The 144,179-nt window shown below is 37.0% G+C and overlaps 7 protein-coding genes across 8 annotated transcripts in view; 3 read left to right on the forward strand and 4 right to left on the reverse strand.

Annotated features, from left to right (window-relative positions):
- Positions 1-557, reverse strand: part of lrwd1 (leucine-rich repeats and WD repeat domain containing 1) — a 15,772-nt gene extending 15,215 nt beyond the window's left edge. For both annotated transcript variants that reach the window (XM_062433261.1, XM_062433258.1), the window contains exon 1: positions 472-557. The gene's annotated coding sequence lies outside the window, so the exon portion shown is untranslated. The remainder of the gene's footprint in view (positions 1-471) is intronic.
- Positions 558-8,544: 7,987 nt separating this feature from the next.
- Positions 8,545-13,313, forward strand: LOC133993979 (aquaporin-11-like). The gene is made up of 3 exons (XM_062433131.1): positions 8,545-9,217; positions 10,150-10,266; positions 10,861-13,313. The coding sequence occupies exons 1-3, from the start codon at positions 8,626-8,628 to the stop codon at positions 10,965-10,967; spliced, it is 816 nt and encodes a 271-aa protein (XP_062289115.1). The 5' UTR covers positions 8,545-8,625; the 3' UTR covers positions 10,968-13,313.
- A 6,061-nt stretch (positions 13,314-19,374) lies between these two features.
- rsf1b.1 (remodeling and spacing factor 1b, tandem duplicate 1) lies at positions 19,375-36,447 on the reverse strand. The gene is made up of 16 exons (XM_062433378.1): positions 36,294-36,447; positions 32,480-32,571; positions 31,470-31,562; positions 30,654-30,859; positions 30,437-30,543; positions 26,882-29,919; positions 26,515-26,796; positions 25,519-25,623; positions 25,353-25,432; positions 24,932-24,986; positions 24,721-24,833; positions 23,604-23,671; positions 23,087-23,300; positions 22,699-22,925; positions 22,095-22,274; positions 19,375-20,142 (listed from the first exon to the last, which is right to left on the reverse strand). The coding sequence occupies exons 1-16, from the start codon at positions 36,445-36,447 to the stop codon at positions 19,529-19,531; spliced, it is 5,628 nt and encodes a 1,875-aa protein (XP_062289362.1). The 3' UTR covers positions 19,375-19,528.
- A 2,909-nt stretch (positions 36,448-39,356) lies between these two features.
- Positions 39,357-85,930, reverse strand: LOC133994015 (F-BAR and double SH3 domains protein 2-like). The gene is made up of 20 exons (XM_062433182.1): positions 85,711-85,930; positions 82,223-82,320; positions 79,179-79,224; positions 64,636-64,712; positions 63,775-63,919; positions 62,407-62,540; positions 61,188-61,242; positions 60,971-61,099; positions 60,747-60,869; positions 57,858-57,953; positions 51,212-51,328; positions 48,781-48,879; positions 47,379-47,531; positions 47,043-47,177; positions 46,508-46,591; positions 46,219-46,402; positions 45,910-46,133; positions 41,507-41,717; positions 41,337-41,401; positions 39,357-41,073 (listed from the first exon to the last, which is right to left on the reverse strand). The coding sequence occupies exons 1-20, from the start codon at positions 85,729-85,731 to the stop codon at positions 40,990-40,992; spliced, it is 2,280 nt and encodes a 759-aa protein (XP_062289166.1). The 5' UTR covers positions 85,732-85,930; the 3' UTR covers positions 39,357-40,989.
- An 8,295-nt stretch (positions 85,931-94,225) lies between these two features.
- Positions 94,226-104,396, forward strand: foxred1 (FAD-dependent oxidoreductase domain containing 1). The gene is made up of 11 exons (XM_062433184.1): positions 94,226-94,442; positions 96,423-96,643; positions 97,538-97,648; positions 98,496-98,614; positions 98,763-98,857; positions 98,941-99,042; positions 99,170-99,246; positions 99,516-99,676; positions 101,981-102,110; positions 102,197-102,301; positions 102,884-104,396. The coding sequence occupies exons 1-11, from the start codon at positions 94,313-94,315 to the stop codon at positions 103,136-103,138; spliced, it is 1,506 nt and encodes a 501-aa protein (XP_062289168.1). The 5' UTR covers positions 94,226-94,312; the 3' UTR covers positions 103,139-104,396.
- An 8,149-nt stretch (positions 104,397-112,545) lies between these two features.
- kcnj1b (potassium inwardly rectifying channel subfamily J member 1b) lies at positions 112,546-115,267 on the forward strand. Its single transcript, XM_062433594.1, has 2 exons — positions 112,546-112,679; positions 114,112-115,267. Exons 1-2 carry the CDS (start codon positions 112,663-112,665, stop codon positions 115,265-115,267), a joined length of 1,173 nt encoding a protein of 390 aa, XP_062289578.1. The 5' UTR covers positions 112,546-112,662.
- Positions 115,268-130,022: 14,755 nt separating this feature from the next.
- Positions 130,023-144,179, reverse strand: part of vps37d (VPS37D subunit of ESCRT-I) — a 42,087-nt gene continuing 27,930 nt past the window's right edge. Inside the window, exons 3-4 of the mRNA XM_062433721.1 lie at positions 141,768-141,850; positions 130,023-131,071 (exon numbers count right to left, since the gene is read on the reverse strand). Coding sequence (XP_062289705.1) covers positions 130,526-131,071; positions 141,768-141,850 — 629 coding nt within the window. The 3' untranslated portion in view covers positions 130,023-130,525. The remainder of the gene's footprint in view (positions 131,072-141,767; positions 141,851-144,179) is intronic.

A 144,179-nucleotide genomic window follows, 5' to 3' on the forward strand; every position in this document is an offset into this window, starting at 1 on the left:
GAGCCACGCTACTCTGCCTCTAATTGGCTAGTACTCGCTGTCAATCTAATCAGTAAACTGATGAGCCAATCGGAGGCAGGGGAGGGCGGGCCATGCCGAGGTAAATATTGCTAACCGATAAAATTAACTTTTACAAGTTGACTTTAAATGATTTGCATTTAGGATATGCAATGAATCGGTAAGTTTAGGTAGATTGCTAGTTTGGGTAACTTCTGAAACATTGGACACAGAGAAGAGTGCAACACAAATTGTAGCGCCAGTTGAAATGATGATGCTTTTACTGGTGGTGGTCTGAAGTATTTATTCCTTTTCACACCAACAACAACGTAAGAGCTAAATAAAAACAAATTTTAAAAAAACCATTATACATAAAGCCATATACATTTATAATTAGCCTATAGCATTTGGCTTTACCTGACACAAAATTAAATTAAACTTCAACACAAACATAAATATACTACAAGCCCTCACCTTGTCGCCACTTTCAACCGGGCTACTAACTTTTATCCGTGAATATCCATCTCTACATGTGTGTTCGTTTACCCCTCTCTATCACTTCTACGTCAGTTGAATCCCTTTCCGTTTACCTTTTCATTTCAAAATAAAATACCTAAAATAAAATATAGTAAATAAAACCAACATGCTCTATTTTGATGTCCTTTACACAAATAATACAACATGTTGCCAGTGAGATGCAGGGCAAAATCGTCAGTAGCATCATACTTAAATTAGCTGTCCTAATTGACGAGGAAGCTTCTTTAAGTCACAAAGCTGTCATGACAGTTTCTATTAAAGCATCAATTGAAGAAAAAATCACTTTTGAGTTTATCTGATTGATTTTGATGTGTGGAAGAGAATGATATGTGGGTTGTTGTTTTTTTTAAAATCTAACGTGAAATATGAACAAGAATGCATTGTCAATTCAGATCTGAAGTATTTTATTTAAATAAATGTCCAAAAAATAACTGAAACACCATGTTTGCCTCATTTATATTGTACATTCATGCAGTCTGCCTGTGTGACCATTAATACCTACAAACTGCTCCTGAAGTCATGTTAATTTTATAATAGTGGCACATCTGGCCCACACTATCTGTTGCAAATCAGCTGTTCAAAGAGACAGTTTACAAAAGAAACTACTGACTTGCCAAGTGAGAGAATATGGAATGTGGATGGACTAAGGAATAAGGAATGACACCCCTTATTCCTTAGTCCATCCACAGTGTAGATGGACTAATAGTTCACTCAAAATGCATAGTTGTCGCTCACAAGTCTGTGGGCCTGTATTGGTTTAGTAATTCCATAATCCTTCCTCCCTGAGATCAAGCAACAGAAATTATGTGACAATGAGCAAATACTACTGACGGATTTTTGGGTAAACTAAATAGAGTAGTCTTACATGTCACTGTTTGTAAAACAGGGCGTTTTTCTGGGCTGCGTTAAAAAAGGGGAAACATTTAGAGTATACCCACATCTCCAGGGACCACTACACCACTGCACAAGCCCAGTATGCCCAGTTTGCTTACCAAATGCTGTGGTGGGATGATGGTATTAAACACTGAGCTGAAGTCCACAAACAGCTTTCGCACATGTGTGTGTTCTTCTCCTCTAAATGTGTGCAGAGAAAATGGCTTCCTCTATGGAGCGATTAGGACTAAATATTAAATGTACTGCATTTATATTCGCTCTCTTCTAGTCTTACAACCACTCCAACCAATGTACACCATCAGGAGGAGCTAATCACTCACACATATACACATTCATACACCGAAAATGTATTTTTAACTGCTCGAGCTTTCAATTCTCTGCCTGTTGTTAAGCATACAAGGTAAAAAGGTACTGCATCTATCTCAAGTCCTCTGCAGACACCGTGTGGGTTCTTAAAAACAGGATGTTGAGGTCAAGACAAGACAGAAGCAGGTTGTTAACTTTAGCAATGAACTGGTGACTGTTAACTTACTACTACTATTAGACCATTGATCTCTTTATGCTTGAGTCCATTTATCAATGCTTTGATTAAAACTTACAGAGAGTCAGATCCTTGTCGTCGTCCTTTATTGCACTGATTTCTACCACATGGTGCAGGCTCCGGGAACAATTTTGGGGTTCAGTATCTTGTCCAAGGACGACCCGCTCTCCCTCCTGAGCCACAGCCGCCACTAAGAAAATAATAAATAAATTATACGTTATACACAGAGTGATTTAATATCATTTCCTCCCACATTTCATAATAATCAAACAATGACTGCAGGATTGAGACATTCAATATTTTTTGGTAATTTTAAATCAGTAAAGAAAAATCTAGATGTTAAATTCATTTCTGGATATGCAGATGTGCACAGAGAAAGACGGAGAGACTAACAGACATTAAATAAAACACAGACTGCAGCCTGAACGTTAACACACAAAGACTGAGCAACATGTCTGACTATAATGTAGATTCAGTTCTTCAACAAAATATCACTAAAAATACCAAGAATTCAACAAAACATCCAATCAAAACACTAAAAGCATGAAGACACAGAGAAAAAGAAGAAGAGGAAGAAGAAGAATATGAAGAAAAAGCAAGAATAAGAAGAATATAAAGAAGAGGACAAAGAAGAAGAATATGAAGATGAAGATGATGATATGACATAAAAATTAAAATTGACTATAACACAGATTCAGTTCTTCATCAAAATATCACTAAAAATACCAAGAATTCAACAAACCAAAAACTAAAGGAATGAAGACAAAAGAAGAACAATAAGAATACAAAGAAGAAAAACACCAAGAATACCAAGAAGAAGAATACAAAGAAAAAGAATACCAAGAAGAAAAATACCAAGAAGAAAAGTATGAAGAAGAATACAAAGAAAAAGAATACCAAGAAGAAGAATACCAAGAAGAAGAATACAAAGAATAAAAGTATGAAGAAGAAAAGTATGAAGAAGAATACCAAGAAGAAGAAATCTGACCATCAAACCAAAACTAAGGGAATGAAGACACAGAGTGGATGAACAATAAGAATACAAATTAAAGCCGCAAGCGGCGATGGCGGGCCCTCGCTCACCCATGCCACCGCGGGGCCTGAGGCATGGCGGGGCTGTGGCGTGAAGCAGAAAGTGAGAAAAAACCTGGAAGGAGGCCAAAAATGCAATGTTTCGTTCATCCAGTAGGGGGCAGTCACAGGTAGTTACACATATGGTCTGGTGTGGTCTGGTGTGTTCAGGGCGGCCACTCATCAGTCATGTGAAGTTTGGAGTGAATTGGACAAAGCATGAGGGAGTTATGAGCAGTTAATGGTTCATCCACCAGGGGGCAGTCAGCACATGTGGTGTGGTGCGTTCAGGGGCGGCCCCTCATCACTCATGTGATGTTTGGAGTGAATCGGACAAAGCAAGAGGGAGTTATGAGCATTTGATGGTTCAACCACCAGGGGGCAGTAATGGGATGCGTGCAGGTGTGTTCAGGGTCAGTCCCTCATCACACATGTGAAGTTTCGTGGAAATGGGACAAAGCATGAGGGAGTTATGAGCAGTTGATGGTTCATCCACCAGGGGGCAGTAATGGGATGCATGCAGGTGTGTTCAGGGTCAGTCCCTCATCACACATGTGAAGTTTCGTGGAAATCGGACAATGTTGATGCAAAAAATGGCACTTCCTGTTTCCACTAGGGGGCGACATGAGCGACACCCCTATCAGATGGAAGAGGTCTCCACCCTGGACCTGTGTATCAATTTTCATGATGATACGTGTTCAATAAAGCCATCAAAAAGCCAAACGTATTTTCATGGCGAGGAATTGATGGTAGCCACGCCCCCACAGGGACGCCATTACTCGTAGCTTCACAGTGTTCATAATGTAGCTTCACCAACTGGTTCTGCATGTTTTAGAAGTGGAATGAAGTTGATGGGGTCAACTATGTATTTTTCATGAATTTAAGTTCACTTCCTGTTAACACCGGGGGGCGCTATGAGTTACGTGGGAAGTTAATATATCGGGACGTTCAGGGCGGAGCCATCATCATGTCCAGCAAGTTTGAAGCTGATTGGATGAAGTATGTGGGCGTGAGAGCTACTCGTATGTACATGGAGAGCATGCCAAAGTTAGTTGAGCCCTGGCAGACACGCCCTTTGAACTACGGATGCGCAGAGCACAACTTAAGCTCAGCTAGGTCTGGAGATGTTGCGTACCTAATTTGAACTTGATCGGGTGAACGCTGTGGGAGGAGTTAATTTTAGGCGGGAAAAATCAAAACCAAAATGGCCGACTTCCTGTTGGGTTGAGGTCATGAGGTCAAGAGGCTTTTTTGCATATGTGGGTATAATACATATGTGTACCGAATTTTGTGAGCATAGGCCAAAGTTAGCAAAATTCCCTATGGGCATTTTTGGACTTTGTAGGGGGCGCTATTCCGCCATTCTGCGTCGACCATGTGCGACCACCCAAAAATATCGAATTTCGGATGAGGCCGGACGTCCGTGCAAAAGTATAAGCATTTTCGCATTTGGGAAAGGGGCGAAATTGGGGCATGAAATGTCGGAATAATAATAATAATAATAATAATAATAATAATAATAATAATAATAATAATAATAATAATAAACATTACAATTTCAATAAGGCTTTCGCCAGGCGACTTGCAGTTGCCGCTCGGGCCCTAATAATAAACATTACAATTTCAATAGGGCTTTCGCCAGCTGACTTGCAGTCGCCGCTCGGGCCCTGTTGGAGCCAAATGCTTGATTTATGTTTCGATGAATATTTGATTTTTTCTGGTCTACTATTATTGTTTATCTAATTAATTATGAGATACGAACATGAAATATTATGGTTTGAATTATTAGTTGAATTGGTAAGAATTATGAAATTGTGATTTATTGTTAATTCTGGTTATTTTGAGGCCGGCATGACTATGCATAATTGATGCCGTTTCTCACCTCCGCCTCCTCTTTATAGACAGGTGACTGCAGCACCTGGGTATATTAGTGTTGGCTAGTGGGGCCGGCGGGGCTCTTGGTTTTAGGCACGCAGCCATACAGTTTTAGACCGCTGCTATGTGTTGTTTTTGTTTTTTGTTTGAACAATTGGAAAAGAAGGAAGTGAACTGAGTTGATCTGTCTGTCACTCCATGCTGCGGTAAGCAACCTAAGTTTTTTGAAAATAAATATATGGAACCAGAGAAGAGTGTTTGGATTTCATGAAACTGGAAAACCCTTTAACAACGCACGGAGCGCGTCGGACATGGAGGCATGAAAACCGAGAGACAAGAGCATCTTTTATTGGAAAAGATAGCGCTTACAGGCCCTAATAATAAACATTACAATTTCAATATAGCATTTTTCCCCGGGGGTCTTCCATACCACATGATTACTTGATTACTTAATTACTTTGGGGTCACTTGCACTTTGGGGTCACTTGCACGTTGGGGCATGAACGAATTTCAATAGGGCTTTTGCCAGGCGACTTGCAGTCGCCGCTCGGGCCCTAATAAGAAGATACGAAGAAGAATACAAATAAGAATACTAATAATAAGAAGAAGAAGAAGAAGAATTATGAAGAAGACTAAATCTGACAATCCAACCAAAACTAAGGGCATGAAGACACAGAGTGGAAGAATATGAAGAATATCCTAAATATTATAGAGAACCTATGAAAACAAAATGCTTCACTGACATAAAAACAGAATATACATTATATTATCTAAAATCATAAATTAGAATACATACAACCAAGAAACGGTGGAGTAAAAAAAATTTAAAGCCAATTTGTTAAAAATAAAAAAATAAAAAAGCTGCTTTAGCTTCTTTCTTTCTCACCACTTTATTCAATTATTACTACATTTGATCTCATCTTATCACATCATCTCGGAGAGCAGATCTAACCCACAATCAGAGCTTTTTTTCTGACTTTTTCTATATCTGACCCCAAATTCTGACTCATCATCATCTTGTTGACTTTATTTCTCCTGTCTGGAGAATATTTCCTGCTGGAGGCAAACAGTTTTTTTTTGTTATTGTTTTTTTTTTTTTTTTTACAGCTGCAGGGCAGAAAGGAGTCACCGAAACTCTGGCAAATATTCAACAAGTCTTCACAAAAGAGGAAATAGCTTGTTTACCGGTTTTCAGGAAGCTGTACACAGATTTTTTTTTGTGGTTTCATGTTTACACCACATCTTCAATATCTCTGGTATTTAAATTTCTTTTAAAACAAACACCACTCACAGTTAAAAAAGACGGATGCATGCATGAGTGTATTTCCCAGGAACATTGCACACAGGTATATATCTCAGATTTACTGCTCATTGCACATGCATTTTTATCTGTATGAGGATATATTCTGTATGTAAATATCAGGAACGTCTGCATGTTGTACATTTATATATTGCAGAGATTCAGTTTACTGTATATAATATTTTATTTATTTTATCCTATTTTTGTCTTATTTATTGTTGATTCTATTTTTAGTGCACTTTCACCCTTACGCTGATACTTTTTCCCAAATATACTGCTGTCAATTTTAATTTCTCCCAAAGTGGATCAATAAAGATACATCTTATCTTTATTTTGCCATGTGTTTATTGTGCATTGTTCATGTGCATTTTATGTTTTACGTAAAGCACTTTGAATTGCTTTGTTGTTTGTTCCCCATCACTTTCTATATAACTGCATTATGAAGGGATCTTCTAATGGTCAGTATGAACAGGAGGAATTATTACAGCAAGAAAAACCTGCTTCAGTGTTTATTTTGGTACCTGACTGTTGTTTTAAGACAGACCGGAAAAATTATGGACTCGTCCTTTAATTTGATTTCTGCCTCGGTCCCAAATAACAGGAGGGGTGATTATTTGGGCTGTTGTTTTAACCCTCATATACTGTTCAGGGTCAAATACGACCCATTTTACATTTGAAAACATCAATCAATCAATCAATCTTTATTTGTATAGCGCCAAATCACAACAAAGTTATCTCAAGGCACTTTACACATAGAGCAGGTTCTAAACCGAACTCTTCAGGTTTTAAAGAGACCCAACATTCCCACATGAGCAAGCACTTAGCGACAATAGCAAGAAAAAACTCCCTTTTAACAGGAAGAAACCTCAGGCAGAACCAGGCTCAAAGTGGGCGGCCATCTGCCTCGACCGGTTGGAGAGGAGAGAGAGCAAGAATAGGAGAGAGAGAGAAGCACATTGAAAATAAACATTGAAGCTAGAAGGTCCGGGACAGGAATCTGTCATCCGGACGTCTACAGGCCCAGATTACCTGTGAGACGAGAAAGCACAGACAACTCCGGGGAAGAAGTTTAGGTTATTGAATGCATTAATAGTACATGAATGTTAATGGATATAGATGGATGGATAGAGAGAGAGAGGAGGAGAGAGGAGCTCAGTGCATCATGGGAGTAGGAGTCCCCCGGCAGTCTAAGCCTATAGCAGCATAAACTAGGAGCTGGCTAACTATAAGCTCTATCAAAAAGGAAAGTTTTAAGCCTACTCTTAAAAGTAGAGAGGGTGTCTGCCCTCCGGACCAAATCTGGGAGATGGTTCCACAGGAGAGGAGCCTGATAACTAATAATACATATTATCTTTTAGAGTTTTTGTCCAATATTTATTTAAAAAATCCCAAAAAAAACAAAACAAAACTGTTGCAATCACATTTAATATAGTTCATGTTTTTTCTCCGTGAACGAGAAGTGTAAAAACTGAACAAAACCTCTCAACTCTTCATTAAGGATTAATCTCACTTATTATATGTGACTGGTGACATATTCATAAATGATTTGAGACTTGTTATGAGGGGATACTGTGAAGAGTATAATAATAATATGAACAGTATGTGAGGGTTAAGACAGACTTGAAAAATTATGAACTCGTTCTTTAATGTGAAAGTTGTGAGCTGCAGCTAACTGAGCTGGCTTTTATATTGAATGTGTAAATGATATGTTGTTTTTTAGGGCTGCAACTGATGATTATTTTAATTATCGATTAATCAGCTGGTTGTTTTCTCGATTATTTTGTCCGTAAAATAGTAAAAAAAAAAAATGCTTGTTATGATTCATCAGAGTCAAATGTGACATCTTTAAATGTGTTTTTTTATGTGATTAATGCTCCAGAGCCCAAATATATTCAGTTTACTATCATTTTTAAACTATGAATCGATCATAAAAATAGTTTTATTGATCGATTTACAGTTGCAGCTCTAGTTTATGGCTTTTTGACCCATATTTATTTAAAAAAAAAACTGTTGCATTCGTCACATTTAATATAGTTCATGTTTATGTTCAATTTTTGTTTATGGAGTATAATAAACTCTCACAGCTCTCTGAAAGCTGAAGGATTAATCTCACTTATTATCTGTGATTGATGAAGTGTTTATGAATGATTTGAGACTTTTTGAGACTAATTATGAGGGGATACTGTGAAAACTTTAAAAAAAATATGAACTCGTCCTTTAATGTGAAAGCGTTGAGATGTAGGCGACTTTTATATTGAAAAGCCCAGCGCCTTGTTTCCTGTTATGTTCAGCGTGGATCAAGGTACACTTTTACCACCGAGCAGGAGCGAAGTTCAACACACAGCCATACTTATATAAGTCGCCTCACACATTTCTTAGGTAGCAGTGTGAACTGTGAACAACCGGACCGATGACTGACCTGTGGATCTCCTTCTCAGTGTTGGGACTAGTGCTGCTCCTCAGCGAGCTCACCCGCCGGGTTGCTGCGCGTATTTTCCCGGGAGATTATCAGATATACCTGCTGGAGGCTGCGTGCACCTTCCAGCTCTGCTCCTGCACACATGAGCTCAAACTATTGGGAGAAAGTGTGCAGCTGGAGCCTCACATCGGCCTCACAATCACCTACATAGTGACTCTGATCCATTTGGCAACTTTCCGGGGCGCGTCCTGCAACGCCAGCGGCGCTTTGGAGAGCTTTTGCAGGGGGAACAGCAGCTTCAGATCGGCCCTCGTCCTCATAGCCTTCCAGTTTGGTGCAGGGGTCGCTGCTCAGCACTTCGTCGCTGTTGTGTGGTCGCTGGGTCTGTCCGACGTGCACCTCCGGCACCAGAGGTTTGGGTTCAGGTGCTTTGACCCCCTGGGTGGGACGGTGCTGGAGGCCGCTGCAGTGGAGCTGGCCTGCGGCTTCATCATCCAGGCTGCAGTCATGCACATCCACAAGCTGGATGAAAGACTTAAAGCGCACTTCATCGCTGCTGTAATCACAGCTCTGGTGTTTACAGGTGTGGTAATTCATGTCAGCTGGACTGTGATTCAGCCAGTGGAGATTTTAGACTCTTTTTATGGGTGCTCAAGAACCCCTAAATTTGATTTTAGTAGAATAAATTACCATTATTTTATACAATTTTTAATTATTTTGCAAGCTTGTCTGTTAGCGATGGGACAAACAGGTTCAAATGGTTTTATTTTAACAGGTTTAATGTACTTTAGATAGTTCTGTCATTAATATAATCAGTCCCTCAGGGTTCATTAACTTATCTTAGGATCCTCCCTCAACTATTATTATTATACACTATAGTAGACCACTCAACTATGTATAAATATGTCTTGTAATTTACGTTTGGGGGTTGAGGGGGTTTGAACACTTGCAGGGCACTGTATGTTAAATTCTCATGACCCCTAAAGGTCTGATCCTAGATTGAGCCATAAACAACTAGAACTGCAAAGATTAGTCGATCAATTAAACAATTTTTAAGATCGATTTGATTAGTGATAGTATTTTTTTAAGTATTCAAAGTATAGTTTCAGCTTTTAAATGTGAGAATTTGAGACTGTTTGTGTGTCATATATGATGGTTAACTGTTGTAATTATAGAGTTTTCTCTAATTTCTGACATTTTATAGAGAAAACAATGACTTAACGAGCTTAATTGATACTGAAAATAATCATCAGTGGCAGCTCTACTAGCAATTAATCAGAAGTAATTACCTGTAAGTGTGCACATTGTATTATATTAGCTATATTTTCCCTGTAATTAATAACAGATTACTAGTTATTTTGAGGCTCTTAATTATTAGGAAATGACATAACATGAAGATAAAGTACACTACATCATCAGTCCCACAGTGCAGTTTGTAGTTGTACTCAGTTTGCTATAAAGATGATGAAGACATGAAGATGTGTCAGACTTGTTTCTCTCTCTCTCTGTGTGCAGGTGGGAGCATTTCGGGGGCTATTTTTAACCCCGTCCTGGCCTTCTCCGTCCAGTTCCCCTGCAGCGGACACACCTACCTGGAATACTGCTTCGTCTACTGGCTGGGACCCATCTCAGGTAAGGAGAAGAGAGGAAGAGGAGGAGGAGGAGGGGGGGTGGGGGGGTTGTTTGTGTTTACATGTTAGATGTTTTAAAACCCTTCGGATCTGAGAACCAAAATTTTGTTAAAAGCTTAAAACAAACAGCTTATCAAGCTTTCTTCTTTTTTTTTTTTTTTTTTTTACCGTTTTTAGCTCCAACAATATCAAACAAACTCAGCGGAGTCACTACCAAATTTTTAAAAAGCTTTTAAAAAACTTGACTTGTACATTTTTTATAACTTAAACTCCAATGATTTTTATATTTATGTTGTTTCAGTGCCTCAACTAATGATTAATTTCGTATTTTCTTGATTAACCTTTTTTCTGGATTTTTGTCTATAAAGTGTCAGAAAGTGGTTGGAAAATACCCGTTATAACCTGACAGAGCTGCTTAAATGTCTCGTTTTATCTGATCAACCGTCCAAAATCCATAGATATTCATTTTACTGTCATGTATGACACAGAAAAGTGTTACTACCCATTTGAGAAGCTACAACCAGCACATTTTTTTTTTAATTAAAAAAAAAAAAAGACTAAAATGAACTCCTGCGTCTCTTCCACGTGTCCACAGGTGTGGCGAGCTGCATTCTGCTGTTTGAGAAGATCGTTCCCTTCCTTTCTGGAAAGTGCACCATCAGGTTGGACGTCACCGCTGCCAAGAAACAAAAGACACAGTAGCTCTTAACGTGGATGGAGCTGGTAGAGCAGAAGCTGAGTCGTGTAGCTATACGTTGGTATCTTTTTATTTTGATGATTTTATTACAGTGGAGGTGTCTGAGTTGATCAAATCAGCGTCATGTGTTGCCTGCACAGTCCAGTTAATCAATCAATCAATCAATCAATCAATCAATCAATCAATCAATCAATCAATCAATCAATCAATCAATCTGTAGTCATCTCAAGGCACTTTACACATAGAGCAGGTCTAGACTGTACCTGTGTGTGCTACATACTGAGAAAAGAGTCTAAATCAGGAATGTCAAACATGCCAGAACCGGCCCATCTTCTTTTCCTTCCATCTTTCCTCCCTCTCTTTCTTCCTTCCATCTGTCCTTTCTTTCTTTCTTTCTTTCTTTCTTTCTTTCTTTCCTTCCTTCTTTCTTTCCTTGCTTCCTTGCTTCTTCCCTTTCTTCCTTCCATCTTTCCGTACTGTATTTTCTTCCTTCCTTCCATCTATCTTTCCTTCCTTCCTTTCCTTTCCATCTTTTTAATGGACCGGCCCACATAAGCTCAAATAGGGCTGTATATATATGTGGCCCTTGAATGAAGATGAGTTTGACACCCCTGGTCTAAATAATCCACTGTGGTGTGAAACTGCAGCCGTCCGTCACGCTGCAGGTTTGTGACACTAATGCACCGAAAAGCTCTCATACTGCAGCTGAAACGTCCGTTCACTCTGACAATCACAGAAACACTTCAAATAAATGCACAACACACACACATTCAGGTTCTGATCTTAAAATGTGATTTTCATTGTGCTCATAATATATTTTTTCATACAGAGTCAGAAGCACAATATATTATGGAGATAAGTGTATCTGTTAAATTCAAAGTGTTATCTTTTTCTAAGATCACAGCTTTGCACCAAGTAGGAAACAACGTAAAGAAGTTTCAGAAGCACCTTGCTCTTGTTAAATGATCCGTTATTCACCGAAAGTGCCTGCAAGTAAAGATTATTGTCATTAAATGTCAGAAAACTGCAAAACATTCATATAGTTTAGATTAGATTGTGTTTAAAACAAGGAAAGCTTGCAAATTAAAACATTTAAGAAGCAAAAAAAATGTCAGATGTGTGGCATTTCTACTTGAAAACTAACTTAAACTACTTAAGTTTTCTCTCTTAAGTAGTTTAAGTTCTCTCAGCTCACGTCAGAAGTGTGAAATTTGATTGTTAATGTATATAATAAATGCCTTTTTATTTATTGATAGTTGACAGGATTGTTCTATTTAATGGTACGTTTTCATCTGTAAATGACAAATTTTACACGGAAATATTTTTTCTTGTTTCTTTACGTCAATTCTCAGATGTTTGAAGCAGAAAATGTTTTGCTAATATTCACTCACCAAGAAATACGATTTGCTGCGTTTAACAGTAATATCCATTAACACACTGATCATAAACGTGTATTCAAGATTTTAGTAAAACAGATTTTGCTAAGAATAAACCAGCATGTGCTACAGACGCATCCAGCACAATAATTACACCTCGGACAATAAGTTCAGACCCCCTCACACTACTTTCTAATCTTTTGAATCCTACAAAACAAAAACAAAAAGTGTTTTAAGCGATGGTTGAAGGGGAAACTGCACAAATATTCGGTGATATTTTTCCGTTTTGGTTTGATTAATGTGGGTTTAAAGTTTTCTTCTGCTCTACACTTGAAACGTGGGTCACAGCAAACTGGATATTACCTTTTTAGCACACTGAGGTGACAATGATTTGTGTTGGGATGACCAAAGCTTACGTTTTTCTTGCATAAATCATGTTTAACTATGTGACAAAGAGCCAAAAATATACTACTAGTATAAAATCTACACAGGATGTTTGTTGTTTTTTTTTTACTGCATTTTTTTCTGTCTCAACTTCAGTTTCTTACGTTTCTGTGAACCAATCACATGATAATTTACAACTTTAATACCTCAAGAATCTGGATGGTGATGACTGAGAGTATTACTTGTATGATTATTGTAAGTCGAGTGGATTATTATTATTATTATTATTATTATTATTATTATTATTATAACTAGAATATGTGAGTCATGTTTTTCTGTGTTTCCCAAATGCAAGTTTTCTGACACTACATGTACAGAATGTTTTTAAAGCACAAGGTTTGAAAAGTGTTTGTCATTTAAATGCATTTATGATATCTTGTGTGATATATTTTGATTAAAAACATCTGTTTGAAAAAAGACATATCTATGGCTGTTTATTTAATAAGTGTATGTATATAGTTTATGCTTACAAATCGTGCTTTTTGAAAGATAATTCAAATTTACTCGCCAAGTCTGCCAGTCTGTTGCAGGATTACACTGTACATATCATATTAATGATATGTTGTTTATAGTTCATAATGTAATTTTTTATTTTAATACAATTTCTTCTATTTTCTCTTCTTTTTTTTATTGTGCTCGACTAAGTTGTTGATCTGCCTCTGTGTGAACTCAAATGTTGATTGATGTGTAACTGCCAAGTAAATCTTAATGAGTAAAATAAAATAAATAAAACACACTTTTTTAGGTGGTAAACTTTCAGCTTATGAGAAAATGCACTTCAGGGTCAAATTTGACCCTTGTTTAAAGACCAGAGAAGATGAGTCATGGTCGTCTCACCTGATTTACATTCGTCACAGTAGATCACTACTCAAAATAAACTGGAGTGTAATTAATGAACGTGTAACCCTGAGCAACAGAGAGGCTCACTGATATGTTTGTAATAGTTGGGGGTTTTTTTGGACAACAATGGATCTCTGCAGCACAGAGGGATTATATAGATCCGGCTTTGGCTACACAAACAATACATGTGAGTGGGATCAATTTATTGTTGAATTTGGTCTTTTTTTAAATCCTTTTTCTCATAGAAAATATGTCTGATTATTACTTTAGCTGGCTTTCATTTTGTTTTACATTAAATATTGTTTTTTAAAATCAGATCACTTAAAGTAATTTTATCAATAAAACAACAAAATAAGCCAAATGAAAGCTAACTTAATCTCCTTGTGTGATTTCTCAAGGACGTTTAGATTAGCTCAACAATTAAATAATAAAGGCAGTAAAGTGTCGCTCAGCTTCAGAGCGCCTGGTACTTTAACCTGCATGGTGTCCGTTACACAAGCTGACCTTTGTGCCCCTCTCACTGCCGTGTGACTCAGCTAAATAACACACAGGAGCCCCACTATTCACCCTGCAGCACTGATAACATTCAACACATGAAGAACAGATGACCAACACGAGACTGACTTCACACAGCTGAGGGGGAGCTTCACAGGGAAATGCAACATTATGCAGCGTTTTAAAAAAAGCTCCTAAAGCCTCCAGATGCACGCTGACGACCTCTACTGGCAGCCAGAGGGAAGAGCTGGTGAAAAGTTCAACTGAAATTAATGAGTTTCTGCCTGATTTACTTAATAATACTTAATAATAAATCAAATTTTAGAAGCTTTTGTACAGATTAGTGCAATCCAGCGTGCTTAAAAGATGAAGGACAAGCTGACACTGGTGGAAGAAGTTTTTAGATGCTTTACTTTAAGTTAAAGTACTACTGCAGTATTATGAGTGATGTAGTATGCAGTATTACAGTAAAAGTACTGCAGTATTATGAATGATGTAGTATGCAATATTACATTAAAAGTATTGCAGTATTATGAGTGATGTAGTATGCAGTATTACAGTAAAAGTACTTCAGTATTATGAGTGATGTAGTATGCAGTATTACAGTAAAAGTACTGCAGTATTATGAGTGATGTAGTATGCAGTATTACAGTAAAAGTACTGCAGTATTATGAGTGATGTAGTATGCAGTATTACAGTAAAAGTAGTCGTTTGGTCCCGCTGACTGATATATTATTATATATGACATCATTAGATTATTAATAGGTAAGCATCAGTTTACACTACTTTATAAACAGTTAGCTAGTTTAGTCCAGTGATTCCCAACCTAGGGGTCGGGGCCCCTCCAAAGGGTCAGCAGATAAATGTGAGGGGTGGTGAGATGATTAATGGGAGAGGAAAGAAGAAAAAACTAAGTTCCGATACACAAATGTGTTTACAGTTTTTAAAAAACTTTTTCTCTAATCTTTGATTTTTGGTGAAATATTGGATCATTTGAACATTTATTGAAATGAAACCATGTGAGAAGTTTAGAGGGAAAAATCACTATTTGGTGGAGCTGTTAACAACTCATAGACATCTGAAATGTGACTGACTACACACTGCTTTTTGTAAGACTAGTTTCATCTTTAACAATGTGTTGTATTTTAAAAGCTTGTTATATTATCCATTGTGTCAAATCTTCATCTGTAAAGTAACTAAAGCTGTCAAATAAATGTAGTGGAGTAGAAAGTACAATATTTCCCTCTGAAATGTAGTGAAATATAAAGTAGTATCAAATGGAAATACTTAAGTACAGTATTGAGTAAATGTACTTAGTTACTTTCCATCACTGCAAGCCAATAGAAAGACAGTACAAATTTAAACAGTAAAACAAAGTAATCATCAGTAAACATGCAGCTTTGTCACATGTTCTCGTCTCCTCTTCAACAAGCGGCTGGTTGATGTCACAGTTTTTATTTAGCTGTCTGGAGATGAGAACAGTTGCACAGGTCACAGCCCGCATTACAAGACGTGACCTGCTGCGTTCACTCCAGCTAGAAGTAGAAAGGCATCCGGGTTTGTCTCATGGAGCCGACATCAAGGCGACGGTGGATTTACACTGTTGGCTCAGTCTGAATAGTTAAAAGTATTCATGATGGACTGTAATTAAAAGTGCATTTACTGTCCTCTGCTTTGGTTTAGTTTACTTGAGTATTTCTATTTCATGTTTCATCTTTATATGCATGACATATTTCTTTATAGACTTTTTTAAAATTCTATTTTAATGTATTTGTTTTGATGTTTTAATGTTTTTAATACTTTATTTTATGCTGTTTTATTATCATCATTCTATACATTTTATCTTATACATTTTTCATGTTTCTTTTGTCTTTAATCTTTTTAACCTAGTTTTAATCCATCTTTTATTAAACTTTATATCTTTTATTTCATTTTACTTTTCTCTTGTCTTTTTAATCTATTTTAACCTAGTTTGTTTTACTCTAACTTTTAATAAACCTCTCTTATTCTTTTATTTACTTATTTAATTTAAATTTTATGAACATTTTTATCATCCTTTTTCCTCGTGTGCACTGGTCTCAATTTTTGTCTTTTATTTGTTCTATCTACATGTATATATCTATCTTTATCTGTATATACCTATCTATATTCATATATCTATATATATCTCATATATCTATGTCCCCCTCTCTCTCTATTTATATATCCTTAATTATATCCTATATCATACTTAACTGAATGTTTTTCCTGGATAGTGTTACATATAAAAGCCTTGCTGCATCTTGAAAAGAAAAAAACACTTGTATTTTAAAGAATCTAACATTAATGCATAACAAGAATAGATTTTCTCCATAAATAATCTATATTCATAATATTTACATACTTTATTATTTATTAACCGTATCAGACTAACAGTGGCCCTTCAGCCTTAGGAGAGCGATCGATCCAAAGTCAAACGACGTGAGGCTTAAAACCCATTTTATTATAACAAATGTACAAGATCAGAGTCATAAGAAATAACAGTTAACAAAAAATGTAAGGAGCAGACAAAAAACACCAAGGACCAGTCTACCAGGAACTATACACAGCGGACAGGGTGTATTTCCTCCCAGGTTCATCATGAGGTAAATAGGAAAACTCTGTTAACACTTCAGTCATTGGCACCAACTTCCTCCCTTAATCCCCTTGCAGCCTTTTTTATTTTCTCCGTGTTATGTCACTTTCTCTCCATCTCTACGCAGGTCTTGCTACCGGTTATTTCATAACCTTGTAATAACACAATAACACATCCTCTTTTTTTTTTTTTTTTTTATCTCTGCGGAGAATATAAAAAACAGGGTTGCACACACATCGCACACAGACATCCACATCCCTTTAACTCGGGACTCAAACCCACCACAACTCACTTCACTTCCATTACAATGTTTTTTTTATAGAACTGGGCTTTGCTATATTCTGTCCGACTAAATCTAAAAAAAACAAAACAGCTAAATATTATGTATAGAGGCCTACGTTGTGTGTGTGTGTGCACTGCAAAGAGCACATAATATAGGACTTTTTTTTGTTTTCGTCTTGGAAATGAGGATTTTTTGGCCTGAGCCAGTATCAAAACGCTATGATAAATAGAGTGGTTAATCCTTTGTGAAGACCATGCTGAGACTAATTTACAAAATATTTTACAAACAGGCTTCATTTCTTTCTCTTTAATCAGACAGTTTTTCTACAATAACATCCCTTTCTCTTCTCTTCTTTCCCCTCCCTCCCTCCCTCCATCCATCCGAGCGTCTATAACATGCCTTCAGTGGGTCAGCGCATGCTTACCTAAAGCAGTTTCACTGCAAATGATGAGATATTCCCTGTGGCGTCCTTCAGCAATAATGCAACAGATCAGGAGATTAAACAGACATCCTCTAAAACATGCCAAAGGTTTCTGGTTTTTGTTATAAAAAAAACAAACTGTTGTGCCAATATCACTTCCCCTACAAAAAAAAGAGGAAACTATTATAAAGTCATGCAATCCCAAAGAATTGCCACGTATATATTTTTTCTTTTTTTTTCTTCCGTGATTAAAAAAATCCCTCTAAATATATTTTACAGCAAAAAAACTACAGATATACACACAGACTGGTTCCAGCAGAGGTCAGTGAAGTCATTGGTTTGTTGTTTCCCTCCCCAAACTAAAGACACAGCATCCTGTTGTATCGCCTCAAAAAGACTACAAATTATTCAACTAAACTGATTAAATTTTTCATGATCTTGATCCGGTTTGAGGTCTTAAAGTTGATGATTTACTGCAACATGACCTGATCGTGAACTCAAGATTATGAAAAAGCAAGAGGATGTGATTAGAAATTTAAAAAGGTGTTGATTTTTATGGATGCAGGAAGTTTGAAGAGAAGGATGAGGGAGGAGGGGAGTTGAATAATGAACAAAAAAAGGGGGAAAAAAGAGGGCAGCTGAGTGCTATTTTAGTTCATTAAAAAGCCATGAAGTTTGCAGGGTTGTTTAAACCTTCTATGAAGGACAAGATACAATGAAAATAAGACACATTTACATTTTTGCTCAGAGACAACGACAAATAATGGTTGAGATATACAAAAAAAAAAACCCCATCATTATTTAAAAACAAAAAAACAACAACAACATAAATGTGTTTAATGTGTATAATAGGAAGCTAGACTAGATCTCAAGATTAGGAAGGAAAAAAGAGTTTTTACTTCTGATTTTTGTTTCCCTCCCCGCAAAAAAACAAACTATAAAAAACTTGGGAGTTTATCACTGATACCGATGGCAGCGCACATAATCAAAATAATTATATATGTATACAATATACAAAAAAACGCCAAACTACTCTATCATTTAACAAAGAGTTCAAATGAAGGTTGGTCACATACATATACATATATATACATTTATATATATACACACATATATATAAACATATATATATATATACATTCACACCTTCAGATGATGCGAGGAGTTGAATTTGAATATATATATATGACACTTTTAATATTCAGGGTATAAAAACTATGAATTTATGTGTTTTCCTTTTTACCCGCCACACACACACACACACGCACATACACCTCCATATCTGACCAATATGTCGTGTGTTTGAAGGGTTTAGCTTATCAAATATGATGATCTAAATAGACATGAGGAAGAGGATGATGATGATGATGACCTCCCCTTGACCCATGAAATATGAAATAGAATAAATAAAGCTGATTAAAAAAAGAGGGGGATGAAATATTAAAATTGAGGGTTTTTTTTATAACATCAATTATGGAATGACTTATTTTTTTTACTCCTATAAAAAAATCTAAAATAATTTTTTTTTAGCATTCAAATAGACAGATTTTTTAAACTATTTCCTACACAATCAGTGAATTCAGTGCCCTATATTCCCCCAAAAACACACGAAAACTGATGTGACGTCTTTTAAAAACAGGACAGGAGATGAATGACACATTTGGAGGAAGGTGGTGGTCTGGCAGTGGAGCTGGATGACACTGAGGAGTTGGGGTGGAGGGATTTGGGAGGGGGGAGGTTTGGGTTTGCAGGTAAACACATTATTACAAAACAGATGAGACTTTGATAGTTTGGTGCCCTTATATGGTTCAATCCCACACGGAAAGCTCCAGACTAGTGATCCAGTTCTTTACTGTGGCGGAGAGATCGCTGAGAGTCGAGCTCCACACGACACGAGTAAAAAGGACGAAGAAGAAGAAGAAGAAGAAGAAGAAGAAGAAGAAGAAGAAGAAGAAGAAGAAGAAGAAGAAGAAGAAGTGTTGGTGTGGGAAGGAATAATAAAGTTAAGCATTATAAAAATACAATACCACAAAAAAAATGAAACAGTACACCTTTTTTTTGTTGTTGTTTTTTGTTGTTTTTTTTTTTTTTTTTTACAATTGTTCATTATTGCAGACGTAGTCCACTAGATCTGTGACTCCTAACAGGTCGTCTTCATCGTCCTCCTGCGCTGGCATCTCCGGGGCGACCAGACCGTTTGGTGCGATGGCGGTGGCTGGTGTGGCACTGATGTTTTTGGGTGGCTCCAGATTTGGGTTGAGGCCCGGAGCGGCCCTCGAGACGCCCTCGACGCTCTTTACCTGGCTCTGTCCATTGGTGGGCGGCAGCTCCGCCGCTTTGCAGTCCAGCTGGTTTGTTCCCTTTGTCAGAACGCCGCCCTCCTCCTCCGCTTTGTCAGCCGCTTTCTTCTCCTTCGGCTCCTCCTTTTCCTTCTCCTTCTCCTCCTTCTCTTCCTTCTCCTCCTTCTCCTCCTCCTCTTCCTCCTCATCAGAGTCGTCGGAGTCGATGCGGTTCACCCGTTTACGGATGGGACGATCCTCCTCCGACGATTCGTCAGAGTCGTCGTCTGAGTCGTCGTCTTCCGAAGCTCTCCTGCGTTTTAGCGCCAGCCGTCTGTGCCGCTGCCGGGAATCCTCCTTGGAAGAGTCGGCTATCCTCTTCACCCGCTGATCCCTTGGCTCCTCGTCAGAGTCTCTGGAGAAACTCGCTGGGAGGAGAAAAACAAGAGGCAGACACATTTAGCTGCCTTGTAGTTCTCTGCCATCATCACCAAACATATATTAACACAACCTGCAACCTCCTCACAATGTAAACCTTTAAGAACCTGTAAAGCAGGGGTGTCAAACAAATTTTAGTTCAAAGGCCACATACAGACATATTTAATCTCATGTGGACCATTAAAATCCACTGAATAATAACCTATAAATAATATATATTATATATTATGACTTTACTATAATAAACCATCTATTCACAAAACAGATGAAACAGCCTTAAGATGCCTTAAGAAAGATTAGATAAATCGTCCCAAATGTATTGTTTTTTGCATACAGGGCTGTCAGTTTGGGGTTACCATGGTAACAGATACTGATAAAAATGTGTCCTTAAAATCAGAATCACGTTGAAAGACAATTATATCAAATTTTGTAGGGCTGCAACTTCTATTATCCATTAACCTGCTGATTATAAATTATTTTGTCTATATGATAAGAAGATATTCCTTTATTAGTCCCACAGTGGGGAAATTTACATTATTGTAGCAGCAAGTAGATAATTAAAAAACAGAAAGCATCAATAGAAAGAATAAAAAACAATAAATAAAAATAATAAGTACACAGGCAGTAAAAAAAGTATATATATAACAATAATATTATGTACAAAAGTAATATTGGTGTTGAATGATCATATAATGGAGTTTGATATTGTTATTGCAAATAGTGAAAAATATTATAACTCAAAGGGGACGCCTCCAAGCATCGCTTTATCTGACCCAAAAGATATTCAGTTTAATATCAGGTATGATGCAAAAAAAAACAACAACTGTAAAATCCTCAAATTTAAAAAGCTGCAACCTGCAAATATGACATTTCTGTCAAAAAATGAACAAAACGAACATCAACGTAGTTTTAATTAATTTGAGCTCTAAAGACAAGAGTGTGTTAATGTCACTGTCCGTGGTGCTGAAAAGGTTCATCTTCAGTCTTTATCATGATTCTTATTTTAAATAATGTAAGTTATAATATAATAATGTTAAATCTGACACGTAGAGAAGACAAATAATAAATGAAAAGAGAAAATAAACCAGCTGAGAAACAAAATCGAACAATTATCTACCAGAATATACTGTAGGATCTGGATCTTCTGTATTTATTTTTTCAAGCCTCATACGAATAAATTAATTCTTCATGTACGAACGATTTAAAGAAAATTTGTGGCATTCAAGAATTTCCTTGTTCTTAAAATTGTATTACATCTTTAAAATGATACTAAAATTAACCAAAATAAAATATTTACACTACAATAAACCTAATGTCAAATTAATAATCTGTTCAGTGGTTGTTTTAAAGATTTTATTGTCTATATTATCTATATTTTGTCCCCGATTACAGACACTAAAACGTGTTATTATGTGTTATAAATGATTTCTAAAAGCAGAACTTGAAGCTTTGTGGTGTGAAATTCTGGTTTTTAGTCTTTTTGTGAATCAAACTCTCGAACAGGCTCATTTATCAGACTGAAACAAGTGATTCACAACAAATTTGGGGCATTTAAGAGAGTTTGTTGAATCTAGTTTCAGAGTTTTTGGAGAAGAATAAAGCCCAATATTTTATTTACAAAATGAGGTTGAGGTTATCTGTTAGTGAAGCAACAGGAGGGTCTTATGATAAAGTCTCTATGTGTGTGTCTAACGGGCCACAAACTGAAATAAATAAGGATAAAATTGTCACAGCGAGGACCTCAAAAGTCTGAAAACTGAACGAGGCGATTCATTTATACCGGAGCGTTACAAGAAAAGAGAAAGAAGAATTATTAAAACTACACAGTTAAAAACTTCTTACAGTGTGAGTCAGATTAGAAGAGGGTATTATTTTTTATTCCTGCTCGTGTTGTGAATAAAAAACTCAAGGTCCAGATCTGCGCTGCATCTCTCCGACTCACCTTCACTCTCCGAGCTGTCCTGGCGACGTCGGGCTTTCATTTTGTCCCGGTTGGTTTCTGCCTGAGAGCCTTCGGACTCGGACGTCTCGCAGTAGTTCACCTGCTTCTTCTGACTCCGCCGAGACCGCCGTCGACTCATATCCAGATCACTGTCGCTGTATTCGCTGGAGCCTTCGGTCACTGCACACACACACACAAAATAATGGATTAAAAATGGATGTTCTGCCAGAAAACACACAAATAAATGTGTACATCACATAAATCCTTCAAATAAAACCGGTCCTTACAGATGTTTAAAAGACAATATGAACATTTCTGGACTAAAGCTGTTTAATCAGATTTATTCACACTAAAATCTGCTCCCAGGATTTTTCCCAATGTATCACCCAATTCAATGAAAGTAGTGATGATTATACCTGCAAAGAATGTGATTTTCAGGTGATTAGATGAAATAAATCCATATTTCTGATATTAAAAACATTTTAAAAATAAAATTTGACCCGAGGACAACAGGAGGGTTAAACAAAAATATACGACAGAGAAGAAAAAAGTAACGACAGAATGTCTAAAAACATGTTAGATAAGATGTTTATTGACTCTGTACCTATTTCATCTTCATCTTCGTCGTCATCAGTCTCTTCCTCTTCGTCGTCCGAGTAGCCTCTCGGTCTCCGTCGCTTTCGAGAGCTTCGTCGCCGTGACGACGACTTCCTGACCGACGTCGACTTGCGACGCTTCCCGCCTTTGTTGCTGCCGAAGTCGCTGTCGTTGGAGTCTCCATCCGTCTCCACCTCCGTCTCGTTTCCGGATACGACGAACTCTTCTTCCGAGCTGAAGAAGAAGAAGAGAGAAATAAAGAAATAAATCAACAAATACATAAATAAACTGCAGTGTGACTCACATATAGAAGTTCAGTATGAGCACAATCCGGAAAATACATGAAATAGATTAAAAAAAAGGGGCGGAAAAGTTCAAATCTATCTATTCCTTACCTTTCACTGATGCGAAACTCTTCCTCGCTCTCCTCCTCATCCACCGTGCTGTCGCTGTCAAGGTCGTTGAGTCGCCGGCGTTTCTTCTTGCGCTGGCTGATGTCGGGTTGTGGCGGCCGGCCGTTCTCTTTGCCCTCCTCGCTCTGGAGAATGGTGGACATGTCCTTTCCTCTGAGTCCCGTGATGTTGGCCATGTCTTTACCCCGACCAGCGCCTGTAAAAACACACCAGTCAATGACGTTTTGTTCTGTTTTGTAATTATCAGCTTGTAAATCAACTTATTGTAAAGCACTTTGAACAACAATAGCCTGATTTGTACGTCGAAAATAAAACTACAGATAATAAAATACAACAAAATGAACCAAATTTCACTAATTAGGACATTAAAAACTTTACATAGTAAGAAAATTGTTCATTAGAAGTGCTTTTGGTTGGATTTTGGAGTCATCTATGTCTCAACAAGAAATCAAGTTTTTCCTAAATGTATCTAAAACCTTCTGCTTTAAATCTTCCTCACCTCCGCCTTCTGCTTCTTTGATGTCTTCCTCGATCGCCTCCTCGATCGCCTCGTCGAATTCATCGAATCTGTTAAATGAACAGAAATATAAATAAGAATTTCCCATTTCATGAGTGTTTAAACGCAACGAACGTCTACAATAAATCAGGTGATTCGTGCAGAGATATCAAAAGGCGATTCGCAGGAGGAGGCATTAAAATGAGTCACTTTTGGTATGTTATGGCATTTTTATGCTGAAAGCCTCACTGGTTGATTGAGAGAGGTTGACAACTGTACCATAATGCTTTTATGTCATTGTGTGCATCTCCATCCACCTGATTTTTATTCTTATTTTCAATCTGAACATAAAAAAATCTGAGTGAAAATTCTGAAATTTCTATAAATATCCTAAACACTAGTAAATGTCATATTTCAATGATTTCTACTTAACCCTCACACACTGTTCAGGGTCAAATTTGACAGCTGTAAAAACACCCTATAGACATTTCTTTTAGCCAGACTTTTCCTAATGTGACCTACAGAATATAAAAATGGAAATAAAATGCATTTGTTATTTAAATGTTTGTGCAGCTGATACACAATTTTATGAATGTAAATGTACAAGTTTAACCTGTGTTTATTAAACCAAATTTAAAAAATCAGCATTCAAACATGTCATATTCTATAAAATTTCTTCCTGGACCATAAAATAGTGATTGTGAATGTCTTTTTATTTCCTCCATAAGACTAATTTATTTTCAAACATTTCTCAATGACTGATGGAGAATTTATGAATGTGAATTGATGAGGAGACTAATTAGGAGTCCGAAAATGAACAGTATGTAAGGGTTAATTAATGGCCGTCAACTGGAGAATTAAAGCCACCAGCTGTTTATATGGATCACCAAACTACTTCTATAACGACAGTAGATGGAAACATTCATTTCTTTAGCAGAATTTTCGGGAAATTCAGTTAAATTTGCTCTATTTGCTGGATGGAAACCTGGCTATTTCATTCAACAAAAAGTGTCTTAATGCTTTTTTATACGTGACTGAAATCGTGTAAATAATAAGAACTACTGAATGTGGCTCTGCATTTAAAAAAATCTAAGTAATAATATTGACCGAGAGCACAAACCTGTAGCTTATGTTCTTCTTGTTCCTCGTAGACCTTCGACCCCAGCTCTTACTTCTCTTTACTTCTTTCTTCTCTTTGATTATAACCGCTGGAGGTTCTTCCACCGGCTCGACCTGAACGAGAGAAAGAGTCGCGTTATAAAACATCATCAACGGGTCGTCAAAGTTTCACTCTGCTAAAAAAAAGAAAGAAAAGCACAATATGTACTTACGGAGGGCTCGATGATGTTTTCGACACTGATTCCGACGTAAATGAGACGCTCTTTCCTGGAGGAGATAAAACACATTAAGAAAGCTGTTAATAACAGTGTCAATTAAGTGGCGTAAAGAGCTCAAATGATCAAGTATTTCTTTAATCATCTGGTGTGAGTTAAATCTACTGTCTGATAGTCAATAAAAAGAGTAAAAGTAAGTAAGAACTGTTAATACAGTGCAGAATTAGATTGTGTTGTACTGTGAAATGCTCTTGTTATGTTGCTAGACTTAATTACAATATGACAGAACATTTAAAGAAAGTAAATCAAGAAAAAGTGAAGCATTAAAAAACATAAACAGCCCGACAGTGTCACTGCTTCAACCTTTAAACTGGATGTACACATTTTAAATTAACAGCTTGGGTGTAAAATGTCTCACCTTCTATTAGCTCGTTCCTTCTTCTTCAAAGCGGCGTCAAGGTTTAAGAGCTGCTCTTCTAGTTTGTCACAGAGGAGTTTCTATAAAAAGCAGATCAATGAAACATTAAACTTAACAACATGTTTAAATGTACTTTTTTTCATATCTTTAATATTTTGGTACGTACATGTTGACACGGCGGGCAGAACCATTCTCCGTCTGGGATGATCATGAGCGGAGGCCTCAGGCAGGCTGTGTGGTAGCCACTATCACACGAATCACACAGTAAGATCTGAGGAGACAGATGTGGACAGATGTTAACGCCAGTTTTTTAGACAGAAACATTTAATTGGATTTAATGTTAAACAGAGTTATGAAGTGCAAGGAGCTTTTGGTCCTAGAAGTATTTTCTTTCAACCTGAAATCAAGGTTCCCCAATCTTTTCTTGAAATCATTTTTCGGGGGCAGAACATTTTAAGCTGCTACAGTATGACAGAGAAGATATCACTCCATACTCTAATACGCTTTGGAGATTGTAACTACAATTTTACCTCTATGTTTATTCCTCTCCTGCCCCTAAAAGTCTGATTTAAAAGATGTGCAGTCCTTGGAAATGTGCCTCAACATAGAAACACACAAAGCTCCTCAATAGGGTAATAATGCAAAGGATTATATTTAATTATTTTAACCTGTTAGAAATCATATTTTCATCATAGTTTCATGGGACTAAATCAGTCCACATTTTAAAAAAACATTTATTTTCTGTGGCTTCCTCTTGATCTAGAAAAGATGTCTATCTCTTCTACAGTATTTCCCTCTTTCCCTTGTTTTTCTTCTTCTTCTTACTGTAAATAACACGCCTGATTCTAATTATGAACTCGTTATCAGGCAACTGAAGCTTGTCAAAGGGCTTCATAATGAGTTAATTATTAGAATCACGTGTGTTAAGAGTGGAGAGATACCTAAGACATGCAGGGCAGTAGCTCTCCAGGAGCAGGGTTGGAGGATAAAGAGCTATATTAGATAGTTATTTTGTAAAACTACCATCGCTATTTAAATATATATTGTTATATATACTGTTGAGAAAGGCGTTGGCTGGATTTTTTAGTTATAAGCGTAATTATAGAAGTTTTAACTGAGGCTGCTGCATTAACGAGATGGACGAGATCCTGCAGGCACCCACCAGCTCAGGGTGATTTGGAAGACCACAATGTTTGCAGGGGTCGTCGTTTGGAGGTAGGTCGTCATCTGAGGATGTCGAGGAGTCCGAGCTTCGTCTCTCTCGGTTGCGGTTCCGCCTCTTTCTGCTTCGCTCCACCTTGTAGTCTTCGTCGCTGTCGTCCTCCTCCTCGGTCTCCTCCTCTTCGCTGGACTCCTCTTCGCTGTGGTCGTCCTCGTCTTCGGAGCCTTTCTTTTTGCGGCGCGTTCGCGTGTTGGACCACCGAACCTTCCGCCTCTTTCTCCCCTGAAAAGAAGAAGAACATCGACGTCTTTTACTACAAACTTTTATAAAAGGACGTTAATATTTCCACCTGCTGAGATATTCCTACCTTGGCTTTAGGCTGACCCTCCTGATCTGCCTTTTTCTCTCTTGGCTTCTTTTGGACAGCTTTTGACTCCTGCTCCTCCTCCTCTTCCCCCTCTTTATCCTTCTCGCTCTTCTCAGTCAGCGGAGCAGCCTGAGGTTTTTCCGCCTTCCTGTCGTGGACCTCCACCGCCTTCGCCGTCGGTCTAGAGATCCTCGGCGACCGTCGGAGAGACATCCCACCCCCGGTGTTCGTATCGGACTCTGAATCTCCTTGTCTCTCCTCTCTACGGAGGATCGCTTTCCTTCGGTGGGCCGGCTTCACTCTCCGACGGGAAATCGCCTCTTTAACGTCCGACGGAGCGTCGCTGCCATTCGCCACCTCCTTCTTTGTTGCCGAGTCTGCTTCGTCTTCACTTTTGCTTTTACTTTCCTCATCAGTCGGCTTGGCGTGGTCCAATTTCTCGGTCTCGGTCTCGGATTTATGATCCGGTTCTTTGCTCACATTTTGGTGAGCAGCTCCGTCCTTTTTGGTCGAGGTTTCTTTCTCTTTGTGAGCTTCTTTCTCCTTCGTGTCATCGGTTTTTGAATCCTCTTTACTTCCTTTATCTCGACATGAGAGATTCTCGCTGCCGTTTGTATGTTTTTCAGCGTCGGCGTCCTTTTTACTTTCTGTCGACGGACTCTCGGCCTCGATTTTATCATGCTGTTCCTCAGACGACTTCGTCTCTTCCTTGTCCGTCTTTTTGCGTTTTTTATCACTTTTTTCCGAGGTGTCTGTCTTCTCGGACGATTTATCTTTACCTTCGGATGCTTCCTCCGTCGTGTTCTGTGCAACTGCGTTCTTTTTGATTTCGTCGTGTTTAACGGCCACGTCTTCGTCGTTGGTCTCTGTGTGCTTGGATGTAGAGTCGCTCGTCTTGGTGACATCAGGTATCGTATCTTCTTCGCAGTTGACACTTTTCTTTACGTCTTCTGGCTTTTCTGTCTTGTCCTTCTTTCCTGTCTTTTCTGGCTTGTCCGTCTGTTCCGGCTTGTCCGTCTTTCCTGTCTTGTCCTTCTTTTCAATCTTGTCCGTCTTTTCTGGCTTGTCCGTCTGTTCCGGCTTGTCCGTCTTTCCTGTCTTGTCCTTCTTTTCAATCTTGTCCATCTTTTCCGGCTTGTCCGCCTTTTCCGGCTTTTCCGTCTTTTCCAGCTTGTCCTTCTTTTCCGGATTGTCCGTCTTTTCCGGCTTGTCCTTCTTTTCCGGCTTGTCCGTCTTTTCCGGCTTGTCCGTCTTTTCCGTCTTGTCCTTCTTTTCAATCTTGTCCATCGTTTCCGGCTTGTCCGTTCGTTCCGGCTTGTCCCTCTTTTCCAGCTTGTCCTTCTTTTCAATCTTGTCCATCGTTTCCGGCTTGTCCGTTTGTTCCGGCTTGTCCGTCTTTTCCGGCTTGTCCTTCTTTTCCCTCTTGTCCGTCTTTTCTGTCTTACTTTCGGAGGCTGCCTTGGCTTTCTCGTCAACAGCGGGTCTCACTTCTTCATCTTGTTTCTCTTTACATTTGCTTGATTCTGATTTGTCTACTTTTTTAATAACCGATGACTCCAAACTATCTTTAGTGTCGGATGTTTCTTCCGATTTGTCACTGATTAACAATTTGTCTTTCGCCTTTTTAATGACCGTCAAGCTTTCTTTGAATTCTTGCGTTTCCGGAGCCTTTGTGTCGTCGCTGTCTTTTACCTCTTCTGTCTTTTTAGTGAAAGACGGTGACCCAGCTTTTTCAGAGTCAGATTGTGTTTCTGTTGTTTTAATGACTCCCGGCTTCTCTTTCGCTGCAGAGGATTTCTCGACTTTACTCTCAGTTTCTTTAACGTCACTCGTTTCTGTATGCTTTACGTCTTTTACATTTTCTGTCACCTTTGATTTATTAGTTTCTTCACTCTTACTTGATTCTGATTCTGGTTTTGATTTTTCTGAATCTTTTGATTCGGCTTCTTTGGATTTAACCTCATGATTCAAATTTAACTTCTTTGATTCGTCGGTTGTTTTTGTTTTATCTGTTTCCTTTAACGTGGTCATCTTGTCCGCCGTAGAAGACTCTTTTGTTTCTGCTGGTTTGGATTCTTTAGTTTTTTCATCTTCTACGCGACTAGACGACTTCTCATGTGCGTCCTTAGGTAAAGGCGGCGACTCTTCTGTAGGTTTTGGTGGAGACTCGTGTGCTTCCCCCTTTTCTGTAGTGCTTTCCTTTTCCACCTGCGTATTTAGATCTTTCTTGTCCGTGGCTGCGTGTTTTTCCGATGTGACCGACTCTGTAACTTTCTCAGCACTCTGAGCTCCTTCCTTTTTGTCTTTCACACCATCCTTGCCTTTAGTTGGTGCGTCTTTTTCTCTGGTTTCTACAGATTTACCTGCAGCCGGTTCGGTCGTCCGCTCTTCTTTGTCGACGGTGGCTTCTTTCGACGACTCGCTCAAATTACCTTTATCTGACGCGAGCTGAACTTCGCCGTTAACGTGATCGTTTACGCTCTGCGCTTTCTTTCTCTGCTCAGGAGTCGAGTTGGTTTTAGGAGCTTCTTTATTCTGAGAAACAGATGGATTCTGCACAATGATAGAGCTGCCGCTGTTTTTATTCTTTTCAAAATCTTCGCTAAACTTCATTCCTCTTTTTTTCAGAGGGATTTTGGCCTGCTGGTCGTTCTTAATCGCCTGTTGAATTTCCTCTGCGCTGTTCTTCTTCGCCTCCTCTCCTTTTTCCGCCTTTACCGATATACATGGCGCCTCAGAGGTGGGAGCTGGTTCACTCGTCGCTGTGCTCGATTTAGTTTCCAACACTTCCATCGGCTCTTCTTTGATGTTGTGGGCTTTTGTAGTGATACTGTCATCCGTCGCGGCCTTTTCCGAATTAAGTTCAGATTCAGGTTTGCCTTCGATGAGGCCGTTCAATGACGATTTGGCGTCAGGCACTTCGGATTTCAAGTCGTCAACTTTTCCATTGCTCTCGGTCTTCGGTGAGGCTGGACCGACAGCTTTGGTGGAGTCTTTGCTGTCTTCATCTGATGAGTCGTCACTCTTTTTAATTTCACCTGTAATATAAAAAATATGAATACAAAAGAAAGTAACGATTATAAAAGGGGAGTTTTTTCTTGCAGCTGTCGCCAAGTGCTTGCTCATGTGGGAATTAGGGCTGGGCGATATGGGCAGAATCAAATATCACAATATTTTTGACCAAATACCTCGATATGGATATTTTGACAATATTGTGATGTTGATATAATGACTAAGGGGATGAAGGCAGATGATAGAACAGCCTGATAAGCTCAGAAAATGAAATTTTTTTAATTCAACCTTTAAAAAGCATAAAAAGACCATGTCCTTTTCCATATCACAATATTACGATATTCAAAATCTAAGATATCTATAAAATATCACGAGTTCGATATAATTTTAATTTATTGCCCCGCCCTAGTGGGAATGTTGGTTCTCTTTAAATTAAATTAAAAAGTGAATTGAAAAGGTTGACTGACTGACTGATTGATAAATAATTCAGAAGACAAAAATAACAATCTTTAAACAAGCAATTTCAACTTCTTCAACATTTACCTTCTGCTTTTTTACCCTCTTCACCTTCGGCTTCTTGTTTTTTCAGCAGCGCGGGATCAATCTGCGTCTTCAGCAGCGCAACGACCTCGGCCAGTTCATTTCGGTCTCTACACGGGAGGAGAAGAGGGGATAAATTTAACCTCTCCACGAATAAATAATAAACACAAAGTAACCCGTTTCTCCGAGGAGCAATTAAATAACAATGTCTTGTTTTTACCTGACGATGCATTTCCACGACGAGCCGTCCAGGTCGTCCTGCTCCTCGATGTACATGCGAACGTTGTCGTCTTGATCCAGTTGATACCAGTACATCTGACCATCTTTGTCCCGACCGATCGGCTGCAGGCGCATTTTTTCGGGGTCCTGCTCACTGATGGCGGTTTTGAACTTTACATTGTCGTCAAACTGACACTCACACAAATACTGGAGAGAGAAAAAAGGTACAGAATGAATTATATATAAATTATTAAGTTATTTATTTTACTTGATTATTTATGTATTTATTTATTTTAATTTTTTAAATTTAATTTATTTTTTAAAATAATACGGACGTTTATATATATTTTTTATTTAAGTCAATTTTTAAGGTATTTTTATTTGTCTATATTTATTTTTAACTTTTTATTTATTATGACGTATTTATTTATTTTACTTTTTTTTTATCTACTGTGATTTTTTTTTACAATTTTTTAATAATATGGATATAATGATCTAGTACTGATACAAGTAATCCGTGCATTTTATTGGGGTCCAATCGGAGGTTAAATAAATGCAGCTGACAGATGATTAGCACACAAAATTAGTATTATAACTAATTTATAACTCGTATACAACATAAAAAGCTGCTTATAATCTATGAAAAGAACATGAAAACATATTTTTTCCGTCTATTGTGAAGTTATTCTGTAGTTTCTCGCCATGAATGTCAGAAGCAAAACACTACATGTGATTTATTTTTCCAACTTAAGAAGATACATTAATAATAATTTAAAAACATTAAAATAGGGGAACAAGTGTCTAACTGTGCACTTACTTTAAGGATCCCCGTCTTGCACTCCATCGTCATCTCCTTGTACCCTTTTTCTTCGAGTTCCCAGGCCCATGTTGTGTTGAACTCTTGACATATCTGCAACAAAAGTGAGAGAAGTTATTCAACGAACTTAACGATTATTATTTATTTATACATTTATGCAGTTTTTTGTGTGTTTTTGGTGCTGTGTTACCAAAAATCTTTCTCCATTTTCTAAAAAAATAACAAATCTGTATGTCTTATATATGCAAAATCTACCTTTTAAATCAGGCTTTCAATTGAACTTTTATTTTGTTTATTCATTTGTCTTTTATTTTATGATTTATTTTAGCCTCTTTTTTTTTTTTTTTTTTAACTATTTTTATGCCTGATTTTAATTAATTATTTTATTTTCTTCTTTATCTTTATTTACCTTTTTAATACCCCACCTTTTATGTTTAAATTTCCCATTTGAATTTTCAGTGACTTTATTTTATTGTTTATTTATTATATTTTTAATAATCTTTCATTTTATTTGGGTATTCTGAATTTTTACATTTTTTATCCAACCTTCCTTTTTTTGAGCCACTATTTCTCTATTTTCTTGTCTTTCTTGTTTATTTTTTTACTATGTAAAGCACTTCCTGTTATATTACTATGTATTAAAGGTGCTATACAAATACAGTTTGATTGATTAGTTGAGTAAATAATAAAACTCAAAAGTTAAACATTTACCTTGACCACACACTTCTCCCATCTCCCTCTCTTTTAATTCTACTCTCTTTCTACCTTTTATGTCTGATTTTACTTCATCACATTTCCTCTTTTAGTTGTTTTATTATTTTATTTTCTTCTTAATAGCTCACATTTCTGGTTTTACCCACTTTATTTAACAGTGTCATTATATGTTATTTTATTTGTGTATTCCTCTGTGGCTTCCTCATTGCAGATTCATGAGATTTATGATGGCTTTAACTCCAGTTCCTGTTTTTTATTGAGTCAGTATTTATTTTTTCATTTAGTTAAACATTTACCTTGACCAGATACTTCTCCCATCTGTCTGCAGACACCGACTTGCCGATCTTCCTCAGCAACTTGACGTGAAGGTCGACCAGCAGCTTCGGGACTGAGGAGAGATCAGAGAGACGACACGGTTACTCCATCGCTCATTTATTTATTTAAATTAGAAATGAGATGAGACCAAACAGGTGATACAAGACCAAACGTAATATAACAGATGACATAAAATTCACACAAATAGACAACAAATAAATGGTCCAATTTTGTGTCAATTGTTGCTAAAATTGACACTAAATTTGACCATTTTTGGAGTGACTGAAGCTGCAGCAGTGACAGTATTTGCTCAGTTTTCTGCACCTGTCTCATTAATTTTAACTTTATAGATTTATAACGTCTTCTGACGACTCGCAAACACGCACGAAAAACCAGCTTTAAATAAATAAATATCGCTACAGTGCACAGCAGGAAAGAGAAACACTAAAGATCTTTGTGTAAGTATTATTTTAAAGACCTGCAGATATCCAGTTTTTTTTATACATAAAATAAAATAAATAACAACACTGAAAATGACACATGCTTTATGTTATATTATAATATTATACTATATATATGGATGCTACTGTCCAAACTAGATCTAACACTGTGTCTTTCGACGGTTTTATAAATAAAATAAAAATAAATGTATCAAATTTAGAGCAGTCCTTATAAAATATGACTGAAATAACATAAGAGAAATTCAACTTTCACAATTAATAAAAAGTAATAATGTTTAAAGAAGTTCAAAACACATGAGGGATGAATTATCTCTGAGCACTTCACAAAGCCTGCGCATGCGCACAGCAACTAAAGTTAGCGACAATAAGCTGCACAACAGGAAGTAGAAATATTGCCTTAATCAACATATACAAATTAAAAGCACGAGTTAATCTATCAGTAAATGTGTGGCAATAATTTAATTATGCCCTCAAAATAATTATATATATATAAATGCAAAGTACCTAAAGTCATTAAAAAACTTAATTAAAGACCTTTTTTTAAATTTAGTTAACTTTACTGGTTTAATTCTTTATATTTTATTATATTGTGGTTAAACTGTTTTTCTCTCTCAATTTTTATCGTTCATTTTTGTGCTCAAACTAATTTTTTGTTTTCATCCGATCTTATTCTGTTGAGTTGTATCTTTATATGAAAGGTGTTACATCTTTTATTACCTTTTATTTTATTTGGGTTTTCTTCTTTTTTATTATTATTATAATTATTATTAATATCCTACCTCTGGTGTTTCCTAAAGGTAGTTTATTTTTATTTGTCAGTGAAATTCAGTCTTTGCATTGACCCCATCCTAAATACAAGGAACAGTGCTGCAGATTCATGAGAGCTGTGATCCTCAGTTCCTGTTTTATTTAGTCTTTCTTATTTATTTGTTGTATGTAAAGTACACACGTTATATTTAGATTTTATTAACATAAAACCTCATAACATTCCCATATATTTGCATATTTTTGATCTTTGACCCAGCATAGTGTTACATTATTATTATATTATTAACTAACACTCTACAGTCTGTGCTGCACATTTACTGCCACGTTTAAAACTTACTGCTAACTTTCCCTTCTCCTTCACACACACACCAAACGTTATATTAACATTATATTAACGTAAAAACACCATAATGTTACCTTATATTTGCACATCTGTGATACGTTAATGCAGCTTGTAGTACTATTATTATTATATTAGTTTTATTAGCTGCACTTATTAACTACATTTACTGCCATGTTTAAAACTTACTGCTAAGCTTACAGTACAGCACATTAAGTGATATAACTTAAATATCTCACAATGTGATGTAGTAGAGACAACGCCAACATGAACATAACAGACAGCGTCCGAGGCAGCTCAATAATGCTTTAATTCAAGTTAGACATTAAGTTAGTTCAGACTTTATAGATGACTCTCAAGAAGTGAGTAAGTGTAATTGCGATCAGATACATAGTACTGTTTATTCACACAAATGTTTGTTGAACGATGATACACGTATTGAATAATGAAAAAAAGTAATTTCAGATGCAGCGCTAAAGTTTCACGGGTAACGACATTTATAAATTATGATACCTGTATTAATCCAAGAATCCCATTTTTTCACAAATGCATTTGTAAAAGTCTTCAAATTATTATTTGTATTCATTATTAATCGAAGAATGTGATTGTGTTGATTGGTTGTGAGCAAGTCCATAAATAAATAGTCATATTCTAGCCATTTCTAGCTCTGGGTGCAAAAAGGATCGATTGCAGGTATCGATTGACGGGAGACATTTTGATAATACTTTATATTTATTTATTTCAGGCCGATACTTTGAAGCAACAACACACAAACGCTTTTATTTCCAAATGGATAGATATATAAGTGTTATTAAAATATATATATGCTTTTTTTTAATACAATTATAAAGCAAACACTGATTCAGAGTCTTGATCAGCAGAGTTTAGTTTAACAGTTTATTCTGAGCTGTTTAGGTTTAGATGCTGCTTCATTTTTTACCTTTAGTGAGTTAAACAATGAGCACATTTGTTTTAATCTGAGATGCTGCTGCTGCTGCTGCTGTAGTGAAGCTGAATGTCAGATGAGATAAGATAAAACTCTATTGATCCCCTTTGGGATAAATTCACATTGACACAGCAGTATGGTGGAAAAACGTAGCAGCGTAAAAGAAGAATCAACAATAAATAAGACAAAATAGGATCAAATAAAATACTATAAACAGTAAACTGGATTTTTGTGCAATTTAATCTACAATATATAAAGGTGCAATATGCAGAAATTCCTGAGATTATATACAGAATATACCATCATATAGACAAAAAATAAATGTGCAATGTGCAGAAAATGTATAATGATACTACTACTACTAATAATAAACTTTATTTCTATAGCACCTTTCAAAACCAAAGTTACACGAGAGAAATTTTGAGATAAGTCACTATAAGTCATGTACTGCACCTTTAATTTTACATATATTTTGACTTTTACGCACAATGTGCAAGCCTACTTAAATAATAATAAAACCCACCAACAATAAACCTGATGCTGATTATTATTATTTTTAATTAAATTTATTTGTTATTAATAATAAGAAGCGCACAACAACAACTGCACCTTTAATTTTAAGTATATTTTTTGACTATGTATGTGCAAACCTACTTAGAAATAAACCTGATACTACCTCATTATTATTTTTATCTGTTATAAATAAGAAGCACATAACAATAATAACACTGGGTTTTATTTTGAAGTCCCGCACCGGAAGACGCCGCAGCTCTTGCAGCTTAACAGAAGCTGAAACACTTCATGTTCTAAACTGTGAATAAAAGTGCACATTTCCTACCCTCCCTCACACAATACCGACTTTACCGACTAATCCCCAAAAACCTCGACGTGTTGCGTGAACTACCATCATCTTAACCTCATCTTAAAACACTAATAAAACCCTCTGCACATTACATTTTCTCTCCTCTCTGAGCCTGTGTGTCTGCAGATAAAAGGCTGCTGGAGGAAAGAAAAAAAAGAAGCCTAATTCAAAAGCTTAAAAGTGACAGAAAACCTCGGATAAAAAGCATGCACACACTTAACTGCTTCCTAAATTATGCTTGGATACATTTCCCTGCTTCAAAATGCATCAAAGAGGCGCAATAAACTTAAATTTAAGTAAACAAGAAGGTTAGAAAACCACACAATAACACACAAGTGGCTAATGTAGCTGCTAACCCCTGCTAGCTCCTCTCCTCCTCTCTCCTCCTCCTCCTCTCTTTGTTTTTTCCTGGCCTTACCTGAGGTCGTGTCCTGCAGATATCTCTCCAGCTGCGGGAAGGTGAGCTCCGGTAAGTCCAACAAGGCGCCGTATCTCTCCAGAAAGGAGCATATCACGGCGTAATTTGGACACAAACCTGGAGGAGAACTCGCTGTTGCCGCCGGAGCAGCCATCTTTTTTTCTTTTTTTTTTTCCCCAACACCAGCGTCAAGGCAGCAGGAGTTAGTGTATATATATCACTTCCGGTGTTTAACAAGATAAAAGCGCACACACGATGATTACTATTCCGTCTATTTAAAAAATAAAGATTAAAGGATGAGTTCACTTTTTTTCTTCGTCTCTTTTTAATCTTTATTTACTACAACAGTAACATGCTGCTCTAACACTGATGCTTCAGTATTAATAATCTAATGAGTCAGATGGACCAAACCACTACTTTTGCTGTAATACTGCATACTACATCACTCATAATACTGCAGTACTTTTACTGTAATACTGCCTACTACATCGCTCATAATACTGCAGTACTTTTACTGTAATACTGCATACTACATCGCTCATAATACTGCAGTACTTTTACTGTAATACTGCATACTACATCGCTCATAATACTGCAGTACTTTTACTGTAATACTGCATACTACATCGCTCATAATACTGCAGTACTTTTACTAACTTAACACTAAATTGTGTTTTATATTGCCATTTTCAATTTCAACAACTTATTAAAAACTCTTAATTATTTGGTTTGCTTGGCTTTTATGTAGTGTCTTATAATTTTGTTTTTTATGGTTCTTAATGTTTTTTTTATGATTTAATTTTAACTTGTCTCTAACTTGTATTTTCTTTTATTTCAACAGTTTTCTTACCATTTACGTATCTACTAATCAATTAATTATCAAATAATTAAGGTTTTAAAGCTTTTTTTTCTCACTTCCTTTACCACCCTGCGTGTTTGTCAATCGCTTGTATGAAAGGTGCTGTATAAATCAAGTTTTACTGATAGTGATTGATAACATTAAAAAGATAAAGAAAAACCCAAAAACCTACATTCCCCCCTAAAAAAATCCATATCAACTAAGTCAATTGATTAAAAAATGATATTAAATGAATTTATCTTCATATACATTTAAAACAAATAACTACATAACTTATATAAACATGTATATTTAACTGGTAAATTGAACAAAAGGAAGAAGCTAAAGCACAGAAGATAAAATAAACATCATCTTTACCTCTTTTTAAATGTATTTTTGGGTGATCTTTCTGTTCTGTGTCTGTTTTATTTGTGTGTTTAATGTCACTTTAACTATTGTAGTGCAGAAAAAGAAAAGATGAAGTTTGTTTCATTTAAGCTATCTTTATTTCACATTTATTTGTACACAATAAATACAGTTAAACATCCACTGGTGTGTAAATATGACGCTCGGCAGATTCTGCAGAGCCGACGCTGTAAAACGAAGGGCAGCTTGTTGTTTGTCACTGAATTTCAGATTCAGACTTAAATCAGGACCAGCAGCCAGTTAACAACAATTTCTCTATCGGGGGGGGGGGGGGGGGGGGGGGGGGGGGAGGTTTGACAACTCTCTCTCTCTATTCTCTCTTCTTTTTTTTATCATTATCATCAACACAACAGGGTAAAACGCAAACTTCAAAAATAAGTTTGATGTCATTCAGATCTCAAGGAGATCAACGAGAACACAGCAACGTGGCTGACAGATATCTCTTTTCCTATGATCCAATTGAACTAGAGTTTAATAGGTTTATTTTTTAATATATCCTAATGCTACAAAAACAACACAAATATAAGCTGTGCTATTATTTGTACAGATATCCATCTCCAAGCTCTTTGTAAACTATTGATATTTCTCAACAAAAAAAAAGATCAGATGCTCATATCTCAAAAAAGACACTACAATGGCTATTTAAGGCTAAATAACGCAAGAGTTGATAAAAAGAAATGTATTTATACCATTATAGCTGGTAAACGAGAAAATATTAAACAAAACGAACGTAGCATCCACGACAATTCAATACTGAAAAGGAATAAGAAGACGTCAAAAAGTGCTTCACTATGACAGTATAGGTTTTTTTTCTTTTTCTTTTTAAACTGGACAGCTAGCAGCTCAGGATGGTTTCCTCCTTAAATTATGAAAAAAGGCATGTTTTTTAAAAAAAACACTGCACATTACCTCAGTGTAAACTGTCACCAAACTGCACCAACTTTCTCCTCCGACACAAAACCCGCGGCCGCGCTCACCGGCAAAACCTCTTACAGGCTACGTTAGTGTCATAATAACATTTCTATATCTTTATTTTACAACACAAGAGAAAAAAAAAAGTTAAACTATGTACGTATGTACTATATTTCCTCCCTTTAAATAACAGGTTCGCAATTTTTTTTCCAAGTGAGTCTTAAAAACTAGCAGTCAGATGTCCAATATGAAGCCTGAAAGAGGTTTTCTCTTGGTGTAATCGTTCCTCCTGTTCATACCGACTATTAAAAGAGCTTAAAAATGTGCTTTTAATGTGAAATCATGCAGGACAAAATCAAAACAATCAAAATAAAAGTAAATAAAGAAGTAGTAGCAGTCATATCAAGAGGATATCTGACACATTTACAGTCTTTTAAGCATCAAATTCCCTCTTTGTGTTTGTCAGTAGGAACAGGAGGAATAATTACAAGCAAGACAAAACATGTTTAAAGATTAATTTCAGCTCCTGATTGTTGTTTTAGGACACACTTGAAAAAATTGTGAACCTACCCTTTAATGTCCAGATATTTCTTTACATTTTGGTGCAAAGAAAACTAACATAAGAAACAGGGGAAGTGTTTTTTTTCTTTCTTTCTTAAAATAATCATTCAAAAGATTAAAAAGATCCATTATTTTTTTGATCAGACAACTTTTCTAGGAGATTCTCCCTACTGACAAAACAATCACTCAACTATAAATTGCCACTTTTCCCTTGTTAATGTAACCACGAAGGGTCACGTCGTGTTCGAGGAGAGGACCAGCCTCGCCTGTGCTGGCGTTTTTTTGTTTAATTTTTGTTTTTTGATCGAGTGTGGAGACAACCAGACTTTTGTTTTCGTGTGTATGTGTTGAAGCTACATATTCACAACATGCTGAGACGTCCTGCCAAGCATTACTTTATGTTGCATAGTAGTAAATCCAATTGTGAAAAGTCTCCACAGCTCAAAATATCAGTTTGTGAAGATATGTGTGAGAGGGAGAGAGAGAGAGAGAGAGAGAGAGAGGGAGAGAGAGAGAGAGAGAGAGAGAGAGAGAGAGAGAGAGAGAGAGAGAGAGAGAGAGAGAGAGAGAGAGAGAGAGAGAGAGAGAGAGAGAGAGAGAGAGATACTCGCAGTAAGTGATACATTGAGGTGTAACTGCTGGATAATATGCTTGAAATCATAATTATAAAACTTAAACTATGAACAGAAGTGCATTAGATTAACTAAAGAAAATAAAACGTGTATCTCATAATAACGAGATAATCAATGAAGCTGAAGGAACTGATGTTAAAGGAATAGTTACACTTTTTTGGGGGAAATTTGCTTTCTTACAGAGTTAGATGCAAATTTAAGAAATGTTACTGAACTAATGGATTACATTCTAAATATTGTATTTAAGTTAATCACGTTTATTCACAAAAAAAAAAAAAACGTACAATTTTACATTTTAAATTCAAAACTGAGCCTTTAAAATAAATGTGATTTTTTCCCCCACTAATTAGCGGGCTAAATATGGTCTTTATGCTACGCTTAGGCAGATATCTCCTGGCTCTAGCTCTGTATTACATGATAATTACATAATTATCTGCATGAAAGCAAATTAGAATTTCTTTGAAAAAACGAGCCGACGTACGTTAGACGTAAAATTTGATGTTTTAAATTAAAAACTGAGCCTTTAAAATAAACATGATAATACTTATTTTTTTAAAAACTTAAAATTTAGTCTTTATACTAAGCAAATGTAATTATCTCCTGGCTTTAAACTCTGTATTACATGATCATGGGGCATCAATCTTATAATTATCTGCAAGAAAGCTAATTAGATGTCAAACTATTCCTGTGCAAATGTGTCAAAATCAAGTCATCATTATTTATCAATGATGTGATGTGTTACTTTGTTCTATCTTGTTATGAGATTATCTTCCAGTTATCACCGTATCAATTACTGTGAGCGACAGAGAGCAGAAAACAGTGAAAAATAATATCAGGATTGATATTTGAAGTAGCTAATAGTAAATATTCTGTTAGCATTCAATATATCTTTCTTTTTTTTCCTTTTTTTCTTGAAAACCAGAAATTATTCATGTCCAGTTAGAAGAGGTGGACAATATGGACTGGAAAATATATAATTTTTTATAAAAAATTACAATATTGGCCCTATTTATCGCTCTAATTCAAATAGGAGACACTTGGGTAAAGTCGTATGAAACGTGACAAAACTTAAACATGTATAGTTAAGAGAAAGGCACGATATTCCTCCACAGCACACTAACCCGACGGAGGAGTCGTGTGTAAAGACTTAGAGGACAAAGTGTGGAACCTCTCCGCGGCCTCCAGGCGTCTTCAGGAGGGTTTTAAGTTTCCTCTGGTTTCCTTTGGGAGTGTTTTTAAGAGGCACAGAGGGTTCGAGGAGTCCCAGCTGGGTTTTTTTTTAAAACAGAGCTGTCATCACCGCCGGTCACCACCAGGGTGCCGAGCTTCACACCAGCGTGATCTCCACCTCCTCCCTCCGCTTCACCTGCCCCCGAGGATGCTGCTTCGGGGGTGGAGGAGCAGCACGAACCTGGAAACATTAAAATAAATAAATCAGCGGGTAAATTATGATGCAACTAAAAGAAGCCTACTGAGTTAAAACCTAACTCAAATGTGCAATAATGGGATAACTTGTGCAATACTACTTTCAAGCTGCTTTTAAATGCTTTTTTATATATATTTTTGGTTTGGGATGATTGTGCACATGTGTGTGATAGCTCAAATCAGTATCATGATATTTGTGATATATGTTACAATATAATATTTAAGTAGGTAAAATGTGTGTTTACTGACCGGTCGAATGGTGCCAGATCCACTTTCTGGGTATTTGGGAGGTTGAGGGGAGCCTTGGACCGGACCTGAAGTGAGTAGTAGACACAGATTAACATCTAATTACTTTTCCCTTCTTTAAATGATTAATTACAGCTATCATATTTAAACGGACTACTTTAATGGATTCTTACTCTGAAAGGGGCTTTTGTGGGGCGCTGGCGGCGGCCTGTGATGTCCGTTGTGATAGGAGGGTGGTCGGCCAATGGGAGAAGCAGTGGCGCTGCATGGACTCGGCTGAGGAGACGACATGGTGGGCGTCTGGAGAGGACTGCTGTGGAGCGGCCCCGGCTGGAAGGGGCTACGAGGGGATCGGTCACATTGGGCCAAACTGGAGGGAGAAGCCTTTTAAAACAGAAAAAGAAGAGATATGAATTTACACACTGAAAATATCAAAGTTTAGACATAATAATTTAGCTAACTAGATTTAAAATATCACACAAATGTCACAAAAACATTAATTTGTGCTATAAAAGCAAAAGAAACCACACATTAAACCTGCACTGCAGAACTTTTGTCTCCCCCTTCTGGCAGTGACAGTAATTACAAAAACACTGTCAACACTTTTTTTTAACATCATAGCCTACTCTGTTGCTATGGTTACGGCTGTAAAAAAAGGTTGATAAATTATTATGAGTGTCACAAAACCCCCTAAATAAATTGTTTCAACTATCTATATGATTTCTATATCATTTAATCTAGAAGAGATGCACGATTAACCTTTACATACTGTTCATATTCTGACTCATAATTAGTCTCTACATCAATTCATATTCATAAATCCCCCATTAGTCATTAATACATGTTTGATTAATCAACATGCTTTGAATTTTGTGCATTTGCATATACAAAATGTGTATCAGCTGCACAAAATTGAAAAAAAAAAGATGCATTTTATTTCCATTTTTGTACATAAGAAAAAGTCCAGCTAAAAGAAATGTGTATGGGTTTTTTAAAACACTGAAATGTAAAAATGGGTCAAATTTGACCCTGAACAGTATGTAAGGTTTAAATTCTTTAATCCCTATACAAGTTAGCAGAGCTCAGCGATCAGCAGTCTCTGGTGTGTCAGTACATCCAGCCAGCGTAGGATAGTCACCACAGAGAGATTTTGGTGGTGATGAGCATAATTAACATTGTGTGAACTTGTTTGGCGAGTGCTTGAATGTAACAGATGTTCATTTATATGTAAAAGTGAATCAGTTTCTCTGATGCTTTATAGAGTTGAAAGTTTTCCTTTGAGTCCTTAGCACTGATACAATAATTATAGTAGGTGACTTTAACATTCATGTGGATGTTGAGAATGATAGCCTTAACACTGCATTTATTGCATTATTAGATTCAATTGGCTTCTCTCAAAATGTGAATGAGCCAACTCACTGTTACAACCACACCCTCGACCTTGTTCTGACATATGGTATTGAAGTTGAACATTTAATAGTTTTCCCTCATAATCCTTCTTTATCAGACCACTACTTAATAACATTTGAATTTTTATTACTGGACTATACACCATTGGACAGACATGTTCTTACTAGATGTCTGTCTGATGGTGCTGTCACTAAATTTAAAGAAAAAATTCCATCAATGTTGAGCTCAATGCCATGTATCAATACAACAGAGATGACTTATTCTGATTTCAGTCCCCCCCAGATTGACTGTATTGTTGATAGCGCCGCAGACTTACTGAGAACAACTCTGGACTCCATCGCTCCTTTAAAAAAGAAGGTAATTAAACAACAGAAAACAGCTCCTTGGTATAATTCCCAAACTCGACAATTAAAACAAATTTTACGAAAACTAGAAAGAATATGGCGCTCCACTAAATCAGAAGAATCTCACCTAACCTGGCAAGACAGTCTTAAAACATATAAGAAGGCCCTCCGTAACACCAGAGCTGCCTACTATTCATCACTAATAGAGGAGAATAAAAATAGTCCAAGGTTTCTTTTCAGTACTTTGGCTAAACTGACAAACAGTCATAACACTACTGATCCATGTATTCCTTTAACTCTCAGTAGTGATGACTTCATGAGTTTCTTTAATGATAAAATCTTAACTATTAGGGACACAATTAATCACCTCCTGCCCTCAATACACACTGATTCATCCTCTAACATAGGAAACTCAGAAACTGCTGTTAAACCTGATATTTATCTAGACTGTTTCTCTCCAGTCGACCTTATAGAACTAACCTCAATGATCACTTCCTCCAAACCATCAACCTGTCTCTTAGACCCGATTCCAACTAGGCTGCTTAAGGAAGTCTTTCCCTCTGTTAGCACTTCCTTATTAGATATGATCAATCTGTCTTTAGTGACAGGATATGTACCACAGTCTTTTAAAGTAGCTGTCATTAAACCACTTCTTAAGAAGCCAACTCTTGATTCAGAGGTTTTAGCCAACTATAGGCCCATATCTAACCTCCCCTTTCTCTCTAAGATCCTCGAGAAAGCAGTTGCTAATCAGCTGTGTAACTTTCTAAATAATAACAGCTTATTTGAGGATTTTCAGTCTGGATTTAGAGCTCATCATAGTACAGAAACTGCACTGGTAAAAGTTACAAATGACCTCTTAACTTCATCAGATAATGGACTTCTCTCTGTCCTCGTCCTGTTAGATCTTAGTGCTGCCTTCGACACTATTGATCATCAAATCCTGTTAAAGAGACTTGAACATTTAATTGGTATTAAAGGAACAGCATTAAATTGGTTTAAATCCTATCTGTCAGATAGATTTCAGTTTGTAAATGTTAATGATAAATCCTCCATGCAAACAAAAGTTAAACACGGTGTTCCTCAGGGTTCAGTGCTTGGACCAATACTATTCTCCTTATATATGCTTCCTTTAGGAAACATTATTCGGAAACACTCAATAAATTGTCATTGTTATGCAGATGACACTCAATTATATCTATCAATAAAGCCTAATGAAATCAACCAGTTAACTAAACTACAAACGTGCATCAAGGACATAAAGGCCTGGATGACCTGTAACTTCCTGCTGTTAAACTCAGAAAAAACTAAAGTTATTGTGCTTGGCCCTAAACACCTCAGAAATACATTATCCAATGATATAACTCTTCTGGATGGCATTACTTTGGCCTCCAGTACTACTGTAAGGAACCTAGGAGTTATATTTGACCAGGATCTGTCCTTTAATTCCCACATAAAAGAAATTTCAAGGTCTGCCTATTTTCATCTGCGTAACATTTCAAAAATCAGACATATTCTGTCTCAAAATGATGCTGAAAAACTAATCCATGCATTTGTTACTTCAAGGCTGGATTATTGTAATTCATTATTATCAGGCTGTCCTAATAAATCTCTAAAGACTCTCCAACTGGTCCAGAATGCAGCTGCACGCGTTCTGACAAAAACTAGAAAGAGAGATCACATTACTCCTATTTTAGCTTCACTGCACTGGCTTCCCGCAAAATCAAGAATAGAATTTAAAATCCTTCTCCTCACTTTTAAAGCTCTTAATGGTCAGGCTCCATCATACCTTAAAGAGCTTATAGTACCTTATGTACCTACCAGAACACTGCGCTCCCAGAACGCAGGCCTACTTGTGGTACCTAGTATCTCTAAAAGTAGAATGGGAGGCAGAGCCTTCAGTTATCAGGCTCCTCTCCTATGGAACCATCTCCCAGATTCGGTCCGGAGGGCAGACACCCTCTCTACTTTTAAGAGTAGGCTTAAAATTTTCCTTTTTGATAGAGCTTATAGTTAGCCAGCTCCTAGTTTATGCTGCTATAGGCTTAGACTGCCGGGGGACTCCTACCTCCATGATGCACTGAGCTCCTCTCTCCTCCTCTCTCTCTCTCTATCCATCCATCTATATCCATTAACATTCATGTACTATTAATGCATTCAATAACCTACACTTCTTCCCCGGAGTTGTCTGTGCTTTCTCGTCTCACAGGTAATCTGGGCCTGTAGACGTCCGGATTACAGATTCCAGTCCCGGACCTTCTAGCTTCAATGTTTATTTTCTATGTGCTTCTCTCTCTCTCCTATTCTTGCTCTCTCTCCCCTCTACCCCAACCGGTCGAGGCAGATGGCCGCCCACTTTGAGCCTGGTTCTGCCTGAGGTTTCTTCCTGTTAAAAGGGAGTTTTTTCTTGCCATTGTCGCTAAGTGCTTGCTCATGTGGGAATGTTGGGTCTCTTTAAAACCTGAAGAGTTCGGTTTAGAACCTGCTCTATGTGTAAAGTGCCTTGAGATAACTTTGTTGTGATTTGGCGCTATCCAAATAAAGATTGATTGATATTAAAATGATCAACCTAACTTTTCCCCTAAAAATGTCTCACCATAAATTAAGTTTGATTTTAAAACTGCTGATAATTAACCATAAAATAGCATTCATTGTAATTCTTCATGGTATTTTTTCACTTTTTTTATTACATTACATGGTAAAATATCTTAAGAATCCTGGTTGATGATGTTGGATGTGGAGTAAATGTCTCAACACAGTCAACAATGAACTAAAGTGAACCTTGACTGATGATTCAAAGAGTACTATACTGTGATCCTCACCTGTGCACTTCCATCTTTTTGTCCATCTCCGTTCTCGCTGGCCCCGGTGAGATCCTCCACCAGCACAGCAGGGAAAACTCCAACGACGCCGTTAAACTCGCCCTCCCAGAAACCATCGTCCTCGTGGGTCTCTCTGCTCAAGATGCGGATAATGGCCCCTTCCGGAAAGGACAGCTCGTCGCCCGTCTGTCCTGCGTAGTCGTACAGGGCCTTTGCAAAGGACACTGCAACAGGAAAATAAAAGAGAAGGATGAGATTTGACAGGCACAATCGGGTATCTGTGCTCACAATCCTAAAAATATCCCTCACCACTGGAGTCTCCGTTGACAGAGCCGGTTGGTAGTTCAGTTTCAGGTTCAGTGGAGTTGCTGGAGGAATGGGATCGGGCATCCAGCGCAGCGAGAGACTGCAGCATACTCAGCAGGCTGTTGGAGGAAGGCAGCTGCAAATATTTCTCTGGGACGTAGCCGACCTGTCCGCTGCGGTTTCTGGCCTAAAAGTGCAAGAAAAATCAACACTGATGATAACAGCAAACATATTTCAGCTCAGAGGAGTCAAATGAAGATGCAGAAAACTGTAGCAATGAATGGAGACGTACTTTGACCCAGTCCTCCATGTCTCCATCATCAATGACCTCCAGGATTTCCTGCTCCTCTATGGTCAGTTCATCTGGTTGAGAGGCCTGAAAACACAGAAACAGATGAGACAGTTTGTTTGAATGTGTCTTGTGATGCAGTCTGTGTCCAAATGTGTTGGAAATGTTCATGAAAAGAGACTGAAAATCTGAAGTTTTCTTGGTTTACAGGTGTTGAAATGAAAAGAGGTAGGAAATAATCAAATCTAAAGTTAAGATGTACGCAAAAATATCAAATTATATGCAAGAATTTTGTTATTTTATTATTATGACCATTCTATAAGTTGTATTCGATTTTATTAAGTCTTTCTTTTGTTTAAAGCTAGTTTTAGTCTAGCTTATATTAAACTTAACTATTATTTTAACCTAGTTTGTACTCTTTTAATAAATTTTATCTCTTATTCTCTCTAATGATAATGAATGAATGAATAATAATCTATCATGATTAATAATATATTAAGATATGTACAGAGAGCAACAGTCAGAGTGCTGCTGGTACCTTGTAGGAGTAGAGTACTTTGCAGGTGAGAGGATAGTTTTTTAAGGTGCTGGAGGGGCTGGAGCTGCTGTCGTCCAAAACTTCACCACTGTCTTCCATCTCCTCCTCATCCTCTCGATCCAAGTCTGCCGTTCCCTGCAGAAACAGGAAAATAACTTTGTGTGTCACAGTTGGAGGTGGAAATCGCACAAAAATATCCAACTCAAGCAGAACTTTACATTATTATGACCATTCTGGTGTTTAACATTTTATGAATGCTGCTTACATTGCAGGAAAGAACAATACAGTCAAAGAACACTTGCATGCATTTATTGATTTATGTTTTGTGGATCTTACGGAGAGTGAAGGATCATGGGTATTGAGGTTGTTCCAGCGCTCGTTCTCCAGCTCCTCCATCACCTGGTTCATGGCGCTCTTCAGCCACGTTTCAACAGCGACGCCAGCCTGCCTCAGCAAGTCCAGACGAGCCTCCGCTTTCACTTTGACTGTCTGCAAGTGTATAAAATAAGATTTATTTTTTTAAACAAGTATAAAGACGCGCTGAAAGCTTTTGCATGACCTGATGCAAAACGTTTGTTAACCATGGTAACTTTCAGAGATGTCTCAGATCCTGACAAACATATTACCTTTTGTTACCAGCTTGTATAAATATATGCTTTTTTATACAGATCGCTTCTTCTCTGAAATGCACCACAGTCCGTTTGTGTTAGTTTGCATCCGTTGTTTAGTTTGCATCAGAGTCTGGATGACAGCTAAACAAAAAACAACTACACACAAACACAAGTTTGTTTGAATCAAACTAAACAGGCTGAGTGTGAAAGGATCCTTTAAAAAAACTTCAATTCTAACAAACATAAACATAAACAGAAGTTTAGTTTTATTATTGCAAGAATGAAAAAGACTCTGAAACAGACGTCAGCCCATAATGAGATGCTGACTCTCAAATGAAACTTAGGATTTTTTTTTCTTTTTTTGATGACCCAAAGAGGGACTCTGGCTCTAAAAATACTGTAACATTGAAAAATATCTACTTGATTTTATTTTGACGGCTGAAGCTTCATATTAGCTTCAGATAAATACATTACAAACAAAAGACATTTTAAATACATCTTTACACAAAAGACATTTTATATTGCATTAACTAGTATAAAACTAAAAGCTGGAGTCCTGCACACAGTTTGCAGACAGGTTGTCACTTCTTTACCACGATTAGAGGAGGTAACATATACTATTTTTACTGATATCACATATTTACTGATGTTTGCCGTTGTTAATTTTTGTTGATATTATGTCTGTTTTCCTGTTTAGCTGCAGTGAAATGATAGTAATGAAAAGAGCAACTCTGGCACTAGAAAGACTGTGATTTAAGTTTTTGGATTGATTTGACTAATTCACGTGACTAAAGTGGACGTATTAGCTTGATAAAAAACAACTCCCACAGAAGGAGGACTGTGCAGAAATTATTTTGTCCCCCCCATCACTTACATTGTAAGTACATTATGAAAGGATATCTTCTAATGGTCAGTATAAACTTGCTTGGGCACATGATTGTTGTTTCAAAAAAACACTTGGAGAAACTGTGAACCTCTCCTTTAAAACACCTAAACGGTGTCATTTCAGATTTTTAACCAGTAGGTGGAGTGCTGGAGCCACTTTAAAGTAAGAGAGAACTGACTGAAAGAAAAAAAAAAAGACACATCCACTTCTTATTACACACACACACACACACACACGTTACCTCTGCCCTCCGGAGACTCTGCCTGGCCACTTCCATCTTGGTCTCCAGGTCCGTGTTGTTCTGCTCCGAGGTCTCCTGAGTCCCGTATTCCTCCAGGGCCTAAAAAACCCCAAATTACACAACATGAAAAACAACAACAACAAAAAAACACTTTGTCCATAAACTAACAACAACAGCTATCATCAAATCCAAATATTTATTTTTTTTAAAAACAACAACCAATACACACACACACACACACACACACACACACACACACACACACACACACACACACACACACACACACACACACACACACACACACACACACACACACACACACACACACACACACACACACACACACACACACACACACACACACACACACACACACACAGGATGGAAACAGTTGAACAACGAAAAAAGACATTAATTCAAGACATTTGAGTGACGTCGCAGAGAGCTTGAGTCATTTCCTGGTTTCTGGAAACACACTGTTTGATCCTAGCGTACTGGAAATAACATCACTGCTGGGGTTGGCAGTGATTTGTCTTCAGTACTTCAGGTTCTCACATATAAATCAGAAGCAGGGGGGGTTTCTCATGTGAGCTGATGATGCTGCTGCTGCTGCTGATCAACTCTTGTCCTGTACTGTATTGCTTCATCATGCTTTCCTTCACATGTGTACTTTGAAATATTTTAATGATTTCCAGGTTTTAATATTATTTAAAAGTGTAGCAGATGTGCACATCCAGTAAATTTAAAACAGGTGCTGGACCACAGAAACAATGTACAGAAAGAAAGGAGATTATTAATGGTGGATGTCTCAATAAACGGCATCTAAGTGTGTGTTACAGTGTGTTTTTCTTTGTTATAGGTTTATCATTATCAGATTCAATCAGTGTCCAATTTAGGAAACATTAACTGTGATGGTTGAAACATGACTGTCTGTTTTTCTTATTCTGTTCCTGATGTGTTTTGTTTTATGGCGTGTTTAATAAATGATAAGCCGATTTATGGCCTCTCAACAACCTTGTAAAGTCAAGCAGGTTATTTGAAACTTTTTACTGCTTTTTTAACACCGTGCAGACTTTTAAACACCTGCAGTTTATGATGAGGGAACAAAAACGTCACATTTTTGGGCCACGTCCACACTTAGACAGTTTTGAGAATAATTTACATGTTAAACGAATTAGACTAGTTTAGGTTATAAATACTGCCAGTTAACCGAGGCTGCACTGCTGAATGAGACCCGTCCATCAAAATACTATTTTACACCTACGCAGGGGTCTGATAGGATAATATGGATAACACTTGTACTTTGTAATTTGGCTAGGCTGATCAATACAATCATTGATCATAAAGAGGTGGAGGTGACAGAAAAGAGCTGCTACATGGATACCTGACCATCGCTGTTAAAAGGTTTTCACACATTTTCAAAAAGCTTGAGATCTCCTGACGTTGAACGAAGCTTGAGAACCTGGTTCTCATCACGTATTATTTTATAATTTGGTCTTCTCTGGTAGAGAGACATGAGTTGCATTGGTGTCTGTTCCTATAAAGCCGTAAGTGGAGACTAATTACAACAGAGTTTGGACTGAACTTTGGAGTTTGGCAGATCTGCTTTTGGCTTTTGTGCCCCCGACTCAAGTAAATACCCTGCAGGATCCACAAAAACTAGATACTCTTAGAATCCATGGGTCAGTTTAGGACCCTGGTGACCAAACAGGTTACCACAAAATGATGTCATTGTTTTAAAATGATTATTATTATTTTTCTAAATTGTTCTTAAATTGTTTAATTAAATTGTAATTATTACAATACTATGATTTTTTAAGATTGTGATCATTTGATGACACTATAAATGAGTTTAATTTCTCAGTATACTCTCGAGTTTAAACAAAGCTTGAGTGAATGCCAATTATAATTGTTTAATGTGCAAAATGTCAAAAAAAATCTTGAAAAAAAGCCCATAAAACTTTCTCAAAGAGCCAAAAATCGTCTTCAAAATGCTTTTTTTCTCTGACTAACAGTCAAACACAAGAAGATATTCAGCTCACTATCGTGTAAAAACAGAGAAAAGCAGCAAATCACAGTGGAAGTGGGGATAACTTGTGAATATCTGACATCTTAGCTTGAGAAATTACTGATTTGGAAGTAATTTATACTCTTGGCGCCTGATTATTTTGACTATAGATCGTTTCAGCTGAAGTATAATCAGCTCTGAAAACTGTCTCTGGAGTTAAACGCATTCCCCTGATGGGCCTACGGTCCTATTTTACTCCTATAGAATGTGGTTAGAAGTGAGGATTTCGTGACTATAGTGGTCTACATTACATGATCACTGTGTGTGTGTGTGTGTGTGTGTGTGTGATATGGTGTCAATATCTTCCTCCTACAAGCCGCAGGCAACATTATCTCTCCCTCAGTTCGCTCTGGTTCTCACCCTCTGAGTGTGGATGACGCTTTTGTACTCTCGGGCTACGCGGCTCGCCCATTTCCTCGCCTCCTTATCCAGGCTGTGCTCTTCGGCCGTCCCACTCTCTTTCTGCAGCTGCATCACCTAAAAAAAACACACACAAAAGAGAGGCACAGTCAGTGTAAAAGAAAGAAACAGAGAGAGACAAACAGAGCAAGATCAAATATTTAAACAGGATAAGAGAGATGCTGTTTATCAGACTGCTACTACATGAGAGTTTACATTAACCTTTCTTTGACATTTTAAAACAATGAAAACATTTTATGACTTTTCCTAAAGTGGCCCAGAATGAACAAAAATTAAATATTTCTAAAATTATGTATTTTTTGTGCAGCTGGGTCAGCGCTGATTGCTGGTTTTCATGGTTATAATGAAACCTACCCTTCACATTTTTGTTTCATCCTTCACTTTCATTTAATTACTTAATAGAAATACTTATGGCTTTCAACATGAGGTCATAATGAAGTGTGATTGTGAATGGTAAGATATCTATGGATGGGAAATACTTCGACTAATTATAAAGGGAATACAGTGAAGGGTCAGAATGTGAACAGTATGTAAGGGTTAAAGTTTAATCATGATTAATTTCATGTAAGACATCTTCTCATATCTGTTTTTGAAGGCAAGATATGAGAAACACATTTCAGAGCTATAAAATATACTAATAAAAAATAAAGAATAAATACTTTGTCAATGAGGTTTCTCTAGACAAAGAGGTTACTTTTGTCTCAATAATACATCTCAGATAGAAACACAACTAATCCTCTGTGAGAAGGGTGTCTTCAAAAACATAAAATCTTGCTTACTTCTCCTTTAGTTACGCTATGACCCACTGAACAACTTTAATAAGGCTATTGTGGGTTTCCCAAATTTGAGTTAGAGAACCACCACTGTAGGGTGATGATGTTTACCATTTCTGTTATTTCAATGTGGAAACTTCCTTTTTACACATTACACACCACCCCAGTTAAAATAAAGTGACACAGAGCATTTGTCTGTTCATTCAAGTAAATTCTGCCTGCATCATTTAGTAGGTAAGCACTGCACATCATCATCCTAACAAAAAACACATTAGAAATACATTCATCTTACATTTAAGAACCCAAAGTCCCATAATGAAAAGAAAACTGGCTCTCAGTTATGTAAGAAAGAGGAAGAAAAAAAACTGTTTACTCTGAGAAACATGAAGAGAAAACAGCTTCACAGCTTCTCAGTCCATTAAAGCACGTTGGTGGGTCAAAAGAAACCTCACATCTCCAACATTTCAGGATTTAAGGGTGAAACAGGCTTAACCTATGATGAGTACCTTAAATGTTTGGTGAATTAAACATGGTTTAAATGCATTTTTAAAAAGCTTTTATAGATGACTTTTCTTGGTAAAAAGAGACGTATCATGCACATTTTGAGGTCTGTATTTTTATTCTGGGGCTTCACTCAAATATCTTTGCATAATTCACAGTTTAAAAAGACCCCTTATTAATCTTATACTGGCTCTTTATGCAGCCACTCAGTTCGGCCTCTGTCTGAAACAGGCTGTTTTAGTTCCCGTCTCTTTAAGGCCCCCACCCTCGCCCCTCCTGATGAGCCCACTCTGCTCTGATTGGCCTCTTTGGAGACCATGTTAACCTCTGGCTCATAGTCCTGCTCAAAAATGACCCAAAATTGATATAGTATATCTCTGCAACTACAAGGTCTATATGAATAATCTTGGTAATCATAAAGGTAACACGTGAGATATCTGTAGAGGTGAAAGCATCAGCATATATGTTACTAGGTCAGAGTAAATTAAGATTGAACACATTATAAATGAAAGATTTCATTTCTGCCTGACAAAAATGTACATTTTTATAGTGAATAACACCTTCTGAATTATGCTGCTGTAGCCAAAAACCTCTAGAAAAACTATAGCATTTGAACATTATCTGATTTTTTCCTGTTTTTTTTCCTGAACTTCCCCAATGTTGTGCCTGAACATGTTACATTTTTATTATAAAGCCTATCATACACCTTTTCTGGCATGCATTGGTTCAAATTGTTCTTTGTTTTTGTTCCTTTTCTTTATGTTGTCCTCTGTCTACACTTGTTCTGTCTTATTATGAGCTTGTCAATCAACTGTGAAGCACTTTAAAACTACATTAACCTGCATGAAAGGCACTACATAAGTTAAGTTTGATTGATTTATTGATTGAATCTGATCTGAAATGCACAAACTGATAATATAAAACAAACCTTAGAGAAAACAAAGCAATGAAAACTGAGGAACAGATGGACGTTTGCAGACATGTGCAAACAATCTGACATAATCAGGACAAGGATGATATTAAATAATAGCTTTAAAAAAGGGAGAGGTTACGGCATGGATAGGCGACAATTCAATGTTGTTTGTTGACTTTAGGCGATGTGTGTTGCCATCTTGGCTGTACTGTTGGCCGAGTAAAAACTTTAACAGACCGATGCCTTAGTGTGGAGTTTTTTCTGCACTCTACCCTGTATACTTATTGTTTTATATGTGCTCATATTTGTTGAACTTTGCAGAGTCAAAGATAGATTTTCCCCGTGGGGACAATAATGTATATATCTATCTCTCTATCTATTTTTGACTTGCAGGGAACATGTTTTATATTTAGCACTGGTCAGAACACACCTTCCCACTCACTTGAAAAAGAACATATGTCCAAATTTTTGACTGTGACTGTGTGTTCACCTCAAGTTTTGGACATTTGACAACGTTTAACACGTCATAACAGTCTAAAAATAGCAGAAAATAACAAAAAAAGCTTATATTATGTTCCCTTTTATAGATTATAACAAATACCTATAATGTGAGTTAAGAGGTTTCCACATGACATCAGTAGCGTGTGTGTGTGTGTGTGTGTGTGTGTGTGTGTGTGTGTGTGTGTGTGTGTGTGTGTGTGTAGATGCTGGGGTGGGGAAGGTCAGTGCACTCAGATGAGGCCCACTCACAATGCCTCCTTTTCACAGATGGGCCCGTTCACAGGGCCCGGCCTACCTCCTGCCCCTCCCTCCCTCCCAGTTCAGCTCTATTCCTTACCGGATCCCTCTGTCTGGTGCAAGTGGCATGGAGGAGAGGGCGGAGGGTGGAGGGTAGAGGGAGGGGAAGGCTCTCCACCATTAATGTTTTCTTTAGGAACAGGCTGCTGCTTGTTTGACGTCCAATAAAAACAACGCAAGCGTTTGCAGTTTGAACAAATTGTCCAGTGTTGTCCGGCGGAGCGGAGGGCCAACGCAAAGGAGGAGAGGACCGGCAGAGTCGGCTAACTGACTAGTTAAAGATAGGAAAGAAGAGTGTGTGTGTGTGTGTGTGTGTGTGTGTGTGTGTGTGTGTGTGTGTGTGTGTGTGTGTGTGTGTGTGTGTGTGTGTGTGTGTGTGTGTGTGTGTGTGTGTGTGTGTCTGTGTGTGTGTGTGTGACATGGACTTCAATGCACTACATCCACGTACAGTAGCCATCAGTAAACCACTGACAGATCTGCAGACAAGCGGTGACCAGAAGGCTCGTAATTAAATATTTTTGGACTCAAGTTGACATTTATTTACGTTGCATAAGTTAGTAAACAGGAATAAAACTAAATATTTAGTCCTGCTTACGGTTAGAGGTGGTAACATACCATATTTATTAGGGATGCACCGAAATGAAAATTCTTGGCCGAAACCGAAAACCGAAAATGAGGAAACCAACACTTGGTGGAGGGTTGCGATCGGTATCGGTCTAATAAGCAGCAACACAGTGCTATAAGCACGCTTTACTCTCACACGCGCTGCATTTATAGTCACACAAACACACACACCTTCTACTGTGCTGTGCGCTTCTCCGTCTCTAAGCGGGTTCTCCGCATCCATCGCGGCCCGGATCATTTCTCGTGCGTGCTGCTTTAATCCCACATCCAGGTAATGATCTTTATAACGTGGATCAAGTACAGTCGCGATGAAGTGCAGAGGATCCAAATAGATCTCAGTGAAACGTGTGCTCACAGACTCTAAGAGTGTAATTCACTTTAGTGCTGCAATTAAAGGAATCACGTCTGCCACAGATGCATCAGAGGAGCTGATCTCTTTGGTTAGCTGTTTCGGCCGTGTTGTTTCGGTGATAAAAGTATTTCGGCCGAAAACCGAAAATGCGCTTTTGGGCCATTTTCGGTGGCCGAATTTTCGGTGCATCCCTAATATTTATGAATATCATACATTTACTCATAATGTATATTTATTTGTTTGCCGTTTTCTAAAATTGGAGTATAAATCTTATAGCTTGTCTTCTCATAATGCTTGTTTTATGTTGTTTATGTGTATTTTATTTCATTTGATTGTTTTTATTGTATTGCTGTTATTTTTACTCATGTTTTATGTCTTCTAATTCATTTTATTTGTATGTATTTTATGCCTCTTGTGAACTGTTATATCATTTTATTTCTTCTTCTGTACAGCACTTTGGTTCACTGTGGTAGTTTTAAAGTGCTTTACAAATAAAGATGGATTGGATTGAATGTAAAGCACTTTATAAATTGTGTTTTGACACGTGCTATTTAAATAAATCTTGACTTACTTAAATTAAGCTAAATATTTACCACATTTAAGAGCGGAAACACAAAGTACAAATTCCAGTCCAGGAGACACTAAAGGCTTCGTGTGCAGGTGTGCAGAACAGATTGCTTTAAACACGTTGTTCATCATGACTCAGGTGGGATTTGTAGTCGTGCGTAAGCTGTAATAAGATGACCATTTCATACATAAAACATCACTTTTATAGCCTGTGAAGTGTTGCTGCAATAACTGACAAAAACCAGATTTGAGAGACTGAACTTATCCTTTAAGAAGATGTTTTACGTACTGGCAAGAGATGATGAAATACAGGAAAGACCAGTTTACGCAATAGATACATTTATCTGAAGGCTTATCAGCAGCCTGAAACAATCCATCGCAGTTTATTATCCTTTCATAAGCCTGGAAAGTTTTTACAACAGCATCATTCCCCACTCTGTTACAGGCACAAGGTAAACAGCCAAATTACTTTCTATTCATGACGGTGTGAACTAGCATCTGTTTAGTACCACACTGCAGGATGTTGATGGATGATGGCGTATTGTGTCGTGGCCTTTTTGTGTACTTTTTCTTAATTAAAATGGAGCTCTCTGCGTCTGTGGTTCATGAGTCTGAATGAGAGTACTGTACATTACACCTGTCACGATAACTACTTTTTGTTGGACAATACATTGGCTCAGAAATAATCGCGATAAACGATATTATTGTCATTTGAAGATCATTTCATTCCTCTGATATAATGATAATATAATATCATAATAACGCAAAGGGTGGCAGGGTGGGGGTGGGATTGGAGAAATGGCGCTACACTTCTGTAAAAACACAGACTTGATGATGTTAATATTTACATTATTGTACGATAAGTCATTAACGTAATTATTGTGACAGGCATACTGTACGTCTTTATTTTTATTGCTTATTTGAGCAGAGACAATGCACAATAGATATACTGCACCAGAAATAACCATGAGCTAATTTGCATCTGTTGTTCCAGGGCTGGGACACACAGTTCTGAGCATATAATAAAAAAATATATATAACGCATGCCTTAAAACAGGATAAAAATACACAAAATGCATTATAATTCAAATTGACAGTACATCAAATTACATTACCTATTTAAATTTTTAGGTGTAGGCTTCTAGGAGTGTCCTTCTTTCAGACAAACCATCAGCCACCCACAATAATTTAATGTGACAGTTTTGCATGAAGTCATCATTTAGACTCATGTGAACCTGCTTGTTAAATGGTTAAGCACAAAAATACACAGAAGAATCACCCTGTTTCCATTTCTTATGCGCCGTTTCTAATTTACAGTATAGAATTTTATTCAACTGGTTAAAGTCCTTGTGATCTTTTCTGTTCTTTAAAAAGTTGCATAAAATGTGAATTTTCCTAGCGTATCTTTTCAATGCGTTAAAGTTAGAATGGACTAAAATAAATTGCTGATATTGTCTGTAACCCAAGCGGTTGTATTTATTATTTACTCCAGGCCGCCATCTGTTTCCCATATCATTGTTTACAGAGTCATGATGTCAGGAGGTTATTTTTAGCCACACGAGAGCAAGAATTTGGCAACTGGTTTATAAAATGTGCGAGGGTGTTTCGAGGGTGAAAATATTAGTCGTAGAACAGTTGATTAGAAATAGTTTTCGATGAATGTTTTGATACTCTAAGTGTTGTGAATCCAATTTAACATCTTCCTTAAAATGTACAGAGTAATTATGCAGTCAGAGGTGGCAGACGTCGGATTTCTGTGGATGCAGATGTTAATTTACAGTCTATTTTTAAAGCGAGTGTGTTGTTTTGGTGCTTTGTTTGTTGGTGTCTCATACAACATAAAGAATGTAAAACACTGAGCAACTTTGAGCAGACTGGCTGTGATCATTGCCAAATGAATCTACTTCAAAGTTCAAATAAAATCTGGGGACCAAATGAAAGAGAAGAAAAAAAAAAACCCTGATAAGTTGCTCTTAAACAGATGCACTGCTGCTGTGTTGTTCAGTTTACATTAGAATTTTAATCAAACACAGCAATAAAAATGTATTAATGATTTACCGTATCAGAGTCGATGGGCTGGTACAGGAAGTCTGCGGCTTGCTGAAACATCGAGTTCTTCTGTACAAACAGCTGCTGATGAAACTCCTGCCGTACCTGCATATTATGTATTTTAAGAGAGAAGATAAATACATATTAAGGTTTTTCATCAAAATAATATGAATAACTTTATTTGTGTAGCATCTTTCATTAAAGAAATGCAGCTCAAAGTGCTTTACAACAAAATAAATGACAAATTACATACACCAAGTGCTTTTAAAAGGGTCTAAAAAGAGCATAAAGTAATGTAAAAAAAAAAAAAGAAAAAAAAAGAAAGGAAAAAAAAGAAACATTATTGTAATATAAGATGGAAAATATAAATAGTAATAATTTTAAAATAGAAAAATCAGTAGCTAAATAATAGAGTATATAAAAAATTAAAAAATCAAGTAAAATACAACATTTTAAAAGAAGTTACAGTATACATCAGTGTCAGAAAAGCTAATAAAAGGCTAAAGTGAAGAGGTGAGTTTTTAGCTTTATTTTAAAAATCAATGCTTAAACTTTTCACCTTCATACTTTCATAATTACTGTTGAGAAAAAGAAACCGGGGCAATAGTGCAGCTACTTTATCACTGTGAGATGGCACAGAAAAACATTAACATCCTTATCAAGGCTCAGAACGTATCCAGTGATTAAGTGAGATTACGGTGACTGTAATTTAACTTTATTTCGAAAAAATATTGCTAAAGAAACTTGCGATAATTCTGTTATCAGTTTTTTATTTCATGACGTTTTTCCTATTTATGTGGTCTTGAATTTATCATATCACACAGTAACAGACGTTCAGTCGCAGCCACTCGACAGTGACTCTGATATTCTTCTGTTGTGATTATCAGTAAAACTAAAAAGGACTTTCAGTTTGTCCAGATAACGAAGAAGAGATGTTTATAAGAAGTCTGTTAGGAGTGGCAAAGGAGACAAGGGTGATAATATCAATCCAATTAAAATAAAAAATATTATCTTAAACTACTTGCTCCTTTGATATTTAACATCTGAATGCTGTTATTGTTGCTCCCAAAATGTAAAAAAGACCACATAACATTTGCGCCGAAATGTGAAAAAGACCACCTAACACAGCTTAATGAAGTATTAAACATTCACTGGAACTACATGGAGTCAAACCAAGATGAGCAAGATCAATCAATGTTCAATATATTTACTGATTTGTATTTGAGTCCAAGTGAGGAGGAGGAGGAAGAGTTCACTCTCAAGGTGTAGCCTTTTGCCACAAATGAAATGCTTTTGATTACTGATTTCTATGAACTCTGCATTTGTATTTAAGATATATTTTTTCATCTGTCAGCATAAACCCGAAGGAGGTCAGTGATCAAAACTTTATTTAGCGAGTGAAAGAGCGTGCGATTTTTCTCTTTTTCCTCGAACAATAAAAGATCTGCTTTACATGCAATGCTTTCATCATTATACACAAAATACAGGTTATCCAACACAGCTACTGATCGTCTGTACCTGATGCTTCAACAACAGCAGGGATGCTCGGTTAAATGATCAGTTTCAGCACAGACAGAGCAGAGAAGTCTGTTCACTAACTGGTCTGCTGCTGTTCAGCCTGATATCTGCTGACTGCTGCTAGCGAGGCCCAGCAGGTAGGAACAAACTGAGCAAAGCAGACTCTAGAAACTGTTCAATCAAGGCAGAGATGATGTACAGTGGCACATAGTGTAATTAAAGGAGAATTGAGCAAGATTTCCTTTTCCTTCCCTGTTTCCACTGCTTCCCTTTGCTAATGATTTAATTATATTGACACAAAACGCTAATGCGATTCCAGAGAGACGAGACGACCTGAACAAACCAGACTGAAGTGAAGGAGATAGACGGCTCAGGAGTGTGCAACCGAGGAGAGCCGAGGTAACTCAAACCATTCAATTAATTAGCGGTCGGCTTCAGCTCCTTAAACATGCACAAAGATACTGGGTGATACTGATGGATGCAAACATGGATGTGAAGCAGAGGTCGCGTTGACCAAATATTTTCCGTCATTGTCAATCATTGTCAATCTGCCAATGTTGTTTTTCAAAGATTTTATTTTTGGGCCATATCTAGCCTTTATTTGTAAGCAGAGTAGTGGCATAAAGGCTGACAGGAAGCAGGGAGAGAGAGAGGGGAATGACCTGCAGCAAAGGTCTCTCGCTGAATTCTAACCAGGGACGCTGCGATTATGTGGCACGCACTTTAAACACTCGACTACCTAAGCGCTCCTAGGGTGTTGTCGTTTTGACAGATTACACTGACGGTGATCCACTGCAACTTTAAGTTATTTACACCAAAGTCTAGCTGGTGGTGAGTGCACATATTAATTATCTGTTATCTACTCGTGTCTTTAGTCTCATTTGCATGACCTGGTTGTCTAGGTGGCTTTAACCGTCACTACAAACCAATGAATGAATGTCATGGCAGCTGAGTGTCTGAGCCCAATGATTGTGACGGTGTTGACAAACGAGGTAAAAAAAAGAGGGAGTGATGGGGTGGAGGATGCAGACAACAACTGATAATGTGTCTAGAGAGGACTTGATGAATGTTCAAGCTGAGGTGGAGACTAAAATCAGTGAGGTGTCACATGACGGCTCACGCAGTCAGACGTGCAAACATGTTCAATTTTGTGATTTGTGGAGGTAACTAAATCTTACAAAGGATTCCCTTCGGAGCACTGGACAATGTACTCAACACATCTCGTTAAGTGGGTGCTGACAGCGTGTTAAAGGGTGACAAACTGGACACTTTGGAGCAAGCATGTGACCACGACGGGTCATCAAAATGACAGACAATGAGAAAGTCTAGTGCAACCACTGATGTGAAGCACTGGTGGTTCCTGCAGGTTTGGGGACTTACCTCATTTGAGCTGTTCAAGAGGTGGTTGAAGGTGTTGTGGACAGCCTGGCAAGTTTCCAGTTCAGTCTGACACAGTGAGACCAGGTAATCTTTTACCTGCTCGTAGATTCTGCCATCTAAGACCTGCAGACACAGGGCAAAAAACACACATTTTTTTAGAGTTTAGTTTACATTTCTATGTCGCACCTTCCACCTGCCCATTTGAGTGTGTACTGTCTATTCACCTTGATGCAGTCTGTAAGGTCTGTGTCATAATAGCGCTGCTGATGAGCGTTAGCGGCTGCTAGCGTGAGAAGGTAGTCATTTCTGGCATGCGTGGCTTTGGAGTTGCACTCACTCCTCTTGGCTTTCAGCTGAAATGCAAATGTCCACACTGGTGACTGCTGCACCAAAATATCCCAAATTGTGAAGCTCTTTGGTTGGATGTAAAAAACCTCATACCTTTACACTCGCCCTCTGCAGACTGGATCTGGACTGAAAGAGACTTAGCTTGGACCTGAAGGTAAGGAAAGACAAAAAAGACTTTAAGAGTGAACATATCAACAGCACATATTTGTAATATTTAGTGTAGTTGTAGTGTTGCTTATGAAAATCATATTTGTTCTATTTAAATTCACTCAGGTCAGCCAAAAATGGACAAATTCTCTCAAAAAGGTATTTTTATGGTCAACTGAGGGGGAAAAAACCTTGATGGCTAGCAGGCTAGGTGTTCAAATAAAGCTAAAGAACAACATAAATGGTTGAAAATGACAAGTTAAAGGAAAAAAACAATGAATGCATTAACACAAACTAAAGAAACTGGGTTATAGTTAGTTTTCTCCAGTCATCTGATCTCTTAAAAAGAAAATCCTGGTTTAGGGGATTAAAGAAACCTGGTTTCCCACTTAGATTTCATCCTTTTTTTGCCATGTATACGTTTTTTACACAAATGGCAAGAGTATCAAAGCAGCTGGATGAAAGGAAAATGATTAAAACAAAGGGATACATTGTTGTATTTAAACTAATTTAATCTAAAGTCTGAGTAAAACTGAAACTACCATGATGTACTCTGTAGAAGTAAATCCAGACAGCGTCCTCTTTGATTAACAGTCAAAAAAAAAATCAAGCCGTGCTCATAAATAATGTCAGGAGGTCGGTGAGAAATGTGATTATCTGACCACTTGCACGTATACACAAATGCATACGTGCATCTGTAACCATGTGAACATGTTCTCTAATTACCCCCGTAACCTAGTTTCATTGAGTGATCTGGTTTCTCTGGTGTGTGTGTGTACATGTTCTGACTGACATGAGAGCGAAAACACACAGAGGAAGTGCAGACAAAACAAAGAAAGTGTTGTTACTTAAAAAATGCATGCATATAAATATTTGTGGGTACATAAACACAGAGAGGAAGTCAGATAATTGATGCATACAGATCATAATGAGAAAAGTAGTATCTGCTGTCTTTCTAATGAACTATTTTCATTATTGATTACTGATTGACTTTTCTGTTTGTGCTGCTTTTTATTAAATCACAATGTTAGGGTTAATATTTCACACTGCACTGTAACTTTTTATTCTCCTGTTTTTCTCTGTTTTACTCTATTTTAGATTAATATATATATATATATATATATATATAACAAAAGGTAGAGGTAGAGAGTAATTTGGATCATACTTGGCGTCCAGCTCTGCCTTCTCTCTGACAGCCTGCGCCATTGTCTCAGCCTCCTGGTACTTCTTCCTGGTCTTGGTCAGATCTTTCACCGAATCCTGCAGTTCGGCTTGGACCACCGTCAGCTGTTCAATACACTAGAGGACACACACACACGCACAGAGGAAATACAACACAATTTACATCTATGTAAATAATTCTGCTATGTGTGACCTAAAAAACATGCAAATGCTCCCTTTAAGCATGTCTACAGAACATGTGGAGCTGAAGTAGCGTCACAACGACGTGTGTTATACAGGAGGTACAATGGCATCTCTGAAGAGGTGAGAGAGAACAAGAGCAGCATTGTAGGCTTGGAGCAGTGAAACGTGGACAGCGGTAACCACAGAGCAGCGCCGGTTATGTTTCAGCGCTGAGTCGAGGCCGTTTCAGACTTTATGGTCAGGGAATGAACCTCCAGACCTGCAGAGATCCACACAGCTGGTCCTTAATGATAAGAGCACGGACTGCACTGACTTCTGCCCTCAGTTAGCAGTTGTGTGTATATTGCTTTTTATCAGTTTTATACTGGTTGTTACACAAAGTCCTCCTCTAGAAATGACAATAATCAAAAGACAACGAACATGTTTTTTAAAAATTAAAACTATTGTTTTTATTGTGTATGATATTTGTTAATTTTACTTTGCTTATATGGTGTTTATTGTATTATGTGGAAGCACCTCGTAACTTCAGTTTGGAAAGGTGCTTTAAAAATGTTTGTTTTGTCCGCTACTACAACTATAATAAGTAGCGTATAAGTATCATAATTATTATCATAATGTGAGAGTATTAGGTCCCTTTCACACGTATTGTATGCATCTCATTTATATCTGATGCAATTAAAATCTAAGGTGCAGTTTATTACACTTTTGTTTACACTTACACTCACCGGCCACTTCATTAGGTAGACCTGTGCAATCTAATTCAATCCAATGCAACAGCACTTCCATACATTTTTTGGAAGTTTGTACATTACATACATACACATACAGTGAGTGTATATGTGTCTTTATTAGTCACAGCACAAATGTAGTTAAGTGTTTGAAAAGGACTAGCCCATTTCTCATTACTCCTCCATTGACTCGTATAAAATTTATAAACAAGTAGCCCAAATTTATTTACAACAGAAGTATTAACCCAGTATTAAAAAAAAGAAATACAAGCCAACTTATTAACATGCCCCCCACCTCATCCATACACCTCTTTGTTTTGTATATCTTTTTGAGCTGATTTATATTTGCACTCTGTTTTAACTAATGTCAGATAAGATTATTAATATCTGACTTCATCTAAAATGTTGGCTATATGTAGTCCTGATGGAGCTGCATTTACCTTCCTCAGCTGCTGCTCCTTCTGCATTCGGGCCGCTTTCGCCGGATCCGCAACCTGGACTTTATAGTTATCGCAGGTGCTGATTCTGGACTGGGTGACCTGGACCGTGCCATCCAAATAGGCCCTCCACACACAGTACATGTTCCTGAGTCAGACACACACGGGTCAGTGACAAATAAGGGTTGGCAACATGAGCAAAAATGTCTTAAAAATTGTCTTAAAAGCAGTATCAGGTTTGTTAAAATGTACATTTTGTATTTTTGTTGGTTTTATGTCATTTGAAATGACATTTGCACCATTTTTTACCAAAAGACTTAATGCTCCTGAAAATGTCAAATGGTGAAACCACAAAAGAATGATAAATATGTAAATATTTTATCCACCTACAGTGTATTTAAGTGGACTTATACTAATAATTACTAAATGGTTCCTGATTGACATGATTCCCCAGATTAAATTTAATATTTAGAACAATTGTATCCATTATTTTTATTTAATATAAAAAAGTTATGATGTAAGATCATGCCAAAGTAGTTGATATGGTGTTTTATTGAGAATTTAGCGTTTTTAAGCTAGTTGAATTATCTGGTACAAAGTTTTTATGGTTACACCACTTAAGACATTTTTGCCATAATCCTCTAATATATTCTCTCAAAGTGGATTAAAAGCAGAAATTTGATGATGGGTCCAAAAAATAGAATGTGTGCAAGTTATTCAGACGTTTATTTTGTAATTTTAACCCCTTTAAAATTTGACTAAACCACATAGACACAAACATTTTTTTTCTTCTTTTGCCGATTATATAGAATTTCAGTGACAAAAATGCAACCACACGGTCACACTTGAGATTAGAAGAGTTACCTGTGATCTTCTTGTTCTTCTGAGAGGTTGTCCGGCCATTCCCGCTTTAGATACTGATTCGCCAATTTCTGGAGGGCCTGCAAAAAGAGACAAAAGAGAGATGACCTTTCACCTCTTGACATCGACACACATTTCCTGTGTCTCCCATGTCTCCTCTTCACATGAGACACGCTTGGAAGACTTGTGACCCCTCCTGACCCTGTCCTATAAACCACAGAGGAGCAGCCAGAACAAAAATATATAGACGAGAGGCGCGAGGAGGAGACGCAAACACAAACTAATTAAAAATGTAGTTGAAATGATCTCAAAGTGAACCCATTCACTCACCTGCCTAGTTTAGAGTTTGGTTTACTTGCTGGGTTTTTAATGCTGACATAGACACTTTTTTCTTAAGAAGAAGAAGAAGAAAAATGTAATTTATTTAGCCCATATTCACCCCTGATGATATATTAGGTTCTTGCACCTCGGCCAACGGTGAGGTTAACCTTTGAAGAACCAAAATAGCGAGGCAGAGCAAACAGCAGGAGAAACAAACAAAAAAAGGAGTAAGGGAGGATATCTTTGCTGTCTCTTACTGTATGTAAAGGAAATGTACTTCTGCTGTAACCAGAATAAACTGATAGAGAAATAAAAAAGCTGTAATATTTTTAGCATTGTGCAGACTGTGACGCTTTTTGTGTGATATAAATATGGTGCAGAAACATTAAAGCAGCCGCAGCTGCAGCTAATTAGCTCAATTTTCTGTCGATGTTCTGTCCTCACTGGAAATCATCGCCATAATTCTTTGGTTAAAAACCACAATGAACAATACAATAAACTTACTTAACACGCTGCCAAACTCGGGGTGCAGAGTTTGACAGATGTGGGAGTGCACCACGCAGGGAGGGGCCTCATAAATATACACTGTTATGGTGCATTATGGGAATTGTTGGATCCAGTGTTTTTAGAGTTTGACCCATATTAGGGATTAAGGATTAGGATATTTCTGCCTTTGCTGCCACTTTTTCACCATTTTTAAAAAATCTGTCACTTGAATATTCCCTAACTACATTTAAGTGTAACTAAATAGTTGTAGTTTCCCTTTAAGGTATTAAACTACTACACAAGTTAGCTTATTTAAAGTTAGGCATATAAATAATAAACATTTTTTGTTCTATAAAGCTTAAAGAGGACAAGGCCTGTGTCTTCACAAAGTCTGTCCTGAGAGGCATTCAGATTTGCTCTCTCAAATCTCGTATTTCTGTACTTATACTTAATATTTTGAGTGCATAAGTGCATTCACACTGAGAAGTATGGGAAAATGCAGTGCACTATGAGTACCCCGATGGTTGCACTCAAAATGGTCAAAAAGTGGAGTGTGTAGCTATGGATACCAGTACCAATCCAAGTACCCCTAAAGTAATACCGATACCAATTGAGTACTTCATTCGATACCCATCATGTGAATAGAAGCATTAAATTGTATAAAATGCCACCACTCCTCCACTTCTAAATTATTAGATTTTTTTTACACAAATGCATTTTGAAAGTCTCCAAATTATTACGACTTTCAGACAATCGCATGTCGCTTTAAATCAAAGAAGGCAAGTCCACACAAATAATCATATTTTCTAGCTCTGGGTGCAAAGAGGATCGATTGCAGGTATCGTTTGACAGGAGACGTTTCGATACTACGTGGTATTGATTTATTTCAGTCAATACATTAAAAGGTATTGAGTACTGGGGGCGCGCTTGAGCATGCGAAGTGAGTAGACGTGTCTTCCACAGCTCCCGCAAAAATTTGCTAAATTTATACATTTTGTAATGTAATGCTACAGATGTACGCCCTCCTAATTATTATTATTTATTTATTTATTTATTTTTTTAATGATTACCACCGATCTCGTTACACTGTTTTTCAAAGGCCTATAGATATCATGGTTTCAACAGGGTGAAAGGATATCGCAGGTCATTTAATACATTGTTTGAGAGGTTCATTAATGGTTGAGAAATGTATACTCATTATTGCGGGTAGCATGCAAATGCAGGTTTGCAACAGTTTGACGTTGTTTGGGGGGGGTAGCCTTCTTAAGGCTTGTTTATGTGTTATATGTAGTAGTTATGATGTCTTATTTGTTTTGTATACAGTTTGTGCACTTACTTGGGTTTTTTATCATCTAAAAGGGGTAGACACTGCTATTTTTGAAACGAGTAGTTCTAATGGCACAGAGTAATTCATATTTTGTCCCAGGTAAAGGTGACATGAAAATTATAAGCTGGAATGTTAAGGGTCTAAATCAGGCAGTCAAAAGAAAAAGGGTCCTCTCTCATTTGCAACACCTTGGGGTTGGTATTGCCTTTCTACAGGAAACCCACCTTCCAAATCAAGACCAGTCAAAAATTCATAAAGAATGGGTAGGGCAAATCTTTCATTCACAATTTAACTGTAAAGGTAGAGGAGTAGCTATACTCATTCACAAAAAGATTCCCTTCATTGTATCAAACACTATCTTGGACCCAAATGGCAGATATGTGATGGTTGTAGGAGAGCTGTTTCAACTTCGCCTAGTATTGGTTAATATCTACGGCCCGAATTTTGATGATGACCATTTTTTTAAAAAGATGCTAAACTCCATCCCTAATCTGGATAGTCATCATTTAATTATGTCTGGGGATTACAACCTGGTGATGGATTCCACTTGGGATCGCTCTTCTCAATCTGTACCAAGACCATCTAAATCGGTGCAAACAATTAAATCGTTCATAGATATACATAAATTAATAGATCCATGGAGATTTAAGCATCCCACTAAACGGGAGTATTCGTATTACTCTAATGTACATAAGTCATTTTCCAGGATAGATTTTTTTTTGGTTGACCCCTACTTGTTGAATGTTATTACAGATTGTAAATATGACCCAATTATTATTTCTGACCATGCCCCAGTGAGTATTAAAGTAACTCTTCCAATTCAGAGGACAAAACGGACATGGCAACTTGATACACTCCTGCTGGCCGATTCAGATTTTGTAAAGTTCATTGCAGAACAGATAGATTTCTTTCTGCAGGTAAACAGAACTGATAACATTTCAGCCTCGACTCTCTGGGAGACACTCAAAGCATATCTCAGAGGGCAGATTATTTCTCGTTCTGCTCATATTAGGAAAATGAAATATAAGAAAATTGAGGAGTTATCTTCAGAAGTTAAGGCTCTGGACGGACTCATAGCTGGTTCTCCGACCCCTGATTTGATTAAGAGGAGAGTAGGCATACAAACTGAAATTGATCTCTTAACTACCACTCAAGCAGAGAGGCTCATTCTTAAATCCCGTAGCAGATTTTATGAAGAGGGGATAAACCATCCAAATTATTAGCCAGTCAACTTCGTCAAAAAGCAGCATCCCGTAATATTTCGCAAATTATGCTACCTGATGGCTCCTCAACAGAAGATCATCAGGCTATTAACAACTGCTTTAAAGAGTTCTACTCTAAATTATATTCTTCAGACTCAACATCGGATCACAGCCAATTTGACTTTTTTTTTCCTAATCTGAATATTCCTACAATTGACTCTGACTCTAAAGAGAGATTGGAAGAAAATCTGACGCTGGTGGAAATTAATAATGCTATAATGTCCCTTCAGAGTGGTTTCCAACTGATTTTTATAAAAAATTCAAAGATAAACTTGCCCCTCTTCTTCTCTCAGTTTATGCAGAAGCACTGGAGAATAATATTCTTCCGCCTACTCTTCGCCAGGCATCTATTACACTGTTATTAAAGAAGAATGAGGACCCTTGTGACTGCTCTTCTTACAGACCGATTAACTTGACAAACTGTGATGGTAAAGTGTTCTCAAAGGTCATTGCACTCCGGCTTGAGACAATTCTTCCTCATATCATCTCGGAGGACCAGACTGGATTTGTCCAGGGCAGACAATCATATTTTAACCTGAGACGATTGTTTAATATCATTTACACTGAATCTAACACTCCATCTCCAGAAGCAGTAATATCGCTTGATGCCGAAAAGGCGTTTGATCGGGTCGAGTGGAATTATCTTTTTTATACACTTAGCAGATTTGGTTTTGGCCCTAGTTTCATTCAACTTATCAAGCTCATTTACACTGATCCTACTGCCTCAGTTTATACCAATGGTATCTCATCAGAGTACTTTCCTCTTCACAGAGGGACGAAACAAGGGGATCCAGTGAGTCCGTTGCTTTTCGTTCTAGCTATAGAACCACTCGCTATAGCTCTCAGATGCAATGATATTATACAAGGTATTTCACGTGGTGACCTAACTCACACTGTCTCGCTTTATGCAGACGATTTATTACTATATGTTACCAACCCTATTACATCTACCCCTGAAATCCTTAGAATCTTGCAGGAATTTGGAAATATATCTGGATATAAACTAAATTTTAATAAAAGCGAATACTTCCCCATTAGTGATAATGCTGGAGAATATCCCAACCTGCCATTTAAGTTGTCCGCCGAGTCCTTCACATATCTAGGTGTAAAGGTCACCAAATCCTATTACAGTCTATTTAAAAGTAACTTCACTCCTCTACTGGAACAGTGTAAACAAGATATTAAAAGATGGTCTATTTTGCCTCTTTCTCTCATCGGGAGAACAAATTCTGTAAAGATGACTATTGTGCCAAAATTTTTATATTTGTTTCAGGCGTTGCCTGTTTTCATACCACAATCTTTTTTCAAGGCATTTAATCAAATTATTTCTTCCTTTATATGGAATAATAAACCAGCTCGCATAAAAAAAGAATTTATGGAAAGACCAAAAGGTGTAGGTGGGCTTTCACTTCCAAATCTGCGTACGTATTATTGGGCTGCAAATCTTAATGCCATTTCTCTGTGGTTAAAAGATTGGAATGATAAGATCCCCGCATGGCTCCAGATTGAAAAGATCACAAGCAGCCCACATTCACTCCCTGCCTTACTTTGTGCTCCCTTACCACCACTAGTTAACAATATTAAAGATAATATAATTGTAACTCAATCCTTACGTATCGTGAACCAGTTCAAAAGATGTCTGGGTATTCAGAGTATTTCTATTCACTCTCCAATAATACATAATCACCTTTTTCAGCCATCTTTATTGGACAATGGCTTCAAAATTTGGTATAATAAGGGTATTCATAGTATTGAGGACTTGTATGTTAACAACACTTTTGCTAGCTTTGAACAGCTATCCAGAAAATTTGGTCTGACCAATAATCATTTTTGGCGATACTTGCAGATTAGAGATTTTACTCGTAAAAAGTTTGCTAATTTTCCTACTCTTCCCCCTTCTTCCTGTTTGGATTCCCTATTAAGGGTTAACATGCTGAACAAAAGCAGAATATCATTTATTTATTCCCATATTATGGATTGCTGCAACCACTCTATTTCACATATACGAGAACAATGGGAAAATGACTTGGGGGCTCAGATGTCCAACGAGGAATGGGATATGGCCCTTACTAGGGTACACTCTTCTTCCATCTGCTCTAGACATGCTTTAATACAGTTTAAAGTTTTGCATAGGTTATACTTCTCAAAAGCTAAATTAGCAAGAATATTTCCGAATGTAGACCCACTATGTGACAGATGTAAACAGACCCCAGCTAATTCTTATCATATGTTCTGGTCTTGTCCAAAACTTGTCCCTTTCTGGTCATCCTTTTTTGAAGTAATTTCTAATGCTTATGCTTATCACATCTCACCTTCTCCGTTGGTTGCTGTTTTTGGTTTGTTTTCTGACCCAACGGGATCTGTTCCCCCTGCTCATTTACAGAGGGTCATTGCCTTTTCCTCCTTATTAGCTAGACGCTTGATTTTATTCAAATGGAAGGCTGCTACTCCTCCATCTCATCACCACTGGATTCGGGACGTTATGCAGAACCTTAAACTGGAAAAGATCAGATGTACTCTCAATGGTTCCATCAACAGATTCCACAAAACCTGGGACTCTCTAATAACTTATGTGAACAATTTACCTGGTCTGGAACTGGAACTCTGAATCTTTACATCTGCCCTTGAACACATTCTGTAATAAGAAGTATTAAGTGCACTTGTTGTTGTTGTTTTTTTGTTGTTTTTTTTTCTTGTCTTTGCCTGTCTATTGTCTATGACTAGTTTGTCACGTTGATTTTGGGTTTGAAATGTCTCTGTCTATTGTCGGGACTGTTTGTTATAGTTATTTGTAATACAGAGAATATGATTGTTTTATATGTTAACAGAACATTACAAATAAAGTGTTTAAAAAAAAAAAAAAAAAAAGGTATTGAGTACTGATACCCAGGCTATGTAGCAGAAGGGGAGGGACCACTTTTCAAACTGGATATTGGCGTCCGAATACGTCGTAACTACAGTGAACATCGCTGCATTATACAAATGTAAATTTTACATGTAATTTTGCACAGAGCACCACTATACTGTTTCCACACATAAGCCATCAGTTGGTTGATTGGTTTAATTTAGCAGTCTGTAATGATTTGGTACCGTGAATGCTAACGTGTTTGATTTGAGAAAACACTAATCTGTAGAAATTTGCACACTACACAAGTAAGTACACATGTGACTTGAGACAAAGGGATGATGTCTCAATTGCTAACATGAGAAGTGAGAAACAATTGTGTCCAGAATGAAAAAAGGAAGTACAGTTATCACTTTTTATAGTGAGTGGAGATATTCTGCACTTTGTTTGAGCTTTGTGAGGCAAATTTTGCCAACTTACATCCATTAAAAAATATATTAGTTATTCCACAGGTTATGCTTTCAATAGGAGTATACAATTTAAGAATGACCTATTTACTTTTACCTCTTTATTTAGAGAGAATCATAGGATATAAAATGACCCTTAGGGGAGAAAACTTTGACCTGATTGACAGATCTTTATTTTATTTAATGGCTTTCCACTTCATGTTGCCACCAATTTAAAATAAAAAAACAAACCGTTTTTACATATTTTTTGTGCCCTTAATTGACTGATTTGTGCTTTAGACCCCCCAAAAAAAGTGCCCATGAAGGAAATGAGACCATCTATCCTTCCTCTGTTCAGCCTGAAAAGACGAGCCCTGTTCTGCAGTCCTGAGGCGGGCATGGTCCACGCGGCTCTCAACACGTTGGTCTTGGTGATCTCGTTGCCAAAGCCTCAAAAGCCGCTACAAACCCGTCCATTGTGGGGATTCAGATAGAGAGAGGGAATCGCCAACTGAGCTAGCCCTAGCGGACACGCCTGAATAGTGTGATGGGAACAAACAAGAGGGGTTTGGAGGAGGAGGAGGAGGAGGACGGCAGAGGAAGAGCCACACAGAGGAGGACATTTTATCACTCTGTGTGATTTGAATAGCAATCGGCTAATGGCTAATGCAGCTTGCAGGTGTAAAAGACCCAGAAAAAAAGGCGCGTAAAGAAAAGAGATTTAAATAAATAAACAGAAAGAAAGAAGAGGGGGGGGGGGTGTAACCAAAGGGGATGAAGTGTTCCTGACCCACTTTGATTCATCCATTGGCAGCGGGTGTCTAATTGATCACAGAACGAACAGTCAGCACAGAGACAGAAAGTACCCAATGAAGACATTTACTTAATTTAAATGATCATCAAGTTCCATTCATCATTTTGTCCAAATCATGTCGGAAAATTGGGAAAAAAAACGCCCCTAAACTATTTCCCAGACCTGAATACAACATATTCACATCATGTCGTGTTTTATCCAGCCGACAGATATTAATATTTTTTAATATTGTGCACTATTATACTGTGTAGCGTATAATCTGAATGACAAATAAAATCTATTTTAATCTATATAAAACAAATAACAGCTTTTCTGTCAAGTGAATACTCCAAAAGATGAGCATTTTTAAAAACACAATTATTTTGTGATTTGTGTATTTTGCTGCCTTGTGAAGCACTTTGTAACTTGCACTCTATAAATAAAGTGTATTATTATTATTATTATTAGTACAGTTATTATTACAGTAAAATGATCTAGATCAGGGGTGTCCAAACTATGGCCCGCAGTCCATTTTTAATTGGCCCGCAGGAAATTTTATAATTAGAATACAATATGGCCCGCACTGCTTTGCATCTCAACCACCAAGTTTACTCCTGACCTTCCAGCCATTCTTGAGTCCAAAACGCAGCATCAATGCTCCCACTGAGTGCAATGCCGTTCCCGTTTTAGGTGAGTTAAAAATATATTACACAGTATCCGTGTGTTATTAAGCATAATAACTTAAATAACAAGCTTGAAATGTACCCAGGGTTTCCCAAAGCACTTTACAGTTAAGGCGGCCGCCTTAGCAACACACGCCTGCCGCCTTAACTAACGTCTTAAAAAAATAAAAAATAAAAAACAAAAATAAATATATATATATGATCAGGGCCTGAATTTCAGCGCGGGATTGCAGGTATTGCGCACAATTTAATTGATTCCCGCAAATCCAACACTTATATTCCCGCACACATTTACAGCGATGTATATTAATGTTCAACCAACGTCTGCAGCGGTGCTTACTGCAGGACGACTGGCCGGAACCGCTATGTCCGATTGTCTGACTTCGACCCTGAACACACCTGTAGCTCTCGCTGTACCTCCCGCTAGCATAACACAGACACGCTAACAGTGATATTAAGTTTAAGGAAACAAACACAGACCGCTGGTTAAAACATAAATCTACATCATCTGAGGCACAACCTGCTCAGAAAAACTAAGGAAAACAGCGCCATGTGATGTCATCATTAACAACGTTAATCCTCAGACAGGTAACTGTGACGTTACTATAGCAACACGTTTCAGACTTTCTCATTCAGCAGTCCTGAAGAGAGAGAGTGAGGCAGATTCAACAAAAACGTGATGCTACTGAAGCTGAATATCACTACTTAACTGTATAATACTATATAACTTGTAATTACTATAAAATATAGTTCAGAGAATAAGTTAACTATATAAGATACTCACTGGCCTAACCTGTGCAATCTAATTTAATCCAATACAGCAGCTCTGCTATAAATTCTACATTTATGAAGCTTATACTACATTTTTTTACAAGAAGGTGAAAATTCTGCTTTATGTTCATTATTGAGTGATTGTGGTGTATTAGGATGCATTATATTGAATGGTGTTCTTAATATTTTGTCCATTCCATCAACATACATGAGGAGGGCAAAATACTAGGAATATTAAGTGGAATTATCAAATTTTTGACAATGTCAACAAAAACTAAAAATGCTACCAACCCTTTTTCTGAATAAATCAATAAAAATCCATTTATGGAAAGCTGTGATGACGGCTGATTTTTTCTGTAAATATATTCAACAATATAGCAAATTTGACCAACTTTTAAAGGATTTTTCTTACTTTAATACAATAGATGTGAGGCTATATACCTCACCTCTAGTAAGTGGCCCAGCCCCTCGTATATTTTGCTGTATATGGCCCTCAGTGAAAAAAGTTTGGACACCCCTGATCTAGATAAAGTTGATCAGACTACAGTAAAATACACATAAATATGTTTGGTAATCTTCAGAGATCATCAGATATCTTTGCACCAAACTTCCTGTCGAGTTCAACATGTTTGTGAAACACTGGAGGACAGAACTGAGTTTCTGATGAAATCTGCCTTTCCAAAAAAAAAAGAAAAAAGAAAAAAGGTGGGCATGCATATCCAATAAAACACACATGCACGGGGTTACAAAGCCCGGCCTGCATGCCGGTCTTAACCCTCCCTCCACTGGAAATCAACAGGACTCAGTCTGACTCTTCTTTTATACATTAACTCTACATTCTTTTGTTTTACCAGTCCAAAAATTAGGTGATTGAAAGTGAGACAAGGATCAATATAGACTGAAGATCCTGTTTTTACTGGATAACCAAAGCAGTATTTATGAATTGTAATTTATGAATTTTAACCAAAACAATGAAGAGTGAGCGTATTACTCCAGTTTTAGCTTCACTTCATTGGCTTCAGGTATCTTTTAGAGCAGATTTTAAGCTTCTTTTACTTGTTTTTAAAGATCTAAATGGCTTTTGGGGACCGGCCTACATCGGTCTGACTCTCTGTCATTTCACAATCCTTGAGCTCTCAGATCATCTACTGCTCAGTTTTTAAATACATATAATTATGTAGATAGATAAATAGACAGTGCAGCTTTCTTTAATTATGCTCCAAAATGATGGAATACTCTACCTAAAGCTATAAAGAGACAGACAGCTAAAAAATGTATTTATTTAATCTGGCTTTTAATTAACTGTAACAGGTTAATTTTAACAGGAGAAGCTTTAATTCTCCAGTTTTTTATCTGTTTTACTCTATTTTAGCTTCATTTTAATTCAAATGTAAATGTGTCTTTTCATCTTATTTAAATGTCTTTGTATGATGCCATGTGCTGCTTTTACATCCTGTCTTGATGCATTTTATGTTTTTTGTAAAGCACTTTGAGTTACCTTATAATAATGATAATGCATTTTTAATGCATATTAATGCATATTTAAACGCGCCTTTCAAAGCACTCAAGGACACCTTACAAGACACACATAAAACAACAACAGTACATCAAACAATATAAATCAGCTAACATTGAAGATAAATAAATAAATAAATATAATGTATAATGTTGTTGAAATGTGCTATACGAATACATTTGCATTGCCTTGTTTTTTATTTAATGTCTAATTTTAGTTTTATTGGTATGTTTTCTGCTGTTTTATTGCATTAAAACACTTTGAGCTACATCCCTTGTATGAAAGGTGCTCTACAATTAAGTGTAATTTTATTATTATTGATTAAAATTAAGCCGATTTAATGCTGATCCTGGCAATATCGTATACTGTGTAAACACAAAAAGCCACAGTGCACAAAACACTCAGGAAGCAACTTGTCATTCCTCATTTTTTGACCGCTGCTTTCGCCTCCACTGGCTGTGTGTGTGATTAATTAACATTAATTTAGTGAGTATTGTGGTGACAGGTCAAAGTTTAATTTGGCTGTTGTTGAGTTTGTGTGCTCTCTGCCAGAGATCAGTTGTTGGCTGTTTAATTGCACATTCGGTGACACATTTGTTCTCTTTCATTCATGTCATACCAATAAATTAGGCCACTAAATTTAATAGTTTTTAAAAAGGACCTTTCATATTTTAACCAGTAACTTGTGAGACATCTGTGCTTAGGGCTGAGCAATTATTTGACTGATAAAGCAATTGCGATATGATTTTATTATTCTCATTCTCATTGAAAAACATATTAAAGATGATTATGGTGTGATTTTTGCAGATATTTGTAGAATATGAAGTATAGGCCAGGACGTTTCTACAGCACCAAAATACTTAATTTAAAACATATTTTAACACATTTCACCTTGAACAAATACTGCACCTCCTGCGATTGTTATATAATTTCAATTTCAGCTCTAATCTGTGTCAAAGTCAGTAGGTTACACACACCAGATTCATATTAAAATCATCTTTACATATCTTCAATCTCTTTTTTTAGTCTCAGCTTTTATTAAAGTTTATCTCTTTTATTTCAGTATACTTTGTCTTTTTAATCTATTTTAACATATATTAAAATCAACATTGCATACTTTCTGCTGCTGTAAATGTAAATATCGGATACTACTAGATTTTATTATCATTCTACAATTCAAGCTTTTATTAAACTTTATTTCATTTTACTTTTTTCTGTCTTTTTAATCTGGAAATTCTTTTTACTCTTTAAAAAAAACTTTTTTTCTCCTATTCTCTTTTTTTAATTGATCTATTTATACATTTTTTTCTTATTTATTTAAATTTTCTAAACATTTTTAACATCTGTATCTTTCATCTGTATAGTGCTATATAATTAAAGTTTGATTAATTTATTGATTGATTGATTGATGAGATGGGACTCGCTATTAGCAAACACTCAGTAATCAAAGGAGATCTTTACTTATTGTACTTCCTTTTTCTACTGACCCTGAAAATATGCCAACAATGCTGATAACTACACACACTTGCAGTTTTAAATCATCTAAGCAACCAACCAATCAATAATTAGTCCAGGAGGATGTGAAGCATAAAAAAGAAAACAAAGGAACCCAAGCATTCACTTTTTTTTCTGTGCATTATTCTGTCGGCTCAGTGAAATAATCTCACACATCTCCCCTGAGCTTCTTCTCATCTTTGCAGAGTTGAATCTCTTCTTCCTCTGTCAGAGACGACGTAAATCTTTTATGCGAGGTGACGCGATATCACGGACGGAGCCGAGGAATATGAATAATGTACAAACAGGTATCGGAGATTTTCACACAGACGTCCTTTCCCCCACTTTTAGTTCTTGTCTTGACTGGAGAGTAACGCTTTTAACCCTTACATACTGACCCATCTAAATATTCCCTTATAATTAATGCCTACCACAAATGTAAGTTTTCTTTACATTTGAAACTACTATGTCACACTCTAACCCTAAGATTTTTAAAAATATTTCCATTTTTGGACATTCTAGGTCACTATAGGAAAAGTCACACAATTTCAGGCTTAAAGAATGTAATTTATGTGGCTTTCAAATGTCAAAATGGGTAAAATTTGACCCAAACAGTATGTAAGGGTTAAATCTACGTTGACCCATTTTGACATTTGACAGCTGTAAAAAAATTTTTTTTAAAAACACCACAAATGTCTTTTACCCTGAAAGTTGATTACTTTTCTAAAGTTGCCCAAAATGCACAAAATATTTTAAAATGTTATACTTAGTCCTGGGACAAATTTGAGCCGTATCTATTGACATGGCTTTTAGTTAAATGAATAGTTGATAGTTTTAATAAGATAGTAGGTATGAGGATTTCTTTTTATGATGTAGCAGTGAAGACTGATGGCTTTAATGTTTATACAATAAACCACACAGCTCCATAAAGTTATTGTAATATATTTAAATCATTATTGCTATGTTATATTCTCATGTCTTAGGTAAAATAGGACATGATATTGTGTGATAGGAGCTGTTTTTTCTCCAAAAATGAGTGGTGTAAAACCTAAAAAATACACTCTCTCTGCTCTCTGAAATATTAATCAAGGTTTAATCACAATCAATTATTTATTGATCAGTCTGATTGACTATTGATGCTTTCTAAACAGATCTGTGGTTCAAAATTTGGTATAGACACTTTTTATGAGGTGATTCATACTGCAAGGGTGTAGAATATGAACAGTATATAAGGGTTAAATAATGTAATGTACTCAAGTTGGCTCATATAACGACTAGAGGCACATTGGTAAACAGACTAACTACAGACGTGCCCCCCTCTCCTCTCTTCTCCTCTCCTCTCTCTTCACGGCGGTGCTGGACATCCCTCACAAGGCCGCAAAAACCAGAACAGAGCCAACAAAGAGAGAGAGACGGGGTGTTTCAGACAGTCGATTGATGTCTTCAGGAAGCTGCGGGTAAAAACAACAACACGACGACGAGGAAACGGGCCAGCGGATCAACAACTGGAAGTCGTTTCTGGCTGAATCCAAATGTCCCACCTCTCCAAAACTTGCAGAGTTCAAATCGTACATACCGTGACGTCATGTCAAGTCAAACGAGGGCACTGGGCCGATATGTGGAGGACTGCTGCTTTTACTCTCAACAAATCTGGTCTCATTGCTTACTGAGATTTTCCTTTTAAGTGATCTAAGAAACATTTCTGATATTAAATTCATGTTAAATCTTCAACTGAGGTCCTTCACATTGCAGACGTACATAAAACCAGCCTTTCCTCATCTAGTTTATCAGATTATAATAAAGTTATTAAGGTTATAAGTCTATTATTCTGTGTGTATATTATACTTCACTACATCATTATTATTATTCTACTTATTATTGTTTTTTATTACTGATAATAATAATGAATGCAATTTTAAAAGCCAAAAACGTGCATCAGCTGCACACTAATGTTTTTAAGAATTGAAATATTTCCATTTTTGTTTATTGTGGGTCACATTATGAGAGGCCATCAAATGATTTAGGGTGTTTTTACAGCTCTTAAATGTAAAAATGGGTCAGATTTGACCCTGAACAGTATGTAAGGGTTAAATTAGTATTATTATTTTCCTTTTGCATCATTATTTTATAGACTGTTGCTGCAGGATTATGGCTCATTTTCCGAGAGAAGTCTTGTAAAGTCTGCACAAAGTCCGCTTGAGGCTCCTCAACTCACAGTCCTGATGAAAAGCTGATTAGAGCAGGCCCATCAGCGCTAGCAGGACTCCCCGGAAACGAGCCCGCAAAGTCACAAGTCTAGAAGTGCAGTAAAGTCCGGACATTTGGATTCAACCTCTCTCTCTCTGTTGTGGTGTTTTTTTCTATGGCGGGTTACCATAATGACATATCTGACCACATGAGAACTACGAGCTTTCTTAGGACCACATCCTCATACCCCCGAAATGTTATTTGGTGTCTTTAAAAGACAATGTTGTAAAGAAGAAGAAGAAAAAAACAAAAAACAGCAACTGTATTTTTAGCAACGCAAATGACAAGGCAGAGTAGTGATGATGTTTAACGAGCATCAGATGCACCGTGAGAAAGAAGACAGAGATTTACTTACCTGGGCGTAGTCCCTCTCTACTGCCGCCCTCTTTTGACTGAAAGTCCTGAAGAGGAGAAGAAGAAGAAGAGTGGATAAATAAAGGATGAGATAAAGAACAATTTATCTATGAATCTAAGAAATTAAAATACATGTGCTTTAGTATAGCTACAGTTTTTGGGGGCAGGAATATACTTGTTTGCTTTGCCAAAAAATAGAGGAGAAGATGAATCAGCAATGTTTTAATGATTGATTGTTAACAAGCAAAAAATACCCCAAATATTCTCTGGTTTCAGTTTCTCGAATGTGAGAATTTGCTGTTTTTCGTGGTCACATGTGACAGTAATTTAAGAATCTCGACTAAATTTGTTGCACATTTGACTTTTATTCTACATATTTTTCCATTAGAGCCGTCTCTTACGAAGGTTTATAAACTTTAAATGATGGTATGGTATGTGTCTTAGCTATTTGCTGGGTGAGAACATTTTTAAGTACAAATTTAATAACTTTTAATACCTCTTTTCAAGTTTTTCAAGCAAGTACTCAATGATAATGCAAAAGCAGGATTTTACTGTTGAAATGGAGCTCATGTTGAAGTCATTTATAAAGGAATGCAACTAATGATTAGTTTCATTATAGTTTGACTGGTGATTATTTTCTTACTTTAATTAATAAGTTGCTTGGTTGGTTTATGTAAAATAATCAGAACATAATGATGATAATAATGATAAATAACATAAACTGAATAAATATCATTGCGCTCAAATCAAATTTAATGCCTTAACTCCTACAATTCCAGACATTTTAAGACATTTTTAGACCTTGAACATCAAAAACTAAATTTAAGACATTGAAGGATCCGCGGGGATCCTGACTACATGTCGTAACAATTCCCCCTTTATGAAAACCTTGTACCATTTTATTTGAGATTAAAAATGTCTCTCTATGATTTCTAAATGACTAATCAAGTACAATAACTGCAGCCTTAACTGTTTCCATTCTCATTATCTGTCCAAAAAATGAGTACACAGAACAAGTACACACGTTTTTGGCTGGACTTGTGACTGAGTGATGAAGTTACACCATTGGTTGTTGCACATAGTCAAATTAAATTAATTTTGATTTGATTTTAATTTCACAGTTTGTCTTAAATCATTGCATTTACTTTCAAGGATAAAAATAATTACAAAATGATTTTTATTATTATGTATTAATTCCAGCCAATTATTAAAGTAATACTACAAATATTAACACCTTCACAGGTTATAATACCTCTAGCTTTGCCCCCTCCCTGATGTCTTTCTTCTTCTTCCTGCCAGCTGCCTGCCTCTTCCTGTGGTACTTAACCTGGATATTTCTAATAATACACTGCGACAGACGTCCACACCGAGCACTGAGAGATGAGTGATGTTTCCTACAAACACTGATGTTCAATGCACATTCAGGAGGAGCGATTACAGGCAGCTACCTTTAAACCTTTGGGAGCATTCTAGTCGCTTTTGAGTCACCAATGCTGTTTTTTCTACAAAGGATTTTCCTCTGTATGTTCATAAGATGGTAAAATAGTACATTTTTAAGGGAGTTTTACTGCTAATGTTTTAAATAGCTGGAATTTTTTGGCTTTTTTTCATGACTACACATACAAAAAGCATAAAATGTTGCTCTAACTTTAACCAACCTAAACATAAACATGAAATGTCCAGTTGATTCCCATACATTGGCATAATTCCCATGGAAAGTTTGTGGAAATGTACCAGAAATTATTTGCAAGCCTAGTCACTGATGCTGTCTTTTTTCCTCCGTATGTTCATAAGATGGTAAAACAGTAAATCTGTGAGGGAGTTATATTGCTTAATGTTTTAAATAGCTGGAATTTTTGGCTTTTATTCATGACTACAAATACACACAAAAAAAAATCATAAAATGTTGCTGAGGAATGTGTAACAGTTGTTTCTGGGGCTGATTTACAACCACAGCAACAACAAAAAGCTTAATAATGACATCTCAAAGTTGGATATCCTCTACAAAAAAAAAATCTAAGAAAAGAAGAGAGGTCAGCGCCCTGGGAAAAAAACGTGACTGCAGCAAAAAAAACATCATTATGTCATTAAACATGTCAAGACTCGGCTGCCATGCTCCACCCCGACTCCTCTAAACAATCTGGCTTTACTTCCTTGGAGAGCTTTCCTCTCTTCCTTCCCCCCCTCTTGTTCCCCTTCCTCCTCCTCCTCTCTCTCCTCTTTTCCCTCTCTTCCACTGCTTCCCCCCACTCTTCTCTTCACTTCCTGTCATTTTCCCAAACAGAGCTTTTTTTTTTGCTGACATCCAGATGCAATTTCCAGTCTGCTGAATCATTTCTCGTAGTCCAGGATCTGGTGGATTTTTTTTCTTTTCACATTGTCGTCGGGCAGAGTCGTGTTACAGAAGCCTCCCACGACGAGCGATTTTCTTTTTTTCTTTTTTTTTGGGGGGGGGGGGGGGGGGGGAGTCAGAAAACATCTGGCAGCTCTCTATGAGCTTAAACTTCCAGCTGTTTTGGAGGTTCAGAGAGCACTGCTGCCACCGACCACAGACAGGAAGTGGGGAGCCAGTAGGCTGTCAAGTCAACCCGACACTAAAAGGCTGAAAACACAACCACAACCTCTGGCTTTTCAACCTTTTTTAAAAAATGCCTACGCTTCTTGAACAAAGTGCTGTCTGTGTTTTTCTATGATTAGAGCTATAAAACCTCACCAATTATCATACACTAACTTTTAAATAGTTTATAATTATCTTTATAGTTTGTTTTACTCTATTTTAACCTCCTGATAATTAAAACTCACACCATCACAGGACGCTGAAAGTAGCCGGGGAAGAAATATATGTATTATATGTAACATGTTAAATATTAAAAAATGAGGAAAATCTTAAAGGTGTGACTTCAGATGTAACCCCATTTACTTTAAAGGCTGTTAAATGTAACTAGTTACTCCCCAACGCTGACAATCGATTAGTCAATTACTTTCTTGACTAATCGATTTGGTCTTTTTATATGTCAGAAAGTGTTCGATGGCTGACGTCCTCACCTCAGGTCTTCCAGCAGGTCACACTCTGCCTGGTGTTTGATGTGTAATCTGCTCATCTGCTCCGCATGAGTGTGTTTCAGCTCCTGGGTAACCCGGACCTGGATGGATAGAAAAGGAGAGGAGGAAGAGAGGAGAAGAGGATTAGAGAAACAATGGTTTAATAAAAAAGGTGAATCTCTTTTCTCTACTTTTAGAAAAAAACCCATGGAGGTGTTGATAAGCATGAGTCACGCAGGTGTACCGATGATAATGATGATTATGATGACAACTCTAGAGGACGGGCGCTGCTGATTCAGTGAAAATTAGCTGAACTCGTTATCCAGGTGATAGTCAGTCCCTCAGGGGTTTTTAATTGGCCGTTAGATAAATCATGAAGTTGTGCAGCGTCCAAGTCTCACTACTGATAACTGGGAGTGTTGTTTTCCCTTCTTATTTCTAACGCGAGCCATAATAAAATCTAAAAACACTTAAGTTAGATTTAAAAGAACATTTAAAATATAAGATGATTAACAAACAACTGAGGCTTAAATATTATCGTATATATGAATTTTTTTTATGGATTTTGATATGAAAATTAACCTTTTAGGGATATATAACCATGCATATATAGAAAGAAATGTGTATATTTTCAGTGTATTATCATCATTATATGAGCATTATGTATATATTACTATAAATATGTTGTGTATGTTATGTGTACGTAGCTATCTACTGAACGTTTTTGGGGGGTTTCTATGTCTCTGTTTCTAAGGGAGATGAAAAAACACAAAGACATATTATTATTTACATGTGTATTTAAGTTAAATGTGTTTAAAATTACTTTAAAAAAAACAAACCTAAACTAATAATCACACATAAAAAGAAGGATGTAAGTAATGAAAGTGGTGGATTTTTTCTCCAAAATTTAAAAAATCTATTTTTAATGCCAAATAAAATCAACTTCTTGCTCATAAAAACTCGATTTTTTACAAGTCAAATCAAGATACCTGTTGCTGGAATCATTTATCAATACAATACATCATTTTAGGGGTTACTTTGTGTGATTTTTATAGTTTTATGTATGATATATTGACCGCAATCATGATAATACTTGTACTAGCTCTATCGCTGGTGTTATTGTACATGGAAACAATACGTTAGTCTACATTCAATACTTTCTAACTTCCCTGTCTGTGGCACTCAGCCCCCAAATACTGTACATTCATTTAAATAGTTTACAGCTTCAATGTGTAAATCAATTGCAGCTTTTTCTGTCTTGTGTAAACTGAGTATTTTTTGCTTTTGAACTGCTTGATGACGTGTTTTCTGATGTTTTATCAACTAAAAAACAGCAGCAGATGAATAAATATTAGTTTTTTTGTCATAATTAAGTTAAAATTGAGATTGAGTACACGATTTAGTGACTTTAAAGTGTACAATAACACAAGATAGAAAGATAATGATTATACTGTAGTTTGCTTTGGTTTAAATCTGTTAAATAAAACACTTTTTACACATATTCACCAGGAAAAATAACAAATCAAGAACATTATCTTAAGGAATAGTGGTACATTTAATGGCCACAGTGTGATATTCTGCCCAGAAACTAATTAACATCAGAAATTGAACGATTAATAAAAGTGTAAAATGTAATGAGAGCCCTTTACTTCAGTTTTAAACATTTATTCTAAATGATTTTCGTCTAATCACCAAATTAATTTAAATTTGCAAAATGACACTATGACAAATTCACATCCTCTCATTAAAAGTAGTTAAAAGTTACACTCAATAAAATTAAAAAGGGCTTCACAGTATGTTATTAGACCAAGATTAACTAATTTATTAATTTTAAACTTACTGAAAACAAATCAACTCTACTAATAATCAGGCAGTAGGCGAGTCATTCTCAGGGTCAGTGACCAGGTTTTATTACTGATAACAGCTTTATTACTTCCTTATTTCTCTTTCACAACTAAAAATTAAGGTGGGAACATTGGGAAATTGTTGGTATTTAAACTTTTAATGTGTCAGCCAAGTTGAGGAGTCTTTTCAGGTTGACTTTTCTGCCATTTATGCAATAAAATTTTTTTTAAAAACATTTAATCATAGTTAAAATCTACATCTGTGAGCATAAGTGATGCTGGAAGTCAACTTCCATGATGTTCACAAGAAATATCATCATGTGAGGCGATTTAAATGGCCTAATATGTTGATTATGATCCATAAACATCTTCAAAATGCTGTTTTTCTTTGCAGCCCTCCTTTTGCAAAACCTACTGGAGTACAAATGGTCAATTTTTCCTGTGCTGTTTGAACCATGTTATTGAAATATGATCCCACATGAACATTTTTTCGTGCAGTAACAGGATTTGTTTCTATCTTTAACCTAAAAACTAAATACTCAAACTCAACTACTTTCTCTTGCACTTAATGTGTTATTCTAAGCTTTAAATACCCCGTTCTTTTTTCTCTTTTATGCTCGATTTCTCGACACCAAACTACACGCAGAAATCTGTTATTTTTTATGTTTCATTGCTCCAAACTTGCGAATTAAGATCATTCAAGGCAAATTAACACTTTATTTATATAAACGTGTGTATATTTTTAAAATCGGCACAGATAAAATTTGTAAATTTCATCTAATTAAAGTAAAATATTCACTTTTTCCTGTGCTGTTTCAGCCATATTATTGAAATATGATCGTGCAGTAACCAGACTTGTGTTTTTAAATGTTTCTTTCTTTAACCTAAAAACTAAAAACTCAAACTTAACTATGTGTTAGTCTAAGCTTTAAATACCCCATTTTTCCTCTTCTTCTTTCTCCTTTATGCTCGATTTCACGACACCAAACTACATGCAGAAATCTGTCTTTTTTTTTTAATGTTTCATAGCTCCCAATGTGAAATGTGCATTAAAGGCAAATTAATTAATTAATTATATAAACTTGTGTATACTCTCAAAATCGGCGCTGATAAAACGTATACATAGTATGGAATTAAAAGTAAAATCTTCACTTTTTTCCTGTCTCTGGAGCAGCAGGGGACTCCAGTGTGAGCTGCAGTGATATTATTTACTTGAACTTTAAGAGCTGCTTGCTGGATCATTTTTAAAGCCAATGTTACTTCATAATATAAAAGAAAGTAGTGGGTGTTTTTCTCGACATAGGAAAACACTTAAATTGCTATATATAGAGAGAGAGAAAATAAAGAGAGAGAGAGAGAAAGCGGGGGTATTCTCCCTTAAAAAAAAGTGGCACATGGGACTTTTTTTTTTCTTTTTTTAACAAGTTTTTTCCCCCTCTTTGCATGCTATTTAAAGAAACAGCAAAGTGGTTAAATTTAACAAACAACAACATAGTAATGCATGTACACGTATGCACCCCAAAAAAACACAGAGAAATTTGTTGTTTTTGAAGCTAGACCGACCCCAAAAACAAGAAGCAACAAAGCGTTTCATGACATTAAATATGCAGCAGTCAGTGTTAGCTTCGGAGGCTACAACATACTCACCTTCCTCGGTGGGGGTTGCATCCTTAGTCCTGGACATAAAAACTACCCACAATAAAAAGAAAAGTCGAAAGTTTATTCTCTTGGAGGGAGAAAAAAAAGTTACAAGCGAGTTACAAATAAAAAAAAGAAAGGTAAATCCAAGCCCTCCTCCTCCTCCTCTCAGGTCAAGCGGCCATAGCGAGTAAAGTAGTAAGTTGAGTCCCGTTGAAAACACACACTGACCCCGGGGAGCAGAACACACTGAGAGTCAAGCTGTAGGCATGGCAACAAGACTTCCGGGCTACTTTCTCTGTTGTTTTCAAGTTAAAATGCAGTTGGAATGTTAAAATACTACTTCCGGGCACAAAATAAAAGTTGATGATCCGTGTCTGCTTTTAATTTAGTTGTTTGTTTTTTAACCCTTACCCTTACATACTGTTCAGGGTTAAATTTGATCAATTTTAACATTTGAGAGTGGTAAAACACCATATACAAATTTTCATTAGCTGGACTTTTCCTAATGTGTCCCAGAATATACAAAAATGGAAATAAAGTTCATCTTTTTTTTTAAATATTTGTGCAGCTGATACACATTTTTGCATTTAAAAAAAACAATATTCAAACAGGTTGTTTTATTTTTCATATTCTACAAAATGTAATATAGTGATTGTGAAAGACTTTTCTCATAAAATAAATAGAATATACTCTGTTTGTTCTCTGACAGCTTCATGAAGGATTAATCAAACATTTATTAATGACTGGTGGTGAATTTATGTATGTGAATTGGTGCAGAGACTAATTATGAGTCAGAATATGAACAGTATATGAGGGCTGATGAGAATATTTTGTCATATGTAGACCACTTTAGACCATGCAGAACATATCATTATGATTAACTTCATTATTTCCTGGATTTTTGTGTCACCATAGTCTTCTCACACCAAAGTTACAGCCATGCTACTACTACTAATAATAATAATTATGTATAAAAATATATTGCACAAGTCTTGATGGGCGGCCATCTACCAAGACAAGTTTTCCCTGTTTGTACTACCTTGTATTCTGTGCTTTGGCAATATTTTATTTTACTAGTTTATTTGTCTGGGACAGTGCATATTAATAAAAATTTCTGTGAATATGCCAGAATTAGCCCAAAGGCCAGTTTTCATCCATTGTCCCTGGCCAGATGTAAGTCAGCAGCCTAAAATCAAGAAACACATTTAAAACATTGTTTGTAAGACATGTCACTTACAATAAATATAAAACACAGAGTGACAAAAGCATAACACAAAAATAGAGCAAACTACAATTGATCAAAGCGACAAACAAACTGTTACAGAACAGCTTCACAGGAGCAGACATGAGCAAGAACAGTTACGAGCAAAAACAGACATAAGCATAACACATATGAGCAGGAATAAATACGAGTATCAGGACAACAATAACACAACAGGGCAATTTAACTGCAAAACAACAAAGACAGACATAATAAGAAAAACAAGTGTCGACACCAATCCCCACTCTTAAGGGCTCTATCTCATATATTTACAATCAAATCAATCTTTTACGTTCAGGGTCTTTAGTCTCATTAAAGTCACTTTGGGAGGGTGACCTGGGGGTGGCGTTGTCAGAAGAAACTTGGACGGAGATTTTACGACGTGTTCATAAATCTTCTATTTGTGCCAGACACAGTCTTATTCAATGTAAAATTTTACACCGTACCTATTACACTAAGGCCCGACTGGCTAAGATTTATGATAATGTTACTCCAACCTGTGATAGGTGCCTCCAATCTCCAGCAAATTTGATACATACATTCTGGCTTTGTCCGTCTTTACATAATTACTGGACTGAGATTTTTAATACTCTATCAGAGGTAGTTGGGGAGGAATTAAAGCCAAATGCTCTGACCGCACTCTTTGGGGTTACTCACCCTTCTCTCAGCAAGGCTAAAAAGGATGTATTTGCTTTTGCGACTCTGTTAGCCAGGAGACTGATTGTTATTAATTGGAAATCTGCAACTTCACCTTGTTATACTCGTTGGATTGGAGATGTTCTTTATTTTCTTAAATTGGAGAAGATCAGACTGTCTCTAACTAATTCATCTGATAACTTTGTGAAGTTATGGGGCCCATTCCTTCAGTTTGTTAAGAGGACGGATCTATTACTCGCACCTGACTGATGTGACTGTGGCAGCTTAGCGTGGTGGATACGCTACCTTTGTCTGTTGTTATCACTGTCTTTCTCACTGACTTGACTGATGTACTTTTTCACTTTTTTTTCTTTTCTTGTTGTTTTTTTTTGTTTAGTTTAGTTTTTTTTGTTGTTTTTATATATATTGTTTATTTTGATTTATTTTATTGTGGTTGTTCCAATTTCATGCAAGTTGTTTGGGTATGCAGCAATCCTTAAGGAACACCCTCTTCTGTTGTTTCTCCAAAAAGAAATGATGTGTACTTGACCCAGTATATGTAAATGTATATAATTGTATACATCTGCAAAACCCAATAAAAAAAAGTTTGAAAAAAAAAGAAAAACAAGTGTCAAAAACATGATAATAATACTAAGGTATGTCACGAAACAAGACAATTTAACAGCATAAACAAAGACAGACTAGCAGGAACAAGTAAAAACATATGAAAACACATACAAGCAACAGGACAGCGTATTTAGCAGCAGGGCAGTTTTGTCAAATGATGAATACATCAAGACTAGTGCTGACAGATTTGGAGACTTATGAGCCATGTTCTTAATGGTCTAGAAAAGGACCTGTAAGTGTTAAGGTCCCTGGTGTTGTGCAGGTACAGCAGTCCATTCATGTGCTGCTTTGCTTTACTATACTACAGCATGGTCATGTCAATGCTTCCTCTTTGAATTGAATTGAAGTGAGAAAGAGGAAGGAGGAGAGGCGAGACAATAAGAACAATGCATAATAAGGATGCAACCTTTATCTATAGGGGGAACTATTATTGATTATTGTTTCTCTTTTGTAGTAATGCCATAGTTTAGTAGATGAATAACAACAAGACCACACAATTTCTACAAATTGAATAGTAATTCAATGCTTTCTCGCAACCTTTATTTAAGATGCTCTGAGAAATCATTGACAACGATGCTGAGATTACACCAACAAAACCATTAAAACCAGTTACAGGCAGGTAAAGGATGATTATTACAAACAAGAATTATGAGAGTATTCAGTTTTAGGTCACGTTGCAAGATTTTCATGAGTCTGCTGCATACTAAAAGCAGCCCTTCCTAAATCAGTCCTGGCACGATGCACCTGAAGAGCCAGCGAGTCACTGGAGTGAATAAAAAGAAGATATATGATGGTAATTTCAGCAACCACGGCTTTAAAGATACACAGACACCGATGATTATGACACAAGAGAAGACCAAAAAAAAAACATATCAGAGAGGAAACAGTGGTGAGTTATAAATCTCAGGGCTGAGTGGGAACCACAATCAAAGTGTGGAGGTGGCAGCGTGTCTCTAAATTTCATCCTTTATAATCCAGAACTGATAGAAAAGTTTCAACATCCTCTTCCTACAAAATAAAGGAAAGCTGGTTTTATTCCTGTATAAAAAAACTAATCTTCTTTTGTAATGTTCCAACACATTTCCAGCTTATTAGCAGACAAAATTACTACTTTCACCACTACTACTACCACAAATGATTATATATTGAATAAATGATATTAATCAACAACAATGCAGCCTTTATTTACACAGAGTACCAGTATTGAGCATGTTTCTCTTTTATAGCTATAAGTTACTAAATACGGTCTTAACCCTCACATACTGTTCATATTCTGACTCATAATTAGTCTCTATACCAATTCACTTTCATAAATTCCCCCAAATCAGTCATCAATAAATGTTTGGTTAATCTTATGGGGAAAAAAAGACATTCACAAACACTATTTTATGGGTCCAGAAGAACATTTAATAGAATACGATGAATACAACAACATATTTGAATAGTGACACAGGTCAAATTTTTACATGTGTATCAGCTGCACAAATAAGGTCACATAAAGAAAATTCCACCTTAAAGAAATGTGTATATGGTGTTTTTACAGCTCTCAAATGTAAAAAAAATTGGTCAAATTTGACCCTGAACGGTATGTAAGGATTAAAAGGTACAGCTTTACTCCTCACTGAGCTCACAGTACCACTGGAGGAGGATATTGAGATCACCTATGAACAAAAGAAGACCATGTACTCAGGACTGGCTGCTGAGTGCAGGAGAGGACCACCATCTCCCCAGTGGAGGTTTGGATACCGAGGCTTCTTGTGACCGTCAAGGAGTGATGCCCAGCAGGTTAGACCAGCTATATGTACATTCACAGAGACATATAACATTTTACATTCATATTTTGTCATTTGGCAGATGCTTTTATTCCAAAACAACTTTCAAGCGAGGCAAGACAGTCCAGCATTATAGAGACTCAAAAGTAGCTAAACAAGTGGAAGTGGAATGAGAAAGAGCGCTAATTAAACGTAAAAAAACAACAACTAGCAGTATAGACAAGTGCTTTCGAAATACCACAAAAAAAACAATAAAGTAGTGCAACCACCAACAAAGTGCTGAAATGTGTTTAACTCTGGGGTTCTGTATGCTTTATTTCAGCTAATAATTACAACATATAATACATACAGAAGTGGAGGAATAGGAGTTAGAGGCCAACTGGCTTATTCTTGATTCAGCTGTGATTTTAACACAGCTGCATGTTGCAAAAATTCAATATAATCCAGATTGGTCCTGATCCAAAGAAGTGTAAAGCATTCTATGAGAAGTATTTGAGGCTCTTTTTTATTTATTCTCTATTATTTAAAGAATTTCTAGTATGTATTAGGAAATATGTCATCTCCTTCTCTCTCATTTTACAAATATTTACAGATTAGGAGTCGGGTAAAGGAAAACAATAGTTAAACATTTTACCAGTAAGGATAATAAACAATTTGACATCTCAGAGGAACATCATTTAAAAAAATTTACCCATTCCTGTCATAACTAGCGGGAAAAAACAGGGAAAATATCCTGTATGAGTCAGCAGTATATGTTATGACAGACACTGAAAGACTTTCATTATGACAGCTAAGAAATATATCCTAACCCTAACCCTACAATAAAAATCTTATTTAACCCATTTGTACCTCAGAGAACATTATGTGTAGTGTGAAGGGGTTAAAAATGTAGATTTAACATCAATTTAGGGTTTATATGTCTATTTGTATATTGAAAAAGTTCAATAAAACAATTACATCAATTTAAATTATTATTATCTAAAGATGTTGTATTGTTTGTTAAATTAATTGGAGTTATTAAAGAAGAAAAGATGAATTTGTATTAGAAAGTGTGATTATTTTATCCTACTGAGGGATCATCTTCTTGATATAAATGATCTTTGACAGTGTTTGACTTGTTCCCTCTAGTGGTCGTGTCCTCTCTCCTCTGTATGCTGAGTAGTGTTGTTAAGTATATTTATGTAATGTCTTCTATTAAAATAAACGATTCCTTTAAGGTGGATCATGCTTTATTTTGTACTTCTATCAATATCATTAATCATGGTGTCACGTGTCTTTGGCCTCTCATTCATCTGGATTAGAGCTGCAACTAAGGATTAGTTTCCTTATCAGTTTATCTGTGGATTATTCTCTCAATTACACTTTATACTTTATCAATTTAATCTTTAAAGCATCTGTTCAAAACACCACTATGTGTGGTTAATGCTGTGAGCTTCTTTGTGCTTTTAGTGTTTTTTATGACACTTTTAACTTATGTAAAGCATCTTTAAGTACTTTGAAAAGCGCTTGATAAATAAAATACATTATTTATATTGCTATTATTATTATTATTAACATGAGAAAATAGTGAAAGTGTGTGTATATACCTGGGTGGGTGAGGATAATATATAATACCTTTGATGACAATTGTATGGAAGTTTGTGATTGGGCAATTTAAGTACCAAATTCCACCAAATTCATGTAATTTAATTTCTAAAAGGAATGATAGATATGTTGAAAGGTTAAATGTATTATGCCCAGACTCTTGATCATTTTAATAATAATAATAATGATTCTAAAAAATAAAATAAATTCAACCCAGTTTGCCTGAGTCCAAGATCATGTTTAAAAGTGTTTTTATTGTGTCTGACTATAGTTCAAACCCAAAGAAATTCAGTTTAAGGATGTAATGAAACAGAGAGAAAGCAAGTAACTCTCACATTATAGAAGCTGAAACCAGATCATTTTTGCATTTCTTTCTTAAAAAAATACTCCAAATATCATATTGTGAAAATGCAGATTAACTTCTGACTTATCATTTAACTGACTTATCATTGCAGCTCTAATCTGTATTCATGCTGAGTTCTTGCATGCAGCATGAAGCACCGGAGGTCAGTTATCTGTCGAGTGACATGACATCAAGCTCTCATCACAAAACAGACTAAATGTCCAACTGGGTAATCTTAAAGAGATAAATATTACTGTTGCATGACACTCATATCTGTCACCTTGTTAGTGTTATTTGTATGACATTAATGAACTAATGTGTTGTACTCTACTACTGTATCACACATCACACATCACAAATGAGCTAATTTCCCTCATGTTGCCCTTTAGACAAAATAAAAAAACCTGTACCAAGTTCTGGTTTATAAGTGTGCTCAGTCTTCCTCTCATTATGCCCAACTTCCTCTCACCCTGCCTGTTATTGTGAGAGCGTCCTGGCCTGGTTCACTTTCAGAGAGATTAACAAGGTTTCACTTCACACAGGAGCTAAACCAGATGTGTCAAACTCTCCCTTAGTTCACCACATACAGCACAGTTTGATCTCAAGTGGGTCAGACCTTTAAAATCATTGCATAATAACATATTATATATATGTATAATACACTGAGGAAAAATTTGACTTGTAATGTGATTCAGATTTGACGGACAATTATCTCAAGTTGGACGTCCACAAGAAAATCAGAGGCCTTGACTGAGAATGGTGAGTTAAAATAAGTGAGAATAACAGCGTGTTTTATTGAAAAACTGGAATTACTTCTCTACTACTCCTTTTCACACTTTGCAAAGTTATCCAGTGGGCCAGATTTGACCCCTTGGTGGGCCAGTTCAGGCACACGGGTCATATGTCTGACACCTCTGAGTTGAAGAAGTATTCAAAATACTGCTACTTAACTAAATGTTTGCAAGCATCAACAGTGAAATGGTCTGTAAGAATCAAAAGTAAAAATGGTCACTGACTTTAGATACAGGAGTTTAGTCCACTGGTTCCACTGGTTCCCAGCTCAGGGGTCACCAAAAGAGACAATCCCCTCCATCACCAGAGGAAATTATGCCCCAGAAGCATAATCCAAAAGTGTTGAGTTAAGAGCAGCTGGACAAGTAGATTCTTGTTGAATATTGAAGACTCGAAGAAATTGTGCGTGTGTGCTCTGAGCTATTTTAGAGAACTGGTTGATAACTAGGCTTCACACTTCACACATTCCCCTAAATTAGTGAAAGTCAAGATTCACCAATGAGACCAATTCATCCATTCAGGATACATTTACAAAAATAAGTCAAATAGAAATGTTTAGAAATTATGAAATAACTGATCAAACTGTACTTTTCAGCTGGGTTTAGCAATAAGGAGATACTTGTGTAACCGAGCGTTAAAGACATACTTACATAGATTATAAAATAAAAACATGGAGGCTCTGCAGCTTGAACAAGATGGCCACACATTGATTATGCTCATTCAATCATGCACATCCACATACATTCACATCCGTTCTACCTTTCTATCATCAGTTTATCTCTCATAAATTTGAAGAAGTAGAACAGAAGAGAGTGTATGTGGATTTTTGTTTGTTTAAATATGAAAGGCATGACTTGCTTCCTGCTGGAAACATTTTTCTTTTCACCTATTTGTCTCGTTGCAGTCATTGTAGTGAAAACTCCATTGTTTGAAGATAATGTTTCATGACGCCCACAGATGTGTGATTTTACTGCATTCAGGGGAGCTCGGTCCTCTCTTTATGGGAACCCTGCATATATTATTTTTCTCTTAGTAAAACCTAAAAACAGGTCTATTTGACCCGAATATAATATAAGAGATATGCAGCTATTTGAAAGACATAATAGTAAGACTAAATGCCATGGAAGTGTGACACTTTATATTCAATAAATGAAAAAATAAAGTGATATTAGTGTATTTTTACATTACCAGCTCCAGTTATTACATTTGTTAAAGGTTTTTTAACCTAACTAATAACATAATAACTTTTTTTTTAAATTATTGGCAAAAAGTTATTTGTTCAGAAATGTTTATTACAGTATTGGCTGCTACACTTTGTTTGTTAGAAACGTGATAAAGAGGATTATAGATTATGGGGTTATATTAAGAATACTTAAATGAAACAAGTTTAATATCTAGAATATAACTTCTCATGATCTTCTAGACACTCCCATACAGTAGATGGCAGCATGCACCTTTAACATTGGTTTACAAAACAAAGAAGAAGAAGAGGTAGGAAGAGGAGGAGAAGGAGTAATGCTGCTCCCATGTTGTTGTTTTGGTTGGTTAACTTTACACACATAGCCGACTAACCAAGCCAGTGATCCGGGAGCCATGTCAGCGTGGCGGAGGCTGCATGTGTTGGTGCGGCCGGCTCTCACCTGCAGCCGGCTCACACAGCAGCGCACCTGGCTGTGCTGCAGCCTGAGCACCGGTGCACCTCTCCGCAATGACTTCTTCAAAGGTTAGAGGGGGGGGGACAACACACAAACATAACCTCCAGAAATGCTTCAATTACCACATATGTGTCTGTGCATGGACAGTTCTCATCTGACAGTGCCCCCATCCACATGGCATGAGGGCAGTGTTGGGAAAGTTCACTTTCTACATGAACTAGTTCAGTTCATAGTTCACACATTTTAAAATGAACTAGTTCAGTTCATAGTTCATAATTCCAAATTATGAACTAAGTTCACAGCTCCAAAAAATGAACTAGTTCAGTTCTTTTTTTCAATACGTTGCGAACTATACTCTTTTAAAACTGTTGCCACAGCCAGCAATTATTTCATTAGTTTAACACTGAAAAAGCCGGTGGGCAGAGTTTGCACATAAACGTTAGATTGTTCCCTTCCTTGTCGATTTTCTCATAAAAATCGCTGAGATAATTATATGAGACCTCCTTATGTCCACATGCTGCTGTCGCTTCCATGCTGCTTCCATGCTGTTTTTTGTTTTGTTTTGTTTTGATGACGCATGGAGCAGTGCGACACTGGCTGCCTTTGCCTATGGTTGCCAGATAGCTCTACTCAACTGTGGCGCTCTCGGACTTTTTAGGCATAATCTGGCACAGACAAAGAAGTACACGCAACGGTTGGGCAACACTTATTGAACGAAATTTAAAAAGAGTGAACGTGACGTTCACGGACACCAGAATGAACGCGTTCATAGTATCGTTCATCAGGCAAAAATACCGTTCGTTCGTTCAAGTTCACCAAAATTATGAACGAGTTCATGAACTTTCGTTCAATGAACGCGTTCATGCACAACACTGCATGAGGGGTCACTGAATGATTTAATGAGTGTGAAAAAGATGTGAATCATATGTTATGGCCTCTGCAGTCACTGGATCGCAACATCATTATGGGAGATTTTGCACAAAAGTGTCAGACACTCTCCACCACCATCATCATAACACCAAATGAGGGAATATCTTCATCCCTCCAGTAGAGTTCAGAGATTTAAGATGTAGATAAGATCAGATAAGATGTGTCTTTATTGATCCCCTTTGGGAGGAATTCAAATGGACACAAGCAGTACAGTGAAAAAAAAGTAGCAGCGTAAGGGTTAAAGTGACAAAATAAAATGAATAAAGTACTAATATACAGTTAACTGGCTCTTTTTGTAAATACATCTGCAATATATAAATGAGCCATTTGCAGAAGTTCCAGAGATTATATGCATGTGCAATGTTCCTGAGATTTACTTACATACATACATACATACATATTTACATAACCTCATACAGATAAAAATAAATGTGCAACATGCAGAAGTTCCTGAGATATATGCATGTGCAATGTTCCTGAGATTTGCATACATACATATTTACATAACCTCATACAGATAAAAATAAATGTGCAATGTGCAGAAAACCTGAGATTATATACATGTGCAGTGTTCCCTGGGATTTACATAGTAAGGTAAAGTAAATCAATGCAATTTAGATGAAATGCAACGGCACATTGAAGCTGTTCTGGTGGCACATGGTGGCTCAACACCATACTAAGACACTTTATGTTGGTTATTTCTTTATTTTGTCCCTGTGTCTGCGTATAAAATACTCTACTTTGTGTGGTGTGTCTGACATGATTTTTCCACACACAAAAAAAAAGAAATAATCTTGTTAAAATCCTTTAAATTACATCTACTTCTTTTTCCCTCATTAAAAATTGACTGTAAAGTCCATCCTCAGTGTTTGTGCACTGGATGTCTCACACTGGATGACTCACACTTAATGTAAGTTTGGACCAGGACCGGCCTCCAAACTATGTGCAATGTCACAAATCATGCTCGTAGGCTTGGATTTTCAATGAGCTCAGAGACACTTTCCCACTTTAAGCAGGTGAATGTGAAAACAGCCTTCAAGTTTCATGGACATGAAGAAAAGCTCTTTTGTTTTTAGTGGAGGAGTGACTTTTAAGTTTCTGCTTTTGTGCCGCTGCAGACCTGGAGGCCCAGCTGGCTGCTGTGAGGAAGAAGGCAGCGGATGCTCTTCCGGGGAGCGGCTGGAGCCCCCTGGAGATCAACCCAAATCTTCCTCCGGAGAGGGCCGACATCGTGATCGTTGGAGGTGGTGTGGTGGGCTGGTCCATCGCCTACTGGCTGAAGCAGAGGGAGAGGATACGAGAAGGGGTGAAGGTTATCGTGGTGGAGAAGGACCCGACGGTGAGCAGCACAATGCATCATTTATAACACATATTTAAATCAGTAGTAAATCCTTCCAAAATGTAAACGGCACAATTTGTCTGTATGCAAAATTTAAAGGACAGGTTCACAGTTTTTCAACAGTCGGGTGAACAGTGAAAGAGGTTTTCCTCTCTGTAATCATTCCTCCTGTTCATACTGACTAGTAAAAGTGTGCTTTCAAATGTGCTTTCAATGTAAAGTGATGGAGGCCAAAATCCACAGTGTGTTCACACAGTTTATTTAAACTTCAGCAGTCTGAGTTAGTCATATCAAGTGGATATCTGCCACATTTACAGTCTTTTTAGCATCAAATTCCCTCTTAGTGTTTCCCGGTTGAGCTGTGGTGGAAGTACAGTAACAAAAAGAGGAACTTTGGCACTAAAAAGACTAACGTTGAAAGATATCTACTTGATTTGACTCATTTTGGACGATTGACGCTTCATTTTAGCTTCAGATAAACTTTTAAATACAATTTTTGCACAGAAAATACCATATACCATGATATGATATGATATGATATCATCAGAAATGCACAATAGTTGCTCGAATGATGTCGAGAATGGCCGCTGACAATCCTGCGCCCCTTCCAGAAATGATGATCTCCCCCCACTGTCCCCTGTAGTGAGCTGCATGAGCCACCTTAATACTTTGGATTGGTTCCCTAATTGTTTCCACTCAGCGTTAGCAACAAAACCTGGGAGATAATCCTCAGTCTCTGTGAGCAAAGCATTTAGAGATGGGACTAACAAGGAGAAGGTTAAAATATCTTCTGAATTGTTTACAGATCCTAAGAGTTGAGATCATATACAGCAGGCCTCTGCTCTTATGTAATTCTTCACTAATTGCTTCCCCCTGCATGTGATTCCTCCTCAGTACTCTCAGGCCTCCACGGTGCTGTCAGCCGGGGGGATCCGCCAGCAGTTTTCCCTTCCCGAGAACATCCACCTCTCCCTGGCGTCCGCGGACTTCATGAGGAACATCAATGTAGGTCACGATGAGAGTCACCATGTTCCCGCTTGCTCTCGTACGGAGCCTCTCTCTCGGATCGCTGCGCTCGCTCTCGTAATGAATGACAAGCTTTTAAATCATTGAATGTCACAGTGACTCATGATGCTCAGAGCTGGTGTTGTGTTAATGTTTGTGCATGAACAGCTTGTATGTAAGCTGAGGGTCGACCGAGTGTGATAAATTGATGCAAATAGAGTCAGCGCTAGTTTGAGACTGAACAGTTTGTGTATCAGATGAATAAATTGTCATGGGTTATGTTGCATTTTGGGTAATGTAGGCGTCAGGCTTTGATAAGGAAGAAAAATGTGATGAATGAAAAAGATCTGCTGCACATCTGTATAATAAAAAAAGACTTTTGGGTCTAATAATGTTACAGGAGTGTAATGATAAAATGATGGAATACTCTTTTAAAGGAGTAGTACGACAAATTTTGAAATATATTTGGGCCCTAGTTTTGTATGCAAAATTTAAAGGACGGGTTCACAGTTTTTCTAGTCTTGAAAGTAGATTTGAGGCTTCTATTCAGCTTCAGCAGTCTGAGTTAGTCATATAAAGTGGATATCTGCCACATTTACAGTCTTTTTAGCATCAAATTCTCTCTTTGTGTTTCCTTGTTGAGCTGCGGTGGAAGTATAGTAACAAAAAGAAGGACTTTGGCAATAAAAAGACTGTAACGTTGAAAGATATGTACTTGATTTGACTCATTTGGGCAGCTGAAGCTCCATATTAGCCTCTGTTTCCCCCAGTTTGTTAGTCTAGAAATGATTAAATGTGGAAGTTAAAGAGTATAAAGTGACTGTGGCAGTTTCTCTCACCTCCTCAGGAACACCTCAGCGTGATGAACGAAGACCCGGTGGATCTGCAGTTCAACCAATCAGGATACCTATTCCTGGCTAGTGAGGAGGTGGCTCACATCATGGAGGAGAACTACAGCACCCAGAGGTGTTGATCCTCTTTTAATCAAGTCCAACTGTTTGATATCAGAGAGATGAGAACTGAGAACTTTTCCTTTTAGAAATTTAAGCTCAGTATTTCGTTTCAGGGGTGAAATTATTTATCAATCAATAATCTGAATTACGTGTGATTTTAGGCAAGCTGGAGCCAAAGTTTCACTTCTCTCTCCTACACAACTGAAGGAGAAATTTCCCTGGATTAACACAGATGGTGTGGTGCTCGCTTCGTACGGTGAGCACTTTAGGATCTTACGGAATATGCAGGTTTATTAATTAAAGCATTAATATTTATTTTACACCTGTCCGGGTCTGCAGGGTTGGAGAACGAGGGCTGGTTTGATCCCTGGACGCTGCTGAACGCCTTTAAAAGGAAGGCGATGTCTATGGGAGTCATTCAGTGCTGCGGAGAAGTTACAGGTTTGTTTTATCCTCCTAATCTCACAAGTCTGGACTCACTTTATCACAAGAAATGGGAAAGTGTGTCCAAACGTTTATGGTTAAAGTGTAATTCTGCTTATTTTTGACCTTTTTTTTTTAATAATAGGTTTTAAACATACAACAATCATGGTGAGAACCGGTGACGATGAACAAGTGGGCATCCGGAGAATACAATCTGTCAGAGTAAGCATAATCGTCTTATTTTTATTTATTCTAATTCTGTTTTTGGTAGAGGTCCTGCAGAAGCATGTGTTTACTTTGAAAAATCACTTTTGTACTCAGTTCAGTGTATTTGCCAAAGACGTGAACACATTTTCCACTTATTTAAAATGCTAACAAAGATCGGGAACTCTTTTTACTTTACTAACACACACTGCCACAGTAACAGTAACAGTAACAGCACAGTGTTATTATGTTGTATACATGACGGGAGATGGTCTGGTGTCGAGCAGGTGCAGATGCCTAACAGCTTGGAGTACCAGCCGGTTGAATGCGCCATTGTGGTGAACGCAGCTGGAGCCCATTCTGGTAAATTGGCAGAGATGCTGGGAATGGGCTTCGGTGCCAAAGACACCTTCGCTGGAGTTCCACTGCCCGTTGAGCCTCGGAAAAGGTAATTTACTGACTTTAAGGGCCTTTTTTTCCCCCTATTTTGTTTGCGAGCCTCTTCATACAAGTCCACTACAGACTTCTGACAGCTTTTATTTAACTCTCACAATTAGTCTCTAAACTTATTCAGATTCATAAATTCCCCGTCAGTCTTTAATTAATGTTTGATCAATCTTATATGAAAAAATAAACATTCACAATCACTGTTTTATAGTCCAGGATAACATTTTATAGAATATGAAGGATACAAAAACATGTTTGAAGCTAATCTTTTAATTTTTTTTAAATAAACACAGGTCAAATTTGTACCTAAAAATGTGTGTCAGCTGCACACAAATAAAAAAAATGCATTTTATTTACATATTTGTAAACTTTGGGTCTCATTTGGAAAATTCTGGTTAAAATAAATGTGTCTAAAGTATTTTTACAGCTCTCAAATAAATAAAAAAAAGGGTCAAATTTGACCCAGAACAGTGTGTAAGGGTTAAACTCCAGTGAACCGGATAAGTGAGAGGCTTTAGAGTGCTGACTCTCAACTTTAATTCGAGGGTGCTCACGTCCACGTCTGATTGACTGCGTGAAAATTGTAGCTCTTTTAAACATAATCACAGGGGGTAAAGAAAAAAGTGCTATAGGTCATTTACTGCTCGGTCAGTATGGACGTGAACACCCTTAAACACCCTGAAATCAACATTTTAACCAAGATCCTCTCTCTTTCTCTGCATACATGAGCTTTACTTTACTTGCTACTTTTATATACTATTTATTAGGAAAGAAAAATCATGTCAAAAGGCACATTTTCATCTGCAGTCCCTAAGCAGGTTGATATGATAAAATAAACAAAAAAGACAGAAAAAACTCCATAAAAGCACATGTAAAGCAACATTATGTGCTACTCTGTACTAATTTGACAACAATGGAAATGATGGTCAAATTAAAAGGAAATATCTAATAATACCTGAAGTATTTTGTGACTCAGATTGCATTAAAACCAGTCAGCTCAAAGTGATTAATAAACAGAAGTAGTTGTAGGTAAATGTACTGTAATGGTTAAATGGTTGAAATGTCATCATACAGCTTCTGCTTTAAATCAAATGAACGCATTTTTTTGGAGTGGTGTCAGTGAGGGGTTACTAGAGTTCATCTGACATGGCTGTGGATGTAGATGAAATGAGAAAGGTCAGGAACCGCAGCTTCTAGAGTGTCCTGTATATAGCAGGAGTCAGCAATTAAGTTCAACCATGGGCCAAATTTGCAGGCACAGTGGAAACACGTGTTTTTGTTTATGCTCAGGAGGGTTTTTTCCTCATTTTTAAATATTTAACATGTTACTGAATACATATACTGCTGTTTTTAATTCTTTGAAATCAATATTTTTGACTTTTTTCATTAAATATCTTTATATTATTTTCCAAAATCTACATGAACTAATGAATACATTTTCAAATGAGAGCTAAATGTTGCTTTATAAGAAATGATCTCTCTTATAAATCATGTCAGTATCCATGAAAAACTCCTGAACTTAGATTTTGGTGCTTAATGGGTACACTTTACTTTGATTAAGTAATAGAAATAGTTACATTACAATAGTACATTTTAAATAGAGTAACTAGTAATCTGTAACCTATTACATTTCCAAAGTAACCTTTCCAACCCTGCAGATGGCCTATCAGTAATCCACACACAACACACAGTGGTCTGCTTCATTCGTTAGTAAATGAGGCTGAGGTACTTTTATTACAAATCTGTTCTGCTCAGATAGGAAATGTTTGTTCATATTTATTGGGACCTTTTTGTTAATGCTGTTATCTATTCTAGATTTATGAAGAGACATCTATAAAAGGAAAAACTTGAGCTTTTGTCAGTGGGTCAAATATTTGTGCTGGAGAGACAGATTTGGCCCACAGGCAGCTATTTCATGTCACTGCTCTATATTATACTATATATGAGTGGTTCCCAAATTTTTTTTATATGATGGCTCTTCTTCATGGGAATTTATGCTGAGCATCTGAAAAACTCACAAGCCTCACAGTTGGCTTGTTTAACCAGTCAAAATGTAAATAAAATATGATTTAATGCAAATGCCACATGTTGAAATTATATTAAATGCACAAGAAATGTAGAATGGCATGAGAAATGTAGCAGCCCCATTGGGCCTTCCTCAAGAAACCTCTGCTCTATAGTATACTCTTTATTTAATGACATGAAAGTACATTTTATACATTAATGCAAGTATATACTCGATGTAAGAACTTGAAGATACGATAACATCCTTGTATCACCGATCTCTCCCTCAATCTTTTTCCAGGTATGTGTACGTAGTCCACTGTCCTGATGGTCCAGGTCTCGACACTCCCTTCCTGATCGACTACTCTGGAGTTTACTTCAGAAGAGAGGGGTTAGGAGGGAACTACATCGCTGGGATGTCACCTGAGGAGGTTTGTTGTTCGTCTAAGCTGTTTCCCTGACTATTATAAATAAGAACAAAAGAGATCTAAGTGTTTATCCGCGTGTCTGTCCCCAGGGGGAGGAGCCAGATATCAGCAATCTAGAGGTGGATCATCAGTTTTTTGAGGAAAAGATTTGGCCCAGCTTGGCCCATCGTGTTCCTGCTTTTGAGAAACTAAAGGTAAGGGGTTTGGGACACTTATAATTGACGAGCACATAAGGTTTTCATTGATCTATTTTCTGCTAATTGCTCTACAAATATGTTAGTCCACTTTATTTTGAGCATTTCTGTGTTATTTTAATGGATTTTAAAAAAAAGTCAGCACAGGTATTTTTAGTTTAAAGGCCTAAAACCGCCTATTGGAGGTAGGGATGGGAATTGAGAACTGGTTCCAAATTGTCCGATCTATCCATGCTTATGGAGTTCCTCTTATCAATGCCCAGGAATGACTTGACTGTGTACAGCGCGACACACGCTTAGGTTATCTTCAGCTATCTCGTAGTTCATCTTGTTTAACTTTGTAAGATGCTTTCAATATATATATTATTTTACAGTCAGTGGTCTGAAACAGATCATTCTAGCTCCTGTTATCAAATTTTTACACATGTTCACTTGAAAGTTTTGTCACTTTAAACGTGTTTAACTCCGACATACAACATCATAACTGTATAAAAACTAACAGGAAATCACAAAAAGACAAAAATGTCCCCTTTAAGGCTCAGCCTTTTACAGATCAGACTTACCTCTTGTTCCTCTCCTCAGGTGAGCAGTGCGTGGGCGGGTTTCTACGACTACAACACCTTCGACCAGAACGGCATCATCGGGATTCACCCTCTGATCAACAACATGTACTTTGCCACCGGCTTCAGCGGCCACGGCCTGCAGCACTCGCCCGCGGTGGGTCGCGCTGTGGCAGAACTGATCCTGGACGGGAACTTTAAAACGCTGGACTTGAGCAACTTCGGCTTCAAACGCATTCTGACCCAGGAGCCAATGTTGGAGAGGAACATCGTTTAGATGAGGACTCCCTGGACTCCTACCGTCCACACTCCTGCCAAAGCAAAGGATCATTCAGGTTTTCTACAACTGTGGGTCTTATTTTAGTGTCTCCCCGTCACTATATAACATTTTACTCATCATATCAATCGCTGAAACCTGGAAATGGAGCCTCATCGTGACAGTAAAGTCCAAAAAAGGCATGAAACAGGAGCAGACAGTTCACTCCCTGTTTCCTACAGACTGTCAACATTGTTTTTTAACCCTAATCAACCTTTACTGAATTGTTTTTTGTGACCAAACCGAACCAGATCTTAACACAGCAGTGTGATAACAGTGTTTTGGAAGACAATTACAAATTATAACTATAATAATAATCTCTACGATTACAATAGGGCCTTTGCACTGTATAGTGCTTGGGCCCTAATAATATTAAACTTCATTTCTGTAGCACCTTTCCAAACCAAAGTTAGAAGGTGATTCACATAAGACGGTATACACCATTTAAGTAAAATAAAATGAACAGAATAACATAGAGAAAAACACAATAAAAAGTGTAAGTATAAGCATAAATAGATGAAACATTTATAAATAAAACAACTGACTCAGCTGATCTAATACTGAGGGGGAGTTCATCAGTGTTGGAACTACAACAGTAAAAGCATCCTGTACATTATGTCATCCTACCAGTGTATGTGTTTTGTTTTGGAGCATAATTATAATTATTAAAGTATTTCTGAAGGGAAAAGGTTACACACGTTTGGGTGGAAAGGAACCAAACTGTTGACACACCCGTGATACAGTATAAACTGTAATAATTGTCAAAATCTTGACTTCTACTCTCAGATTTCCATCGAACTTCGGTGTGTGTGTGTGTGTGTGTGTGCAGTTTTTAAACTTTAATTGAAGCAACTGCAACCACGTTGTTTCCAGATGAGTGTACATCTTTGTAATGCATACTGTAATATTGTGTAATGTAGTGCAATGCAACAAAGCTGTTTTATAGTCTGAAAAATAACTGAACATAAACCTCAAAGATGTTTTTTTTAATCACTTTACATTGTAATGTGTTTCTCTCCGGTACATTTTATAGTTAAGGATCTTGTTATTATTGCATAGTTATTTTAGTCGATTTGTGTTTCTCTGTTGAATCAATTTAGTTTGATCATTTCCGTGTTTCATGGAATCAATCAATGCAAATATATTTTATTAATAATAGTCAAGATCTTTGTACAAAGTATTGGCTTCAGTTGTGTTCATTAAAGCATTATTTCCTTCTTTCCTGCAGGCATCACAGCTCTTATAGATCAGATTCAGTTTATGTAATTGCACAGTAACTAAAACATTGCAGCAGGCTGTAATAATTTGAATTTTATAAACACTGAACACCTCATTTCAAATTGTACATGCACTGAATATTTATAGTACATTTAAATATTTTAAAATGGGGTTTTGGAGAATCCCAGATTGTTGCTACAAAAAGTCATTAGTACTTAAAGTTCAACACTAAGTATACAATATTGATTTAATTGTATATTTGGGTATTTGGTTGCTCTTAAGATTCAAGTCTTTATAGTCTGTATTTGTCTCCATACTCAGATATTGCTAATGTAGTAGTGTTACAGGTCTTTTTTGGGGGGGGTTGTCCACCAGATGGAGCCATTTCTGTGACTAACCAGCATGGAGCATCATCCCACATGTGACACATTGAAGGAAAACTATAAGCAAAATGTAATTTAGAAATTTAAGTGGGGTTTTTTTCTTCTGTAAAGCCACTAAAAGAAGTGTGGAAGATTAATCGAGGAGACTTGCAGCCTGAGGGAAGAAGCTGCTCTGTAGTCTGGTGGTAATAGAGCGGATACTTCTGGCTGCAGGGTGAAAAAGTCAAATCAAATGTATCTATAAATAACATTTGAAAACAACAGTAGTCGACCAAAGTGATGAACAATCAAAAAAACCAACACAGCAAAAATATACAGACTAGTGTCGTAGACAAAAGACAACTCTCATACTGAGTTAAAACAAAGAGTAAAAATGTTTTTTAAGACAGGATTTAAGAACAGGCAGTGAGGAGGCCAGCCTAACATGTTGTAAACAGAGTGTGGCTGAGGTGGATATTGTCTTTTAACATCGTTTTGGGCTCTGTGAAGGCGCCTCACCTCACTGATCTCACTGATGCTCGATAGATGGGTGCTGATGATGCTCTGGGCGGTTTTAATTACCTGCTGCAGAGCCTTCCTGTCTCACGTCTCGTGCTAATTTGTGATGTTTCTAGTCAGGATGCTTTCTAATAGCTCCTCTGTAAAAGTAAAAGTTCAGTACAGTCGTTTCTGAGCTTCCTTTAATAGGGAGGAGATGTGTGAGGGTCACTGTGATGCTGAGCCTAAAACTATTAACCTGCTTCACTTCAGCTTACCTAATGTAGCCTCCTTTTGTTTTTTCTAAAATCAGCTTGTTGTTTTTGTTGATGTTGAGCAGTACACCGTTGCTGCAAGATTGTGGATTTCCTCCCAATATGAACTCATCACTGTTTGAAATCTGGCTGATGATGGTGCTGCGATAAGGAACAGGAGCTTCTTTTTTTTTTTTTTGAGACACGCAGTTTCAAGATCTACTTTATAACAGTTGGTTTATTCTGGGAGGTTTCACTGAGAGAAAACCTGATCACATTCACACTTGGAAGCTGCCCAGTACAACCACTGTATGATCCACTGGTAATGACTTTCCCCACCCACACTTATCCTGCTGGTCCAGGGTTTGAAACTATGACACACATCTTTCTCTAACCTTTAGGCCACCACTGCCCCAAATCTGCTCAACCAATACTGCATCCGTTTCTGTTATTTCCCAGAACAATTTGGCATTGTAGTTTTTAGCAAGCAACGCTAATACAGAAGTAAATAGTGCATTTGTTGGTCACTGTTTTGTTGCTTTAGTGAGTATTTAAGTGGCAGGATGGGGGTAAAGTGACAGCGCCCATGTTCTCTATAATGTGGGAACGTGTCAGCCAAATCAATGGTGTGACTAACTGATGTGATATCAATCGTTTTTTGGCTCTGTGGCACAAAAAAATTACAATTAGGAGAAGTTTAAACAGCAGATATTTGTTTGTAGGATCAGTTCATTGCTAGATTGGGATTAGATTTTAAGAAAAATATAGAATATCACTACACTTATGCTTTTAAAATGAATAAAATTAGCATTGCAAAACAGGGGTTTCCCTAAGATAGAAGTCAGATGAGGGTCTGTATTTTTAAAAACATCATTGAAAGAAGATAGTAAGAATGGATTTGTTTATTCTAAATTCACAGGCAAAAAACCTAGCCTTGCAAATTGGAATATGGAAAAAATTTAAACGCAAATGAAAACAGCTTATAAAGCTTTAGCATCTAATAATTGAAGGCAGTTTAGTAATTTGGTTAAAACAAGGAAAAAATAAGATGATCTCGTGTTTAACATGAGAAAAAGCACTCTGACACCTTTAAAATATTAATGCCTCTTAAAGTGTAGGATATACACTGCATTAATGAGGTACATGCATATTAAAGTGTGCTGTCTGTTGACCTTAGCTTTGAGCTTATGTGTACCATTTATACAGTACTAACTCCTAACATATTAATGTGTCTGTGTATTTAGCATATCCAGCGTTTTTACAGCTCTCATGATTATCATAAATGGCTCATTTCTCTTAGTCATGCCTCGATTTAAGCAGGGTCTTGTTTTTCAGAGTCACGGCTTTCTGTAAAGCATATGATGATATGAAAGAAGTGGAAATGTTTAACGTCAGTCAGCATATTGAAATATATGTCCAGTAGGTTTTAAACTTAGTCTATTTTTGGGAAATACCATCAATGGTGGAAGAAATAATCAGATTCTTATGTAAAAGCACAGATAACAGATATAACAAAGTAGAAGTCCTGCATTCAATCGATATGATCTTATTTTTTGTTTATTTATAAGGATACTTATTCAAAATATTTTATATACTGTATAGATATATCTATTTTCTATATGTGCATGTACTGTAGTTCTTATGTCCTTTACTGTTGATTGTTATCAGTGTATTCCTGTGACCTGTGTGTTAATATCAGCCTGCAAACCAAAAATGATTCAGGATAGTAATGAACTTCAAGTTGAAGCTTAAAAAGTTAAGGTAATTGTTCTACAGAAAAATGTCCCCTGTGAAGATTTTCTGTTATATTTGACATTATTATCATTATTATTATTGCCAGTACCAAAGGAACAGTGTGCAAGTAGTATTTTACTGCTTGAGTTGGTTGAGGTGAAACTCAAGTCAGGTTACTTAGTCGAGTGGTTCTCAACCTAGGGCTCGGGCCCCATTTGATGGGTCACAAGATAAATCTGAAGGGTTGTGACATGATTAATGTCATAGAAGAAAATACAACGCTCTGCGACATGGTATTCAGTTTTTGTATCTTCTGTAATCTTTGCTCTTTTTGTGAAATATTGGATAACTTTACCTCTTCACCTTTTTACTCACAGAGATCTGATGCATGACAGGTTTTAGTCTTTAAGAATATGTTGTATTGTATAAGTACCATTATATTTTTTCTATTTGAAAATCTTAATCTCACAAATAATCAGTAACTACAATATGTGTTGGATAATTTAATGGAGTAAAATGTGCTTTATATCCCTTGGTGGAAGTATAAAGTAGCACTCACTGTAACTACAGTACTGATACCGATGAATATCATAAGACTGTTATTGTTCAATTGAAACTAATTTGTGCATTTTGCAGCCAGTGGTAAGCAATGCTTGACTGATACAAAAAACAGTTGTGGTTTCCTTTTAAAATAAAGAGTTTTTTTTTAAACACCCCCGCTGCCACAGATAGAACAGTGAAACAAGATATGTCCACATCCTCCATGTGTTAACTTCCTGCAGCACCATGCACCAGCAAGAACCAAGAGTAGTAAATAAAGTCATTGGCTAAAAAAAAAAGAGTTTCATTTAAAGAATCGAGATGCATGTGAAAGTACACAAAAAAAATCCCTCAACTAAAGTTAAATGTAGTCATTTAACAAAATATTCAATTCATACAATGAAATCTAGACTTGAGATAGCACAATAATGATAGCCTACTACAGTGTGAAGCTATTATAGTCACTGAAGTGGATAATGTTTCCTTCACAGACACATCTGCAGACACCAACAGCTTCACAGCTTTAACCACAACCGCAAAAAAGAAACTATCATGGGGATTAAAAATGAACATTACTCATAAACTGCAAACAGCACATGCTTCCTGAAATGTTAAACCACAGAACATCAGAGTTTAGGTTGTAGGTTGTTTAGATGTAAGTCTATAATAGCCTACATCAAATGCACTAAACACTTTGAATAAACATTTTAACACCAGTGGAGGTAAAGTAAAGTATTATGATAACATTATATCCAACAATAATAGTGTACTGAGCACAAACATCCGTACACACAGGGCTGAAAAGTCACTAATTACAACATGTTTGTTATTGTAACTGAGGAACCGCCTACATTTTGAGCACATTGGTAATTCTGCTTTTACAAATCAAGACATAAGATCAACATGAAAAGTTTTTTTGTGCCAATTAAATAGCTAAAGTTATAGGTGGAAAGTATTAAATATCTCCAGAAGAAAACGGAGTGTGATTAGTCATTAGCATCTAGCAATCTTTTCAGATATTTGGATTTTGAATAGTCCATTATGTGTGAAGTTCTCAACTTTAAGGTATATTTTACACATGTGGCATACATCTAGTATCTGGTATTTCGATAGTAAAAAGCCTGATTTTCATATCTACTGACATTACTGAAATAATATCCAGAGTTTTAATGCTACCGTTACTTTTTTCATGCTAACATTACTCGTGTGAGGGCACTTATGCACTCTTAACTTGTAAAAGAAAATCTCATGTAAGCTAAAGTTACTTATTTAATGCGAACGCTACTTATTAAATGTTAATATTACTTTTTTTCAAGCTAACATTACTTGTTTGAGGGCGATGTGCTCTTAACTTGTGGAATTTTTTTTAATGTAAGCTAACGTTACTTATTTAATGCTAATGTGACTTTTTTATGTTAACATGTGTGAGGCCGCTAATGTGCTCTTAACTTGTGGACATTTTTTAATGTAAGCTAACGTTACTTATTTAATGCTAATGTCACTTTTTTATGCTAACATGTGTGAGGCCGCTAATGTGCTCTTAACAGACAAACAGCAGGAACCTCATATAGCGTATTCACTGGACTCAGAGGGGGGGCCAGGGGGGAAATCACCACTCTAATGCCCCCAAGAACAAAAAAATACAGCGAAAGTGCCCCCTAAGGTGCCCCCACAGCTAGCATACAAAGGAGGAAACATACCAAAGTTATGTAATGGCTGTCTTAGTCATGGGTAAATCAAGATGAAAGGCCTTGTAGAGGGCCTCTCTATATGTGACAATCTGAAATGAAGTGCCCTCATGGGCGCCCTTTCAGCTGAAGAAAGTGTGATAGTGATCCTTAAAGTACCACCACAAGTGAGAAAACATGATCTGCCCTTTAAATGCCATATTAGTTGCTGTTGTAATGGAGTGATGTGGAGGTTCTGTATGGGTGTCCTTGTAGTTAGAAAACAAAATAATCACAAAAAGTGTAATTTATGCTGCCTGTAAGCCTAACATACTAAAGTGCAGAACTGGGTGTCCTTTCATTGTAAAAAACAAAAAACAAAACACACAATTTATTGCCCTCTAGAAACCTCCCCCCACCTCCACGTGTGAAAAAACATGATGCCCTTTTAATGAACCAAAAACAGTGTCCTAAAGGTGCTCTGTTTGGGAGACAAACATTGTATAAGTGATGAGTATATTCTGAGTCGCCCCAGAAAATGTTAACTTTAATTAGGGATGTAACCTTTTTACCAAACATGCATCATTGTTCTCTGCAGATGGGGGTCATGGATGTATTATTAGCGCTGAACAGTGGACCGAAAATGGCGCCCATTCAGTCTTATAATTATTTCTCAGTTGGTGCATATGCCAAAAAAAGGTTTCTAACTAGGTTTGCTCCTGTGTTGTGTCTGCAGTAGTGTTTCTCTCGCTAGCCCTGTCCATGAGTTCATGCTCGGCCTATAGTCTTTACATTGTGATGACGACACAGATTTTCTTGGCCAAAGTAACGTCTTACAAATATAAAACCTCCATGGATTAAAAACTGGTAATAGAAAAAGTCTTAATTGACCTCCTTTGTTCTTCAAGGTGTCCTGTCAATTGTTTTATTTCCGTCTTTTTTACAGGGGTGGTCTATGGTGGAAAATGCTTTTTGGGCCACAGGGGGATTTTTTTTTAGCTGCAATACTGCAAGTGACCACTAGGAAAATAGGATGCAAGGCCATGATGGGGGCTGATTGTTGCATTGCGATGTTTGTATAGTAGCCCAGAAGAGACAAACCAAACATTAGCTCTACAGAGGGCCTTTTAAGTCAGGGGGAGGGTGAGCAGAGGCGTATCCAGTTGGTAACAGTCCACAACCTCACCACTAGATGCCACTAAGTCTTACAAACTGCTCCTTTAAGATTATTTTTTTTGGTATTTTTGCTGTTAATGAATAGTGGGCAATAAAGAAGCACACAGGAAACAATGGGAGAGGAGAGAGATCGGTACGACGTGCAACAAGAGTACCTGGCTGGAATCGAATCAGGGACGTTGCATTTATGTGGCATGTGCAGTAATTTTAATTTACTAAAAACTAATTTTACTTTTTTTGTGCTAACCATACTTGTGTGAGAGAACTGCTCATGACATGTGGAGACAAGCAGCAGAAATTTTAGATATGCATATATAACTTTTTTAATCCTGATAATAATTGTGCGTCTGCTTTTTACATGTAAAAATTTAATATATGCTAATGTTACTTGTTTAATACCAACATTACAAAAACACTGTCAACACATGCTAACATCATATGCCCTGCAGTAGCCTATTACGTTACTGTTGTGGCTGTAGAATGGTGGGTAAATTGTTTAAATTGAGTGTTACACAGTCCCATCCCCGGAAATGATTTGTTTCACTATCACTATTTTTATCCATTCGGATAAATAACATTTGGATTAAACTATTTTATCCCCCTTCAAGCCCCTTCTAGTAGACACCTCGTGAGTCAAAACTCTATGTTTTACTGTGACGTGAAATAAAAAGGGATTTATCCGGCATCACATGTGGAGACAAACAGCAGAAACTTAATATATTATAATGTTACTAAATACCTATTTAATGACCTAATACTACTACTTATTTAATGCTAAGGTTGCTACCAACAGACATTTTAGATATTCTAACATTACTTATTTTAATGCTTAAGTTACTTTTAATGCTTTTGTGGGGGCAACCAACATGAACTTCATATATGCTAATGTTACTTTTTTGTGATTATTTTTTTAATACTACCATTACTTGTCATGTGATTGGGGCTCTTAACCCATTGTGATACACACTTGATTTTCTACCTCTTGAAATGTCTTCGTGTTGTAGTAATTATGATTCTTGTGTGACTTGGTGTAAACTAGGATACATTGGTTTATTATAATGCAATTGAAAGGGTATAATCTCCGGCATAATTCAACCTCAAACAAGTTTGATTTGAATTAGTTTAGCCTAAATCTACCTCATGAATCGGCAAAATGGTATTTGCTGATGCATCTGCATACCTGACTTAACACTGTTGAATCTGTGATAGAAGAAAATTGTTATAGTAGCCTGTAAGATTCTTGCAGGGTCTCTGCAGTTGAATCAATATAGCATGAACGCTGTCTGCATCTTGAATCAACCCCCCTTCCTGTCATTTACATGCAGCTAATGGCATCAGTATCCATCACTGGGGGCATCTTATCAATGCAAGACCTCTTCCCTTGTTATAAGAGATCATGGAAATATGCTCCACAGATATGAAAATTGGCCCTCTGCAGCCAGCAGAATATGGCAAAGACACTTTGTCCCAGCAGCTCTTCATTTTGATGCAAATGTGAGGCAGCCTTGCAGGTTCGAATGGGGGGGAGGGGGACCAGGGGAAATGCAATTGAGGGATTTCTTTGTGAGGCCCGATGCAAATCCCAAATGTTCTCAGGGGTGAAAACAATAACAGCATGGGTGCTGCACTGGCCACGTTGGCCCCTTCAATGGATGCACCTTCTGCTACACAAAAGCACCGAGGGCTTTCTCGCCAAACTGTGCCTCCAAAATATTCCACTCTTCGAGATCCACTCCTCGTGCTGTTTGGACTTGACATTGCTGAGAATGTGAATCCAGTGCTCATGAACTCCACTGGTTGTATGGTAGACTTTCTGGTGGAGTGGTGATGAAGGGAGTCGCCCTGTCAGTCAGAGACGCCCACTGGTAGCCCTCTGGCTGGCTCCTCTGTCTGTATGAAGCCAGTGTACATGGTGGCATGTGGCTGGGATTAGGAAATTTCACTGTGGATTAAAATCTTTCCAACGCCTCCATGGCCACTTGCTGAAAGAAAGGAGTCTGAAGTTCCAGCAGAGATCCAGTGAGCACTCTGGGCCCATGGTCTCACTAAGCAGGTATGTTAAAACCTTTCCACGTTGCTTTATAGAGAACTGATGATATAAAGATTTACTGATTGGACTTTGAGCGTGTTTTGGTGTTTTAAAAGTGTTTTCATTTAATTTCTCTGACAGCGCAGGAGACTATGATATCTAATACTAGCGGCACAGTTTTATCTTAAACTGCTAAAAACAAAGTAACTTTTTTATGTCTTTGAGATTATAAATTTAAAGATGTTACTGTCTCTAGTTTTCCCTCTGTGGTCTCTGGCAGAGTATACAATAGTGGCTTTGCTAATTATGTTAAGAGAAAAACAAAGATCTAAAGGAAGCTGCTGGTAAAAAGTACTTCTCTAAACCCTAATTAGGGCTTTATAACTGGAAAAAAACAGCAATAACCCAAGCTTTTTCCTTTAATCAGTTTGTCCAACACTTCGCATCTTATGTTGAATTGATCTGTAAGGGTGTATAAATAATAAAATATATGTTATGAGGATGTGGATTTGTGAGTTAATAATTAGTATACTTTTGTGTGATCATACACTGTTTATACTATGCAAGACATTTGTTAACAAAGATATAAAGTAGGTTCTTATTAAGATAATTGTTAGTGTGTGAACCTTTATTCCAGAAACATGTGTAAATCAAATTATAGTTCTTTTTTTGGGGGGGTTTGTTTTCAAAACAAACAAGTTTCTCGAATGTCAGTCTTGAGTGTGATCAGATGCTGTTATGTAAGGCTCAAAGTGGACCACGTGGTGTATTCTACACAGTACAAACATGTAATACCCTCAAATAAATACACAATAACATCAAATAATGAACAGTTTGTGCCTATATTGGACCTAGGTACTAATCGTCTAATGATATATAAAGAAAATTAGGTCTAAAAATTACAATACAATAATTTACTGCCTGTTTATTTGCATATTCTGACTGACATGTTGGATGACTGCTATGTCACCCAGTTATCTACACTGAAACATCAAATCAGACTACAAGTCTGGCAATTTTGTATATTTTTATGATCAACAAATCCCATAAAAACACTAAAAACAACAATGTCCTAGTCCAGCCTGTCTGTTACTCTCAGCCTCCAAGCCATTTAGACATACATCTTTAATAAGGAGTCACATGTACACATTTTGTACAATGCACATTGTATTTTTCAAAATGGCTAAATAATATTCATAAAGCAGCCTGGCACTGTTGTGGAAAAGATTACTAGAACAGGAGAAAATATTGCATTTGTTGGACATGATTACTTCTGAGTTTTTCCTCATTCAAATCTTGGGTGTCTAACGCTGTACAGGCCCTTTGAATTAAACTTGTTATTTATGATTTTGGGCGATGATGATGAAATTGGCTTATATTGACTGTTATGAGGTGATGCCCTGATTTAAAATTTATGGATGAAGTTTTGCGACAATCTTGTGTTTGCTTCTTGTAGCTCCAGGATGTTCCAGGTGCTCCAGGGTCACATCCAGCCAGCTGGGCACCGAAACCGTAAAACCCGCCTGGTCACCAAAGACGGGCGATGCAACATTGAGTTCGGCAATATAGAGTCCAGTAACCAATATGCATACCTGATGGACTTCTGGACCACCTTTGTGGAGATCCGCTGGCGCTTTGTTCTCCTGTTGTTTGTGGCTTCGTTCACAGGCAGCTGGTTCATTTTCAGCCTGCTGTGGTACTGGATCGCAAAGAGCAACGGGGACCTGACTGGTCAGAACCGCACAGATGGACACGTCCAGTGTATAGACAATGTTAACGGCCTCACGACGGCGTTCCTCTACTCCTTGGAGACCCAGACCACTATCGGGTACGGTGGCAGGGCGTTGACCGGGCACTGTGCTGGCGCTATAGCTCTGATTATCATCCAATCTCTCATTGGCACCTTCATCAACTGCTTCATGTGTGGGGTCATCTTGGCCAAGATCTCGTTACCCAAAAGAAGGGCAAAGACCGTCACCTTTAGCGACATGGCAGTCATCTGCTTGAAGAAAGGCAGTCTGTGTTTGCTCATCAGAGTGGCCAACCTTCGAAAGACGTTATTAATTGGCAGCCAGATCTACGGCAAGCTGCTCAAGACAACAACCACACCAGATGGAGACACCATCATTCTGGACCAGATACACATTGACTTCCTAGTTGACGCTGGCAAGGATAACTTGTTTTTTGTTTGCCCCCTGACCCTTTACCACGTGATTAACAAATCGAGCCCATTCTATGAGCTGTCAGCCGACACTCTTTCACTGCAGGACTTTGAGTTGGTGGTTTTTTTGGACGGGACAGCCGAGTCCACCAGTTCCTGCTGTCAAGTCCGAACCTCGTATGTCCCACAGGAGATTCACTGGGGATACAGCTTCCTGCCCATCATCTCCCGCACCAAGACGGGAAAGTATCGTGTGGATTTCTCAAACTTTTCCAAGAGCGTCCGTGTCACAACGCCACACTGTGCCCACTGCTTCGAGACAGACGTGGACGAGAGAAACCATAACAACCACAGTCAAGAAAATCACATTAACCAGCAGAAACTGGGGATCGATAACTTGGGGTTTCAGGTGATTGACATTCATGACTCTATGGACATCACTAGAATGTGAGTGATCTGGGGAGGGGAGGCTGCTCTCTGATTAAAAGTAGTGAATCAGGATGTGGGAAATAAAATGTGAAACGCTTTTGTTTGTCACGTCTTTTAAGCAAGGTTTCGCTGTTAGTCAGACTTTGTGTGATTAACAGTGAGGAGTGATTTGTTGAAGAAATATTTGGCCACGTTGAGCTCGCTGGTGAACATTTGAATTGTCATTGACTCGTTTGCCTTGAACAGGCAAAAACATTCAAAGTTTCTAAACTGTCTGGAGGGAAATTCAGACATGAGCGCGAGTTAAGCTCTTACCCGGCGGCTCATTACAATCAAAGCACATTTGGGACTTGTGACTTTGTCTAGGTAATGGGTGGAAGAGGGAGGAAGAGGGATTGAGGGTTTGATGCATAGAAAATGAAAGGGGGTAAAATACTGGATGGCACAGTGGGAACTTTTTGAGAAGATTAAGGTCTGAGCCTGTTCTAATGAAAAACGGTGTGCTATAAGAGCTGGGAGAGGGGGGGACAAAATGTAGGACAGGCCTTTTGAGTTTTCTCATTATTCTTACTTAAATACTAACTGTATTGTGTGTCTGTATTGTATGTGGGTTTTTTGTCATGTTGACAGATCTTGTATGCCTTGATAATTAGGAAACTGTGACCATAGCTGCTAAATGTGATGATTTTAATTGTGACCATTCTACATTTTGTAGATCATGCTGTGTTCACTGTAACTCAGGGAAAGTAACATCCTTAGTTGGAATAAACCTTTTTTTTTCCACAATAAATGGACTCATTGTCATTTTTTACAGTTTTTTATATCTTTTGGTGCTTTCTGCATTGAATATATCAAAATGTGCTAGAGGAACATCAGAATAATGATTATATCAACCATCAAAGAAGTGCTGAAATGTAGCCTAATATATTTACTCAAGTGCTGTTATGAAATAAGTTTAGAGAAGCATAATATTTCCTACTGATGCAAAGTGGAGTAGAAGTATAAAGCAGCATAAACTAGAAACACTCAAGTATAGTACTACAAGTATTTCAGCTTTCCACCGAACATCAGGCTGCATTTACATATCAGTAAGTCTCATTTAGCTTTTGAGTATACTGTATAAGAAGGTATATTATAAAATGACAGCTGACTGGGTGTGGAAAACACCATTTAAAATGTGAATACCATACTGTATATGTGTACGATTTAATCTCAAGGAGGTGCATTGGTTACAATATACTGTATTTCATTCCTGACATTGATGTTAATGGAGCTAAAATAGAAGCGGAGAAGAAAACACTCAAAGTACACATTGCGATTTTTAAACTAACAAACGGTGACAGCAGCTTGACAAGATGTGTTTACTGAAAAGTGTTTTTTTCCCCGTTTGCACAAGTGGTACAAATATTTGGCGTAGTCAATACTACAATGAGATGAAAAGGATCAATCAGTCAGTCAGTGTGAGGGGGTAAAAAAAGAAAGAAGAGTAGAATAATGTATTTAAAAAGGTTGCAATGAATGAAATAATTGTTAGAAACACATTAAAATACACTAAAGTTCCACATTGCAATTTAAGCTATGTCCAAACTATTAAACACTATAAATTATGAAGGAATTCAGTGTCTCAGTACTTGTTATACTTATCTGGAGCATTTGGTTACAAACCCTTAATGTTATTTTTTCAACTTACACAAGAATACAATTATTCCGTCATCCCAATTACTGTGTAAGATTTGTACGACCTGTACTATGTAAAAAAAAACAACAACATCTCACACACACACACACACACACACACACACACACACACACACACACACACACACACACACACACACACACACACACACACACACACACACACACATCCCTGGTTGGATTCTGGCCAGATTTTTCTCACATGCTTCTTCTTTTTATCAAACATTCCTGTCTCGCTACACTATTACATAAAGGCGGTATACAAGCCAAGTCAAGACAAATTGATCTATAAAGTCCGATATCACAAATCACAAATTTACCTTAAGGGGCTTTCCAACCTGTATAACATACAACATCTTCTATCCTTAGAGCCCTGACTGGAAGAAACCTCAGGAAGATCAAAAAGGGAGGGATCCATCTTCAAGGAGGGACAGACATGGAATAGATGTCGTATGTACAAAACAGACTAAAATAGCAATATAGAAAAACAGGATGACAAAATGATGGATAGATTGGAAACATGCATGAAGATCAGGGCTGGTCGTGACTTAGTTGGTACGCTAGGTAAGATTTTAGATTGAAAAGATCTAGATCGGAGCCAACCCCAAGAACTTCAGAAAAAAATTCACATTAAAATCTATTGTTGAATTTTATGAAGCCTTTTTAACACCCAAGACTATTTTTTATCCGTATCAGGTAAAGATTTTTGGGCTAATTCTGGCATTTTTACTTGTGTATTACCATGTGTTTTATTAATTTCTTGACACAATGGTACCTCCAGCCTAGACAAAGTTCTCCCAATCCTCGAGGTGGGGAGCGACAGGCCATTTTTTGAGTGTTTAGTGATATTCCCAGAGGTAGTGAAAGTCAAGTTAGACTGACTGCACAGCAAGGCTTTGGAAAATCCAAACCAGATGACAATCCATGCAAGTTAATAACAAAAAAAAGACAGAAAAAACATTAAGATGGGGAAAATGTAAGCTACATATTTCCAAATACCCTACTGACCACTCATTTGGGGCTCCTTCTTTCATTTGGTGCCCTAGGCGACCGTTTATGTGGTGTATGCCATGTGTCGTCCCTGAGTAAGATCAGGAGGATGTCAGCAACTTCCAGGTGACGCCAAACAGATATAGGACCTGTGTGATATCACTGTGGTAAATTAGCATGTCGTCCACCAATTCAGAAAGTCGGTGGTCTGAGCTGTGTTCAATAAAACATATTTATATAGCACTTTTATACCAAGCATTTTTCCAATGTTTCATGCACACACTCACACACGCCAATGGAAGCAAGCTACCATTAAAGGTCCTGGCCCAACCATTGGGAGCAATTTGGGTTTCGGTATCTTGCCCGAGGACAATTTCACATGCGGACGGGAGTATTCTGGGATTGAACTGCTGACCTTCTGATTGGTAAACGACCCGCTTTTCCTCCTGACCTGGAAAGAAGACACATGAAGACAAGAGAAAAATAACAGAGAGATGGCAGAGAGAGGAGAAAACCATTCACACAAAATAAAAAGAAACAGACAAGGACAACATTTAGAGAGACAGAAAGAGAGAGAGTGAGAGACGAGAGCTGAGGATAAGGAGATGGCCACCGAGAGCCAGGGAAGCAGAGCATAAGAGAGGATGAAGAGGAGGAGAGAAGAGAGAGGGTAAATGGATTAGAGAGATGCCATGATTATCAGAACGTTTATAGTAGTCTCATCAGCAGGGCAAACATGTTTAATTTGGTTTTGAAAGTGCACAACAACCTTAAACAATGGTAGAAACAGAGACAAGAGAACTTAAATAATACACTAAAAAAGGGGGAACATTAACATAATAGGGTACAAAGTTAATAATGGCCTAAAAAAAGTGGTAATTATAATTACATTATAATTGCTATAGTTGCATGGGGATTCAGAGCCATAGAAATACACATAAATTGCAAATAAAATAAAAGGGTTATTATCTGATTGTGAGGTTTCAAGGGCTTTTAATCTGTTCTATTTCAGACTATATCATCTGTCAACCTGAGCTGCTTTAGCTGTGCCACGATTCAGAGCAGACGTGGTTTTCAAGTTATCAAATAATAAGCAACTAATTGAAAGTTAAGGCGTAGATGTTTTTTTAAGAAGCTGTGACAGCTGACGCGCCACCAGAGAGCATCAGAGCGCTGTCGTGACTCTGCATGATTAGCATAAAAGTATTATTATAAACAATTAATTCAGAAATAAAAACGTGTTTTTCTCCAGACTGCCCCAGTTCTGTCAGCAGCGACTCTTTCATATGCTCGTGGATGTTTGAAAAGGTTCAGCCTGTAAACTTTTGATGTTCACACTTTTCCCCGGTGACCTTCATTTTACTGATGGCAGCAGACAAGCAACAACAAAGCAACACCTGATACAGTCATCTATCGCCACATGTTGCAGTGATGGACCTTGTTGTGTCTCTGCGTGTACTCTAGCAGGGAATTTTTTTTAAGAGTATAGCTCCAACACATTTCTGTCAGGGAGGTAGAGATTTCTGAAATGGCTTTCATCCCATTTGGATTTACAGAGGCAAGTTAACTGGGTTTCATCTGCATAACAAAGAAATGAACTGTAAAGAGGGATCGGCACAGTGAGTCTGAAGCAGCCAGGAAAGAAATGAGAAGAAGGAACAGCACAGTGTAGTTCCTAATCTGATGGAGCCAAGGACTTAATCACTGATAACACAAACATACAGTATCTGCTTGTACATATTTTACCTGTATTTAAACATTTTGATCCTTTATATCTGCTGCCAATCATGCTTTTATGCATCAAATATAACTTGGAACCATTACGTTCAAGCACTAATAGGGGAAAAAAAATCCTTAAATCACATGAAATCATCCTTTTTTATGTTAAAGATGGACATGAGTGCAGGTTCTGTGATTGTTTTGAAATGTTTTATTACTAACTGATTCAAATTATTGGTAATCTTTAAACAAGTGGGCAAAGATGTGTCCATTTTCCTATTTATTTCTAATAACTAGCAATTGATTTACAGAAATATGCTCATTTGTATGTGCACAAATAAAAAAGTATTTCAAAAAATTTGCATTGAGGGAATACATTGATTTGTACAATGGTGTTATATGGTCACACAGGAAATTTTGACAGAAAAAACAGTATTTTGAGGATAAAGAATTTGTCAGATATGTCTTGACCTTATAATGTCATTTTTAGAAAAAAAAAGTAGAATATTACAATAAAAACAAACGAAAAGGCACTATTTGTATACTTTTCCACGAATTGTTTTTAAGCTTATAACTTTTGATTGTTATTTGCTCTGTGATTAACAGTGTTTTTCTGGTCATTAGAAAGTGACATATCAGTTCTAACACAAGTTTTTCTGTTGAGAAAAATGGTAACTTTACAATATTTATTATGTTATCTCATCTGCAGCATAAGGGTGAAAGTGATAAAATAAAATAAAATACAGTAAATTATCTCTGTGTAAATAAATCTGCAATACATACATTTGTAACTTCCTGAGATTATAAACTTTATTCTCATAACATGAGGAAATTTTACTCAAATTGTACCTTAATTCTACTAACATTATGACTTCTTTTTTTTAGTATTACAACTTAATTCTTACGATCTAAGATGATCCCCCCCCCCCCCCCCCCCCCCCCCAGTAGTTCTGTAGTTCTAAGAAATTTGGTGTTGCTAACCTTGAGCATGCCATCCTTAACCTTATCCTGGCTTTCACTAAAACATATCAATTAAATATTTCAAGTTTTATGCAACCGACAGAAGAAATACAACAGGGAGAAAGAATCCCACACGATCATTTCTAGATATCGATCAAAAAGTGTCGACAAACTGGACAACAAATTCAGTCAGAGTGGCAAAATGTACTTTATTGACGACTCCTGGATCCATACGGGAAGCAGATGGAAATCATTTCACATGTAAACATGTTGTATAAGGTCACTTGAATGTCGGAGTGTTGGCAGGACACAGACTGTAGCAAGAAGAGTTTGTTTTCCCACTGAAAGTCTTCTCCAATAATATGTCAAACATGATCATATTAGTAAGATTGCTTACGTAAAGCCGAGCATGCATAAGAGCTTTCCCAGCAGCCTCCATTTAGACCGTCTCTCTTACAGGCTAATGTCAATCACGTCTGTCAGATCAATGATGTGTAACTCATCAGAGGATTCACAGATAGCCTACATGCCCTGAAGTTTGCCTATTTCAATTTATACATGATTTGGAATATATTTCAGACACATTTCATATTAAAAAAACTGTTCACAGCCCACTGATGACTGACACTATTAAAGGAATACGCCACTTTTTTGTTGCATTGTCCCATTGAGAACATATTAGATACCAAAGCGCCATGTTAACACCCAATAATTCACTATACAGAGAGATAAAAGGCTCCTATTATCCAAATAAAATGTTGTTTATTTGTGCTTTTTAACTGATAAGTCAACAGATAATTAATTACCAACAGTTTTGATACTTAATTAATCATTACAGTAACTTATCAAGCAAAAAGCATCGCTATATATGATCTGGTTCCAGCTTTTTAAATGTGAAGATTTGCTGCTTTTCTTTGCTTAATATCAATGTCAATTTAATGTATTTGTGCTATTTGTGCTTTCAGCTTTTATTGCTAATTTTTCAAGCCGTTTTAATTCCGCTTATGTACATTTTATAAATTCCCAACACTTTGCATATTATTAAAGCTTATCTGGCATTATAGTTGCAGCAAGTTTTTAGCTCCACAGCTCTGAGATAATACACGTGACCTCTCAGTAGAAATAATGTGCAGTAAACTAACATGGAGCGCCAAAGCTAGACCTTTTTTTTGGCTTATCAGGACGAGAACAACCAATTAAACACAGCACATTATCTCCCTTATAAATAACATGTTAAAGACATAGAGTATTCATCTGGAGTTTCTGTCCATCTCACAAACATTTAGTCCAATATTAACGCTTCTTTTAGCTCTGCTTTGGTCTGCACCAGCCACTGAGAAAATAGGATAGTTGCTAACTTTTGTTGAATTTCTACAGATAAAAAAGCCCCCCAAAAAACCTTTGTGCAAACTTGTGCTCTCGAATAACTGATGTTGTATTACGTTTTTTGCTGTGATTTTAGAGATAATCCAGTGTTGTCCTTAAGTAGGCATTAAAATGATGAAGTCCATTAAATCCAGATAACGAATGATTAAATGGAGAGCACTAATTGTTAAATGGAGAGAACAAATTGTTAAATGGAGAGAACATGAATTACTAAACGGAGAACCCGACTAATCATATCGAGAACACAAATTGTTAAATAAAAAGAGCATGAATTACTAAATGGAGAGGACGAGTTATTGAATAGAGGGCACAAATTATTAAATGTTGACCAAATATTATGAACTCAAGAGCACAAATTACTAAATTGAGACCATAAAGTAGTACATTTGTAAAACTGATGCATGCAAAAGAAAATAATGAGTGCTGTCATGTCATTAATGCTAATATAGCCAGACTAAGATTAAGCTGAGGCTATACTTATGTAATGCCAATGTTTAGTAGGTATATTTACCATATTTACCATCTTAGTTTAACATGTTAGTAATCTAATATTTGCCAATTAGCACTCAACACAAAGTGCAGCAGAGGCCGAAGGAATATCTTTAGTTTTGCAGGTGTTTGGTCACTGAACTTAGATTTTTGGTGCTTAATGAGTACACTTACCCTAACAGCTGAATCAAAAAGGAATCAAATGTAATAAGTTAATTACTTTGATTAAGTAATTGAAATAGTTACATTACTTATTACATTTTAAAATATATTAACTAATAATCTGTAACCTATTGCATTTGTAAACTAACCTTCCCAACCCTGCAAACTAAAGCCTAAAAAAGGCTAAAAATATCAGTGAAAGAAACCTTGAAGGTTAAGTTAACTGATGTGGCATTCTAGGCCCCCAAAAAAGCTGGTTTTCAGCGGTGAGGCAGCTGTGTCTTCATCAGCGTCTATCCTCGAGGGTTACTCTGTTAAATACCAGATGGGACGACTGCAGTGAAGCACTTTTGACATTTCACTTTTTCTAGATTTTCTGTGACACAGCTAAACATTCACATAACCCCCCTCCCTTTTTTTCTCTTTATACTGTTGCTCTTTAAATAACGTCTCCACTGCGCGAGATGTTTTGACTGTTAACGTACAAACACGCAGTTGTTGCTCGTCGTGTTTCTGTAAATCTCAGTCGGTCGGCTTTTCAGCTGCCATAACACATACTCATCACGTTTATAGATTAGCAGCTTCTCAACCACACACACACACAGACAGAGAGAGAGAAGCAGTGTATGTTCTAATGTACTTGATATAAATATTTTAGCATCATTTTTGCTCAGCTGCCATCTAAAAAAACAATTTCAAAAGTGTCCCCCGTAGGAAAAAGGGGCCCAAAAGCTGTAAGTAATTTACAGATTTTTTTCCTTTTTTTCTATTTAATGCTTTGATGATTTGTCTCCCAGCTGGATCGATGATATAAACCTTCCAGTCGCACACCTGCTGGCATTAAGAGAAGTGCTTTTATTCTTTCCCCCCCCTTTTAAACACTTATTGCCTCAGTAAATCTAAGATACACGTCAGATCTGTTTAGTTTTACGTTTATAGTTTGACTTCACTTAAAAAAAAAGGGCAGGTTTGATTTCTTCCTGTCAGATATTAGTCTTAAATACTAGCAATTTCCTACATGTTTTGGCCTTGTGAGCCCTTAAAATAAATCAATATGCTGGACTTCTTGACCCTGACCCTTTGATTCACTGTGACCAATTTCAAGAGTCTTGAAAATGTGAAAAAAAAAATCAGCCAATAGTTCAAACCTTCATCAACTGAGAGGAAAAAACTGAAAAAAAAACAAAAATTGGAGGAAAATAAGCTGAAATAAGCTCCAACATCTGCTTTCCTCTTCAGTTAATTACTTCAGGACGCTTCAAATTTATCCTGTGACCCTTTATAGGGATCCTAACCCCCCCCCCCCACCCACTACTCTTATAAATCACTTAGCAGTTCATTTAGATACTTTTATTTCATTCTTATTCATCTTTTAGGGACATTTGTGCTGTTTTTTGACTCCTCTGATGTATTTATAACCTACATTTTGAACCACCAAACAGCATATAAACCAAAGCTTTATCTCCAGTATATGATATTGTTTGAATTGTAGCATTCGGATGGTGTTTGAGCTGTTGAATTACATAACATCAGACACGCTTCATGTCTCTCAGTCGACTGAAACATTTCCATCTTTAACGAGGCACCGTGACGCCAACGCTTCATGGTGGCCTTTTTCGGTTAAAGAGGCCACACACACAAAAAAAAAGAGAAATAAGAGCAAGCTGCGTCATCTTAGATCGTTTAGGCACAATCATTTTGGGCTCTGGAGGTTTTTTTTATGACGCTATAACAAAACTCGAGTGACAAAATGTGTTTGAGGATCACAGCACTGATGGTTTTTTTTCTGCTGCTGGATTATTTGCATAACTTTACATACACACAGAGGAAAAAGACAATTCAACATTTTCTCTCTTCCTTGACATCATGATACGAGCTGCAGAGATGAAGCTTTGTTCACTCGAGTCTTTGTGAGTTTTTTTTTTTTTGCCATTGTTGCCCTTTAGCATGAATTCATAATAGTTACTGTATGCATAACAAGCGTTTGAATCACCAGCTGGGCCTTATTGTGTGTGCTGACATGCTCTTTCACATGCAAATCATTTTAGTATGAAAAAAACAAACAAACACTGTGGGCACTGTGTACCCGTTTTAGCATGACTTGATAAAAAACAGTTTAAATTCGAAGCCCCTGCAGCTTAGTTAACCCTCATTTTAATTATTTGAGAGCAGAGAATACCAGCCTCTTATTACAGTCACCAAAATTAAAAGGTTTGCCTTAAATCCACCTCCACCTGCCTCATCAGAGGACAAATATCTTCTTTAACACACCAAAGGAAAAAGAAAAATCCTGATTCTACTTGAAAGTGATTTATTAAGCCTAAAAAGATTAACATAATTAAATCGGGAGGATTGGAAGTGAAAGACACCACCAAAAAGTAAACTTGAGTATGTTTATTACAGGTCTTTTCACCATCTATGTGCTTATGTATTTTAATGATTTGTGCATTTAGTGTTTAAATCTCAGGTTGGAACTAAAGATTTTCATTGTTGATTCATCTGTCGTTTCATTTTCTCAATTAATCGATTAGTATTCACATTTGAGACATTTTTCTGACTCCAAATGATCATCAAAATACTTAACAATTCATTTATTTGTTGGCAACTAATCAATTGATTGACTTCTCTTTGTAGATCTATTTAAAATCTCTCCATTTTTGTATAATATTTGCCATGTTTTCCAAGGAACATGACCCATGACTGAGGTCTGTGCTCCAAATTATGCTATTATGTCATTATATTAGGGCTGCGACTGACAATTATCTTCATTATTGGTTAATCTGATGAGTATTTAATTAATTTATCAAGCTGTTGTCAAGTAATTATCTGCTTTTGGATTCTATTTTTATGAATCAAACCATCTCCTCTATCAGGAAATATCTACAACTATAACAGAATGACACTTATTGATATTTATAAGCAATATTGAGGAAGAAAATGTCATGAAAAAGCTTTATTATTAGAAACAACTGCTGCTAAAGTTCATTTTAACCAGGGAAATTCAAATTGAGAGGGCACTACGCCTACAGATTGGTGTATTGGTCTAGTTTGGTCTTTTATTTATTGTGTTTTTAACTTTTTCTTCAGTGTGAAGCATTTTGGATCAACCATGTTGTGTTTAAAGTGCTATAGGCTATAAATAAAGCTGATGTCAGAAAATTGTGATAAATGTTAAATCACAGTTTCTCAAAGCCAAAAGTTACGTCCTAAAACTGTCCACGACCCAAAGATATGTAGTTTACTATCATAAGAGTAAAGAAACCAGGAGAATCTTCACAAATGAGAAGCTGGTTTTTAAAATTTGGACAAAAAAAAGACATAAAAGTGATAAATCTTCAATCTTTCGACTAATTGTTGCAGCTCTACATTATATTGTTTCCAGTTTGATCTACCATGCTGTACTGGTTGCCTTTGCCATTTTTCCCCTCTCTCAGCGTAATCAGGACAAATATCAGAAATACCAACAAGCTGACATCAACATACATCAACCCGTGCATGTTTTGAGGGGTTTTGACAGCCACGTGCACCGAGTCACACATACAGTACTGTAACACTCGGAGCTGATGTGGCTCTGGTACGACGGAAATGACACGACTCTCTCTGGATATTCTTAGCTCAGCTTCACTCTCTGCAGCACTGATCGGCTTTGACATCGCTCATAATCATCTTGGTATACTACGAGAAACGCCCGCAGCGAAACGGCTCCTTTCGTTCATCTTGAGATGCAAATCATCTGAAATGTTTGAGGGGTGTCTTTGGGCTTGAATGGCTGCGCTTTTAATTCAAATTCTTAACGGCAAAATTAATTTGTATCCATTTCATAACATTGATCCCCACTTTTTTCTCGCCCTCTTTCTTACTCCACTAAAAAAAATAAAGGCTGCTGGGATAAGTCTCTCAATTAGAAAAAGAGACACACAGTATAACAAAACCGGACGAACAAAAACCACAGTCGCAGAACAAAGCACTTTACATTTTGAGAATAGTCCAAACACAGAAGCGTCCAATTACATGAATCATCCGGCCCAAATATAAAATCCTGTGAATTTGGTAAGCATGGTTGTTGCTGGGTTTGTTTTTTTTGTGTGTTTTTTCGGCCACAACAGGCAGCACTGTTAAAAAACAGGGGTTTCAACATTATTTCCACATCTGTCACAACAACAATACTCAAATGTTCATTCATGTCAAATCTCACTGCAACAATGGAGGAATGTTGAATGTCTGGAGGTGGTTTTGGTGTCGCCATGATTTATGGAGAAAGAGTCACTCTGGCATGCACCTGTAAGAGGAGGTGAGGTGGGGGTGGAGAGGAAGAGGGAGGAGGAGGAGGAGGAAGGGGTGGAGCGGCAACATGAGATCCACATGTTCATGAGTTCACCGTCACCACGGGTGCGACGTCTGTGCTACAGGTCAAGAAGCAGCAATTGCATTTCTTTCCCATAAAAGACCCTGAGTGGACACAAAACTGCATGTTTGGTTGGAACCAGTGCCCAGCTGCATCCAAAGTTTGTGATATCTCATGAGATGTTAAAAGTTTCCTCACATCAGCTGTGAATAAACAAGAAACATCTCAAATATATCTGTAAGGTGAGTGATTTTCAACATTTTTATCTGGATTATGTTCATATTTTAAAGAATGGTGAGTCCTTTATTTAGTAAGAGATTGTAGGCAAAACCCAGAGGTGGAAGGCATGAAAACAATTACACAAAAATACAATAAAAAATCAAGTCAAACTGGATTAAAAAAACAAAATATAACTTTGACCCAAACATCATCCAGTCAATAATAAAGTCTTCACCATCCTTCACCATTAAAAAACAAACAGGTACCTTTAAGGGTATTTCCTTATTTTCTTTTTTAATGCATGTTTGTGCGTTGGATGAACAGACCTTCGAGAGTAATCAGGTCCTATTTTTTCAGAGTTTTGGCCCATCATTTTCATTGGTTAAAACTGTAATCCTGATCTGCGAACATGGTTACATCAATAATAATAATAATATATAAGACGAAGAAGAAACACAAGCTGTCAGACAATTGGGTCGTAAATAGACCAACAGCGTAAATTTGCAGCTAACAGTTAATTTTCTGTCATTCAGAGTTCATTTTCTCTTCCAAACTTGGGGGTTAATTTACAAACCCGTCTGATGATGATGTGATTTCTCCCTCATTTCATCACCTGTCTAACTTCCCAACACAATAAATAAAAACACAAAAAGGCAAAATAGAAATAAAAAAACAGATACAAAGACACAAAGAAACCCCACAAACAAACTAAATATATATTCTTATAGTTTTCTTTTAAAATAAAAGAATAACTACAAAAGTTCTTGCACTTCAGAAAGTCTTATGGTCGGGTGCATCAATCATAAAAATTGATAAGTAATTGATTTAAACTTTGCATCCTACAAGCAAAATATTGTACGACCCTTAAATGGAAAAAAAAGAACTGCACAAACTGTGATTAAATGGCTGAAGAGTCTCAAGTTATATAAAGTTATATATATATATATAAAGTTATATATATATATATATATATATATATATATATATATATATATATATATATATATATATATATAAATAAATGTTATATATATATATAATGTTAATAAATGTTATAATAGAATGTTACAATGTTGAATATTCAAATCAAATAATAAAGTAAAGGTATGTCCACTAAAATGATGATGGCTTTTTTTTTTACATTTTACTTTAAAATATCACTTTTAAATTATCATTATATGTGAAAATGTTGGGTTTGCATCAGTGGCAACTTCACACGCCGCCTTGGCGCCGGGAAAGCTGGCCAATCAGAACAGAGTAGGCTCACTGGGAATGGGGGGGCGGGGGGCGGCCTTAAATAGACAAGAGCTAAAACTGCCTGTTAATAGACAGAGGCTGAACTGAGGTGCTGCATAAAGAGCCAGTATAAGATAAATAAAGAGCTTTTTTTAAGTGTGAATCACACAAAGCTCTAGTGGAGCCCTTGAATAAACATACAGTTAGAAATGAGCATAACAGTTCTCTTTTAAATAATATATCATTACATAACCTGGAAACCAAGTAACCTAAACAATTCTGTGCTTTCTGACAAAGACTTGTAGCTTTTGTATATTGAATTAATGAGCTGCATAGATGTTATTTGTTTTTGTTTTGTTTTTTACAAGTGACACTCCTTTTTAATTCAGATTTCTATACAACTTTTAATTTTATTATGTGTAAGGCCCCAAAAACATCTTTCACACTGTCAATCACTTGTACTAACAGCGTTTCTGTCTTTTGTTTTTTGGGGTTTTTTGTTGTATGTAGTTTGTAGGAGGTTTTCATAGTGTACATCACTGAATCACACAGCTATTCATTTAACACTGTGTGCAGTTTTCTTTTTTATTCCATTAGGAGTCAAATACAATATGTTGCTTTTTAGATTGCATGATTTCACCTTCAATTTTGACATTTTTAAAAATCATCAGGAGCACGGCGGACAAAGAGGTAGAGCTTAATAAACAATAACGGAGATTTTTTTTTTCTTTTCTCCTGCAAACTCCCCTGGCACTTCTTTATAGCTGCAATAACTTTTCTTTTTATTAGATATTAGGGAATGATGGACAAAACTCTGTAAATATGGCCCAAGTTGTAAAATAAAATATTCCCCGAAAGCCTTAAAATGCATATACAAAATGATGATGATGAAAGTTGAACTCTTTCTTGCTTTATGCAACTGGGCACTGGCCTACAGAAGGCATTTTCATGTACTTTTGTCAAGCTGTAGTAAACATGCTCTTAAATGAGTTATTCATGAGCAAAATGTATGTCGTGATATCAAGTTTTTGAGAGCAGAAGCTATTATAATTACAATCCGAAGCGTTTCCCCTTAAAATGGTGAGGGATGAATAATGAGAAGAGAAAAAAAAGAAGAGAGAAATGAAAAAGAAAAAATCTCCTTAAATATTCGACTGTGGGCTTGCAGAACGCTGACATTCTCATAGAGATTAAATTCCCCTCACTCTGCAACTCAGTTCGAGAGAGGCGGGGTGGCGGAGGGGGGGGGAAGAAAGAAAAAAAAGAGAAATAAAAAACAGTGGCTGCTTTAGAAAAAAGGAGAAGCAGCTCTTCAAACTGCACACAGTAAACAAGAAGCTTTTGAAGTCAGCCATTTAAAATAGGATTTACATGAATAAATAAATCACTCACTTGATGCGAGGAGCAAACAACACCGTCCATGAAAATGAAATCCCCCCCCCCCAAAAAAAAAAAAAAAGGCAGAGGATGTTTTTTTTCCTTTCTCGTTGTTTTTTTTGGAGAGAGAGTAATCATATATGACACCGCTGATAATATTGACAAGTTATAGTTTGGGTATTATTAATAAATATATATCACCAGTTTAAACTCTGCAGTGTTCATGATCTTGGGAAAATATGAATGTCTTATTTAGATGGATTAAAAAATGAGTTTATATTAAAACATCACTTCATTGTGATGACTCTCTCTCTCTCCTAACTTGTATGAATGAATAATGAGATCCTGTTTTTTTTTTAAATGTAGTTCTGTGGTCGTAGATGTGCTTCACCACCCTGTGCTTCACAAGCATCAGTGTAACAAAAAACAAACATGAAAAATAGAATTAAAAAAAAGATAAAAAATAAAAAATAAATCTTGCATGTTCTTCCTTCCGGTTCCTGTCGTTTGCCGCCTTTCTATCTCTGCTCTGCTCGTGTTTGGTGTGTCATGGATGGAGAACGGAAAAACGGACGTTAGCAGTGCTGCCAGTGGTTCCCACGTCTTGGAAGACCTCTCAAACCGGCTTTTCATCATCCTCCTTTTCCTCCTCTTCCTCCTGCCTTCTCCTTTTCCCGCCTCCTCAGCTGGTTTTAAGCTTTATCGATACGGTGGCTCAGGCTGTTGAGGATTCGGCCTGTAAAGCTGCTGCACTCGCACCGGCCGCCCGTTAACTGGCCAGCCGCCTGGTAACTGTCCGATGACCCTGAGGCCGACCGGCTGGCCGTGTCCCGGGAGCTGGGTGCTCGGGCTGAGGATGTGGGTCTGTCCCATCTGGGGCTCGGACGTGGGCGTACTACTTTGAAGGCTTGGAGCCGAGGCGGGGGGAGAAACGGGGTAATGAGGGAGGAGGATGGCCGGCGTGAGGCCGTAGCGTACCTGGAACACTCTAAGAGGTCCTTGTGCTACGAAGCCATTCGGCCGCTGAGGCTCATGTGGCTGCTCCGAGTCCTTCTTCACCTCGGGGATCTTGCTCGTCGGCTCCTCCGCTCTCTTGCTTTTGCTCGGCTGCCGCTTGGCTTGGGCGACATCCTGCATCTTTTCCGCTTGAGCCCGGCGGATGTGATACGTCTTCCTGGAGCTTTGGAAGGAGTCCATGAATTCATCCAGGCTTACGTTCCCCTCCATGAACTTCTCCAGCAGCTCCTGTGAAGCGGGGGCAGACAAATAAACCAACATTAGCAGGCAGGACAACACACAAAGGGAGGTCCGACTGCGGGGAACCGTTCAAACAAACTCCTATGAGTAGAAAAAAGAGGATTTAATAAACTCGGGGGGATGTTTACCCATGAACTTTGGCATAGTTTGTCAGCTGAAATATCTCACTTCAAGAACATTTTACAAAGCTAACAATGGTTGCTAACAATGTGCTGCAACTGTTACATTTGGCAATGCTTGAAAAGCCCTGTGATCAGCGTCTGTATGTGTTCCCAGGATGTGAGAAACGGAGTCTGGGCCTCGTCTGGTTGTGCAGAAACATTGAGGACAGCAGTTACAGTTGTGAAGTAATCATCACAGACATCCGGCGGGTTCCCACAGCGAGCGATATGTGATCAAGTTTCCCCTTTTTGTCACTGTACATTTTTTAATAGCTTTTGGCACAGAAACAAGCTCTCATAGTTTATGTTTTCAAGCTAAATGGAAGAATAAACGTCTAAATTACTGGAAGTCACAATAAAAAGGGGGTGTGATGGTTTAAATAAGTTTGGTTTGTATCTTAAAACAGACATTAAAGACACAAAAGTAGGGCTGCAACTAACAATTATTTTCATAATTGGTTAAACTATTGATAATCCACTGAATTAATCATTTAGTTGTTTTGTGTTTTCAGTAAAAGGTGAAATATGTTGATCGCTGTCTTCCCAAAAAAAAAAAAAAAACACCCGAAATGCACATTTGGTTTAAGATTCCAACTGGATTTCTTACAGTTTCGTCTCATTTCAGACGCTCAAATCTGATGCTCAAATCTGACCTCAAAGTGTCTTTTGTGTCGCATTGTGAGTAACATCAAATCCAGAGCTTTCCACAACACAAAGAATAACAGATGGTGGACCGACGCTTTGTTCTCTGTAACCTTTTACATTTATTATTAATGTTAATGTTGTAGTCATTTTTATTTAATCTGTCTGATTTCTCTTTATTGTGTAAAGCACTTTAAATCAACCATGTTGTGTTTAAAGTGCTTTACAAACAAAGTTGAAGTTGAATCGTCTGCTGGCACTTTTGAGTATCTATGTTGTTACCACGGCAACCGATGCAGATAGGTTGGCAAAAAGCCTATAAAAACACAATCACATCTCTTTTTGGTTCCTCTAGACATCAGTTTACATAATATGACAGGAAAAGAATTAAGTAATACTGTATGCAACACAAGTTAACACTTTTTAATCATATTTAAATGTCTTTTGTGCTGCTTTTACATCCTGTCTTGCTGTCACACCTTTACAATGACTCTTTACAGCAGATATATTGTCAGTTTCTCTGCACATTTCCAGGTTCCAGACTAAAAATCAAAAGGTATTATTCACATATTTGGTCGTTTAATTAAATCCTGCATGTTCATATAAGCGCAGACTGGGAAGTTATAGCGCTTCATGTCTGTTTAGATGCATGTCAGCTCTCTGCAGTAACCTGATTTTCTCAAGATGTTGTGTAAAAAAAAGGAGAAGAGGTTTTCATAAAATTGGAGGGATTAGAAAAATCTGGTTAACACGGCTACGTTTCTGTCAGTGGAGCCTGATTTCATGGTCATGTATATGCGAAACTGTGTATCTAACCAGGTTTCTGCATTTTAAAAAAAAAAGAAAGAAGTCTGTGCATAGCAACGACTTCAGAAAGGGGAAGGTATCTCCATGACATCACTGTGGTGAGATGAAAGGAAAGATCATTACACTCCGCTCTGCATCCCTGCATTTAATTCAAAGTCAGACTCAAACCGACACAAAGCTCTTTATTTTAAAAAAAAAGAAGAAAAAAGCCTGGACACGTTTGCAGTGTGAAGATGAAATACTGTACAAGCTGTTCTGTCACCGTGGACCTCGTCTCTTCTTAACTGCTGTCAGTTCAAATGTACCAAAAAAACTAACAAAAAACAGTGACCAGGTTAGTGCATGTGAGAGAAAAAATAAGGTTGAATAATCGTGATACTCGAGAAATTAAGCTGTTTAAACGGGATTCCTCTTTGTGTTAATCAGACTGCTAAATTAAATCTTTTAGATCGAGCTGCAACATTAACTTGACTAATCGGCAGCTATTTTGGTAACCAATTCATCGCTTTAAGTCATCTTTTAGAGAAAAATAGCCAAAATAATCCAAAAAACTGTGTTCTGTAAACTAAACATAGACAAGCAAAAAAGCTGAACAATTAATCAAAATGATTGACAATTTCATCAAAATCGTTATACGGCCAGTTGCAATGATCAAATCACAGGAGGTGATATTTGTCTTGTATATGTTTATTTGCTGCTACCTTACACAAAGGCTGCTCAGATGGTGCAACTTTGCATTTCTTTTAGATTTGTTTAGTGTTTGTTTGTTTGTCTTTTATCTTATTTATTGAGACAAAGCATCACAAAATGTCATTGTACTGCTGGTATAATGACAATAATGTTCATTCATTTGCTGTTGTTTTCTTGTATTTTAATTTCTCTCTGTAAAGCACTTTGAGTTACATCCCTTGTATGAAAGGTGCTCTATAAATAAAGTTCATTATTATTATTGTGACTATTATTATTATTCCCTTTCGTATCTCAAAACATATCACATTTGCTATATCAGATATGTTTTCACAATCGTTCAGCCCTAATAGCTGCTATTGAGTTTACTGTTGACCGACCAATTGCTTAATAGACTGTTAGACGAGTAACCTGGTTTCTCTCGGTGACCTCGTTTTCTTCTGTGCATGAAAAACAAACTGACTGATGCAGACCTGCTCATCTTATTGTGTCTGTAAATTTGAGGTAGTTTGGTTTAAAATATACGAATACTCACATTTACAAAATACACGTCACAAAGATTTGTTGACTGTAATTGATTCAAAAGATAAAAGATGGTTTTATTCTCTCTACAAATTCTATTAATAACTGAGTCCGTATACTTGTACTTAACATGCATATTATGTACATGACTTTCATTTGTAAGAAATCAAAACAATATGTTGAAACAGCTGGGTGCTGTAGTTTGTAACAAATGTAAATGTAGGAGAAAAATACTGCAGCACATTTGTTGGGGACTACTTTCAGCGGCAGATTAATACATATTTGGTGCTTTCATTGATAAATGCACTACAGTGATTGTGTTCATTATGATTCAGGAACATGTGGCTCACTGATGTATTTTTAGACAATAACGGAGGGTGACAGCAGCGATGAAGAACATATATCAGGGTTTGGACACGGACACACGGACACACACACAAACTCTACTTCTAAGTCAATTCTTTATTGGTTTTGGTGAAAAGTCCAAAATATGACCATCATTTAAGAAAATTTAGCTTTGGAGTTTTTAAATCTGTTTGCAGATGTTTGCTGCATTGTAAATTCTCATAGTCCCATTCGCCGCCCCTCCATTAACAGGACTCATCATTGAGAGCCCATGACATGAATGACATGCTGGACTTTTTGTGGTTTATTTCCTGTCCTCCCACTGTGCACTTTCAGGCTCGTCCATCTGGCCCAGGCGCCATTTAAATAACCATGTTACAGTGAATGCATCGGTCTTATTGGCCACACTGACACGATATAAAAACAGCTGTTACAGGCGAAGCTTAACTTTAATTTTGTCTGGAGAAAACAAACATTGCAGCGTTTTGTTAATAAAAAAGAAGTAGAAAGGCCACAGCTGAATGTGGAGTTATATTAAACTTTAAAAATAGCATGTTTGTGTAATTCAGTGTGTACGACGATCAGGGTTGCGTAGGTTACAGATTACTAGTTACTCTATTTACCAATTTCTTAATCAAAGTAATGTAACTTATTACATTTGATTACTTTTTGATTCAGCTGTTAGGGTAAGTGTACTCATACTGATATGATTTATAAGGGAGATCATTTCTTATAAAGTATGATTTATCTCTCATTTGAAAATGTATTCATTAGTTCATGTAGATTTTGGAATATAAAAATGTAAGAGAAGAACATTGGTTGCTTTTATAAAATCTTCTATGGTAGTAAATTAAACATTTTGGGTAATTTTTTCTACCATTTCATTTCAATATTTTACCTTTTGGCATTCTGAGTTTATTTATTATTTATTTATTATATTCCTACTCCCCTTTTTCTTCTCCATTGTAACTAGTCCATTAAAATGTTTTCTTCCAATCTTAAGGTGGTATTCAAAATGTGCTTTTTATCGTGAGAGTGAGTATATAAGTGTAAATCCTTGCTTATATTGTGTTAGTATATGTGTTGGTATATATTCATTCTGTTGTTGTAGCTTGGCTGTTTGGTATTTTACCCTAAAAATTACACAGTATCATCAGTTTAGCTCCTTTTATTATGTACAGCAATGTTTCTATTAGTTTTTATAATGAAACTGAAGCGTGTGAGTGACTTATACGAGCACAGGAGACAAAAACAAGTTAAAATTGTGTTTTCTTCTTCAGATATCGGTTCATGTCGATACCTGAAAAGGAATCTTCCGTATAAAAAAGGATGCTTGTTTGACTTTAGGCAACAGAAGAAGAGACTGTTGGTCAGACTCTTCGAAGGCAGAAGCCAACACAAAAAAACCCACTCTTTTCTTCCTCTTTTTCCACATTGTAATGATCACAGCACCACGACTGTGAAAACATCCGAACTATGAGAGATGTTTTGTATTTCTGCGTCAATGCTGCTGCAGAACAATCATGAAAAATCAAGATGTTTTTTTTCTTTTCCTTCCCCCCACTGAGCCAATAATGACCGTCTGCAGTCTTAATTTGGAACGACCAAGATCAGAGGAGATAGTTACAGAGACATTAGAGAGATATATTTGATTTGTGTCTAGTTGACGCCAGGCTGCTTGGATTCATCTCAAAACAACAAATTATCACGAGTAAAACATAAATACGATGGTGACCAGAAAAGGAAATGGTCTGAAATGTTTAGCTCATTCAGAAGTTGTTTTTTTTATCTCATGTTGATGATCATCCAGCAGTACGATCGCGTGCTTCTGCAGGTCATCTGAAGAAATACACAGAAGAGCTCTCACGGTTCTTCACTGTGGATTATGATCTAATATTGTTGCAGATTACTGTATTTATTACTAGTTTTCATCAGAAACATCATAATAACAATGACTTTTCAATAGAAACCAGATGAGCTGTTAGCAAAAAGCAGTTCCCAGCGTCTTCCTCACATACTCGCTGGCTGTATTTCAGAGCTATTTGATTATAATTTACCTGTTAATGATTCGATTCGATTACTCAAAGCATCTCAACTTATCACATCCACATTTTTCTATATTACTGCATGGCTAATTGTTCATGAATTGCTACAAGAAGTCAGATAAATACTAAATACTAAGAAAATGTATTGTCTTGTTTTTCTTGCTCCTGCCTCATTGGCACAAACCGAGTGTGATCTTTTCTCCTTGTTAGAGCACAAAGCAATGAATGAATGTCAATATTTAACATATAATATTTATATTTTATAATATTGATAATATTTTCCAATTTTATTCTTGTGAAGCACTTTGCGAATTTTATTTCTGCTATACTAAATACATGTATTATTATTATAAAACAAGTTGCAAACTTAAATAAATAAATTGTAGGCCTGGTATGAGACTAACAAACTGACGGTGGAGTGTGATTTTCCCCCCCTAGTTAGAGCACATAAAAAAGTTGTCTAGATATACTTGGAGCGATGTCGCAGCGCTGACTCTGAGTGTGTGAGATGTTTATTAATGCAGCGGATGGATCGGAGGGACGGACAGCTGCTGAGCACTGGGAGCAGAGCCGGAGCTCCGGGACAAATAACACCCGCGAGTCACAGTGGATTCTGCTCTGATCTGGAGCTTTTTTACTGGCGGCGGGAGAGAGTTTAAAGTTTATTTTTTTATATATTTTGAGCGGCAGCAGCAGTGAGTGCTCTGTCCGTCTCCGTGGCTACTGGCTCGGTGATGAGAGAGATGCACTCATATCGATATCGGATATGCCCAAGGGGACAAAATTGACCCGGTTTGGTCTGACTGTTTATAAAGCATAATGGTATAAATTATCACCCAATTCTGTGTTGGACCTTTTTAGCCAACTTCATTCCAACTTATTGCCACAGGTTTTACACATATTTTTTGGAAATGATGGTCAATAGGCCTCAATTAAATGAAATGATACCTCATTTTTTAAGGTTAACACGTGTTGTCCTCCCGGGTCAAAATTGTCCCAAGGAGAACAGAGGGATTAAATGTTTTATTTTATGTTGTATGTGAGGTTACGCTGTATGTGTATGGAGTATGTCGTGTTTTTCTGGTTGCATGTGGTATTGTCATGCTTATTGTGTACTTGTGAGAAATTCGTGTCGAAGGATAGTTGCTTACGGGGAATCTAAATGAATAAACAAAACTTATAAAAAGAGCCAGACTAATAAAGACATGCTGATTGATTTTTAGAAGTTAAAAAACCCCACACACTCTCTATCAGACTGCCACAGCAGACAATCAGCCCAACCGGTCGAGGCAGATGGCCGACCACCTAGAGTTCGGTTCCGCCTGAGGTTTATTCACATTAAAAGGGAGTTTTTCCTTGCTGCTGTCGCCAAGTGCTTGCTCATGGGGGAATGTTGGGTCTCTTTAAATTAAATTAAAGAGTGCAGACTAGATCTTCTCTGTGTGAACAGTACTTTGAGATTACTTTTGTTGTGATTTGACGCTACATAAGTAAAGATTGAGTGATAGACAACAATTATATTGTTAAAAGCTACAAATGCTTGGGCACAATAATGGACGATAAATTGCAGCCATCCACTGCAGAGCACAAAAAAGATTAGTTTTAATGAGGAGGCTGAACTCTTTTAATGTGGACTCTGTTTTAATAAATCGTTTATTGAACCACTTTAAACTCTTGTCCTGATCTGTTGGTTTTTGTCTAATTAAGGCGAGAAGAAAGACAAAGCTACAGAAAGCGAGTAATGTAAGTCCATCTCCATTCTGGTTGGACCATCCAACCACACACAACTTTTTTTTTTCACCAGGAGTTCCACCTTCTGCCCTCTGGGTGGAGATACAGGGTCTCTAGACTCCTTTCCTGCCATCAATAATTAACTACAGTCGACCTTTTCGCCCTCCTTGCTTGGACAAGAAAGATTTATTGAATTGAATTGGTTAAACCCACATAAACACCTACACACAGAGAGATTCTCTTCAATTCTTTCATCATGAGTTGGACTAGAATAAGCGAACATGTCCATCTTCAACATGCATCATAATTTTACTTTTACATCTTCTAAATTTCCTCAACAAGTTATTTTAACCAAACAGTGTAAGAACGTAATAAGTCTCATAAATGCAGCTGAGGTTTTCATTTAGCACGTGGTTGGTGTTGTTTAATCAATCAGTTGAAAGCCGCTTTAATGACAGAGTCGTGGAGGCATCGATTGGAGCCATGTGAGGCGGTGGGGAGGTGATGTGAGGAGGTGTGGAGAGGGGAGGTGAAGTAGGGGGGAGGTGTGCTCCTGCTGCACGGATCAATCCGAGCCTGGAGCGGCAGTGTGGGTTTCATCTGTGAGTAAGACTCCTTTCACTGTCTAGATTAAAGCTAAAAGAACATGCAGGGGTTTAAAACAAGGCAGATTATAAATGCATGAAGAAGTGAGAAGTTGAAGTTAATTTACTGGTATTTTGAGCCATAAACCATATGATCTGTTAAAATATAAAAGACAGTTTTATTCTGCAGGTTCACTTCCTGACAGTATATACCAAAAAAGATTAAGGCTTAAGATTTTTATTTTCATTATCAATGAAATGATACCATCATCTACTGATCATTATCTGGCTTAGACGTTTAATTATCTGGTTTATTAAATGTTTAAAAAGTGTCATTCACAATTTCCTCGAGGCCGCTGTGACGTCTCCAGTCTGTTTTTTTCAAATATATCTGATCAACTGTCCAGATGCTAAATACAGTATATGTGTTATATATGTTGATAAAAAGTGCAAAAAAAGCGCTGGAAACTGAGTAATATTTGTCTTTTTTTTCCCTAGAGAAATGACAAACAATTAACTGATTATAAAAATGATTAGTGATTAATTTTTTTTTATGTCAATCAACTATGTGTTGCAGCTCAGACAGGATTATATATTTTAATCCAACAGAAATCACAAATGTCAGCTGTTTTTGCAGCCACAAATCATCAAAATGATGCTCCTTTAACCTCGCAGGACGTTTAACTGCAGCTTACGAGGACAGACAGCGTGCAGTGAAGAATGAGGATGACAGCAGTTAGCATCTAAACTGACTAGTTGAGTCTCTGTCTAGCCTCGAAAACTGTCTTTAGCTGTGTTCTCACTGTGCGAGGAGGATGCAAAACTAAATATATCCATGGTGATAAGGAGAATAGAAAGTTGTGTGGGTTTTGTAAACACCACTTTTAATGCTTGTTGGGTGCTAGGTTTCCATATAAACACAGACTGCCATTATGGTTGGGGACAGAGTCATTTACTTTCTGCAGTCTCCACTCAGGACGAGCACAGTGAGGAATGGAGGCAAATACCCACTTAGCCAATGTGACATGAATAACGTCTTAGCTGCTAATGTGAAGTGTGGCAATACTGAGGTAAAAAAAAATTATCAAGGTCATGTCTATGTATCAAATGGTAAGTCGATATATAGACATGATGATGCTGATAATTACATTAGTGTGCGATAGGTCGATGATTATTGTGACAGGCCTATTTGTCTGTGATATACACATATAGACATTGAAACTGTAATGAAAGGTGGAGTATTGCAGGTATTTTTAGTCAATGTGACTACCAACAGATAATTTCCACTGTCTTTTTTTGCTGAGACATGGCTAGACGCTCTGATCGATGTGTCTGCACATGCACTGCTGACGCTTCATGTGTGTCCACACCTTTATACTCTGTTTGGGTGCTATATAAAGTAAATGTTTCATCTGTGTGATGAGTAAATCTCCATAAATGGTTTTCCTTTTTTCTTTAATTGAGTGAGAAAATGAATGTTTTGAATGCAGCCTTAAACAGTATAATCTCCATGGGCTGACTGAGCAGGTAATTACAACTGGAGGATTTTCTCTGAGAAAAACAAATTAAATCAAAAATAAATATTACAACAGATACAATACAATAAAACACAATAAAGATGCTGTTGTCCTAAAATATCTACAGCGCCCACAGAAGAAGGCCCACTGATTGCCTTTTTTCAACATGAATTAGACGAGTGAGTGTTGCCGCTTGTCGTGTCTGTACACGCATGTTGTGATGAGTTATTCAACACGAGCCTACAGGTGAATGTCAGCGAGCACACGCAGCTGAACATGTTCACCCTTACACACTGTTCAGGGTCATAAAAAGAGCAGTCAAAACACCCTCAACACCTTAAATTTGACGAACTCTCCTAATGTGACCCCTGAGAGCGGTAAAAACACCATATACACATTTCTTTTAGCTGGACTTTACCCAATGTGACCCACAGAATACAAAAATAAAAATAAAATGCATCTTTTAAAAAAAAACGTGTGCAGCCTTCATCTGTCAATCATCTGTTTTAAGTCCCTTCATAAAAACATACTTGAACTGCTCTTGAAGTTGTGTTTCAAAAACTCCATGATACTCTAAAATCTGAGTGCAGGATTGAACAGTATGCGGAGGGATTTCTGTAGCTGAAGTTGCTCTCAGACGTCGGTGGACTGCTGACTATGTGTGTGTGTGTGTGTGTGTTTGTGTGTGTTGCATAGTCAGATTTGTGATGACTGCGTGGTTCGGAAACCTTCCCGTCTCATCAAAATCAAAAAGTTGTCACATCTGGTTCAGAGAGATCATTACAGTCTCCGGTCCCTCTCTTTCTCTATCTTTGACCGGTGTGAACAGATAAAGAGGATCCTACAGAAGATACACAGCTCAGCGGTGGAAGCTCAAACCTTTTTGGTCCTTTATCAGCTGGAATGTAAAATAAAAGCTTAAAATAAATAGGAGGTTACAGCAAGCGCGGACGATAAGTTCAATGTGGTTTGTTGCCCTTCAGGAGGAATCATTTCTGTTGTCTGTTGTTTGGATGGATGATGACAGACACATTTTTGTCTAGCCTTTGTTTGTATTTGTCTGTATTTTTTTACTCTAAAGTTTTTTTCCCCTTAACAAGTGCATCAATATTAGGTGTCAAATCCTGAGTGGTTACCAGTTTCAGTGTCATTAAAGTGCTTGTTTGTGAGCCAGGAACACAGTTTTGTTTCAATGATTCTCGTCACAGAAAAAGCTTGTTCATAAAAGAGAAAAGAGAAAAGAAAAAGTAACTCTGGGGTTAAAATGGTAAGATATACTGATAAAATATGTCCAAGCCCACTGAGGCAACTTTATCATTAAAATCTGAATCACATTGCAAGTCAATTATCTCAAGTTAGAGCTCAAGCCTTGACTGTGAATAGTGGGTGAAAACCGGCGAGAATAGCAGCGCTTTTTATTAAAAATTGCATTTACTTTACTGCTATTTTCATGCTTTGCAGAGCTATCCAGTGGTGGCACTGTAGGTTTGACACCCCTGATCTAAAGTATATAAGTATATTGTGCCTTGAGAGATCAGATTGGACAGACATCTCTCCAGTCTTTCCAAGAATCACACACATCAGTATGGCAGAGCGATGAAGGCTCGTTGTGTTTGATTCCCGGCGAGAACAACAAGTTTTACCTCTGAATGCTCCTCTGCACGATTCACCTCTTCCTGCAGGAGGTTCTGCGCTGTCTGCAGGCTGCGCCTCAGGCCACGAGACTCTGCAACGACAAAGAAACATCAGTGATGCATGCGGAGGGAAGAAGAGGAGGAGGAGAGGAGAGGAGGTATGACTTCACTGGAGCTGGAAAGGGAACTCCAGTAACCAAGAAACCGCGGTAGAGAAAATTACTTTCCAAATCACAAAGAGCCTTTAGGGTATGTGCTGATGAGGAGATGGTGGTGATGGGGTGGACAGTTTTTGGCTAGAAAAAAGGGAAAACGGGGGCTGTAAATATTAAACTTTGAGCTATTTTAGGACGCTGGTCTTAGTTCGGTTTGACCACGAAACTGAAATCCATCTCAGAGTCTCATTTTTACCATCTGACTGTATTACTTTCTTAAGATTTTTTTTTTTTCATTTCTCCCGTTTGCACTCAATAAAAACCTATGAAAGTTCAACTAAACAATAAATATGGATGAATGTTTTTATTACATCTTCCCAGCTCTTTTTTTTTTTTTGACATCATTCCTCACCACGAATCCCTGAGAGGTTAGTGTTCATGAGCAGACACACACACACACACACTCTCAGGTCATATTTGAATTATTTATGACTGTGTCAATACAATAAAACAATGTAGGGAGCCTGATCAAAAACATGTGAGCAGCAGCTCAGTAAGACCCAGCATCAGATTTAATCTGCCACACAACATTCAAACCTGCTCATATCAAACATTAGATCAGGAACAAGCGAGCGGTGACATGATGAGTGGGGAGATATTTTTCTGACACCGCGATACAAAATGTCAAATTGAAGAAGACACAAACTGAAAGCCTCTCATTTTTCCTTTAAAAAAGGGTAATTCCACTCTTTTTAAAAATAGCTTTTTCACATCATTTCTAATAATCTTACATCGACTTGTAAGTGCATTTCAAGTACATTTCAAGGCTCTGAGGATAATTCTGCATTTTTTTTATTGTCTTACTAGTTTTGGTGATCATTTTTAATACTGTGAAACAAACAAAGAACATAATATGTGTTGAGATCTGGAAAAATTCAGGCGAGAAACATCTGCAGTCAGATAAGGCTGTAAACAAACCTGAAAAAACATTTTTTATTTGAAACTGAAAGCTGTGAAATGTGAGATATTGTTAATAATCTCTCATCGCACAGGAAGCTGCTGCTGCGTTTATGCTTGTTGTTTGTTTAGATGCTTTCCTGTTATTAGATGTAAAGTCAGATATATCAGAGTGTTAAAAAAAAAAGACCCCAGTCACAGATATGACTTCAAAAAAAAAAGAGAAGAAAAAAGTTGGAAACTGGTATTTGCAGCACCTAACATGTACAGAAGGTTTGAAGTCGAACCAGGAATTCAAGGGTGAAGTTGTTATAAGCCACAGAAATTAAACAAAAGTTACAAAAATGTGACTGAAAAAAAAGTCCTTAAATCCTTAAAGCCCTGAATTGTTCTAACAAATTATATTTATTTAAGAGTGCTTCCTGAGGAGGTGATGTCAGTTAACTTTAAAATATCTTTCTTTATGATGGAAATTATATACATATTAAAATAAGCCCACATGAACCACAACGTCCCCGATTCACATCTGGACGGGGATCTTTGTTGCATGTCATTTCACATCTCTCTTTATCCTCTCATTTCCTGCCATCTCTCTCTACTGTTGGCTGTCTAACAAAAGACATAAAATGTAAACCTAACCCCCCACCCTAACCCCCCCAAAAAAGATCTGAAAATATTAAACATGGCAAGTATGTCATTATCAACTAAGCGAAACGATGGCCAAAACTACAAAAATAGAACCTAAGTTATAATAAGAGGGACTTTATCCCTTTAAGATCTGGCTCTTTTGTGGATTTCTGGTGGTTTTAGCTTTGAGATTTGTTCATTTTATAATGACAAAAAGAACAAAACTACTATTTGACTATAAGACACCAATGCCAAGTTAGTAACACTATATTTCCCTTTATTTAGCGTTAATATTCAGCATATAAACATTTATTAAATGGTTGATAATGCGCTTTAACTTAGTTGTAAGCAGAGTTTATTCATGTATTTATCAACAACTATAACTCCTCCTGTGGGCATCAATAACTGATGATTATATAATAAAACAGTTATATTAATATATAATAAGTCTTAATAGGAGAAATAGTTGACAAATTCTGTAGATTAATAAACGTTTAAGAGTCCTTATATCAGCTTACAACTACATTATAGTGTTTTATGAACCATTAAACCTTGTAAAATGCTAAATATGAGGACTTAAAAAGTGAATTGTGACCTCTGTGATGGATAAGAAGCAGAAATGGGCACGGCCAAGCCTGACAAATATCTCTGATGCTCACACGGCATGTGTTCGCCTCCTGGG

Source organism: Scomber scombrus, chromosome 14, assembly GCF_963691925.1.
Source record: "Scomber scombrus chromosome 14, fScoSco1.1, whole genome shotgun sequence".
NCBI lineage: Eukaryota > Metazoa > Chordata > Actinopteri > Scombriformes > Scombridae > Scomber > Scomber scombrus.

What these genes read in the sequence shown, in the direction of transcription:
- LOC133994015 (XM_062433182.1), bottom strand. Translation starts at nt 85,731, where the DNA reads ATGCAACCCCCACCGAGGAAG. An exon ending in GAAGAACAAGAAGATCACAG is followed by an intron (nt 63,920 to 64,635) that starts GTAACTCTTCTA and finishes TGTCTGACTCAG; the next exon opens with GAACATGTACTGTGTGTGGA. An exon ending in CCACAAAAGCCCCTTTCAGA is followed by an intron (nt 41,402 to 41,506) that starts GTAAGAATCCAT and finishes TACTCACTTCAG; the next exon opens with GTCCGGTCCAAGGCTCCCCT.
- LOC133993979 (XM_062433131.1), top strand. Translation starts at nt 8,626, where the DNA reads ATGACTGACCTGTGGATCTCCTTCTCAGTGTTGGGACTAGTGCTGCTC. An exon ending in CACAGCTCTGGTGTTTACAG is followed by an intron (nt 9,218 to 10,149) that starts GTGTGGTAATTC and finishes CTCTGTGTGCAG; the next exon opens with GTGGGAGCATTTCGGGGGCT. An exon ending in CTGGCTGGGACCCATCTCAG is followed by an intron (nt 10,267 to 10,860) that starts GTAAGGAGAAGA and finishes ACGTGTCCACAG; the next exon opens with GTGTGGCGAGCTGCATTCTG.
- foxred1 (XM_062433184.1), top strand. Translation starts at nt 94,313, where the DNA reads ATGTCAGCGTGGCGGAGGCTGCATGTGTTGGTGCGGCCGGCTCTCACC. An exon ending in CCGCAATGACTTCTTCAAAG is followed by an intron (nt 94,443 to 96,422) that starts GTTAGAGGGGGG and finishes GTGCCGCTGCAG; the next exon opens with ACCTGGAGGCCCAGCTGGCT. An exon ending in GGAGAATACAATCTGTCAGA is followed by an intron (nt 99,247 to 99,515) that starts GTAAGCATAATC and finishes GGTGTCGAGCAG; the next exon opens with GTGCAGATGCCTAACAGCTT.
- rsf1b.1 (XM_062433378.1), bottom strand. Translation starts at nt 36,447, where the DNA reads ATGGCTGCTCCGGCGGCAACAGCGAGTTCTCCTCCAGGTTTGTGTCCA. An exon ending in CAAAGAAGCAGAAGGCGGAG is followed by an intron (nt 23,301 to 23,603) that starts GTGAGGAAGATT and finishes GTGTTTTTACAG; the next exon opens with GCGCTGGTCGGGGTAAAGAC. An exon ending in CGAAGATGAAGATGAAATAG is followed by an intron (nt 22,275 to 22,698) that starts GTACAGAGTCAA and finishes GTGTGTGTGCAG; the next exon opens with TGACCGAAGGCTCCAGCGAA.